Source organism: Coptis chinensis, chromosome 8 (assembly GCF_015680905.1).
Source record: "Coptis chinensis isolate HL-2020 chromosome 8, ASM1568090v1, whole genome shotgun sequence".
NCBI classification, from domain to species: Eukaryota; Viridiplantae; Streptophyta; class Magnoliopsida; order Ranunculales; family Ranunculaceae; genus Coptis; species Coptis chinensis.
The window spans coordinates 97,350,403-97,494,581 of record NC_141463.1 but is presented as its reverse complement, the minus strand read 5'-3'; the positions used below and the strand labels follow the sequence as shown (position 1 = coordinate 97,494,581).

Genomic DNA, 144,179 nt, shown 5'->3' with positions numbered 1-144,179 from the left:
GGCCTTAGCACGCCTTACGGGGGCGTCGCGTGTTGGATGTATTCAATGATGGGCTGCATCCATGTTTGGCTCATTTGATTGGCAGAGAGCGGGCACAGGTCGCTGATTTCTAATACATGGTCTACTTGATAAGCAGGTCGGTCAACTATTTCAATGAGTAATTGTCTAGGGGCGCAGTTCGGTGTTTGAGCGGCCAAATAAGCTAAACTGTCTGCGTGACGGTTCTCGTCATGCAAGAAGTGGTGTATCGTGGCTTTTTTGAAAGAAGGAAGTAACTGATTAACGACTTGAAGGTATTTAGAGAGGTTACCTTCGTGGGTAGTGTACTCTTTTGCAATATGGCGAACAACCAGTTGCGAGTCACTAAAGACCTGAAGTTCCTTTACACCGAGTTGCAGCGCCATGCGAAGCCCCATAATTAACGCTTCGTACTCCGCTTCGTTGTTAGAGGTCGCGAAGTCGATGCGAACTGATTTCTCGACCATGGCTCCATCTGGGGATGCTAAGCCGACTCCGACTCCACTTCCTCCAGGGTTACTAGAACCGTCGACAAAGAGAGACCATATTGACTTGGTAGCTTCCTTTGTGGGTGCGACCTCTGCTTCTGGTTCCCAATTTGGGTCATCGACAGGGAAATCTGCTAGGAAATCTGCCACGACCTGCCCTTTCTGTGAAGTGCCAGGGACGAACTCCATGTGGTGTTCTCCGAGCTCTTCGGCCCATACTGCCATGTGAGTTATCTTGTTTTCTTTGTGAAGAATTTTCTTCAAAGGAAGGTCGGTGAGAATCTTGATTGGATGCGCTTGAAAGTAGGGCCTGAATTTTCTTGCCGAGTATAACAATGCGAGTACTGCTCTTTCAATGTACGAATAATTTTTTCCAGCTGGAGTGAGCGTCTTACTTGTAAAATAGATCGGTTTCTCTGAGTTGTTTTCCTCTTTGAAAAGAACCAAGCTAATGGCAAAGTCTGATATCGCTAAATATAGCCCCAGCGTTTCGCCATCCTTAGGCTTGGCGGGACGGGGGTGTAGTCGGTACTCTTTGAGGGTGGAGAACGCTTGGTGGCATTGATCGTTCCACGAAAACTGCTTACCCTTTTTAAGAAGTTGCAAGAAAGGTCGATACTTGTCTGATGCCCTCGATATAAATCGGTTGAGTGCCGCGACCATTCCTGACAACTTCTGAATTTGCTTCTTTGTCTGGGGATCGGGCATGTCCAAGAATTTCGATTTGGTGCGGATTAGCCGATTCCTCTTTGTGATACTTGGTACCCAAGGAACTTCCCGGAAGACGCTCAAAGAGGCACTTCTCAGGATTAAGCTTCATTCGAGTTCGGCGCAACCTGGAGAACGCTTTTCGAGATGAGTGAGGTGGTCTTCCACTTTCTTGCTTTTGACAACCATGTCGTCAATGTAGACTTCCATGGTGTCACCTAACATATCCTGGAACATGTCAGTGACGAGATGCTGATATGTTGCACCAGCGTTCTTAAGTCGGAAGGGGAGAAAGTTGTAACAATAGATTCCTTGTTCTGTGATGAATGATGTTTTCTCTTGATCTTATTCAGCGAGTGGGATTTGGTTGTATCCACTGTACGCATCCATGAAAGAGAGGAGCTCATGGCCACATGTCTGATCTACGAGTCGGTCTATGCGAGGTAGAGGGAAGCTATCCTTTGGCGTTTCCTGATTAACGTTAGTGAAGTCGACGCAAAGACGAACTATGTCGTTCTTTTTGGGAACTGCAACGATGTTAGCGATCCAGTCTGGATAGTCTACTTTTTTAATGAAATCGACTTGCTTAAGTTTGTCGACTTCACCATTGATGGCTTTCTGGAATCATAGGGATAGTTGGCGAGGTCGTTAACGAATTGGTCTGGCATTAAGGTTCACATTTAGCCTATGACACGCAACATTAGGATCTATTCCGAGCACATCGACATACGACCAAGCGAAAACATCTTTATTCATGGCCAAAAAGTTTACAAGCTGGGCGTTGAGTGTGGGGGTCAAGGTTAGCCCCTACATATACGAACTTGGGATCATCTTCAGTTCCTAGGTTCACTCGCTCTTTGTCTGCATGTTGAGATGTTGTCTTTGACGCTGATGCTTCCTCAGTTGGTGATACTTTGTCGATCTGAGGGAGAGTGTAACTGGCAGCACAAGCTGGAGCGATATATGTGGCGACGACAACAGGGGCTGGAGTGGCCTCTGTGGTCATGACAACAGAGTCTGGAGTGACCTTTGGAATTGGTATTGGTTGTGCAAAACATGATGGGGCGACTTCTGGGGCACTGACTGGTGGAGCAACAATAACGGAAGCGACCTCTGTGGTCTTGACTACTGGATTGACAACAACTGATGCGACCTCTGGGATCCTGCATGGTGGAGCAACAATGGTTTGATTGACTTCTGGGGTTGAAACAGACGACTGGACCTTCTTGCTGGAGCCCCCAGCGTGCTATTTTGATGCTTTGGCTCGACCCACCGGCAACCGGGTCTTTGGCCATCAGGTAATGGCTGGTGGGCTCGTTCCTTGTGTGGGTATGCAGGTCAGCGCTCTTGTTTGCTGAGAGGATTTGATTACAATGATAAGCCTCAAGCTGATTGCTTCGAAGCTCCATCATGCCTCTTGGACCTGGGAAGTGGTGAACTTGATGCAACGTGGATGGTATAGCTTGCATTTGATGAATCCAATGCCGCCCTAGAATAGCATTATAGGACGACTTGATGTCTAGAATGCTGAAGCGTGTATTGAAGCTGACTTTGTCTTCTCTAGATCCCACTAAAACTGGGAGTATGATATCGCCGATTGGGTCGGCTCTGGAGCCATTAAACCCGTAAAGAGGAGCAATCGGATCTATAAAGACTGACTTAGGTAAGTTCATTTCTTGAATTGTATGATAGAATAGAATGTCGCACAAACTGCCAGGGACTATCAGGACGCGTTTGACTATTCAGTCACTGATCTTGACATTGACGACAAGTGCATCATTGTGAGGGAGGCAAACCTTGTTGAGGTCGGCCTCTGTGAAAGTAATATCCCCTGCGTTGCGACTGAACCGGCGGGCGTGTGCGCTTGTGAAGAAAAATGATAAACTTCTTGAAGGGCGCCGACACGCCTTCGTTTCTCTCTGGAAGATGTCACGGAATCATCTGGGAAAGTGATCATATGAATAGTTCTGGCATTGTCGCGATCCGATGAGTGTTGTCGGCGTTCATGGCGAGAACGGTCACGGTCTTGGGGACGTCCTCTGTTGCGGGAGCGATCTTGAATCTTGTGGTGGTCATGGCGAGGTGGGGATCTACTGCGCATTTGGCGAGCCATGAGCTTATGGCGTAAGTCGCCGTCGGCAATGTTAGTATACGATTTGATATGCCCTGCTTCGATGAGATCTTGGAGGTAGTGCTTTAACCCCCAGCATGCATCGGTCTCGTGACACTTGGCTCGGTGAAATGCGCAGTATGGTTTGTCAGGTCGGTCCACTAGTTGCCGCACATCAGGTCGGAAATATGAAGCTCGCTTAATCTTTTCTAAGATGTAACTGGGAGAGCGTGTCAAGACGACGAACTCTCGGTCATTGTTCATTCTGTTTCCTGGCTTCTGCTCTTGCTGTCGGAGGCGCTTTTTGGAGGCTGGGGGGTCATCTGATATTGTTGCGACCTCTTCTTCTTCTGGTAGGCCTTGACGCTTCAGGCTTTCTTGCAACTTTATATACTTGTCGATTCGAGCGTACAGCTTGGATAAAGTCTCGGGGTGTTCTTTCATCAGCGATCTGGCGAGTGCCGTGTGCGCGTTGTAGAATGCCAAGGTGGCGAAAAACTCTTTCAGCCCTACTTCCATGCACAGTAGTTTGGCTTTGAACCGACCTAGAAATTCACGAATTGTTTCGTCTTCGCCAAGTGAGAGTTGGAACAGCGAATCCAGATCAGCTTTCTTACATGATAACCGTAAAAAGATAGTTTTACTAATGAATAAAGCGATTAAACTCTAAACGAAAGTAAAACTATAACTTAAACTTATACTAGACTTATCAAAGATATTTGTTTTCTACTCTCGAATCTATTGAAGTAGAGTTGGAATAGAAGATTCGTTCCACTCCTAGTTCTTTAGCATTCAAGTTTCCTACGACTACCAATCCTACCAAAGTCAATGAGAGAATTATGAATTATACTACGATGCAAATTCAACTAACAAGATATGAATAACTCAACTACGAAATGCTACGGAATACTAAGGTTTGAATCTAGAATAAGAATTAGGGGGGAATTGAATCCACCTCGAATCCAACTTAAGAGACAAGCATAGATGGTTGTAATCCAATTCTTATGTTCTCACGGTAAGAATTGGTCATTCTAATCCCTAATTACACATGGCATTTCTACAAATTCATAACTAGCATGTGAGGAAGTCCACCCATTCTCATGGCGAATCAACTTCCTTCTAGAGTGGAATAGACTCTTACAACGTTTCTACGCTACACAATCAAGTTTTCACCAAGGCTTCATCAAACCCCTCTAATGGAGGTTTAGCCTCGATTCATCAAACTATCATTTCCAACTGAAATTGAATAAGACATAATATAAAAATTCTACCTTTATTGAATTTAACTAAACAATAATTGAAATCTAAATTAACAACTAAGAATTGAATAACAACTAATAACTGAATTTAGATCTAAGTAATTCACTAAATAACAAAATCGAATTTAACAAGAACTAACTATTTTATTTCTCTAATCAATGATAAAGAATGATTCAAATACTTAATCTAAAATAAGGAATGAAAACTAATTAATAAACTAATTAAAAAAATCGAAACTAGATCTAGAACTAAGGTTTAATAGCTACTCTAATGGCTACCTTCTAACCTAAGCTAATTCATACTTAAGAGCTAAGTCTTGTGTGTAGAAATGGGGGAGACCAGATCCACATTTTCGTGCATGGGCTGAGAGTCCATGTTTTGGGCCGGAAAATCGAGCCTAAAGCCCAATTTCTTCAGTCCACAGGGCCTTTTTCAGCTGGCTTCGACTTCAATAGGCTTTTCGTTCACTGTTGCTCCTCTGATTGGGTCAAAGTTTAGACCATTGGAAATCTCTTTCCGAGCCGGTCGTTTTGACATAAGGTACGCCTAATTCTGAGGCCTGAGTCCAAAGATACGATCTTGAAGTTCTCACGACTTTTTGTGTCTTTGTTTACGCCCGTCTTGGCCTTTAATCCCAGAACTTCTTAGCAACCAACCCTTTGCTCCTTTATATCACCAAAGTGGCACATTTCTGCACATAATTGAGTTCCATGCCTGAAATACATAAAAGCACATAATTAGCATTAAGTCTTATTTATTACTCGCATAATTGGTCTAAAAGCATTATTATTAAGGGGTTAAAACTACAGTTTTGGGCTCTTATCAAACCACCCCCAAACAGCATTTTGCTTGTCCTCAAGCAAATATGAGAAATTAGCATAAGTGACCAAAATGGAGTTCTAACTAATCTCGTTTCGCCGAGTGTGATTGCATTGACCATATGCAACAAGGCCTTAAACCACTAGGAATTCCCTAGTGGACGAGTTATAGCCTCGTGAGAGTTTTCCAGTGAAGGTACTCACAAACTTCATCTATACTACAACGACTCAGAAATAAAACTATTGTTTCTTTATCTATGTCTCAATTATCTATACATCTCACTAGCAATGAATACAGAATAATCAAGTCTAAAACCTAAGCTAATATATGCATAATAATCTATCATCTACGAATAAACATATATACAATGAGTAATACTATGAGATGAACTAGCAGGTCCGTTTCTGAAAACTCGGAATAGTGTCCTTAAGTAGGTCCTCACATAAATATCAAGATAAAAACCACTATGATTTTTTCGCTCAAGTTTTGCTACTCCAGTGTGCAGTGGGCACACTTTACCTTACAATCTCAATGAAACACAAGGAAGCCGGAGTCGATCAAACACATCTGCTACTTACTATCACACTAACTTATTCCTAATTGAGTTAGAGGTCTTTATTAGGTGTTGCGGGAATTAGGAGATGGTTTAAAAATGAAGGAAATGGATTTTCAAAAAGGACAAGTCTGAGATAATAGAGGCTTCATATTATGTAACTAGAGAAACCCTTGTTCTTTACTTTTGCTTCTACACTTTGTTTCCATCCTTAGCCATATTTTTTTTTTTTTTTCTTTTTTTCTTTGGCTTTTGACTCCTTTGATTCTATTTTTTTTTTTTGGAGTTCTAACTCTTTATTTTCTTTTATTTATTTATTTGGATGGAAACTTCCTTTTCTTATCTGAAACGACTAACGAATTCTTGATTTCAAAGGTTCTTCTCTTTTTTATTCTTCATCTCTATTCTCAGACTTATTCAAAGAATTGGGTAGGTTGATTTTATTTATTTTTTATTTTGTTTTGTTTTGTAACAGGGTAAAGGATTTGTGGTTTATGAAAGGCTAAAGAAAGGCTCAGAGGGGCGACTAGCGGAAAATAATTCATAGGTTTGAATTTCTGGCTATATCGATCCAAAGAGGGCCTAAATTCTCACTTAGGATATGGTATAGTAATCAAGCAAGTGGTCGTGTGATTTCTCTATCTGGATTTTACTTCTCCCTTGTGTCATTTCTCAAATGTTCACTCATATAAGGCTTTAGGCTATATTCTCACAGGATTTGTAGAATAAGTACTCTAGCCTAGATTTCATAAACTTACTACCAACAATCACAGATACGCATGTAACATATTTATAGATAGATGCAAGGATTATTACCTACATATTAACCTAAGTTTCTAAAAATTATTCTAATGCAAAAGCTACGTGAGACTTCTAGATTATTGAGAGCATAGAGAAATAAAACAATACCAATATTCCTAAGTGTATAGCATACTTTTTATTTATATTTTTAAAATTTTTGAATTTTTTAACTAGAAAATAAGTGCATATTATACATATCTATATCCTAACAGATGCCTTAATTACACGTGTTTCTATGCCCCCCAAACAAGAAGCATGATTTGTCCTCAAAGTATTTAAATAAATAAGGTAGAGAAATACCATTGAAACGCATGAAATTCTGGAACATCTACAAAATAAGGTTAAACATATTAATATAGAAAAAAAAAACTGACACAACTCTATAAGAGTTCCACCCGTAATGGGGTTAATGAGAAACAGATTGCTTGGGACATAAGCAGACACTAACTGAAATAAAAACTAACCTTAACTCCCGTTTAAGCATTTTCCTCCTCACCTTCTCCAAAGAGAGTAGGTTCATTCGCATCCTGCCATGCCATGATAACTTGCCAAGCTTGCCACCGTGTGTCGTCAACTTGTGCTAACCTGTCTAGTGTTACTATGTCTGATGGGGTGTAAGGAGCAACCAACTGAGGTTGCACTTGCCATCCCGGCCAAGCCATTACTCGAAATGAGTGAACCACCGAATTGGTGGGTCTCATGACTTTAACCCTTTTCCAATCCGTGAACTGGGTACAGAATTTAGGTAGACAACTGAGCATGATGCGGCAAACTAAAATAGGCATAAGAAGATACTTATGTCGCATGCTTTGGGCTCTCTTAAGACTAGCCACTAATACTCGGGGAATGTCATATCGGTGACGTCTCTCAGCTAAAGCAAGGAAAACGTCACCAGCGGTACTATTTGCAGAGCTAAACTGCCAATCCCCTAAAATATTCATCAGGATGAATAACATAGTGGTGCCCACATTTAGAGACAGGCTACCAAGGGCTATGTTGTAACGCCCTTGGTCCATTATACGAAATACCCCACCCCTATAATACTCATGGAAATATGTATAGTTATAGAGGTATGCATTGTCGGTCATATATCCCCACGTGTGAATAGGATAAGGTATTGGTATTCCCGAAACTAATGCTACTACATACTTATTGAATTCAAGTGGTGTGTCATCAACCGTGACAGAGAATTCTTGTTCTCCATCTTGGTTGCAATATAACTTAACATTATTGTAAAAAAATTCAGTAAGCTTAGGTGAATACGAGTTGTCTTCACTTACCAGAAGATGCCTCCATCCGAACTGCATGATCACAAACCTACTGTTTAAAAACGGCGAAACGATCATGGAACAACCCACAGAAAATTGGAATTTTTCTTGCCCACAGAGTTCTGGGCGCGAGGTGCGCTCCACCTATGCCTGGATAGGGCGCGGGGTGCGCCTTGGTGATTTCCGAATTCCAGGCACTTTACTCGCTTTATTTATGTATCTTTTTTTTTTCTTTGTAAAAATAAAATGACTAGCGGAAATAGTTTTGAAAATAATACTTCCTAAACACTACCCATAAACCACGATCCGAGAATCACTTAGACTCACCTAAGTCTAAGCTAACCAAATGCTCTGATACCAAACTGTCACACCCTGAATTTTGATAAAATCGGAAAAACAATAATTGTTCCCGACTCTTCGATTTTCGAGGTATGATGCACTCTCCACTTCCAAAAACCAATCATCTATTTAATTATTCCTATAATTTGAAGCCAATAAAATTTTTAAGTTTACAAAAGTTCTCTTAATTACAAAAATTCACAAATATGATTAAATTACAAATTTCCTTTCAACAACTCTTTAATTATAATTACAACTGAAAAATACAAAACAACATTGTCTCAATTGAAAATCTATTGCACCTTAAGGGAAAATAGAACATATCCTGTAATAAGACGCTCACGCGAACCACAAGCAGCAATCAACCTTCTTCAACACTAATCCTGTCAAGACTTATCAACTATATTCATTTTATGAACACACCCGATAAGCAAACATGCAAATCGGATCAGCATTATAAACAATACTGGTATGAGTAGCCCTAAAATACAAAATATACTTATACATATATATACACAATCCATAAGGCAGTTAGTTCCTCCACCGAGGCGCCTTAACTTCCAATGACTAATACAACATTCCTAAATTACAATAATTAAGGCAGGTAGTTCCTCCACTGAGGCGCCTTAGCTTCCAATGCAATAATAACAAGGCATTTAGTTCCTCCACCGAGGCGCCTTAGCTTCAAACCGTACTAGATCAACTTTATCTAATAATAAAATAACAATACCAAAACTTACTCTATACCTACACTGGTGTAGGCTTGATCACAGAGTGGGTCACACTTGCATAAATAATCAAACCAACCCACCCTTCGGCAACACCCTTGTGAATGCAACATAAATTACAATAAAACACACATATCATATACATAATTCCAATCATCTCATTGAACCAATAAGAACAATCTCAATGACCAATTTCACAACCACAATCAATCATTTATTATATATTTAACGTATACTTTGATATATCATCATAATTATTGTTTAGAGTTTCTTTAAGTGTCTCTAGAATCATGTCGTCTCTATGTCTTACCTAGTTTCCCTGGCTACCACAATCGCTTCCCAACGCCGAACATGTACATCCACATGCCTCCCCTCACATAATGAACCACTCCGTGCGTAGCTACCCTAAGCGGGATATCGCATACCAGGTAACCCTCATACAAAAGCCATTATGTGAGTACTGCTACTATTCGGCATAAAATATCGCGCGTCTCGTTCGAATTTTGAGAATGGAATAATCAAGCCACTATTTGGCTACGCCATAAGTGTCATTCAGATTTACTGAAATGCCAGAAGGGCCATTCAGATTCACTAAAATGCCAGAAGAGCTATTCAGATTTATTGAAATGCCAGAAGAGCCATTCAGATTCACTGAAACGCCAGAAGGGCCAATCAAATCACATACGCCCATCACAAGGGCCAAATCACATGAGTTGTGGTAGCTAGGTTCTAGGATTTTCGTTACGTAATTTATTCAGGTGTCATACATTTATATCTCATAACCATTTCACTTTATCACGTGCATGCCAAATACATTATTGCACTAAGCCACAATATTTAGAAATATCTCAATACATCTCATAAAAACTTTCATTCTTTCACGTGCCAATATACAATACTAAAACTAAATCAAGACTGAATCAAAACACAGCACAGACCATTTTCTAGCAGAGTAAAATTGACAAATAACGAGAATTTTTATATAAAAGAAATTCAATAAAATATCTACTCACTTTAATTAAAAGCTCCACAAATCCCTCATAGTCCGAATCGTTGCGCTCCAACTCTCTAGCAAGCAAGTTTTTATCTCTGCCTCCATTTTATTTTATTTTTATCCAAAAATCCTATTCTCTGGAAAAAAAAATATGAATATATATACCTGAGTTTGAAACCTAAGCCCAACACAGACTCGGGCCCAGAAATCAGGCCCACATATCTCAAATCCAATCCAACAAATTTTAAATAAAACAAATTAATTAATAAATAAATACATATTACAAATACGGGCATTACAACTTCGCTCCTGGAGTGATTTCTCAGTTCACGCGCCCGTTGGATGCAATTGCATTCATGTAAGAGAGTCGATGCGCCTACACAGCGATGTCCTCATCATCATGGGCCGAGTAACGCTTCGAGAGAGGACCGGGGATGCTTTTCAGAACGCACCACTTTCGAGCGACTAACGAGTTACGAGAAGCGATTATTCCTGAGTACAGATAATCACTAATTTATGTAAACTAACTATCTATGCGTAAACACAAATAATCAATCAACTAAACAAGTGTTTAGATCAATATTCCTACTCTCAAATAATAATGAAGTAATATAAAGAGTACGGATTTGTTCCACTCCTAAACTACCAAGACATAAAAGAAATTCAACTAATTTAAATCACAAAGAAACAATGGTGAGAGTAATATTATGTTGAGAGATTTCTATTCTACAATTATATTACGGATTCAAATAAATCTAAATTAACTAAACTAATAGAAATAGGGTTTTGATGGAAGAGAAAGTTATAGAGAAGAGTAATCAATCCACCTAATGATTAGTTTCAAGTAAGAATAGAATTATTCACTGAAAAGAAATCATCTCTAGATTTTCACACAATGATCCAACCTAAAGCCTCAAACTTTATCATCCCTAGCAACAACCTACATCTCTATAGTCATTATTACTAGCATGTAGGATTATTACAACCAAATCTCTCGACTTAATTACAACAATCCCTAGTTTAATTTACTATATGGTTATTTTGGAAGTCATACAATAAACTAAACTCATTGAAATACATACACAATTAAATAATTATATTAAGCAATCTATTCCTCATTAGGCTTCATAATCACTCCCTCTAATAGGGGGATTAGTCTAATATCATTGGATTAATTAAACTAAAATAATAAAATGAAGACATAATGTAAAGAAAAAGTAATTGAATTTAATAAACTAAAGCTTTTATTAAAAGGTTCTAATGGAGGCTACAATTATAAACCCTAATTACTTAAACTATACTAAAACTAAAAAAAAAAAAAAAAAAAAAAAAAAAAAAAAAAAAAAAAATAGGGTTTTTATTCTCTTATATAATGATACAAAATCGTTCATGGGTTTTTTAGGCTAGGTTATGGACCCATAAATCAAGTCCATAACCCAATTGGTTGAATCAAAGACTTCCAATTCTGGTTGTGTTACTATAGTAGTAATTTTCACTAACTTATGGTACTCTGATCGAGTCAAAGACTATACCATTGGAAAGAGCTTTCTGAGCCGGTCATTTTGATATAAAATGGGCTAAAATTCGAGGCCTGAGTCCAAAGATATGGCCTTTTGAAGTTCTGTTGACTTTTCTTCAGCTCTCTAATCTGGTTTGAATTTCACTTAACAGTTTTGACTTGGGCTTTTTAAAGGCTTTTTCTCCATTAAACTTGGGCTTTCTTCATGAAACTTCTATAGCAATCACTTTAGCTCCTTTTAGCGCCTAATTAGTAATGAATTGACATTTATTCAACTCTAAAGCCTGAAATACTCAAAAGCACATAATTAGTGATAAACCTATATTATTAATAACATAATTGGCTAAATAGAAATACTATTAAAGGGTTTAAACTACAGTTTTGGGCTCTTATCAAGTACAGATCTCAGAGAGTCCGCATAAAGCCAGGAGAGAGTAGCTCGAGACAGCCTCGACGTTAGATATCATGCACAGATTCTGACTAGGCAGTTCCCTAGTGTCCGTATAGTTGGATGTTTTATTTTTATTTTGTTTTATTTTGTTTTCCTTTTCAGCACTTACGTGTATAACATATAGTATAGTTTTAATTATATATGCTTGTTTTAATTATTTCTTATGTAGAATTTGGTATATGAGTAGAAGGTAATACAAATACGATCATGCCAAAATTTCCATTTGCATTATATATATGTTTTCAAAAATACAAAAACCCAAAAAATTCATAACAAAATAATTACTTAACTCCCTAGTTAAATAACTCATGTATTTCTCGTTCTATATCAAACAAACCACGCTCCAAACTTATTTGGGGGTGCTATATTTGCATCACGAATAACAGAATACAGGAGCACTGCCTTTTTTGCTCTTATTTCTATGGTAATCTCTTTCTTTATCTCTCCATACTTTGAGGACAAAATATATTTCTATTTGGGGGTGGTATAGTAACATTTTGTAAAAACTAAGCATTTCTTATATTAGTAATAATAATATATTTCTTCTTTTCTTAAACAAAATTTTCGAAAAATACCAAAAATATTTTTCTGTTTAGTATTGAATATCTTGTTTCCTTTTTTCATGATAAATAAATAGTCTAGAAGTCTCATTATAGCAACAGAGTAAGGATTCGCTCTTCGAACTTAGACTAATATATGTACAATAGTTTCTGCATATTTTCATGAATGGCATGCATAAGCATTTGATTGTATATAACAGTGAGTTTCCGAGACTAAGGTTAGAACAATTAAGTTCCATATCCTGATGTGAGAATCTAACCAAAAGACACATCTGAATGATTATTGATTGATAACACAAAGGATGTCTGGATAGAAAGACCACACGTCCACTTGCTTGATCACCACGTCATATCCTAGGAGAGAATTTAGGCCCTTTTTGGATCAATATAGCCAAATAAACGTTAAAAACCTAAAAAGATAGTTTTTCCTCTAGTTACCCCTTTTGAGCCTTCAAAATTTTCTAAAAGCCTTTTTATTCTTCGCCATCAATCCCTGACCCGTTACAACACACAATAAAAAGTTTACTCAGTGGATGACTTCAGAATTGGATGAGTATCAGAAAAAGAAAAGAGATGACCTTGTACAAAAACTGAATAGTTAGTTGCTTCGAAAAGAAAGAAAGAAAAGAAAAGAAAGACCCATCAAAAACCAAAACTCGAATCTCTCAAAAGTTCAAAATCAAAATAAGTCGATATTAAAAGGAACAAAAACAAAAAGAAATAAAAGAAAAGTTAGAACTCCAAAAATTCAAAATCATATGGAGTCAGAAAGTCAAAGGGCTAAAGAATGAATCACAATTCGGAAGCAAAGAACAAAACAAGGTTCATCTCTAGTTACAAGTATCATGAAGACCCAATTTCTCAACTTATCAGATTTTGTTTTCCTTTTTTTTTTTTCTTTCTAGACCATCACCCTAGCTCTGTAACTCCTAATAAAAGACCTCTAGCTCGATTAGGAATCGGATGGTGTGATAGTAAGTGGCAAGTGTGATCATTCGACCCTAGTTTCCTTTGGACGTCATTAATGTATGTGAGGAATATAAATGCCCGCTACATTTGAGAGAACAAAACTTTAGTGAATCTATCAGAGAGTTTGTGTTTTAACACATCCCTGTGATAACCCACCTTAAGGACGCTCTCCAAAAGTTTTGGAAACGACTTTGCTTTTGGATTTCATTGCTCATGTTTACACACTTATCTTTAGATGATTTAATTACTGTGCATTTTATTCTAAGTTCAAAGGAGCTTGTCCTTATTCCCCGCTAATGAGATGTATAGACTTCTGAGAATAAATAAAGAGACAAGACCATTTGTACTAGACAGAGGAAGTTTGTGAGTACCTTCTCTGGAAAACTCTTATGAGGCTTAAGCTCGTCTATTAGAGAATTCTTAGTGGTTTAAGGCCTTGTTACATATGGTCAATGCAATCACTCCGCAAAATGAGATTTGGATAATAAATCACACAATTGTGATCATAGTTTTCTATCTCATATTTGCTTGAGGACAAGCAAAATGCTATTTGGGGGTGGTTGATCAACTCCCAAATGTTCATTTTATTACCTTTACAGTACTGCATTACAGCCCTTCTTATGCATAATAAACAGAAAACTCGTAGCTTTTACTACATTTGGCAGGTTACAGTCCATTTTAGACCACTTATCATAAAATATACATTTTAGCGCCAAAAGGAATTTTATTAACGCTTCTTATAAAGACTCAAGCTGCTATGAAAAAGTACTGAAAAAGTCAAATATCAAAGTCAAAGGTCAAAGGTCAAAAGACTCAAACCCAGAGGACTGAAAGTTATGTCCTTTACTCAGAAGACTGGAGATGGATGGCCTTGTCACAAAAGAAGACTTGCTCAAGACCTACCTTGCTAAAGAAGATAGAGAAAAAGCAAAAGAAAAAGCATAAAGGAAAAGTCATAAAAAACAACATAGTGAGGTGTCTTGATTGTAGAGGGAGAGGGCAAATCAGTCATTGTAAAAGTAGGAGTATAAAAGCAAAAAGTATGGAGAGAAAACATTATCCAATTTTTGGTATGACAACCCAAAAATTGAGATCAATTTATCATGCTTACTTAGGTAGATTTATTTTATTGCATTTTATTTTCTTGTATTGTTATTTACTTATTTCAATCTATCTTGTTTTCTTGTTTTCTTGTTTTCAATCTTTCATTTCATTACATTCAATCTTGTTTTCAATACTTGTACGTGTTTTCAATCTTTTCATTCCAAGCACTTGTCTCTACATTCTTGTCATTCAATACCAAGAACACAAGTTGCACTCATTGAAGTCATCAACGAGTGTAACTTTGTGATAAAGTCATTACCTATTTCTTCTTCATTCTTCATGTTTTAATCCTACAACTTCATGTTTTCAATGCTTTTAATCTTTCAACATTAGTCTTTCAACACTCATTAGATTTAGAATGAAAAAGATGATTAGGAAGAACTAAAAAGTGATTGTTTTCTTTCATCAATCATTCCTCCCAACTTAAGATTTAGGATAGAAACTTCACTCACCACAACCAATACACTTCACAAGAAGTACTTTATGACTAATAGGATTAGATAGTTATATGATTTTTTTTTTCTTTTGACAATTTCTTAAGACTGCTAACCTGGATGTTGTTTCTTCGATAAAGTAATACCTCAAATCTCTTGCATTTTGCAGATCTTCTTCTTCACAATGGTTAGAGAACGTGAAATGGGTTCCAATGCATAGTTTATCTAAGGTATGTTGCTTATTCAATCCACGCAATTTTATTTGATGGAGTATCTTTCTAGGTCCTTAGCCATTAGTATGTATGTTAAACTGTGACTTTGAAGAGTGTGACAGTTGCACTACATTTTTCTACTTATAATTTGAGTTACTTTAATGATGTTGGTTTTGAAATTGGGGTATTCTAAATTAAATATGTTGTTTTGGTCAAAGTTCTCTGACCTCATTTCGGAGCAAAACGTGATATTATTGTAAATTTATTTAACGATTATATTAGATAGAGTAAGTTCCTTGACAATGTAAGTATTAATACTCTAAACTCAATAGGTACATTGACTTGGTTGAATTTTTTTAACGATATATATATATATCGGAGGGGATAGAGTGACATCCCTTACGTGACATCCTACCATGACATACTACTGTTTGTGTCCTTAAAGCCCAGCCCACGCACGAACTCAACAAAACACAAAACAGAAATTGGTGAACAAATACCTTCATGAAACAGTGTCCGAAACCAACTAAGTTGAAAAACACTCCAAACTCCGAAAACTCCAAATTGAAAAACCCACTCTGGCATTCAAGGTCATCGCAAGCTTTAACCCCTGGTTTGTTACTTCCCTTGTTGCCCATTGCATTATTTGTTACTTGTTATTTTTCTGTTATTTTAACATTAAACATTTTAACCCGTGAGGTATGGTGATTACTTGTTACCCTCCTCACAAATTACTTAAAATCAAATGCCCATTCCACTATGCCCATTGCAATAATCAAATAACCATTGTATTACCCATGATTTCATGTAACTAGAAAAATAACAAGTAATGCAAACACCATTGCCCACACCATTGCCCATTGCTACACCAAAAAATCACAGATTACTGTAAAAGTTCTACATGAAATCTCTGACACGGATTTCACCAAGTTATTCATACTTTAATTATTGTATAAACAAAGAAATTGCTGATTATATAAACTGGTTGTTAGTTAGAGTTTGAAGTCGTTTTTCATCATGTCAAAGGTGATTAACCTTTGTGAATGAATTTGTCTTGCAGGTTCATATAGTCTTGATATAATGGCTGGTGTTCATTGCGATGCCGATATGAATCCGATAGAAATCAAAGAAGATGTAGTTGGTTCTTCGTCTACTAAATCTCTAGTTCAAAGCACGCCGATATTAATTGCTCCGTATGTAGGTATGACTTTTAGAAGTGTTGACGAGGCAAAGACTTACTACAGAGAGTATGGTCAACAAGAGGGATTTGAGACTCGTGTTCGGACAATGGAGAAGAGGGGAACTGATGTGAATGTGGTTACTAATTGTTTATTTGTTTGCGCACGTGAAGAGGCCCCTAACAAGAGAGATTCAGTGAGAGTAAGAAATACATCGACTATCCAGTGCAGTTGCGAAGCTAAAATGCATGTTAAGAAAAGACCACATGAAGAGATATACAATGTCAGCATTGCTCATAATGAACATAGCCACGGTTGCGTGACTCCAGCGAAGAGAATTTGCATGAAAATTAACAAAAATATGCCTGAAGTAGCAAAGAGCTTGACTGAGATTTTCAGTGATAACAGTTTACCTGTTGGGAAAGTGGCATCTGTTTTTCATGGGGAGGAAGTTGGGTTTACAAAGAAGGATTGTTGGAACCATCATTATGGTTGGTCTAGAAAGATTCCTAAAGAAGGTGATGCAACAGTCGTGCTAAACTATTTTATACAGAGGAGTGCGGAGGATCCCCAGTTCTACTATGCCATTGATCTAGATCAAAATGGGACTGCACTAAACTTTTTCTGGGTTGATGGGAGGTCTCGAGTCTAGTATGAATACTTTGGGGATGTTGTTTCTTTTGATACCACATATCGTACCAATGCATACTCTATGCCTTTTGCCCCCTTTACTAGAGTCAACCATCATTTGCAGTCGGTTCAGTTTGGTTACTCGCTGTTGCTTGATGAGACAGAAGATACATTCATATGGCTGTTTAAGGCTTGGCTTGCAGCCATGGGTGGTCGTGCGCCAACTGCAATTATCACTGACCAGGATAGAGCGATGACTGCAGCCATTGCTAAAGTGTTTCCTGATACTCGTCATCGTTACTGTCTTTGGCATGTTATGCAGAAATTCCAAGAGAAGCTGTCCTTTACTAAAATTGAGACATTGGTAACTGACCTGAAGAACACTATTTCTTTTTCGTATAGGATTACTGATTTTGAAAGAAGATGGTGTACAATCATAGAGAAGAACAAGTTGTCTGAAAATCATTGGCTGACAGAAATATATAATATGCGGGAGAAATGGGTTCCTTGTTGCCTCAGTGACACCTTTTTTGCTGGTATGCATACGACTGAGAGAAGTGAATCAATGAATTCTCATTATGACCAATTTGTCAATTTGAGAACTACGCTGATGCAGTTTGTACATGGTAATGAGAAGTCTCTGGCTTCAATTACTAGGAATGAAAGAGATTCTGATTACCGCACCGAACATAGTTCACGAATTGTGGCTGAAGATGCTTTCCTCCTTATGCATGTTGTGAAGGTCTATACGATTAGGGTATTCAATAAATTTAAGGAGAAATTCTAGAAGGCAAAGATGGAGTACAAAATTGATGGGGAACAGATTAACAGGTATGGAACCGAAAGCTACATGGTGAAATGGAGAGACCCGTTGAAGAAGTCTGTTTGGAGAGTGAGTTTCGATAAAGGAACCTTAGAGGGAGACTGCGACTGCAAGTACTTTTAGTTTATGGGGTTGCTTTCTGGTCATATGTTAAAGGTTTTTATGCGTTATGAGATTGAAGAGATTCCAAGGCATTTTCTTTTGAAGCGGTGGATGCAAAAGGCAAACACGTATAGAGCGGAGTTTGATACTGGATTAGTGGCCGGCCATGAAAACCATGAACCTTTGAGAGTGGCTCATTGTATCAAGGTTGCTTCTCAACTGGCTTACATTGCATCGCATACTGTTGAGGGTTATTCATATTTTATAGAAAAGATTGGAGAAATGGCTATTGGAGTTTCAAAGTTTAATGAAACTTCTTGCGAAGGAGATGCATATAATGAAGAGCCTCCAGTTGTAGAGCCTTCAATTCCTTCGGTTAATACCTCACAGGTTATTTGATTTTAATGTTTAATTTGATATAAATAGTTTTTTTTATTTCGATTTTCAAATCTTTATTTCAGATATTGATTTTGAATCCCAACATTTCTCAAACAAAAGGGAGGGGGAAGAAGAACGAGGAGAGATTTCAATCTCCTAGGGAGATAGCCCTAAACAATCCAGGAAGAATGTGTAGATCCTGTGGAAAGATTGCTAAGCATGACTCGAGAAATTGTCCCAAGAAAAATAACAAGTAATCTGTGAAATGTAAGTATTTTTGGTGTTGTCAATACTTTCCACTATTGTATGACTTTCTTGATGTAATCTTAGAAGTATGGAAGTATTAGAGGCATGTTTTTTTTCCTTAGTTTCCATCGTCCACTTTTTGTGATATAAAGCACCTGTACTGTCTAATTGATGTTGTTAGGGTTATCTTGTGCAAGTATTAACCTTCCAGTACCAGTTATCTGTGGTTGGAATAGATGCTTCTTCTCATCATAGTACAGTTACTAGTGCATGAGCAGCATGAATTATGAAGCACTATGCAGCTAAAATGCATAAATCTCAGTATGTCATAAAATATAGTGAGATGTTATTTGTACTAAGGAAATCCAAGGTATATGCAGAAATCAATATAACCTTATATCTTAGTTTATGAACAAACAAGGACATCCCTGTTTTATCTGTATGTGGTCTGCCCTATGAGCAAACCGTGCAGAGGTGCGCATATACCTTGGACTTCCTTTCATGAGCTTTAGAAACTTCCTTTTATGCATTCTTCATATAGTGATTTCTGATCCTTTGGCTTATCAGAACAGGAACCAAGGAATTGAATTTACCCCAGACAGTTTCTTTCCAAGTTCTCTCAAGTGACGCATTGAAAGCGTTAAGTAATAGTATAACACATGAAGATATTGGTGAACAAAGAGATGAGATTAAAAAGGATTTGAGTGAAGGACTGCAAGATGTGAGGACATTTGTATTGGTGTTTGTTGGTTATTCCGTTATTTGACATATGTATACTAGTGCACTTTAAAGTCTAAAATGTTGGTTTCTGTTATTAGCTCAGGACATTTTTGGACTATGAAGAGATTAAAGTAGTGATAAGCATTAGTTGTTGTTACAACTTAATGCACTAGGAAGGAAGGTTTTGAAGCTGAAAACACGACATGTCACAAAACACCCTAGCGTGCAAGGAACATGGACAACAGCAGGGCCGGCTCTGGGGCAAGGCCATCTAGGCAGCCGCCTAGGGCCCCCACAGTTAGGTCAAGAAAAAAGGCCCCTAGATAAACAATAAACACTTGTATGTTACATACCTCCAAGCCAGCCCAAGCCAATACTTACATGGTCCAAGCCCAATAATTGAATCATCTATTCATGTATTAGATTATAAGCCCAACAATCTACATGGTCCAAGCCCAAAAACTAAATCATCGCTCATTCAATTCTTAAAAATGAAGAGGAATGCATACGTTGGAATGAAAAAAATGCAAAGTTCTAACCCACTGAAGCCAAGGTGCTTGCTGAATGCTGATGATATTACAAGTTTACACCGAAAACCAAATTAAAGGTTTTGTAATTGAACAGGCCCTATATTTTGTGCTCGCCTTGGGCCCCAAGAAACTCAGAGCCGGCCCTGGACAACAGATGTGAAGTTCTCATGTCTGCTGCTGGTGCGACTCACGCTGTTTGTTCTTGGCAGTGTGCATTCTTATAAAACTTTAAAAACAAAAAAAACCAAGTGACTGTTGATGCCTTATAATCTGTTCTTGAACTTGCTTTCAGTATATTCATTTTCATGTTTCCTTTCACATGATACTTTTTTTTTTGTATATTAAGTTTGCATTATTTGGGTTTGAAGATGTTGTTTGCAATGGCAACACATTACGATCGTGTTGATTCGAAAGTCCGATTTGTCCTATATTGTAATCTAGTTCATGATTATGTACATCGTTTGAATTAACATAGGACACATCGTTATTTTGTATTGTATTTTGCATTGTGTCATTTGAATTAACAGTTGGAAAATCATGTCAGAGCGTGTCGTAGTACTCTTTCTATTTTAGCTTTCCAGCTACAATAGGGGTTAACTAAACAACTAGAGTTTCACTCACACTAGTGTCAAGTATTTCTATTTCTATTTTAGCTTTCCAGCTACAAGTGTCAAGTATCATGTTCGGTCTACATTCACAAGGTTTGCAAAGAGACCGAATCAGTACTCTTCTTTCCTGTACCAAGCAAATTGAACCAAGCAAATTTCATAACACACATTCAACACACACTCAACAGATTCATAACAGATAACTGAAAAAATTCAATAGATTCATAATAGATTCTTAACAGATAACCGAAAAAATTCAACAGATAGCAGATTCAACAGATTCTTAACAGATAACCGAGTAGTTATACCATCCTCTTCAAAACCATCAAAAGCACCATATCACCTTAATTAGGTATTTGATAATACAGATAACCACTAAAAGCATACACACCAACAACAACCTCAAAATGAGCATGCCGATCCAGTGAATAAATGAATCAGTCTTTATCTTCCTTGCGCAAATGGAAACTTCACTTTCAGTTCGAGCTGGCACAAAAGAATTTGTGGATGGAGTTAGAGCTGGGGCAGACGAACAACTTCCATAATTTATCTCATTCTTCTCCCATATAAAATATGTACATCTATGTTCTACTGGTAAATGATCTGTATTTCTTGCGCAAATGAAGAAACACCGCCATGGATTCAACGCGGCTCTTGAAATTCTATCTAATACAAAGCTTCCACATAATGGACACTTGCTCTTATTCATGGATGTAGAAATACTACAAAAAGTTTAAAAAACAGTTACTGTAAAATTCTAAACCAGACATTGGCAGTTAAACACTAATACGGGGTGTATATAAAAAGTCTAGTATAGAGCTACAAGAACAGAGCTATGACCTCAATATACATAACATTGAATAACAGCACAACCATGAGCTATGTACTCATATACACTTTCATGGTCTATACAGGACCCTCTAGAATCCCCATACCCGAACAAGCAAAGACTGATTTCCTTTTCATGCAATCGTCTTCCTCACATTAAGTCACTGGAACTTGTGACTCTATCAGAAATTGGTAATCAACTTAGTTGGTCAAAGGATTAATCATTCTAATTACAATTTGGGAAAATTGGGAAAAATGATCAAGTACTTTTCAATTCCACATGAAAGTTACATATAATAACTAGATAATAACTAGTTACAGATAATAACTAGTTATAGACAGTATGCAAGTAGTTGATCAATGTTGAATGAAATATGGAGAATAGTTAGCTGAATAGTGAACTGAAATCTTGGGTAATGCAATGGTTATTTGATTATTGCAATGGGCATAGTGGAATGGGCATTTGATTTTAAGTAATATGTGAGGAGGATAACAAGTAATCACCATACCTCACTGGTTAAAATGTTTAATGTAAATGTTTAATGTTAAAATAACATAAAAATAACAAGTAACAAATAATGCAATGGGCAACAAGGGAAGTAACTAACCTGGGGTTAAAGCTTGCGATGACCTTGAATACCGGAGTGGGTTTTTCAATTTGGAGTTTTCGGAGTTTGGAGTGTTTTTCAACTTAGTTGGTTTCGGACACTGTTTCACGAAGGTATTTGTTCACCAATTTCTGTTTTGTGTTTTGTTGAGTTCGTGGGCTGGGCTTTAAGGACACAAATAATAGTATGTCACGGTAGGAAGTCACGTAAGGGATGTCACTCTTGCCAGGCTATATATATATATATAGCCTGGCTCCTAAAATGACCTTAAATAAGGACCAAATCTAAAATAGCCCACAACTTCACCTACAAAATGATTTAAAACCTAATGTTTTGTGGATATGGTCTACTAACACTAAAAAACATCTCTACAAAAGTTCAACTCGTTTGATATCCTCTATCTAACTTAGATAAAAATTGTTGTCCACTTTTGAAAAAAATATCTAACTGTCCATAAATGTCTAGTTTTTGCAATCATTTTTTATCAATGTTAAAAATTGTCAAACAAATTGAATTTTTGTAGAGATATTATTTGTGGTTAGTAGATCATATCCATAAAATATTAGGTTTTAATTCATTTTGTAGGCGAAGTTGTGGGTTGTTTTAGAGTTGGTCTTTATTTATGGTCCTTTTAGGAGCCGTGCTGTGGAAGTTTCGAATTTTAATAAATGCCTATTTTTAAGGAGTCTCTCAAAGAGCACAGTTAAGAAAAAAGTGGGATATATATAAAAGTTTGTGATTTTAGCGATTCATTTGTTACAGATGTGGTAAGCCATAAAATTTCAGTTTATTAATCAAAGAAATGCTTGTTTTATCTGAGTTAATGATATTATTTCATGTGATTTTGTCTGGCTAATTTAGGTGTTCCCATCTCATAATGAAATGGTGAATTGGGTCCAACAAGTGGGGAGAGGTTTGGGCATGATTATTGTCACTGGGAGGTCAGATCTAAATACCAGTGGAAGGACTCCAAGATTCTTTTTGGAATGTCAGCACTCTAGTGAGTATCGAGTGCATGTGAAAAAAAAAATGGTAAAGGAAATCACTTCAAGCAAGAGGAAGAGAAACGCGGGAGCGAGAAAGTGTGGTAGTCGATTCAAAATAAGAGGAGTTTTTGTTCCTTATTCAAAAGATTGTTGGAAAATTGAGGTGGTTTTTGGTCGTCACAATCATTCTGTTGTTGTACAGCTAGAGGGCAACTCATATGCCAATAGATTAAGAGTTGAAGAGAAAGCTTTAGTTGCTGATTTGATGAAAGCAGGGATGAGACCCAAGAATACTGTTAAGAACCTTAAGGAAAGATTTCCAGATAATACATCGACCGTACAAACTCTATACAACTTTCGCAAGAAAAATAAAGTAGAAGTCATGGTAAGTATAACAGAAATGCAACAACTTTTACATTTGATTTCTCAGGAAAGGTATATTCACCATGTTAGATGTGGAGACAGTACAGATGAGGTTAGGGATTTGGGTTGGGCGCATCCAGATAGCATATCTTTGTTCAAGTGTTTCACATATGTCTTCATCATGGATGCCACCTACAAGACGAATATGCATGACTATCCATTATTCGAGATTGTAGGTGTCACCCCTACTTACAAGACTTTTTCAAAATTTTATTGTCTAATGCAGAGAGAAACTACAAATGGCTTTAGTTGGGCACTAGAGAAATTTAAGTTAATGTTGGATGGCTTGACACCTTTGGTAATGCTGACTGAAGTTGATGCTGCTTTGATGAAAGCTTTGGAAGTTGTCTTCCCTCAAGTTACTAAATTGTTGCGCCGATTTCACATAAATATGAATGTTGCACATAGGGTGAGAAAAGAGCTTCCTAATGTGGAATCGTGCCAAAAAATTTCTAGTTTGTGGGATCGTTTGGTAAGTTCTACAACTGATGTGGAGGTGGAGTGGCAATGAAATTATATTGTTGAGAAGTTCAAGGAGTTTCCAGATTTGATTGATTATCTTCAAAACACATAGATGTCTTGCAGAGAAAAATTTGTTGATGCTTGGTCAGATCGTTGCGTGAACTTTGGTGAGAAGACCACGAACCAAGCTGAAGATGCACATGCTTCACTAAACAGAAGCTTAAATGGAAGAAAAAATTATACATTCCTTGACATGTGGGAATTGATACATCCTAATGTCCCTGCTCAAGTTATCTAAATTAGAGCTTCGTTTGAGTAAAGCTTGAACAACATTAGGCATGCACATAGGATTGCTTTGTTTGGTGAAATTCAAGGCTTTGTGTCAAGGAAAGCGATGGATCTATTGCTTGAAGAGAGAGAAAGATGTGAAAATGTAGGAAGTTCTGCAAAAAAGTGTGGTTGTGTTCTCCGTCTCACACATGGGTTACCATGTGCCCATTCATTGAATGGTCTTATTAAGAAAGGGGGAAAGCTTACTATGAACCTGATTCACCCATTTTGGAAGAAGCTAAGTACATTACCTAACCCAATTGATCGAGGTGAGCTAGACTACCAAGATGAATTTGCTTTGTTTGTTGACCATTACCAAAATTCTTCTGCGGATCAGAAAAAAAAAAAAAAATTGTTGCAAAGATCAAGGGAAATAAGTTGTCCGCAAAATACTTGGTTGATCCCTCCTCAAACAAAAGTGAAACCAAGGGAAGAGCGGTTGGTAGTCTTGGAAAAAAAACTAAAGGGTCAATGAAAAATGAAAGTAAAGATGAAGACTCGAAAAAAAAAATCCTTCGGCTTGGGAGAGATCGCTACCTCTTATAGTACCAACCAATGAATCAGTTGCTTCTGTGCAACATGCTCCGAAGAAACAAAAAATATCTTAAATGCAGAAAGCTCCTAAGGAATCTCCGAAGAAGGCTTCACAAAATGTTGTTGCTCCGAAAAATGTTATTGCTCTGAAAAAAGCTCCAAAAAATCATGTTGCTCCGATAAATACGAAAGAAAAATATCTTCCGCTTGTGCATGAATCTTTTCGCCAATATGTAAAAGATTTTGAAAATGTGAGCGGTGATGGAAACTGTGGTTTTCGGGCAGTTGCAGTTGGTATGGGATTTGATAAGGAGATGGGGTGGATACAAGTGAGGCAAGACTTGGTTGAAGAGATTGACACATGGAGGCACGATTTATATGATAAAATGTGGCACGATGATGGAGCCTCAAAACTTTGCACAATCATCGATTGGTATAAAATCTCATGTTATTCCTCAAAATATATGTTGATGCCCGAAATCGGTTATTTAATTGCTAGTAAGTATAATGTGGTTTTTTTTTATCCCCCCCTAGTGGCATACATTCTTTTCTTCCATTGCACTCAAGTCCTCCAAGTAATCCTAAAATAATTGGTGTTTTGTGCAACAAAGACAATAACCATTATGTCAATGTAAAACTCTACCAGAATTGTCTATTCCCTAGACCTATGACTTCATGGAAAGATTTTGTTTTTCAAGGAGGTGGTGAATGGAGAGATTGGGCATTACCTAGAGTCGATGCATACACGGAGGCTTTTAGGAACCTTCAACTTCTGACAGATGCTGGAGTTGAACCCTATCCAATTATCCTATCTAACGTTGATGATGATGATGATGATTTGATGTAGTTTTTCAGTGAATGTAAGGCTAAACTTTTGTAAAATGATGTTTACTTGTAACTTTTTTTGAATGGTGGTTACTTGTAATTTTTTGTAAATGGTGGTTACTTATAATTTTGTGTAAATGGTGGTTACTTGTAATTTTTTGGAATGACGAGAATGTAATGAAAAAGTGAATATCAATTGTTAATCATCTTTACTTTATTTATTAAATGTTGAATTCTAAGGAAAACACTTACATATCTTTACGTTGTTAAGTTTAAGAGTATCAAAAAATATAGTGTGCATGTGTTTGCAAATGTCATAGATTTAATGCCTTTCACCTCGTTAAGATTGAATTGTACCAAGCAAACCACATAGGAATTATCGAAATGGAACAATATAAATGACCAAATGACCAAGTGATACTCGATTTTAAGACTGCACGCATGTTTATGGATTCAAATGTTAAATGCAAAAGAGACTGTGTTTATGAATATATTCAAATGTTAATGATCTTTACTTTGTTTATTAACTATGAAATTTGAAGGAAAACATTTGTATATATCTACCTTGTTAAGTTTAAGAGTATAAAAAAGTAACACTTTAAAATGTATCAAAATAGGCACTCACGACAGGCACCCACCGTGAGATAGATTAATTGACAACAGGTATCCACCGTGGAAGATTGAATCTCACGGCAACTCAGAAACGTGGAAGACTGACTTTCCCGGCACAAGGGTACCGTGGGTGTCTATTTTCCTACTGGAATGCCTCGGCAGCCAGGTGCCGCCAGCAGAACAAACCCACAGCATAAGGGTGCCGCCAAAAGATGGCAAGCAACTGTCGTAGCTAACTTTTTACTTGAAAATGATTGAACCCTTGCTGGAATGCCACGGCATAAAGGTGCCGCCAGCAGAACAACTCCACAGCACAAGGGTGCCGCCAAAAGACCACATGGACGACAATCAACTATCGTAGCTCACTTTTTACTTGAAAATGATCGAACCCTCTCTGGAATGCCACAAGGTTTGAGTTTAAGCTGAGGCAGCTCTGTTCACTCTACTAGCAAGTATGCTCCATTGATGGCAGAGGGAACTAGCCTTCTATGTAAAATCTTGCATCAATGCATACGCTGTTACGCTGTGCATATTTTTCAATTAGGCTGAACTAGTTATGTAGATTTGTTGTTGGCATTTCTAAAGAAACTGTTTCCAAATGTCCCTGCATGTCATTTGTTACATGCTCTTGACATTCACTAGGTAATTGATGTTGTGCATGCTAACATGCCTTATGTGTATGAAGGCAATGTAGTTGGGCGTTGGGTTCGTGTAGCGCAACCACTTCATTTGCAGCAAGGATACAATGAATTGGCTTCATTTGCCGTAGCTCATTTTTTACTTGGTTTATTCAGTTGAGAGTTTAGATTAGAATTTTTCATGGCGGATTAGAATTTTTCAAGTTTGGTACGTATTTACGCTTCAAACACTTTAAAAGGAACTGGACAATATTTCAACACTTTTCATATCAATAACAAATTTTAGCAGAGTTTCGTCTATATTTTTAACATTAAATCATAAAACATGTCATACGTGAAAACAAGTTTCACAAATATTTGAAGAGCCCAAGTTTTGTACACCATTATATATTCCAACACTCATCAGAACTATTTCTTTCTACTACCTCGACTTCGACCTTGCACTCGACCTTGAGTTGGACCTAGACCTATAGTCTTTCTTTTCTTCACATTCACAGGACCGCCATCATTCGAAACAACCACAACGCAACCTTCATTCTCAGGACCACCAACCGAATTTGTCGATGCAGAAGTCGCAAAAGAATCATGAACTGAATCTTTGGATGCAAAAGATGCAGAAGGGATCTTTGGATGTAGAAGACGCAGAAGAATCATCAATCGAAAGTATTTGGTATGCTTCGGTTATTTGCGCAATAGCACTTCCCCCATCCATCACAGTCTTAAAAATGTTCTTTGCTTTTGATATACGAGAAATCTGCAATTTCATCAATTCATATACTTTAGAAAAAAAAAAAAAAAAAAAAAAAAAAAAAAAAAAAAAAAAAAAAAAAAAACACGACAAAAATAGGAACTAAAAGTCACGACAAAAATCTGAAGACATGATCGATAATAAAAAAAAACAAACTAAAAGTCTAGGGCAAACATATATTTCTCAAAACACAAAAAGGTAAAAGTTGTTTGTAAGCCAACTTCAAAAAAAAAGACATGAAACTTTCTTTAAATTCAAATTTAAAAGACCACACTGATGATCAAAGGGTTTAGCATATAGATATTGAAAGTCCACTAGCTGCAAACACAATCGAGTGTTATAATGTAACGTGCAAAAATAAAAATAAAAATGACATGACATGATCAAATTCCAGTAACATCAGAAAAACAGTTTATGGTATGCGCAGTCTTGGGAAACAATTCATATAAAATTGAATATAACTCCAAATCAGTCAAATCCAAATCCTATGAATTCAGACACATATCTAGATTTAGTCTCAAGAAACTTTTATCTAATCAAGTACCTAACTTAGACACATATCTTGAACACGAGGGTGGCACTATAATACCACTTGATATATTTGGGATCGCAGTCTGAAGAATCAACAACAGTCGTTCCACGCATTGTCTCGTTTAACACATGGTTAAACCACTGTGACCACTGATGCCCCTGAATGTTTGGGTAAATGATTTTGTAATTATGAGGAGTACTCATGTCAATTTCCAGTATAAGCGGCTCGAGTGGAATACCTTGAACCCTACCAAATTGGTGTAATACCCGATCTGGATGATAAGCAGCCAAATCATCAAGACAACAAAGGCATCCACTGAAGAACGAAACCTCATCAAAAGAAAAAGATGCCCGCACGTCTCTATAAGGATCCCAAGTTACCTACAAAAGAAAATCACAATTCATATTTAAAAAGGCACAACTATACAATCTAACATGATTTTTAATATATATGGAATTTAAATCTTACATCTCTTGCTTCCACCTCATCAAGCTCCTCTCGAACTGAAACCAACCTTGTCATGATATCACCTGTACTGGTCCCAACGAGCCACCTTTTCATGCGTGGCATGTCTATAGTATATTCAGAATTATAAGGGTAGCCGGAAGCAAGGAAAATGCTCATATACCCATGCCTGAAAATATTTAAGTCATACCACAACCAATGCTACAAAATACCAAAAAAATAAAAATAGAAAACATTTTAACACATACCTCAACCAAAGCTACAAAACCACAAAATTGTCTTACGTCGTGCTGAGAAGCAAGGCTTAGTTGCTTGTACAAATACGCTCCGCCAGACATACCCCAAGCAAAATCTTTCACTTTTTCCAAATTCAACAAAAACTTTATGTATGCCACATATATTTTATCACCGGACTTATTTGGGAAGAGTACACATCCAAGCAAATATAATAAATAACCCCTCACACAATTATCAATTATTTCGCTATCTTTACTGTTTTCCTTTCCTGCCAACTTAGAACGAAACCAACCCAAAGACACAACCTTACCAGCACTACCACAATCGTCTAACTCTTCATCTATCTCGGCTTATGTTATAGCTGGAGATAACCCTTGCACTAGTAATTGTTTAACATCTACCTTTTTAATATTGACTTCCCAACCAACGCTTCATCCCTAATCGGAAGCCCAGTAAGTTGTTTAATATCATCCAATGCCACCCCTCGATGAAAGCACAAAGAACGACTTTGTTAACATACCTAAGGGTGTGCAACAAAGGGGGAAAGGCCTGAATCTTTAACCTTTTGCCAAAATGTTGTGCATTTTCCCTCCACAACCCATGCCAACATCTTCATTGCATGTTGGTGAGTTTTCAATACTCCGCGCTCCTACAAAACACATATTTTCTCATTACAATGAACACAAATGAGTTATATATAATAAAATAAATACGTTATTGCATAAGTAACACACCTTTCCCAACCAAACAAAGAAAGATACATGCTCATAATACCACCTCAAAACAGAATCTCTACCATTTGTCGTTGGGCCTCCAGGTAATGGACCCTCTTTGGGATATTCTTCTCTTACATCGGGACTCTTGGCTTTTTCCTTCTTCTTTTTCAATGAAAGTATAAAAGCTTTGTCAGAGTATTCTTAAGCCCCTTCTTGACAGTTTATGGAATTGCTTTCTTCCAAATTTTCTTCCACAGAAACAAAAACACTTGGAATTTCTTCTTCAATAACATTCTTACCCAACTTTCTTTGATTGTGGTTTTTACGGAAAGAAGCAGTTTGAGGTTGCTTGTCAGCTCTTGACAACTTTGCAGCACTAGGTTGCACTTAGGAAGCCTTTGCACCTCTAGTTTTAGGAGGCATCACTACAAAAATCATACAATTAATCATAGTTTATTCTTTAAGAAATTTGAAATGATAAGCAGTATAAACAACATCATCGCAATTATTTAAAATGGAATAAAAAAAATCAAACATTTGATATATATTTAGCAAAAAATGCAACATCCATTTAGTTTCAATAAAACCAAACTAAAAAAAATTACAAAAAAAAACTTCATTTTAGGCATTTCATCAAATATCTAGCGCACTTTATCCAACTTATATTTCATACAACCAAAACCAACTTCATTTCAATCCAAAATAATCAACAAATTCATCTACGCAATCGCTTGAAGTTCTTTTACGCATTTAATCAAAAACAACAATGCACTTTACAATCAGTTAAATCAACATTAAACCAAGAATAGCTAAAAACTAAAACTCTAAAAATTCCCATTGCAGAGTAACAATTAATAGAAATTTTTATGAAACTGGCGATACTGTAAATTTGTAACTGAACTGTAAACTAAAAATAAACTATTAAAGTTTTTTCAAATATACAAGTTAGTTTTTTCAAATTTATCCGATTTAATTTATAAGAAATCATAAGAACAATTACCCAACTTAATTTACATAACAAATTGCGAAGAATAAAAGTCAAAATTGAATAAGAAATTGAATGAATGACAAGAGGAGTAGATGAATACCGAAATGTCCGAATTGAAATTGAAAAAGAAGATGAAAGGTGCAAATTCAGAGGAGCGGGAGAAAACGCCAATGTTTTCTATTTTGAAGAAGAAGTAGCCGCCAATTCTTTCTTTTTTGTTTTGTGTTGGGGTCAATTCCAAAAAGTGGGGTGGGGTGGACGGAAAATGTCTTATTAAATGGAGGGGTGCCAGTACTATAGATTTAGGGAAAGGGGTGCTAGTCCTATTTTATGGGGTGTCAATACCACGGTGAACCCATACATATTACGTGATGTGCAAGAAAGGAATTGTGGGATGGTAGTATGGTATAAGGGTGTAATACCGGGCGGGGCGGGTCAACCGCGGGTCAAATAGTGATGGGTCAAGTCGGGGCGGGTCTAGATGATACAAATCCAGTGGTCCCGACGGGGCGGGGTGAGTTGAAGTGTCATGTTTTAGTACCATCACCCGGCCTGTTGGGTCAGCTTACGGGGCGGGTTTTGGGCGGGTCATCCAGGTCGGGTGGAAATTATCATTTTAACACAATTTCACCCAAAAAAAAACTTTCTAATTCTGCAAGTAATATATTTCCAATTCACAATATAGAGAAAAAAATAGAATCAATCAATAAAAAATAAACAAAAATAAAAAAAAACTTGAACTTGAACCCAAAATCATATCTGTAAATTTAAAACATTTTTCTCGTGATTTACCATTTGTAAATTGATTATTTTCCATAACATGATAAAATGAAGATGGAAACGAGGATCTATGGTACAAAACAATAAAATATAAACTAAAAGAATTCAAAATTAATACAAGGATGAATGATTCATTTTCTCCAAAATTCGAAAGTCGAATTTGAACTTTTGATATTTGCCCAATGTTCAAACTTGAATATGTAAAATTGATGTTGAACTCATAAGTTTGTATTCATATATCTCAAATTCCTACAAAAGTTAAAAAAAATATATAAACAAAATACAAAAATATTAGAGTTAGAGTCTTGAAATTGTGCGGGTCAACGGGGTTGGGTCAACGGCTTTTGACATGGTATGGGTCGGGTGGCTTGACGGGTCGGGTTTGAGCATTGAACCTACACCCATAGCCCGACCGCATAAAAATGGTGGCGGGGCAGGACGGGTCTGTTTTCGGGTCGGTGTGGGTTTGGGTAGCGGGTGAAGACCGGGTACCCTACTCGATGATGGGTCAACGGTTTTTTTTTAACTCCTAGTATAGTATGGTACACAATTGAGTTGGAAACAAATTTGAATGGCAATTGCGTCTATTCCTCTATTTTATTCCCAGTTTTAGTAAATTACATCTGCAAAACATATCGAAACATAGTACAAAATATCATAATATAGGTATTTATCGATATTCAATTTCTGGATATGTATCGTGGATATTCCTCCTCTTTGGGAATATTTGACATTGTTTCACATGCAAATATCGTGGATATATTCAAAATATCGACAAATATCGTGGATATTGTGGATATTTATTGATATATCATGATACATTATTTATATTTATTTGAAATATAATGGTAAATATTAAATAAAATTGTTATATACACAAAGTATCGCCAAATATCTCCAAATATCTCCAAATATCACAAAATATCGTAAATATTGTCAAAATATCACTGATATTTATAGTCGTATATATCTCTAAACATATCATGATATTTATATATCTTTATCTGAATCTGGATAGATATCCCCATATATTTGGGGATATTTTGTACTATGTATCGAAGAGTCGGGCTGAAACCGATTATAGTGATTGAGATTGGGTTATAAAAGGATGTTGCTCGTTAAACCCTCAAACTAGTTATATTATATTATTATTCCCTTTTCTTTACCCTATTTTCAGATTTGGTCATTAAATTCCACTGCTTCCGAACCCTACCTACAAGAAGTAAAAAATAGCTTTTAGTATTGTTTGATATATTGTTGTAATCATGTATACGATGACAGCAAGTGAGAAAAAGGATATTCCGTTTTCTAGCGACGATGAAACAAATTCGATCGAAGAGGAGGATGAAGTGACTGATGATGAAGTGACTAATGATGAAGTAGTGATTCGGAATGTGGATCGGGAATTCGATTCGGATTGGGAAACGGATGAGGATGATGGGATAAAATACGAGAAGCCACAAGGGGATAGTTGGACGAAGGAGATGGATAAGATCAGAGGATATTTTGAGGATCCTAGTAAGATTGTTACATTTGATATGATTAACAATATTTTTATAGCTACTAGGGTTCGGAAAGGAATAGCAAGGCTTGAGGAGATAGAACAACTCACGTTGTTGGTAGAGTTTGCAAAAATACCAGCCCAAAAGGTTGACATCCTTGTCTATATTGTATGGACTCAGCTTAAGGTGGTTCCTCGTGGACATGTTCCAGTCACTGTGTGGAAAAAATGCATGCAAAACATGCTTGACATAGTCGATATCCTTGAAGAGAATTTAAAGATTGTATTAGATGATTCCGTAGGAAAGGATATTAGTAAGGGAATAAACTGTGATGGAGAGGTACGGATCTGGCGGGCAAACTTGCCTGATTTGTATGCATGGGTCGCTTTTGAATTTTGTATTGGTCTGAAATCAGCGAGACTTGAAAGTTGGGCATATAAATTGTTGCACGAAGAATGATGGAACAATTTTACAACTAAAAACTTGTTGAAGCTGCAATTGTTGCACGAAGAATGATGGAACATTTGTACTATAAACCCCGAGAGGCTTATGATGCCAGACAGAAGGTGGAGCTGTTCAAGTGTATTGGTGGCCAACACCTTCTCTTATTTCCAAACATGCACAACAACGACCCACTTTTCCGGAGAATGGCAGCGCATTGATGGCTGAGCTGCGTGCTTTTATTGACAAGCACGGGAATGATGCGGCTAAGGTTGATGCTATGTTATTTGCTATATATCACCACGCCATCAATGACGAGTTCTCCGTATCAAGAGATTTACTCTTGATGAGCCACTTGCAGGATAAGGTTCAACATCTGGACGCATCAACCAAAATACTATTCAACAGGACAATGGCTCAGCTTGGTTTATGTGCATTTAGAGCCGGACTCATAGCAGAAGCCCACAGCTACCTTTCTGAGTTATATGCTGATGAAAGCATTAAGAAGCTGCTTTGTCAAGGTGTCTCAGATTGCAGCTGCCATTACAAAACTCAAAAGCAGGAAATTATGGAAGCAAGGAATCAGATGCCTTACCACACGCACATAAATCTCGAGCTTTTGGAGGCTGTCCATCTGATATGTGCTATGCTTCTGGAAGTTCCTAATATGGCAGTGAAGACTCATGATGCCAAAGGGAAAGTCATAAGCAAGACATTCCGTAAGCTGTTTGAGGAGAGTCAGAGACAGACTTTTACACCCTCCCCTGGAAATGTTTGTGATTATGTAATGGCTGCCTCTAGGGCCCTTTGCCAGGGAGATTTCCACAAATCCTTCAATTTAATCAAGTCCTTCGATTTCTGGAGGTTCCTCGGGAACCGGGATAATGTCCTTGAAATGCTTATGACCAAGATCAAAGAAGTGGCCTTAGAGAATCCGCCTGTTCGGTTATAGCTCACTGAGCGCGGACCTGCTAACCACCTGGTTCAACTTACCCGAAGATCAAAGAGCACATCATAGTGAGCAAGATGATGATTCGATCGTGGAGCTTCATGCAAGTGGGAGCTTGCATGCACGTCACATTGTAACAAAGCTACTGGCACTTGTATCCTAGTTGACTAAAAAGTCTTCAATCGTTGCTGAAAGCAATTCAAAATTCGTTGAAGCTAGGACATGAAAAATTGAATGGAATGCCCCCATGTCGCTGGCGAAGATTGAGGGCTCTTCTGGAGATCTCAGGACCAAATTGTGATTATTGTTATATTCTGCCCACTTTGAACACTGTCGGTGCTAGTTTTGATATGAAATATTTAGATCCTTCAGATGTAGAATGTTCAAGAAATGTGAACGTGTATTTGTGCCGGCTTAGTCCAGTGATCAGTATTGATATGAAATATTTTGATCCTTCAAGTTAATAGGACAGAACCAATGTAATTCCTACTTTTATGGTGTGCAGCTAGATAGCGTACAATGTCTTACCTTGTTTGTTCTGCAGACTGTGGTTTAGTTTCTATGAAGTATGTAATACTGAAATTTGATTATAGAAGCTCACTGTCATCCCTGAAGTCACAATTGAATTTTGAAAGTTTATTAATTGTTAAGTTCCATGTTAGTGTGCTAAAAAGAAATACTACTTGGTTGACGAACGGTTTGATGTAAATGCAATATAAAATCTCACTTTATACTCCCCCTGTGAGTTTCATTAAGTACTAGTTTCTACTGAATTACAATCTCAAATTTGGTAATATGCATTTCCTGGTTGGTTTGTCGCTCTCACTGCTGCACATGCTTTAATTAGTATGCGCTCCAAATACTAGGAGCGAGGTTTCGTATTAGGTTCTTTGGGAGCACTTGTCACTTTCACTTGCTGCTGTTGTCAGTATCTTGTTACAGGATTTCTTTCTTGTTTTGCAGGGATGGTTCTCGTTCTAGTATGCAAATTTGTTCTCTGAAGCGTTATCAATCTCCAGTGCTTTGAGGTTCTAATATATCATTGCCTGAGTACATTTTTAAAATTTGAGACTGCATTTTCTCATAAATAACAAGGTGCGCATATTGGTATGCAGGTTGGCAACGTGGAGGGGATAGCTGAGATTGAGAGCTTTTCATTGAAGGTTAATGTTTAGTTTATTATGTGATTTGAGAGTAATCCATTGTATGTTCATTTTCAATTATAATTCGGGGTTATGAATACAAAGTATTTGTTCACTGTTTATCCAGGGTTATAACTATAACGTTTGCAGGATCTTGCATCCAGTTGACTGAAAAATTATTATTGCTTGCAGAAAGCTTGGGTTGTCATATGGTCAAGGACCTTTAGAGCGAATGATAGCATGGCTCTCCGTGGATCTTTCGGTGATGAAGCACATGAAGTTTGTTTTGCTGTTGTAGTCGTAATCAAGGGGCTTTTCCCGTATCAACTTAACATAGATGCCGACTGCAGCCCTAGAGGATAGGTCAGTTCAGATTCTTTTGTTCTGAATCCAGTTGACTTGCTTTCCAGCAGCATTACTGTTTGCAAATTTATTTTTGTTGTTTTCTTTCTCAACATGTCTTAGATTTTTCGGTATATTTGAAAACCATCAATACACATGACATTGAGATAAATAATTATGAGTTTCGGAATAATTTTTGCTCCCTCTCTGAATTATAACTTGATATTGTCCCTATTTGTCTCTGTGACGTATTTCGGATTGAGTGATTTGATTCAAAGCATTTAATTTAACGCGAACAATCGAGATTCGAGGTCATAAATTTCTGGGGAAGAAATGGGGTTTTTTTTTTTTTTGTAACTGCATTTCCTTTGTTTATCTAACATTGCGGAAAATACATACAGCAGTTATATCATTGAAAACTAGACTAGCAATATTAGGGGGTGGTCTATTACACCATACAAAAGTATGTCCCAGAGACATACATTGTAACGGTTCCGGCAAATTTGTACGAGCTACCATTGGTTTTAACCATCATTCCTTAATACACCCAAAGCATTCCTTAATACACCACCAGCACCTGCCGGACCAGGATTACTGAGAGAGGAGCCATCAACATTAAATTGAGATGGGGGAGAGGAGGGAAAGTCCAACAAATTGCAACGGAAGTGGAATTACTGCTGTGTGTAGAGAATTTCAGACTAGAATGCAGATTCAGTAACTCACTAGAAAGCCGCTGAACAGTTCGAATGACATTGAGAGGACTGGGTTGTGTTTGAAAGCGATATTTATTCCTCTCCAACCAAATCAGCCACATAGTAATAGCCAATAGGGAACAATATAGCCTGGTATTGAGAATCATTTGACGTGCGAATCATAGAGAATATATCCAATAGCCAGTACTTCTCCTTGCAGAATCTATAGCTTGAGAAAAATTAAGTCCAAACCAGACTGGACGAGCAAAAGGACACTGATCAAGTAGGTGCAACTGAGTTTCCTCCTGTTAGTGCATATAAATAGCAAGTAGGATTGGAGAAAAATCAAAGAGGCCAGATAGGGATGACACTTCTAGGAGTTTGGTTTGGGCCTATGACAGTTCACCTGAGGACATGTCACAAAAGAAGCAACTGATTTTCACCTTGAGTAACTCTTTCAATCTCACAGAAACATTGGAGGATGCTTGAGCGTAAATATCATTCACTGTTACTTTTTGAGGGAATTCATCTGTCCCCGTTTATCATAATGTCGAGTAGTTGTGCTAAGTGACATTTGTTGTTTTGATCTTTCTTCTAGTTTTTCCTGATTAAAGTTTGAAAATGTAGATCAACTGTTTCTACTACTTTGCTGCTGATGCAACTTGAATTTGGAAGTCAACTAGATAACGCTGGCGAGCTACCCCAGTTTGGAGTTAGCACGGTTTTACCTCTCCAAAAATCCAAAAAAAAAAAGTACCATAGTGTTCCTCTTTGCAACCTACATTTTGTGAAAAGTGAAAAAATGGCGTTTTTGTTACTTTCTTCTCCCCTCCATTTTCAAACGATTTCAGGAAATAAACCAAAATCTGTCTTCCCTTTCCCTCACACTCAGTTTAAACCAATGCCACCACTTCACTTAATTTGTACCCGATTTTCCAGTGAATCTGTGAAGTTTAATTTGCTCTTTCCAGTGAATCTGTGAAGTTTGCTCTTTCCAGTGCTCTTGCTATTGGATGATCAGTCACTGGTAAGTATAAAACTACTGTTTTAGAAACCATCCATACAGAATATTTTGTTTTTTAGATTGTGATTTAGTTTCTTTGAAGTATTTAATCTTGAAATTTGATTGAAGAAGCTCACTGTCATCCCTGTAGTCATAATTGATCTTTGAAAGCTTATTAAAATTTTAAATTCCATGATAGGGTGCTAAAACGAAATACCAGTTTGGTGTAAATGCAATATAAAATCCTTGAGTTTTGCTCTTTCCAGTGTTTTTGCTCTTGGACTTTCACTCACTGTTAAGTATACTACCATAATAGTAGTACCTTTGTAGAAACCATCCATAACATTGAAATTCATACTTATAGATCGCGGTTCAGTTTCTATGAGGTATGTAATCCTGAAATTGATTGAAGAAGCTCACTGTTTAACCTATAGTCATAATTGATGTGGAAGGAAACTTATTATCCAATGAGCGGAGCGAACGTTCTAGGCCAGGGTAGTGTGTGTGGCCCAAAATGTTGTTTGGTAGGTTTCTGTCTGACTGTCCACGTTCTCTCCCATCTCTCTTCTCTCTGCCAAACTGAGAACTCTTTTCTTCTAAAAAACTCCTCTCTCTCTCTCTCTCTCAATCACTCGATTGTTTCTCCTCTTCCATCTCTCTCAATTACTCGGGTTTGCTTTGTATAACGAAGAAACGCCCCAACATCACAGTCCTTTGCATTGAATTGTTTAACATTTTGTAGAGATACTTGAAAAGTTTGTTGAGGGTTAAATTGGTTGCTTCTTTGTTTGGTGCACCAAGTTATCAATTCATGGATTCTTAGAGAAGTTGCATGCACTTTTATTGAAGAAAATCTCACATGAGTGTTTTTTTTTTCGATTGATTCTGTTATGTCGAGTAACTTAAGTTTTCGTCCTTTCATGATATAGTTACTTGTACATGGAATGAAATTGGTTTTTAAGAGATGGGTATGCTTAGTTGGGTTTTTTATTATTTTTTTTATTTTTTATTTTTTTGCAAAAATGCAAGCGGTTTTGTATTAATATAAAAATAGTTATTTACACTCTTCTCTTAGACTCTCAGTCTCCTCTAAATCATTCACCTACAACTCTCAGCCTATGACATAAGCCATGTAAGGCACACTTGACATATTGTCATCATCTACTACGGTTCACATAGTTCTTGTATATCTTACCCTCTCTTATCCTCCAAAATAATCTTTGCCATTCCCTTATGTAGGGGTGATGTGGAGTATATTGTTCCTTGTGCTCAATTTCTTTGTTAGACTCTTTATGAACTAGTACCATGGCTACTTCTGCAAACTCACCTATATTATCCCATATTGCATATATTTCATTCTCAACCATCCAAGGAATCATCATTTTCCTATTCAAAATCTCTATAACTCCTTTTTGACTAGAAGCTATCTTGATTCTTCTGTATCTTGCTTGTCTGCATAGCTTGATCCCTTCATGTATGGCAGTGAGCTCTTGGTGTAGTGTTGTTCTCCCCCCCCTCTTGCAGCATGACATGCTACAAGATTGCCTTTGTGATCTCTAAGGGTGTTGCCCCTCCCTGTTTTATCCTTCTCAAGACTGCTTGCCGTATTTATCTTAATGAGTCCTTGATCTGGTGGTTCCCATTTGATTAGGAAGATTTTGTGCCTCTTGAATTGTGCTTGTATACCCAATCCTCGTGCTATGTCCCTGTTCCTAGGGGTGTCCTCTATATTTTTGGCTATGTGATGTAGGACAATAAGGATGGGTTCTATAGAATTAGGAAGGCTATCTAATTAGTAGTTTCTTATTTGAGTTTAATTAGAATTAGTATTTTTCTTTCTTAGTTATCAAGTATGGTTTATCTATATAAAGAGGCCAATGTAGTTTGGTTAGGGATCAATCAAAAACCAATTATCAAATATCAAATCTCCAAAATCCTATTATACTTTTCTCCATAACTTCTACAATTTTTCAAACTTCAATTATTCTTCTTGATTCTTAATGTAGATCTGACTGGCGAAAGCTTCAGTTAAATAGAATCTACATTTTAATTGAAAAACAATTAAAAGACGACCTAAAAATCACTCTTTTATTGAATCTCTCAATCACAAATCATACACATAAAACACAACTACCCAAACTCTAACTACAAGCCCGTTATTTAAACTAAACCTAAAAAACATAAACCAATAGTAACACGACATGTGTCACAACTAACTAATGGACTCGAACCATGGGCTTCGACTCAACTAAGGGGCTCACGCTCATAAAATGTAGAGGGAACATAGGTGCACACCTATGTCTTCAAAGCAACGAACTCATGTTCTACATCATTCTCTCCAAGTTGAAGAAGCTTGTCCACAAGCTTGTTGACATGAAAACCCACCAGTATGCAAAAGTTCTTCATTATATACATCACCCTCCTGGGGTTCGGAGGAATTCGACCTCGAGTTTTGGCTTTGTATCTACTCACAAAGGGAATAATGCACCACGATGTCACAAATGTGCACTGTATTTCTCTGCTTTGCCGTAGAGAAAACGTCTCAATGTTGGGCAGAAAAGGATCCACATAACCACTATCGAAGAGTACTGACCCATACGATATGGGAGGCCCAAATCCAGAATGTCGCATTGGCATTCCAACAACAAATTGATGTTCACTAAAAGTCGTCCCAAAAGAATTTGTGTGTGGGCTTCCTTGGACCTATTTGTCACAAGCCCATAGTGGTGAGCACTGCTGCTGATGGCATTTGTAATCATGCTCAAGATACAACACAACGGCTTCAGAAGTTCCTTCCTTCTTTTTGTTGTCATCGATAACAACTGGTGTTTTACGTTGGGCTGTAGAAGCTCCACCAACGATGGGGGGTTTGGGCTGCAAAAGCTCCACCATAGCCTCCCTCAGTCGACTAGTTGCTTCTTCTAATCGATCAAACCTGTTTTGCATTAGCGTTTCTTTCAACTCTTCTAATCGAGCAACCCGAACTCTAGGAGTTAATATGAATCCATGAGTTCTCCATGAATTCTTCATCTCTGACGTTGTAGACATATCTTGATCTACAAGAATAAAATTGGATTCGCGATGAACGGTAACCGAGTGAACAGTAACGCATAAATAGTACATGATGAAGCGGTGTTTTCGATTGAACGATATCGCCAAATAGTAACCCCGGAATTAATTTGCTCGATGCAAATAATGTAGATCTGACAGGCGGAAGCTTCAATTAAATAGAATCTACACTTTAATTGAAACACAATTAAAAGACGACCTAAAAATCACTCTTTTATTGAATCTCTCAATCACAAATCACACACATAAACACAACTACCCAAACCCTAACTATAAGCCGGTTATTTAAACTAAACCTAAAAAGCATAAACCAATAGTAACACGACATGTGTCACAAGTAACTAATCGACTCGAACCATGGGCTTGGACTCAACTAAGGGGCTCACGCCCATAAAATGTAGAGGGAACATAGGCGCACACCTATGTCTTCAAAGCAACGAACTCATGGTCTACATCAATTCTATTCTTTATTTTGAGGATCTCCGCATCCTTTAATTTCTTTCTAAACCCTTGTTCCTTATCAATTGGTATCAGAGCCTCAATTTCTAGATTCTTATTTGGAAATCGATCCACCATCCACCAAAAAAATAAATAAAAACGCTTCCGCACAAACCAAACACAAACAAAAAAAACACGTCATCTTCAAAAATTCACCCAGAACAGGATACTTGGAGCTAGTCATCGTGCCATACACCATTGAAAAGCTACCGAAGTCTAGTTTCTAACAAAAAAACGTTGAAACGTTTCAAGGTCTGTAGAGGAAGTTATTCCTGTTTTCATCCAGCATGTTCGTTTTGACAGATTTCTAAAAAAAAATCAAAGTTCTTCATCAATGGCTCCAAACAATCAAGATTTCATCACAAGGGAAGAGTTTAATGCTCTAAAACAAGTAGTAGAAAATCAAACTCAGAAAATTGATTCTTTTGATGCAAAATTAGATTCAAAGTTTGAAGCTTTTGAGACGAGATTCATGAATATATTAAAAGAAACCATTGCGGGAAAAACACCATCTTCAACTATTTAATCCCCAAACAAATATCTCTCTTCCATCCAAAAAAAAACCTCCACTTTTGATGTTTCCACAACCCCTAAAAACTCCACCTTCCCTGGAGATGTAGCTCAAATTTTACCTAAAACACTTATTTCCATCACCGAACTCCTTAATCAATCTTACAAATCAAATTCTTCCATCACAAAGTTCTCTTCCTCATCTCACACCAACGATACCACGAGCATCGATTAGGATATTAATGAAGGAGAGTGGAGACGCAAGTTTGATGAAGATAAGAGACTCAGTCGAGATTCAACAAAGATCAACTATGGAGCCATCCCTGAATACAAACTTAAGGCAGATATAAAGTTTTCAGGTAATTTCAAAATTAAAGATTTTCTTGATTGGATTTATAAAGTTGATAGGTTTTTCAAGTTTATGGATGTTCTTGAAGAGAAGCAAGTCAAGAGGTTGTTTACAAATTGAAAGGGGTAGCCGCAGCATGGTGGCTTTCGTTTATTGAACAACGACAACTTGTAGGTAAACCTAAAATTCTTACATGGAATCGTATGAAGAGATTGTTACATGCTAAGTTATTACCTAAGGATTATCGCCAACAATTGTTTTCTAAGTTGCAAAATTGTCGACAAGGAGCTGGAACTATTGAAGAGTATATGACTGAATTTTATTCACTTATTGCTCGTAATGATGTGTGTGAAACTGAAGAACAATTGATTTATCATTTTATTGGTGGCCTTAATCGTGTTATAAGTAATAGCATGCTTTCGTCTACATACACTATGGCTGATACGATTCAGGTGGCTATCAAGATTGAGAGTTCTTTGAATCAGTTACCATCTCCCCAATTTTCCCGTCACTACAACAATTATTCCCGCTCTAACCATTCATATGACCCAAATCCATATTCAACTCATTCTCATCCTAATACCTCTACCCATTTTCCACCTCCTACTTCCAGCTCCCACAAATCCCCACAATACCATAATCCATCACCTCAAATGTCTGAACCACTACTACCCTTACCAAATATCCCTCCTTTTTCCACCCCATCACCCCAACCTAAATCTTAATTTCAAGCTAATACTCGTCCACCTTATAACCAATCCAAACCAAACACTCGCCCAAACCAAACCTATACTCAAACCAGCAATCCATCTCAAAATCCTTATGCCAAACACAGAGGAGAACATTGTAACAAGTGTGGTAAGCCAGGCCATTCTTCTATTAAATGTCGTAAGCAACAATTTCTTGGCTATACTGAGAACACTAACGAAGATGATGTTGATGCGACTCACAATGACCAAGTGGAACAAGATATTGCTTATCAGATTTATGAGGTTGAAGGTGACCCTATTGATGTTTAGTTAGTTCTTCATTTTATCAACTCGAGGTTGAGTTGTTTTAAAAGAAGGGGTGAATGATGTAGGACAATAAGGATGGGTTCTATAGAATTAGGAAGGCTATCTAATTAGTAGTTTCTTATTTGAGTTTAATTATAATTAGTATTTTTCTTTCTTGGTTATCAAGTATGATTTATCTATATAAAGAGGCCAATGTAGTTTGGTTAGGGATCAATAAAAACCAATTATCAAATATCAAATCTCCAAAACCCTATTACACTTTTCTCCCTAACTTCTACAATTCTTCAAACTTCAATTCTTCTTCTTGATTTTATTCTCTCTTTTGAGGATCTCCACATCCTTTCATCTCTTTCTAAACCCTTGTTCCTCAAAACTCTCTTGATTTCCTCTTGTACACCTTTGCTGATCACTCGTGCATTGGTTCTCTTCTTCTTTTATCTTCGATTATTTCTCTCTCCACAGCATTGCATAGAATGCATTTTGAATGATCAATGATATTCAACTGCATTAGTTTGTTTTGTGTCAATAAAGCTCCAGAGTAAACTTGCCAACTCAAGAACTTGTGCCTTGGTGCACCAAACCAATTTACTCCAAGCCACCTCTCGATCTTTCCTCATGATGGCATCATACCCAGACTTCAATGTATATTTCCCTGAGCTTGTTTCTGTCCAGTACCATCTGTCTCCCATGCCTCCTCTGTGAACCTTTGTTTTCTTTATTTCATCTTTGATGGCAGGTAATAAATTTACATTGTCACAGTTCCAAATGTGTCCTTGCAAAATGCAACTCACCTTGGCTTTGTCGGGTATTCCTGATGCTTGTCTAGCATGTTGATCTACCAGCTGTGCTAGCGGTTTGTCAAGCACCCATCTCTCATGCCAAAATGCATGACGTGTCTTTCCCATTAGTAATCAGCTTCTTCATCATCCCCTGTGCAGCTACTCTATTCTGTAGTATCTTCCTCTACGAGCATGAGCAGTCTTGGGGTTCTTTCATTGTCCAAAACTCCTTTGATTTGATGTTATTCTTGCTCATCCATTTGACCCGTAAGTTCTCTTCCTCAGTCATGAGCTTGAATGTCAGACCACAAATTGCAGCCTTATTCCATGCTGCCAGTTTATTGATTCCCAACCCTCCATTGCTTTTTTCTCGGCATAGAACTTCCTCACTGACATGGTGTATCTTCTTGTTCATCTTTGATCCTGCCCATATAAAGGTGGTGCATTCTTTGAAGTTCATTTGTGATTGTTTTAGGTAGTATCAGAGTCGTCCTTACCCAGTAGAATTGTACATTAGTAAATCCGATTTCACGATTCGCGTCGCCGATATGAGAGTACTCTTGCCCTCCATGATGTTATCCTTTTTGACATAGCTTCAATAAGAGGATTACAATCATCGGTCTTAATCTTGATGCTACCCGATTGGCATACCTAAGTGCTTGGTGGTGGTGTGATCAATTTAACTCCAATGGCTTTTGCTAGGTCTTGAGCCCCTTCAGTTGATAGTCCTGCAACAATAATGTTACTCTTCCTGTTGTTCATGTGGAGCCCAGAATATCCTTCAAATTCTTCAAGAATTTGTACAATGGCCCGAGTGGATGAGATTCTACAGAAGACTATCAGGTCATCGGCAAAGCATAGGTGGGTTATAAGGGCGTTAAAGCATTTTGGGTGAGCATTGAAGCTTCTCTTCTGCCTTCCTTGTTCTAGCCTCACTGCGAAAGCTTCCATAATCAATACAAAAAGGTATGAGGATAGTGGATCCCCTTGCCTTATGCCTTATTCTCCTTTAAAGCACCCCACTGCTTGCCCATTCACCATAATAGAGTATGAAGGTGTTGTGATACAAGCCCCGATCCACCGTACAAACTTATGGTGAAATCCAAGCTTAACAAGGATGTCAATGATGACTTGCCATTGTACATTGTCATAAGTCTTTTGTAAATCTATCTTCAGTGTGCATCTTGGTGAAACTCTTTTCCTCAGATAGTTCCTCATAAACTCATGTGATAGGAGTAGATTATCCTGGATTTGCCTTCCCGAAATACATGTTGATTGGTTCTCCTATATGAGTTTGGCTATGTATTTCTTCATTCTGTTTGCAAGCACCTTTGATATAGTCTTATAGACATTACATCATGCAATGGGTCTATTGTCTTCCACCTAGTTAGGGCTATCAACTTTGGGCACCAGTGTGATGTTAGTTGCATTGACAAGGCTGAGGTGGAGGATGAAGATATGGAGACGCTGTTGGGGACCATGGACATGGCTGCTTGTTTGGTGAGCTCTTCATGCGTTATGTTTTTGTTTCTGTTACTTGGGCAACTTTAACTTTAGTATTGTACTTGTAGTTTTTTGCAAGGTATGACAAATTGAAGAACGCTGTGCAGCATGCTGATACTGACGCTAACCCGCACGTCGAGTTGGGATGTATGCGAGTTGCATGGGGAGTTGACAAGAAGAAACTGGAGGTGATGACCAAGAAGTATCGGGATGCTACTGACGAGAACGTTGTGCTGGTTACCGCTATGACTAAGCTGTAAAGGGAGCTAACTAAAGTGACTGAGTATGCCAAACAATGTCAGGGAGTGGCGCACAAGGCGCAAGATGCGTATACCATGGCCTGTGTCCAATATGCCGAGCTGGATGAGAAATATCACCAGCTGAAAAAGGCAAGTGATGGCGAGGAGCAAGGCCCAGGTATGCGTGTGGTGTTGAGATCTGCCAGGCACACCCCTTCGACTAGCGTTGCCCCAAAAGATAAGCATGTTGTGGCTGATTCTTGATTGTGAATTCTCCTCTTGTCGTTGTCAGTTGTTGAAAGTTTATGAATATTTTGTAAGTTCTCCTCTCTTATATGAGAGTTAACAATATAGTTGTGTCTTCAGGCTTACCTGAGCAATTCGCCATTTTGATACAGAGAACTGGTTTCTACGAAAGTGGTAGTTCTATGTTTTGTTAAATTGTAAAACGTACCGATCTAGATTTTTTGGGTAGACCAAGCAGATCGGTGGAAGTAGTTTCTTGGCATTGGCCGAGTATTTCTATTGACCGTGTATGGAATGCATGTTTTTGGTTAAATGCTTATAGCTAGTTACCTGTTTATAATGCTTATGGTATGAAATGGTGAAGGAGCCTGAGGTTTAGCTTAAAGAAGCGTTGCTCTCGTAGCTATCACTTTCTTTCGTGGTTATTACGCTATGATGTAAGGCTCGCTGAGAGCATTCTAGTCAATCTGAGCTTATCATTAAGAATTTGCCACTAGGTGGGTTGGGAAGGCGCTGGAGCCTGTAAGCTCAAGAGAGCATTCTGCTCACAGAGAGCGTGTTAGCTTATGAAAGCGCATTGCTCACTGAGAGCGTTCTCGCTGAGTCGATCCTAGAAGTATAGGTCCTCGACTAGCGAGACTCGGAGAGGCTATGGAGCCTGTAAGCTCCAGAGAGCGTTCTGCTCATGGAGAGTGTGTTGGCTTATGACAGCGCATTGCTCACTGAGAGCATTCTCGCTGAGTCGATCCTAGAAGTATAGTTCCTCTACTAGTGAGACTCGGAGAGGTTGTAGAGCCTATAAGCTCAAGAGAGCGTTCTGCTCACGGAGAGCGTGTTGACTTATGAAAGCGCATTGCTCACTGAGAGCGTTCTCGCTGAGTCGATCCTAGAAGTATAGGTCCTCGACTAGCGAGACTTGGAGAGGCTGTAGAGCCTGTAAGCTCAAGACAGCGTTCTGCTCACGGAGAGTGTGTTGGCTTATGACGGTTGCATTGCTTCGCGAGGCGTTCTCGAGTCGATCGATCCTAGAAGTATAGGTCCTCGACTAACGAGACTTCGGAGAGGTCGTGGAGCCTGGAAGCTCCGAGGCGTTACTTCTCCGCGGAGGAGGCGTGTTGGCTTATGAAAGCGCATTGCTCGAGGCGTTCTCATTTGAGTCGATCCTAGAAGTATAGGTCCTCGACTAACGAGACTCGGAGAGGCTGTGGAGCCTGTAAGCTCCAGAGAGCGTTCTGCTCATGGAGAGCATGTTGGCTTATGAAAGCGCATTGCTCACTGAGAGCCTTGAAACTTTGGAAAGCGTCGATAGTGCAAGTGTACTGGTCGTGCTTGCGATGCGAATTGGGTGACTTTCCATTGCAAGTAAATGGAATAGATTGTAATAACAATCATAAGTAAATTAACTTTGAATTTACAGCAAAAGAAAACATGGGATATACAACAATGTAATTTTATTGATAAAACTTCTTCAACAAGTAAGTGTTCCAAGATCGTGGTAATATTTTCCCTTCTTGGGTTTTGATCCAGTACGCTCCATTGCCTACAACGCGTTCCACTATGTATGGGCCTTCCCATGTTGGTGCTAGTTTGGAGTCATCTTGAGTCTTTTTCAGAACTCGATCGAGGATGCACTCGCTTGTTGTAGGACTTCTTCAAAATTTGCTGATAGGATGCTATTCTGATGGCTGCTAGGTCGCGCCGTTCTTCCAGCAGATCAACCTCTTGTGCTAAGACGGAGTCGTTGCCTCCAGACTCGACAAGTTCTAACCGAGTAGTAGTGACAGTCAGTTTGGTGGGGATAACGGCTTCTATGCCATAACACAAGGAGAATGGCGATTCACCTGTACTTGAGCGAGCTGTGGTGTGATAAGCCAACAAAATGTTCTCTAACTGATTTGGCCATTGGCTTTTGTTCTTTTCAATCTTTTTCTTCAAATTTTCTAAGATTGCTTTGTTGCTGGCTTCAGCTTGACCATTACTCTGGGCATACTGGGGAGTGGAAAAGGCATGAACGATCTTCCACTTGGCCAGAAATTCTTTGACCGTTTTGCCTTTGAACTGGGAGCCATTGTCCATCACCAGTGTGTGCGGCAAACCAAATCTGGTGATGATATGAGTCCATATGAAGTTTCTGACATGGGACTCTTTGACATTTGCTAGTGGAATAGCTTCGACCCATTTAGTGAAATAATCGGTTGTAGCTAAGACGAAGCGTAAGCCGGTGCTTTTCTGTGGGATGAATGGTCCCATGATGTCCATGCCCCACATGTGAAATGGCCAAGGGCTCACAATGTTAATCAACTCACAAACTGGTTGTATGATGTTGTGGCCAAAGGTCTGGCATTTGACGCACTTGAGTGTATATGTTTTGGCGTCGATCTGCATGCGAGGCCAAAAGTATCCCTGGGAGATCGCTTTGTGAGCCAAAGAGCGACCTCCCACATGGTTTCCACCCTCTCCTTCATGAATCTCAGCGAAAATCAGTTGGCCTTGTTCTGGGCTTATGCACCTCAAGTGATGGCCGCCAGCGGACTTTCTGAACAACTTGTTATTGAGCATGCAGTAACGGTGCGCCTGATATGGGATTTGCCTAGCCTTGGTACACTCTTCTGGGAGCGTGCCGTGTTGGATGTATTCAATGATGGGCTGCATCCATGTTTGGCTCATCAGATTGGCAGAGAGCGGGCACAGGTCGTTGATTTCTAATACATGGTCTACTTGATAAGCAGGTCGGTCAACTACTTCAATGAGTAATTGTCTAGGGGCGCAGTTCGGTGTTTGAGTGGCCAAATAAGCTAAATTGTCTGTGTGACGGTTCTTGTCATGCAAGAAGTGGTGTATCGTGGCTTTTTTGAAAGAAGGAAGTAACTGATTAACGACTTGAAGGTATTTAGAGAGGTTACCTTTGTGGGTAGTGTACTCTTTTGCAATATGGCGAACAACCAGTTGCGAGTCACTAAAGACCTGAAGTTCCTTTACACCGAGTTGCAGCGCCATCACGAAACCCCCATAATTAACGCCATTACTCGGGCCGTTGTTAGAGGCGAAAGTCGATGCGAACTGATTTCTCGACCATGGCTCCATCTGGGGATGCTAAGACGACTCCGACTCCACTTCCTCCAGGGTTACTAGAACCGTCAACAAAGAGAGACCATATTGACTTGGTAGCTTCCTTTGTGGGTGCGACCTCTGCTTCTGGTTCCCAATTTGGGTCATCGATAGGGAAATCTGCTAGGAAATCTGCCACGACCTGCCCTTTCTGTGAAGTGCGAGGGACGAACTCCATGTGGTGTTCTCCAAGCTCTTCAACCCATACTGCCATGCGAGTTGTCTTGTTTTCTTTGTGAAGAATTTTCTTCAAAGGAAGGTCGGTGAGAATCTTGATTGGATGCGCTTGAAAGTAGGGCCTAAATTTTCTTGCCGAGTATAACAATGCGAGTACTGCTCTTTCAATGTACGAATAATTTTTTTTCAGCTAGAGTGAGCGTCTTACTTGTAAAATAGATCGGTTTCTCTGAGTTGTTTTCCTCTTTAAAAAGAACCGAGCTAATGGCAAAGTCTGATATCGCTAAATATAGCCCCAGCGTTTCGCCATCCTTAGGCTTGGCCAGGACGGGGGGTGTAGTCATGTACTCTTTGAGGGTGAAGAACGCTTGGTGGCATTGATCGTTCCACGAAAACTGCTCACCCTTTTTAAGAAGTTGCAAGAAAGGTCGGTACTTGTCTGATGCCCTCGATATAAATCGGTTGAGTGTCGCGACCATTCCTGACAACTTCTGAATTTGCTTCTTTGTCTGGGGATCAGGCATGTCCAAGAACACTCGGATTTGGTCTGGATTAGCTTTGATTCCTCTTTGTGATACTTGGTACCCAAGGAACTTCCCGGAGGACGCTCCAAAGAGGCACTTCTCAGGATTAAGCTTCATTCGAGTTCGGCGCAACCTAGAGAACGCTTTTCGAGATGAGTGAGGTGGTCTTCCACTTTCTTGCTTTTGACAACCATGTCGTCAATGTAGACTTCCATGGTGTCACCTAACATATCCTGGAACATGTCAGTGACGAGATGCTGATATGTTGCGCCAGCGTTCTTAAGTCCGAAGGGGAGAACGTTGTAACAATAGATTCCTTGTTCTGTGATGAATGATATTTTCTCTTGATCTTCTTCAGCAAGTGGGATTTGGTTGTATCCACTGTACGCATCCATGAAAGAGAGGAGCTCATGGCCACATGTCTGATCTACGAGTCGGTCTATGCGAGGTAGAGGGAAGCTATCCTTTGGCGTTTCCTGATTAACATTAGTGAAATCGACGCAAAGATGAACTGTGTCGTTCTTTTTTGGAACTGCGACGATGTTAGCGATCCAGTCTGGATAGTCTACTTTTCTAATGAAATCGACTTGCTTAAGTTTGTCGACTTCATCATTGATGGCTTTCTAGAATCGCAGGGATAGTCGGCGAGGTCGTTGACGAATTGGTCTGGCATTAGGGTTCACATTTAGTCTATGACACGCAACATTAGGATCTATTCCGAGCACATCGACATACGACCAAGCGAAAACATCTTTATTCATGGCCAAAAAGTTTACAAGCTGGGCCTTGAGTGTGGGTCAAGGTTAGCCCCTACATATACGAACTTGGGATCATTTTTAGTTCCTAGGTTCACTCGCTCTCTGTCTGCATGTTGAGATGTTGTCTTTGACGTTGATGCTTCCTCAGTTGGTGATACTTTGTCGATTTGAGAGGGAGTGGAACTGGCAGCACGAGCTGGAGCGTTATCTGTGGCGACGACAACAGGGGCTATAGTGGTCTCTGTGGTCATGACAACAGAGTCTGGAGTGATCTTTGTAATTGGTATTGGGTGAACAAAACATGATGGTGCGACTTCTGGGGCGCTGACTGGTGGAGCAACAACAACGGAACCGACCTCTGGGGTCTTGACTGCTGGATTGACAACAACTGATGCGACCTCTAGGGTCCTGCCTGGTGGAGCAACAATGGTTTGATTGACTTCTGGGGTTGAAACAGACGACTGGACCTTCTTCTTTGGAGCCCCCCGTGTTGTTTTGATGCTTTGGCTCTGACCTCGGCAACCAGGTCTTTGGCCATTGTGTAACTGGTGGGCTCGTTCCTTGTGGGTATGCAGGTCAGCGGTCTTGTTTGCTGAGAGGATTTGATTATAATGATAAGCCTCAAGCTAATTGCTTCGAAACTCCATCATGCCTCTTGGGCCTGGGAAGTGGAGAACTTGATGCAACATGGATGGTATAGCTTGCATTTGATGAATCCAACGCCACCTAGAATAGCATTATAGGACGACTTGATGTCTAGAATGATGAAGCGTGTATTGAAGCTGACTTTGTCTTCTTTAGATCCCACTGAAACTGGGAGTATGATATCGCCGATTGGGTCGGCCCTGGAGCCATTAAACCCGTAAAGATGAGCAATCGGATCTATAAAGACTGACTTAGGTAAGTTCATTTCTTGAATTGTATGATAGAACAGAATGTCGCACAAACTGCCAGGGACTATCAGGACGCATTTGACTGTCCAGTCACTGATCTTGACATGGACAACAAGTGCATCGTTGTGAGGGAGGCAAACCTTGTTGAGGTCGGCCTCTGTGAAAGTAATATCCCCTGCGTTGCGACCTGAACTTCGCGGAGCGTGTGCCGCTTGTGAAGAAAAATGATAAACTTCTTGAAGGGCGCCGACACGCCTTCGTTTCTCCCTGGAAGATGTCACGGAATCATCTGGGAAAGTGATCATATGAATAGTTCTGGCGTTGTCGCGATCTGATAAGTGTTGTCGCGTTCATGGCGAAAACGGTCACTATCTCGGGGACGTCCTCTGCTGCGGGAGCGAGCTTGAATCTTGTGGTGGTCATGGCAAGGTGAGGATCTACTGCGCACTCGGCGAGCCATGAGCTTATGGCGTAAGTCGCCGTCGGCAATGTTAGTATACTGTTTGATATGCCCTGCTTCGATGAGATCTTGGAGGTAGTGCTTTAGCCCCCAACATGCATCAGTCTCGTGACACTTGGCTCGGTGAAATGCGCAGTACGGTTTGTCAGGTCGGTCCACTGGTTGTCGCACATCAGGTCGGAAATATGAAGCTCGCTTGATCTTTTCTAAGATGTAACTGGGAGAGCGTGTCAGGACGGCGAACTCTCGGTCATTGTTCATTCTTTTTCGGGCTTCCGCTCTTGCTGTCGGGGGCACTTTTTGGAGGCTGGGGGGTCATCTGATATTGTTGCGACCTCTTCTTTTTCTGGTAGGCCTTGACGCTTCAGGCCTTCCTGCAACTTTATATACTTGTCGACTCGAGCGTACAGCTCGGATAAAGTCTCGGGGTGTTTCTTTCATCCCGATCCGGCAAGTCGCGATTATTTGCATTACCACGGCAAGCGTTGTAGAATGTCAAGGTGGCGAAAGACTCTTTCAGCCCTGCTTCCATGCACAGTAGTTTGGCTTTGAACCAACCTAGAAATTCACGAATTGTTTCGTCTTTGCCAAGTGAAAGTTGGAACAACGAATCCAGATCAGCTTTCTTACGTCTATTATGCACATACTGGCTAGCAAATGAATCGGTAAGTTGCTCGAAGGTCTTTATCGAGTCTAGCTAGAGTGAGAAGAACCAATCGAGTGCGCCATCTTTGAGACTGGCAGGGAACAAACGACAGTGGAGGTGATTGAACTCTGGTGCACTATATAGTGCCAAGCTTTGGATATAACGAGTCACGTGTTGACTAGGGCATGTGCTGCCATCGTACATCGGAAAACGTGGCTGCACGAAATCCTGAGGAGAGGATTTATTTAGTACCTCCGTGGTGAATGGCGATGCCCGGTACGTCTTAAGCATTTTCTGGACGATCTGAGTTGTGTCTTTTCTCACTGCACTTTGGCCGATTCTTTGCGATAGTTCGTTAATCTGCTGATTAACTTCATTGATGTCGTTCTCAGCGACGTTTCCAGCTGGTTGTTGTTGTGCGTCTACTTGTGCGCGAAGAGCAGCATTTTCCTACCAGAGCAAGGAAATGCTCTCATTTGTTAAACCTAGCTGGTTTGCGAGGCTTTGAACTTGAGCTTCGAGGCTTGCCATGCTTCGTGGGCTTGAGATTTTTGGTTTTTGGTTTTTGATTTGTGTGAAAGTGGTTTCTCAAGTAATCGAGACCACAGACGGCGCCAATGTAAAGGTGTGTTTTTTCCTTTATATATATAGGAGGAAGAAGAAGGGGTTTGGATTTGGGAAGACCGAGTTCACTAAGGAGCGAGCTGCCTACTTATCTTCTCTTGATTCTGGGGGGAGAGAAGAATCAGGTCTCACTTAGTTCATGTAGGTGGTATTTATAGGCATAAGAGAGTATTGATCTTCGAGACACGTGTGCTCTCCTGTACATATGTAGGGTGGAGATTACGAATGAGTGTTAGGTTGGTTCTGGTAGGAAGGCGGTGATCATTGGGAGTGGGTGCAATAGTTCATAATTCCCGGTAATTGGAAGTACAGGTAAGGCTTTGGTAATGATTACCCTTGGATTAGGGAAAGTGTCTTTATTCAAAGCGTTCTCCGCTAGGTCGTTCAGTCTTCTTGGAACGTTCTTGAGCGAGCTGAAGTGTACCACCTACATGAAGCGAGCTGCTCACGAGTCGATCTTGGAGGACGATGTCCTGAGTACGCTGCAATCTCTACTTATGCTTAACGCGTGCTTTTCTTACAATTATAATCACGCTCTCAGGTGAAAGTGTGGAACACTCTAAATGTCATTATGAACTATGGAGGAAGTTCGAACTACTTAATCCTCCATTTGTAAAGTGAAATAGGCATGACTTCTAACAATGTATGCATATCAAAGATTTCTGTCTCCAAACTAGAACGATTAAGTAAGGGTTTTCATAAAGGCACCACTTATTTTACCAAGGGCTGCCACACCCAAAACAAAATCAAACGGATCCTAAGACCAAATGGGCACCACTTAAGATTTTTATGTTTTGATAAAAAAAAAATTGTTTAATTTTGATTAGTTTGGTTTTATCTTACGTTCAAGTGAATCACTGTGCCTTTTTAATGTTGACAAATTCACAATTTTATTCATCTTCCAAAAAATTAAACGAATGGATATATTCAAATCCGCGATTGAATAATTTCATTCAAAGTTTTGCTTTGATTTCAACTATAATAATGTGGAGAAAAGATTTTGGATTTGATTTATAAATTAATATGAGACTTATTTGTTTTCATGTTGGGGTTCCTCCAAACTTTGATAAATTTTATAATTCAATCAATTTTTAAAAAATAAAATCAATCAATCAATGAGTATCTGCAGTTATCTAGCTTAGTTGGTAAAACCTTTGGGTGATGATACCAGAGGTCTGGGTTCGAACCCCGCTACACACTATTGAGTTACTGATCTCTTTAAAAACAGGCTTGCCCACACATTTTTTGCAGGTGCCGACTAGCAAAGTCGGTAAAACCTTTGGGTGATGATACCAGAGGTCTGGGGCTCGAATCCCGCCAACATCAAAGAGTTACTGATCTCATTTAAAACAGGCTTACCAAACAAAAATAAATAAATAAATTTTATAAATATTTTTTGTTTGATTTTGAATATTAAAAAAAATCGTAAAAGAAAATTTGTGTTTTTATTATTAATAAATTATTTTAAAATATTATTCTTTTTAGTCCTAATTCTAGGACCCGCTTGTTTTGTTGTTAGTGTTTGGTGCCCTTGGTAAAATCAGTGGTGTCTATATGAAAACCCTTAAGTAATTCGTTAAAAATCAAGCTATGCACAAAAATTCTACTATTTTTATGATTGAAATATCAATCAAAATTTCAAAATCCCATGTGAAATGTAAAAATTTCCCATAATACAAGCATTTCCAATTTCAAGTGTCGAGATTTGCCAAATATTTCGGTTATTTCACGTGTTCTAAATATTTTATTTTTTTGCTTCCCTCCTTATACCCTTAAGTAAAAGTATTGCTAGCGACTTTTAAATGATATAATTTAGGCATTTTACGAATTATAAAAATTAGAAGCAAATCTATGCACAATTTTTATTGTTCGTTGTTTAATCTCTCTCTCAATTCTTACTTCCTTTCTCTCTCTCAATTTTTAATTTCTTTTTCTCTCTCAAACTCTTAATTCGCTCTATTAAAAAAAAATAGCTTTTTCAATCACCATAATCTAATCCGCATGACATTTCTAAAAAACTCTCTACAAACTAACCCAATGAACTCTCTCTTTCTTACAAAGTTTTCATCTTTTTTAAATACCTTCCCATAATTGAAGATTTGAAGATGTCAGTAGGAATTTTTGAAGATTAACACATGCATATAGACTCATTTTTCCATCATTTGCTAGACTAATATTATGTGTTGCGGTGATGGGTGTTCTAAAACAAAAGATATGGGGATATATTGTAATGGTTTTTTATTTTGGGATTCTTCTTCTATAGTTCAATATTTAGTGTTTGCAGATCTTTAGTTATTGGTGTGTTCATGAAGATCGATGATTGGCTAAATTGTGATCTTGCATCACATCAACTTTTTGAAGAATGTTTTAACATATTATGTTATATTTAGCTAGGTGTTATTTCATCCCAAAGAGTTATTCTATACATTAGACACATGTAATTTCATAACACTCATGGATATACACTCACTGATTAAAAAAAAACAACAAAAAATCTATATTGTTTCATTCTACTTCTGTTTATATAAAACACAACAAAAAAAATAATTATATATATATATATATATATATGTGTGTGTGTGTGTGTGTGTGTGTGTGTGTGTGTGTGTATTAACTCTAACATGATTGTGCAATATGAATTTTAGCGATGAATTATTAATTTGCTTCATTTCTTGCATCAATTTAATGGTTAATATTAATAATATCTTTCTTATGTTTTCTTTTGTACTCTGAAATTGACGGGATTTTGAGATTGATTTTATTTTTCTCTTCATTTGTTTTAATTTAGTTGTTATTACTGAATTTTAAAAGGTTGGTTGGTTCTTTCATTTGTTGGATCTGGTATAGGTAAAATGAATATCTAAATTATTCAAAGTTTCGCTATAAGATATACAATTGGATCTAAAAATCTAATCACCAAATCACAAAGGCCCCAATCACAAAAGCACAAAATTACAAAGGGCCCCAATTCAAATTGACCTCATTTACAACTAAACTTGTATCGTGTAGTTTCTTAATTTAATGTGTGAAAGAGGCATAGCTAGTGTTTTAAGGAGCTGACATATCTATTGAGCATTTTACAAAAAACCGCAAGATAAATTTTTAAATAGATGTTTAGTTGTTTACAATTAGCATTTATTTTACATATTTACCTTCCCATTCCCACTAGCCTACTTTTTTGTTTGAAAAACAAAGTATTGTTTCTACTCCATTGGCCTACTCGAAATATCGATTTCCATGTGGTTTTGTTCTAAATCCTTATCTATGAACAGTGTTCATAAAAATCAAGGTTGGATCGTCTGGTCTTTTAACACTATCAACGACTAGATTATTTTACCAAAAAAAAAAAAAATTATTTTAGATTTTTAATGGCCTAAATTAGGATTTAGGACCGAGAGGGTCTGGTCGATTATAATGGACCGTTTCCGCCCACGTATATTGTCGTTATAATAAAGGCCCAAAGATTGGTTTGTCTCATTAAAATGGCCCATGAACATGTCTCTAATTCTCTATATATGGCAGTTACATAAGTGGTTTTCTAAACATAGTTGTAAGCACAAAACAAAATGAAGAAGAACATGAGTGAGTATGAGTATGTAGTAAATCAATCTGACAATCAAAGAACAGTAATTTTGATGTTCTAACCTTTTTGTCATCGCATGCCTTATCATAAACGCAGCCTCTTTTAAAACTTCCATTGCTTAACTGAGATTGAATTACTGAAAGAAAAAGAGTAATGAAACTTCATGCATAAATGCGTTTAAGATGAGTTGTGTAGATTCTATTTCTTACATGTCTTCAAAGATGTTCGAATAGAAGTGATCGTTCGTTCTCGATCACTTGTTCTTGTCTCTGTCTTGTGTGATACTTTATTGTCTACTTCGAAGGTAGCAAATGGCACAATGTCTCGAGAGAGTTTTTATAGTTGACAAATGTGTGGATAAATTCCGATATATATTTTTAATACCGAAAGCTGCGATCAGGCATTTTCAACGTGCCGTATGGATTGTTTACTGCCTTTACTGGTACGTCGATTATAACATGAGAAATCAACATAAAATGTTCTACTCTCTGTCTTCTCTAAGGTGGGGCCCATATAGGGCCCAAAAGTATCCAATTACTGGTGTATCATATATTTTCGGCCTCTGCGTAATTGACGTTGGACAAGGCAATCTAAGATTGAGTGGTGAAAGATGGACAAAATCTACAAATAGAGGTACCTTATAATATTTTTGGTGATTTTGATCTTAAACTATTACAACCACTCCCAATCATCACATAATTCCTACCAAAGCCAATCTAACACTCATTATTAATCTTCACCCCACACTTGTGCCTGGCAGTACACGTGTCTCGTGGATCTGTACCCTCCATATCTATAAATACCACCTACATGGAATCCATGAGACATGATTTCTTCTACCGAATCAAGAGAAGATCGTGAAAGCTAGCTTCGATTTCTTCATCAATGAACTCGGTCTTTACCTTATTCAATCCCAATCTCCCTCCTACCCTGTATGTAAAGGTGAACTAAAACGCTCTTTTACAGTATACAATCATATTGGGGAAATAATATTTATGTGATTTTGATCTTGAGAACCTATTCCCTGTATATGGCGTACTAGTCGACCGATGGATTTCAATACATGCTATTGTTTGTTGCTGCCCCAATGACCCACTACATGCATTCCGCTCAAGTTACGCCACACTTGAAGAAGCGTCTCCACTCATTTCCAATTGCCAAGTTTCAGGCGTGTGGTATTGAAATTATGAGAAGATCTTCATAGCTTAATTATTCATGGATATGGACAGTAATTGTGAATAAAGAGTCACTTGGAAATTGAGCACAAAATCACAAAGGGCCCCAATCACAAATGCACCATGGTTACTTAAGTTAGTTATGTGCCAACCACACATCAAATCATGGGCGATGGTTCTACAATATATATTTTATCCAGCCATTGTTGTCCATAAAAATAGTCAACCAGTCAAGAGCTCAAAGTCTCTCCACGTTCACAAACATCGACCTCTTCAAGCTTCTGCTGCAAAGACAGCAGTAGTAGCAATGGAAGCTGTCACAGCTTCTACATTCTCTTCTTTACTCCTCTCTATAATCCCAACCATTCCATCTCCAAAACCCGTTTTCTCCAAACCCTTTAAACTCCATGTACCCAAGTCATCCCTCTCATCAAATACCAGAAACAGAACTAGTTTCAAACTTAACTCCGCTACTTTCTCCACTGTTTCAACTGAGCCCAAAGACCCAATTGCACCAAAGGTTGAGAATGAAGTACAAAAAGAAAAGTTTGATTGGTACTCACATTGGTATCCAGTTATGCCACTTTGTGACTTAGACAAAAAAGTTCCACATGCTAAGAAAGTGCTGGGCATTGATATTGTAGTATGGTGGGATAGGAATGAAGAGAAATGGCAAGTTTTTGATGATAAGTGCCCGCATCGCTTGGCCCCGCTTTCCGAAGGAAGGATTGACCAGTGGGGACGTTTGCAATGTGTATATCATGGTTGGTGTTTTAATGGAAGTGGTGATTGTAAGTTCATTCCTCAAGCACCACCTGATGGTCCCGCGGTAAGAATTCTTCAACGAAAAATGCTTTAAAATCAGTTTTCGATAATGTTAGTCCCTACTGATTGTCCATGCCTATTAGCATTTTCTAGGGAAGTATCCAAAATAATGCATTATCACTATCAAGTTTATATCGACTATAAAGGCCATAAACGGACTAAAACAACAAGCACGCGCGCCATCAAAATTTGTGCACTATGCGGTCTTTAAAGAATTTAAGTTGGCTTTTATCACACTAGTTGTCCGTTAATTGTCTATGCCTGATGAAAGTCTTATGAATATACCGTTAATTATCACTTTATATGCCTGATGTCCTTTAATTATCACTTTATATGTATTTGACAGTAAACTCGACTACATGGTAAAATGAGCGTTTCACTGTACTAAATGCATGTGGCGTTGGTACTCTACTCAATACTAGTGCCTACGTACTAACACACGTCAAAGTGATCGCCTCTAAGCAATTATCTAGTAACACACTCCATTTGGCATGCATTCGACACTTCACTTACATTCTCGCCATGTGACTTCATTAATCCTGGTCAAATTTATCCTTAAGCAGATTCTGACAGTGACTCTACTTACTTGCATCTACACCGCAGACTTCACTCCAGGGTTAGTCACTAGGAGTGCTTTGCCTACAGCACTAATCTTGTTAATACCTCTGTGCACATAAATTTTAATGGACAGTTCAGGTTATAAGATTTCCAGGGATTACCTGATACAACAGTTTGATTAACCTTAGCAGCAAAATATGCAGGTCAACACTTCCAAGAAGGCGTGTGCAGCTGTTTATCCAAGTCTTGTACAAAACAAGATTCTTTGGTTTTGGCCAAGCACTGACTCTCAGTACAAAGATATTGCAACAAAAGAAAAACCACCTTACATCCCAGAATTAGATGATCCATCTTATGCATCTCCGATGGGAAATAGAGATATGCCATATGGGTATGTAATTCCTGATATCTAATTTGTTTTTTCTTTTACTTCCGGAGAAGCTAGATCTTATAATTAGCTGAACGCGTCTGCCAATAGCCCAATACACCACCACTTACGTTCTCTTCTATATTTATGACCATTTCTCATGGACCCTGCTTCTTATCTCTTTTTAGTACATACACAGTAACTGACTAGAACATTGGAATTTCTAGGTACGAAGTTCTGATTGAAAATCTCATGGATCCTTCTCATGTGCCATATGCACATTATGGAATAATGAATGTGCCAACTGACAAATCCAGATAAGAACATTAGATAAGCCCTTCTCTTACTTATGTTTTGGCGCTGAAAGGTTATAGTAGATAGTCATCGCTTTTTAAGATTATATTCGTATATGTTAATCCCGTCTTACTAATAAATGATGTCCTTGCACACCTAAGGCTGACAGAGAAGGAGGGAGGCCCATGGAGATAAAGGTAAAGAAATTAGATATAAATGGTTTCTTTGCGCAGCAAGAGAGGGGATACAATAAGTTTATACCACCCTGCGTATTCTATGCAATGCCAAAATCTGCGGCAAATACTGAATATGCGTCTTCAGGGGGTAGCAATGAGGTAAAGCATTTAGTTTGCAACGAGCTAATGAGGTTTATCTATTGAAGTTCCATCATTTTTACCTTGTATATCCAGATTCATATTTTACTTTTGGTTTGTTTAGGAGACATCAGAAAATGTAAAAGCACCACGGTTTCTTTTGATCTTTATCTGTGTGCCTGTTAGCCCTGGTAACAGCAGATTGATATGGTCCTTTCCGAGAAATGTTGGAGTGTGGATTGATCAAGTAGTTCCCCGATGGATGTTTCATGTTAGACAAAACTTGGTGTTAGATTCTGATATGTATCTTCTCCACTTGGAGGTAATTTTTTACACAGTATCAATTATAATGGTTCATAGCTTTCAAATGAAATGGGAGGATCATGCTTAATGGTATAGCTTCCAAATGAAATTGGAGGATCATGCTATCTTTTATAAGGGGTTGATATTTGTTTGTTAAATACTCAGTAGTATTGATATTGATATGAATGATAGCTAGTGTTAACATTTTCTCCTATTGCGTTTCTTATAGGAGCGTAAGATTACTGATATTGGCCCTTCCAATTGGCAAAAGGCTTGTTTTGTTCCGACCAAAGCGGATGCTGTTGTGGTTGCCTTCAGAAAGTGGCTAAGAAAATACTCAGGTGGTCAAGTTGATTGGGGTACCAAATACAGTGGTTTCCTTCCCCCATCTCCTCCTAAAGAACAGTTAATGGACAGGTAATTGTCTCCAACACGAAGGATATAATGTGTACACATTCATGCTAAATTGCCACTGCAGAGATGTCATAAAACTTGGAATTTCTCATTTCACTGTTTGCACTTTATTCTAGGTATCGGTCTCATGTTCTGAACTGCAGTAGCTGCCGTGTGGCAGTCAAAGGTCTCAAGGCACTCGAAGTTGCTTTGCAGGTTATCTCTGTAGCTTCAATTGGGATCATTGCAGCCATCAAGCAGGGTATGATGTCGATGGCTGCAAAATCTGTTGTCGTCTCCATGGCGGTGTTGTGTTTTGCAGCTTCCAAATGGCTGTCTCATTTCATCTACAAGACCTTTTACTTCCATGATTATAATCATGCTCTTAGGTGAAACACCTTTACTTTTATGTGTAAATGCCGTTATTGACTGTATAGTGAAATTACATAAATTTCTATAATGTATATAAATTGAAAGGTTTACTTGTTTTACAATTCGAAAGGGATATATAACCAATATCGCCACCCCAACATTTTTACCGATTTGATATTTGCTCGAGGACCTACTGGTATGGCCCTAGCACATTATATCAGTTGGATTCTCGTACTGGTTTTGAACAGGTATCAATCTCTGTGTAGCTGGATTGAAGTCAAGAAAAATGATGCTCTCCAAGTTGCATATAAGCAACCATATTCTTCAAAAATGGCAGAACTATAAGCAGCGAGTTTGTTGCACATTGGATACTAGTGATGAAGAAAATACCTGATTCACGCAATAGTTGATCCGCTATTAGTTTATTGATAGAAGAAGGTTACTGTGATGGTTGCTTCGTTTGCCTACCAAGGGTTGAAGAGAAGATGGTCAGAGCGGAAGATCAAGGACTCCTGAAAGAGATTGTTTGTCTTAAGTGGTTATGACTTATGAGCTTGAAGAGGTAGTTGGGTGGAAAGAGAAAACTTGATAGACAAGAAGCTGGGACGTCCTTATGCAGACATCAAACATCAAACATCATGGGCCATGGGGCACCAGTCTCAACTCAAATTTGTTAGTTTCCGCAGATAGCGCTAACTAGTCAGTACTCGGTAGTCACAAAACTTCCACCAAATTCAAGATTCAGCTGCAAAGCCAGCAGTAGCCACGGAAGCTGTCAAAGCTTCGTCATTCTCTCTTTACACCTCTCGATCATCCCAACTAAACCCCCAACCATCCCATCTCAAAAACTCATTTTCTCAAGACCCTTTAAGATATATTTTCCCACTTCACATGTCTCATCAAGTTGCCGAAGCAAGACAAGTTTCAATCTCAACTCAACTGACTCCAAACACTCAATTGCTCAAAACATTGAAAATGAAGAAACAGAGAAATTTGATTGGTATGCACATTGGTATCCAGTTATGCCACTCTGTGATCTAGACAAAGAGTTCCACATGCTAAAAAGGTGTTGGGTATTGATGTTGTGGTGTGGTGGGATACTGGGATAAGAATGAAGAGAAATGGCATGTTTTCATGACAAGTGCCCGCATCGTTTAGCGCCGCTCTCCGAAGGAAGGATTGATCAGTGGGGACGTTTGCAGTGTGTATATCATGGCTGGTGTTTTAATGGAAATAGTGATTGCAAATTCATTCCTCAAGCACCGCCAGATGGTCCACGGTCAAATTTTGTTCACTAGGTGGCCATAAGCATTCGACTTGCCTTTAACGTGATCGATCACGCGCTCATCCTAGTCGTCTGCTAATTGTCTATACCTGTGGAGACTCTAATGATTTGCCCAAGTCATAATAACTTTATTCGCCATTGACACTGAACTCCCAACACAATGAGCACTTCACTCTGTAACAATTCATTCCTAGTGCCTATTCACACACATCAAAGTGATCCCCTCTAAGCAAATTTCTACGCACCCCTTTCATCCGTGCAAATTTAACACCTCACTTTGTGCCACTTGACTCTCCCAGTGAAAAATTCTCACGCAAACAAATTCTCACGGTTACTCCACTTGCGTCTACTGCTTTTACTGCTGCATGTGCTTTTCACTTCGTGTGCTTTCCCCACGACACTAATCTCGGCAAAGTCTACAGGTTAACAATTCCAAGAAGGCATGTGCTGCTGTTTATCCGAGTGTTGTCCAAAACCAGGTTCTTTGGTTTTGGCCAAGCACTGACTCTCAGTACAAAGATATAGCGTTGAAAGAAAAACCACCTTACATCCCAGAATTAGATGACCCGTCTTATACATCTTCAATGGGAAATAGAGATATTCCATATGGGTATGCAATCAGTATCTAGCCTTTTATTGCATACATTGTTATTGTTTTTTAATGATATTATTATTTGTTCGTTTGTATTAGACTATTCTTGTGCATTCTGCTGGATTAATCAAAAGCATATATGTGCTGAGATCTTGGACAAAAATCATATAAGAATGTAACCAAGCCAATTTATCTTATTTATACAATAGGGGTAAGGGACCTCTCAAAAACCCTGCTTGCCATCCAAAAAAAAAAAAAAAAATCTTAGACAAATTTTAGAAGGAGAAGTTTAGGCAGATCTTTTCAACAACCAGTATGAATGATTTTCCGCTTATAAACCATTTTATTAAGACTTGGGTTCAAAAAATTTTGTAAACACCATAATAAGAGATTACGTGTCGAAAGAACTAATAAGAAAACGTTCACAAAATTTTATCATATCGATTTTGTAGACAATATCACCTGCTAAACAAGCAGACACATGGAGAGTACTGTAATGTGGTACTTGGTCAATGTGCAGTACGTCAACGCTTGTTAGTGGGCTGGAAACCTGTGGTCAAGTGACAATTAATGGTGGTCCGAAGTAAATCTTATTAGGAGGGAATGAAGTGTGATCAATCTTCAATGTCTGACTAGCCACAATTTCCATGATCAGAGTGGACTTACGTAGAATCTCTCATACATAAGCAAGAATATTACATTTACAGTAGCTTAATATATAGATCTGCTATAAGCCACTGCTTATCTACTACAAGTAATTGTGTTTCACTCACACTTCTTCGTGTCTACCGTCTAGAAATTATGACCCTTCCTGATGGACCCTGCTTCTTGCCATTTTTGAGTACACCCAGTTCAACTAACTACCAAACTGAACTTTCCAGGATCCTGCTCATGTTCCTTATGTATACTATGTAATAATGACAGTGCCACGTGACAAATCAAGATAAGAACACCTAGATAATCCCTTTATCTTAATTACATTTTTTTGGCGTTGATTGGTTTAACTTAGTCAAGGCTTTCTGAGATTATATCTGTATATGTTAAGTTCATTTTACTGAAAAAAAAAAACGAGTTCCTTGCACACCTAAAGCTGATGGAGAAGGAGGGAGACCTTTGGAGATTACTGTACAGACATTTGATGTAAATGGTTTTTTTGCAAAGCAAGAGAGAGCTGAGGATATAGCAAGTTTATACCACCGTCCCAAAAGCCGCTTCAAATAATAATACTGAATATGAGTCTTCAGGGGGTATCAATGAGTGAATGAGGTAATGCATTTAGTTTACGTAATGATTCTAACAAGATTTATCTATTGAAATACCATTCTTCTAATAACTTATTTACTATGTAGATTCATAGTTTAGCTTTGCTTCATTCAGGATCCATCAGAAAATGTGAAAGTACGACGATTATTTCTGATCTTTATCTGTGTTCCTGTTTGCCCTGGTAATAGCAGATTGATATGGGCCTTTCCAAGAAATTTTGGAGTGTGGATTGATGCCGTAGTTCCACGATGGATGTTTCATGTGGGACAAAACTTGCTTATAGATTCGGATCTGTATCTTGTTCACTTGGAGGTAATTTCTGTTGTCTCCTTAGTCTTTATACAGCATAAATGGTTCATTGATTCCCAATGACAGGAGGATCGCGCTATCTGTTTTGTTTGGAATGATGATAAGTGTGTCCTGGAGTAACCTTCTTGAAATCATCTGATCATATAGGCTGGTACAGAACAGTGTGGACTTTGGTGGTAAGGCAAGGGAGGTTCCCCAATGGAATCATGTTATTTGGAGTTTTATGGAATAAAAATTTTGATTGGTTGTAGGGGATAGAAGTTTAGGTGGTGCCATTCTCTTTGTTGCATGTACCTGTAACTCCATCAACTTATACGAAAAAAAGACAGAAGAAAAAACAGTCCAGTGAATTTGGATCTATTTGTAAAGTATTAAGTAGTATATGGTACTAATAAATGAGACAATCATATGAATGATACTTCAACTTATCATTTGCTCATATTGTGTTTCTTACTTTCTTATAGGAGCGTAAAATTACTGATATTGGACCTTCCAATTGGCAAAAGGCTTGCTTTGTGCCGACAAAGACATATGCACTTGGGTTGCGTTCAGAAAGTGGCTAAGAAAATACTCAGGTGTTCAAATTGATTGGGGCACCAAATACAGTGGCCTGCTTCCCATCTCCTCGTAAAGAACAGCTAATGGACAGGTGTCTACAACACGAAGTATATAATGCCTACAATCTCAAGCTAAGCCACACTGCATATGCAACATAAACATGAAGTTTCTAGCTAGCTCATTTGTCACAACCCGAATTTCTAAACAATTACAAAGTAAATATTTGAAATATAAATATCTCAAATATCACTATGTTCAATTGTCTAAAAACCCAGGCTATGACGGGGTGGATACAACACAGGCCAAAACCGAAAATACCACATCATAAAGAATCAACTTAACAACAAAATATCTCCATAATTTCTCAATTTCATCACTTTATTAAAAGACTAGCTTCCGTCCAAAAACCATCAAAATAAACTCTAAGAATAAAAGGTCTTCAACATCGTATTCTCATTCCATGATGAATATGAAACTATGTTATTACATACTTCCAAAAAAAATAGACCTAATAAAATAAACTTCCGGACTGCTCCAGAAACAAATCCAAATCAAACGCCACGGTTCCACTGCCTTCCACCTATGTTCCCAAGAATACACCCACGTTGCCAAAACAAAGCAAACATGGGTCAGCAAAATGGAATTTGCTAGTATGAGTAAACTAACCACATATAAACATTTCCAATCTTTACTTATCCAACTAACACTTTAAATATATCATAATATAATCATTTTCAGCTTGAAAGACAAGTAGTTCCGTCATTTCAACTAGCATAGTTTTTTCCCAAGCAAGACTCTCATCTTATTAACTCGTTATAATAACTTGTTTTAATAACTAAGTAATTGAATTAAAACTTCCCGATATCCACTGCTATATAAGGGTAGGACCGCGTCCCTACACAAAATATTATTAAGTCCTACCCTCCTACAAAAGAAAGTTAGAAATTTTATATAACATATGTAGATATCCTATAGGTATTCAAATGCAAGTCCAAACATATCCGTAAAATCAAAGAATACAACTAACCCGCAAGGTGAATACCTTAGTTTCTCTCTAGGGCAGTCCAAACAATCTAGTTATTCATTGCACATTCAATGAATACCCAATTATAACGCTAATGGGCCATTTATGACACATTCAATAAATGCCCACCTAACATATGACATCATCAGTCATAAAACTCATTTCCAAAACTTGAGGCGTAGAGAGTTCTAAAAGGGTGCAATAAATTTGTTTACGCATTATTGAATTTTATTGCATATATTATTTCAAATAACGAAGGAGTATCTTGTTTCTTGTATTATTGTTTACACGTTATTAATATATCGATGTCTAAGTGTCATAACGTTGTATATCATAACTGAAATATCACATAGTAGTTAATACACGTACACACGTATATAGAAGGGTCTTATCTTAAAGACAAGCATGTTAATAGCCCTAGACCTATCCTAATAGACCTAATCTTAGTCAAATCAAAGGTCAAATTGGGTCAACTAGTCAAAATCAAAGTTGGGTCAACGGTGTCTAAACTCTTAATCAAAATCAAGGGTCTTATCCTAAAGCCAAGACCTAATCTTAGTCAAATCAAAGGTCAAATTGGTCAAAGTCAAAATCAAAGTCAACTACTAGCTAAGTCGCCAAAGTCCCAAACTCTTAAGTGCATTATCCAAAGCATGTTAAAGCCCTAGACCTATCCAAGTCAAATCAAAGGTCAAATTGGGTCAACTAGTCAAAATCAAACTAGTCCCAAACTCTTCTAACCCAAAAGCCCAAAGTCTAAAACTAAAATCCAAATAAAAAGAAATAGAAACTGGCCCCAAACAAAAGAAATAGAAATTGGCCCAAAACTACTAGGTTTCGGCCCAACACAACTTATTGATTTCGGCCCAACCAAACAAATCAAATCTAAAGCCCAAGCCCCAAGCCCAACCGAAATAGAATTAGAGCAGGTGAGAGTGGGAGCACCGGATCCAAATCTTGGTCATCCCCTCCACCACCAGCTCACATTTTCCGGCCACTTCTCCTCCCTTCCTCATCATATCGGTTTGACTCCCCATCAAAAACCAACCATCTTTCATACACACACCACTCCCTTTTATCCACTGTCGAGATCACTCCCAATTCTAGATCTCAACCGCCATTAATGCCCTTCCAAAGCTCCCAACCATCAAACTTTTACTCCCCCGACATCAATCATCATTCTAGCATGCATCAAAAACCAAATCAACAAATGCATGTTCACATAACCTACTGAGAAATTTCTTTGTGCAGCCATTAACAACCAGCTTCTAAGCTTCAACAGCCCCTCTGCCAACCTCCATTACACAACCAAACCAATATTTAACCATCACAGTTCACCCAACCACCGATTCTACACCCGACCTCACCCATAAACCAAACAATCACAGTCCATTCAAAAACGCATATATATTTACCTATCTCGACCATGACATTTACAGTAACCATTAATCAATTTATTTACTCGTTTTGTTTCAACGTATTGGGGCAGGCTTTTGGAGACAAACTTAACGGTTCTTCAAACGATAATCAAGATGTATACGTAATTAACACTAAATAGTATCCAGTATAAAACTAAGTCTTAAAACAGCAACTGAATAGTAAAAATCATATGTTTTCCATCCTCATGCAATCTACAGTAAATGAGAACTTTATAAAAACATAAAATATCTACTTACCCGTAGCATGCTCCGACTATCCTCTAGCTATCATCAGTAGATTTCCATAAAACTTCTTTTTCCTCTCTTAGTAAAATTTTTCCTTTTTCTGTGTAAAACTCTCTCTTTTTTCCAACTCTCCGTGCAAACTCCTTTTTGTTTTAAAACCCCGCGAAAAACAAAGAAGGAAGGTTTATCTCTTAACCTACGGGGTTTCCTATCCTTAACAAAAGTTTATCCTATTTTTTTGTTTTACTTATTATTATTATTATTATTATTATTATTATTATGGTAATAGGAAAAGCAAAAAATAAAATACGGGGTGTTATATCATTCATCAGTTTGCACTTGATTCTAGGTACCGGACTCGTGGTCTGAACTACATAGCTGCCGTGTGGCAGTGAAAGGTCTCAAGGCACTCGAAGTTGCTTTGTAGGGGTTATCTCTGTTGCTTCAATTGGGATCATTGTAGCCATCAAGGAAGGTATCATGACAATGGCTTCAAAAACTGTTGTGGTCTCCATGGCGGTGTTGTGTTTTGTAGCTTCCAAGTGGCTGTCTCATTTCATTTACAAGACCTTTTACTTTCATGATTATAATCACGCTCTCAGGTGAAAGTGTGGAACACTCTAAATGTCATTATGGACTATGGAGGAAGTTCAAATTACTTAATCCTCCATTTGTAAAGTGAAATAGGAATGACTTCTAACAATGTATACAAATCAAAGGTTTCTATCTCCAAACTAGAACAATTAAGTAAGGTTTTCATGAAGGCACCACTTATTTTACTAAGGGCTGCCCACACCCAAAACAAAACCAAACGGATCCTAAGACCAAATGGGCACCACTTGAAAATTTAGTAGGTACCACTTAAGATTTTTATGTTTTGATAAAAAAAAAATTTGTTTAATTTTGATTAGTTTGGTTTTATCTTATGTTCGAGTGAATCAATGTGCCTTTTTAATATTGACAAATTCAAAATTTTATTCATCTTCCAAAAAATTGAACGAATGGGTATATTCAAATGTGCGATTGAATAATTTCATTCAAAGTTTTGGTTTGATTTCAACTATAATAATGTGGAGAAAAGATTATGGATTTGATTTGTAAATTAATATGAGACTTATTTGTTTTCATGTTGGGGTTCCTCCAAACTTTGATAAATTTTATAATTCAATCAATTTTAAAAAAATGAAATAAAATAAATCAATCAATGAGTATCCGCAGTTAGTAATAATTAAATTTTATAAATATTTTTTGTTTGATTTTGAATATTAAAAAAAATAGTAAAAGAAAATTTGTGTTTTTATTATTAATAAATTATTTTAAAAGATTATTCTTTTTAGTCCTAATTTTAGGACCTGTTTGTTTTGTGGTTAGTGTGTGGTGCCCTTGGTAAAATCAATAGTGTCTATATGAAAGCCCTTAAGTAATTCTTTAAAAATCAAGCTATGCACAAAAATTCTACTATTTTATGATCGAAATATCAATCAAAATTTCAAAATCCCATATGAAATGTATAAATTTCCCATAATACAAGTATTTCCAATTTCAAGTGTTGAAATTTGCCAAATATTTTGGTTATTTCACATGTTCTAAAATTTTATTTTTTTGCTTCCCTCCTTATACCCTTAAGTAAAAGTATTGCTAGCCACTTTTAAATGATATAATTTAGGCATTTTACGAATTATAAAAATTAGAAGCAAATCTATGCACAGTTTTTTATTGTTCGCCATATAATCTCTCTCTCAATTCTTACTTCCTTTCTCTCCCTCCATTTTTACTTTCTTTTTCTCTCTCAAACTCTTAATTCACTCTATTAAAAAAAAAAATAGCTTTTTCAATCACAATAATCTAATATGACATTTCTAAAAAGCTCTCTACAAACTAACCCAATCAACTCTCTCTTTCTTACAAAGTTTTCTTCTTTTTTAAATACCTTCCCATAATTGAAGATTTGAAGATGTCAGTAGGAATTTTTGAAGATTAACACATGCATATAGACTCATTTTCCCATCATTTGTTAGACTAATATTATGTGTTGCAGTGATGGGTGTTCTAAAACAAAAGATATGGGATATATTGTAATGGTTTTTTATTTTGGGATTCTTCTTCTATAGTTCAATATTTAGTGTTTGCAGATCTTTAGTTATTGGTGTGTTCATGAAGATCGATGATTGGCTAAATTGCGATCTTGCATCACATCAATTTTTTGAAGAATGTTTTTAACATATTATGTTATATTTAGCTAGGTGCTATTTCATCCCAAAGAGTTATTCCATACATTAGACACGTACATGTAATTTCATAACACTCATGGATATACCACTCACTGATTAAAAAATACAACAACAAAAATCTATATTGTTTAATTCTACTTCCGTTTATATAAAACACAAATATATATATCCCGGATAAAAAAAACTTCCGGACCAAACAAATTCACATGATTTTTTTTTCTCTCTTTTCTCTCCACTTTTTTCTTCAACCCCATCTTTTCTCTCTGTTCTCTTTCCACAAATTCATGCTCTCTCTCCATTCTTACCCCACACACTCTTTCTCCATTTTATTTCAGGTGAACTCAAACCATTTCTTATTCTCTCTCCTCTCTCTCCTCTCTCTCCTCTCTCCACTTTATTTCTCCACTTTATTAATTTTGTTTGACCCCACTTTATTAATTTTGTTTGACCTCATATATATATATGTGTGTGTGTGTATTAACTCTAACATGATTGTGCAATATGAATTCCAGCGATGAATTGTTAACTTGCTTCATATCTTGCATCAATTTAATGGTTAATATTAATAATATCTTTCTTATGTTTTCTTTTGTACTCTGAAATTGACGGGATTTTGAGATTGATTTTATTTTTCTCTTCATTTGTTTTAATTTAGTTGTTATTACTAAATTTTAAAAGGTTCGTAGGTTCTTTCGTTTGTTGGATCTCGGGTATAGGTAAAATGAATATCTAAATTATTCAAAGTTTCCCTATAAGATGTAATACAATTGGATCTAAATATCTAATCACCAAATATATATGATTTATTTTATTCTTTCTCCAAAATATACATGCTCATAAAGACACTCGTAAAGCGTGCACACATGATAGTTACTATAACGAAGTACATATTACCAATGGTGTAGTCATTGAAAAAGATGAGAAGGGGTTCGCTTGTTGCACTAAAAATAAGTACAACCATAGTGATAACATTATGACACTAATCTCAATTACCACAAAATGTTTAAGAGCGCGAGTTCTAAAAGTATTTCCACTATCTCCATTGTTTCCTACTTTCACATTTCTTTTAAGATTGAACTTAATTTTTGAACCCGGACCATATGTTTTGATTCTAGTATCTTTCCAATTGAAGATTGAATCTTAATTAATCAAGAAAAGTTGGTTTTGTTGCTAAGTATTAATCAATATATGAGAATGATCGATGTGGTTTGATAGATTGAAAGAGGGAGTGAAAATTATATCAAGAAGAAGAAGAAATGGTTATGAGGAGAGAAAATTTTATGAAGAATAAAATGAAAACGAGTGAGGATAGAGAATTTTTCTTCTTTTGTGGCAAAGTAGAAAATTGACTAAAGAGAGAAGCATGTGAGAACTGTGAATAGCTAAAGATGTATAACTTATAGGTGTATACAAATCCTCAATTTGTACAATGAAATAGCATGTACAATGTATAGAAACCAAAGGTTTTTGTCTTCAAACTAGCTAGAATGATATAGTGTGATATATATATAAAATAATTTTTTGGCAAAAAATTGCTACTGTTTTTACAATCGAAATGTCGAAATCCCATGCGAAATGTAAAAGAAATTTATCATGATACCGGTAGTTTCAAATTCCAATGCGTCGAAATTTGCCAGATATTTGGGTTTTCAGGATATAGTGACCCACTTTAAACGACAACCTCTTCCAAGGCCTTCTGTTGGCAAAGAAGCTTCCAGCCATGAAAGCTTCTTCATTGTACCATTCTATAATACCAACAAAACCTCCAACGACTCTTTTTCCAAATCCCATTTTCTCCAAACCCTTTAAACACCACTTTCCCACTGAATTCAAGCTTAACTCTACAACTTCTTCTTCCACAGTTTCAACTGTACCCAAAGACCCAAGTGCTCCAACCATTGAAAGTGACAAGTTTGATTGGTACTCACATTGGTATCCAGTTATAACACTTTGTGACTTAGACAAAAGAGTTCCACATGCTAAGAAAGTGCTGGGCATTGATATTGTAGTATGGTGGGATAAGAATGAAGAGAAATGGCAAGTTTTTGACGATAAGTGCCCGCATCGGTTAGCCCCGCTTTCGGAAGGAAGGATTGATCAGTGGGGACGTTTACAGTGTGTGTATCATGGTTGGTGTTTTAATGGAAGTGGTGATTGCAAGTTCATTCCTCAAGCACCACCTGATGGTCCCTCGGTAAAGAAAAATTACTTTTAAGTTTGATATCAGTTTCTCATTTATTTGGTAATTTTTAGTTTAGTATTAGCACTTCTTATAATGAAATTGCGCAATCATAGCTTCTGCACTACGCGTTGGTAGGTTGATGACTAGGCTTTTGGGCAAAAGCGTAATCGGTCTTAGTCTTTGTTAGTTTTCTACTATAATTGATGACACTCTAGTGAAATTGCCCAAGTGTATAGTCTAAACTACCATGATCACTTAAATGTGCCTTCCCCTTAAGACTCGACATTTACACAATGAGCACTTCACTGTTCTTTAATCCATGTCTTTTAGGTACCACACATCCTCTGAGTTCCAATTGTCACGCTTTGAAGTGATCCCGTCTAAGTAAATTCGTTTCTTAGTTCTTCCGCTCCTCTGCTCCGCACACATTGAACATTAGCTTCACGTGACGTGGCTTAAGAACTCTATTTGAAGAATAGTTTCATTTATACCAATTCTGGCTACTTATATCCCTGAGTGTGCTTTGGACATCTGACATCTCTTGAGAATCTCCGTGCAAACAACTCCTGAAAGTCATTGTGGGTGAAATGGTATTCAAGAATTACCTGGTACAACATCCTGATTTACCTATTTGCAACAAAATCTACAGGTCAACACTTCCAAGAAGGCGTGTGCAGCTGTTTATCCAAGCATTGAACAAAACCAGATTCTGTGGTTTTGGCCAAGCAGCGACTCTCAGTACAAAGATATCGCAATGAAAGAAAAACCACCTTACATCCCAGAGTTAGATGATCCATCTTATACAACTCCAATGGGGAATAGAGATATTGCATATGGGTATGTTACATCCTTCGCTTGACGTAGTTATCTGTTGTTGCTGAGAAATTTTATGTTGCTGAAGTAGTTTTTGATATTATGTGTAGTTTCTTTAGTTTTGGTATAAGAAACTTCTTGTGCATGTTGTCATGAAATTGGAATTTTCAGGTATGAAGTTCTGATTGAAAATCTCATGGACCCTTCTCATATTCCATATGCCCATTATGGAATAATGAATGTGCCAAGTGACAAATCCAGATAAGAACATCTACATAGCCCTTCTCTTAATTTTGGGTACTGAAAGATTTGACTCGATAATTTAGTCTTGAGAGGTTATATTTCTGTCTGTATCTATTAAGCTCAGTCTACTAATAAATGAGTTCCTTGCACACCTAAGGCTGATAGAGAAGGAGGGAGGCCTTTGGAGATAAATGTGCAGGCATTAGATATAAATGGTTTCTCTGCTAAACAAGAAAGAGCTTCTAGCAAGTTTATACCGCCCTGTGTGTTCTATGCAAAATTTGGTTCAAGCAATGGATCTCCTTCTTCAGGGAGTATCAAAGAAGTAATGCATTCTATTATCTCAATGATCTCAGTTTCTCTTTTAAAAAGAAGATCTCACCATTTTATTATTCACATTGGTATTTCTGTTTTGCATTATTCAGGAGCCATTGAAAACCGTTAAAGGACGTCAACTTCTTCTGATTTTTATCTGTGTTCCGGTTAGCCCTGGTAAAAGCAGATTGATATGGGCCTATCCTAGAAATTTCGGAGGGTGGATTGGTCGTTTAATTCCACGATGGATAGATCATATCGGACGAAACTTAATTCTAGATTCAGATCTATATCTTCTTCACTTGGAGGTAATATCTGTCTCATTATGGTGCGAGGATCATATGATGAATAATACTTCCAGTTAACATTTCGCCTTATTTTGTTTCTTATAGGAGCATAAGATTGTAGATGCCGGCCCTTCCAATTGGCAAAAGGTTTGTTTTGTGCCAACAAAGGCGGATACTCTTGTGGTTGCCTTCAGAAAGTGGTTAAGAAAATACTCAGGTGGCCAAGTTGATTGGGGTACCAAATATAGTGGATTGCTTTCCCAATCTCCTCCCAAAGAACAGCTAATGGACAGGTAATAGTTTACAGTAGATAAAGGCTATAATGCTTAAGAAATACAAGCTTAAAACTTTCAGTTGCATTGTGGGTGTGATATCAAGCTTAAAGTTTCTCATTCGCGTGTGTACTCTATTCCAGGTACCGGTCTCATGTTCTGAACTGCAGTAGCTGTCGAGTGGCAGTTAAAGGTCTAAAGGCACTCGAAATTGCTTTGCAGGTGTTCTCTTCTCTTCCATTGGAATTGTTGCAGCTACCAGGCAGAGTGTGATGTCAATGGCTGCGAAGACTGTTGTGGTCTCCACGGCAGTGTTGTGTTTTCTAGCTTCTAAGTGGCTGTCTCATTTCATCTACAAGACTTTTTATTTCCATGATTACAATCACGCTCTCCGGTGAGAAGTCCCAACTTCTATGTGTGGAGGCCATTGATAAGGAGGTTTACCACTTAATTCTCTATATGTATAGTAAAATCACATGAGTTCCTGCATAGGCATGTAATATTGGTACAACTATTAGCTATCACCGTCATGATTATTGGAAAAATATGAGGGAATGTATGTGGCATAAAAGATAAATTGTTAAAGTGCATGTATACTGAATATTATACTGAAGAGTTCTAGTGTAAATCTCTTTCATCTATCTGCATGACTGAAAACGCATTTGCCTCTCAACGTCTTTGAAATTGTCTATATATATATATATAAGTTGAAAGAAACAGAGGGGATTATGAAATATGAGGCAACGAATTCTTGTAGAGCTCAGGGTGTCGTGTGACAAACTGAATGGAAGTTGTTGATATGTTGGGTCGTAGGTACATATAATAACAAGTGGACATTAAACAAGTTTAGGAAGCGTAGCATACTAGCATAGCAAATGATATCTGCAAAAGACATAGAGTGGAAATTGCAGCTTTCTTTTGACAGAAGTTATCGTTCAAGCAGTTGCCGCTTTTTCCCTTTAATGAAGATTGCCACTTAAATGGGAACTCTGATATGAATATTTGATAATTTGATATACAAGTATACAACTATATCTTAATTATAGATGCTTTCTCAAGATATCAATTCCAAAACAAATACTATGTCAAATCTATTTCAAGTTTACTTGGCACGCAACACCCGAACCACCTAATACCAATCGAACTTGAAAGTTGAAACCGAAAACATATATATAGTTTGTTTATTATTTATTTTTTATATCAATTCGCCTGGGTCATTAGTGTTTTGATTAAGTTACTCGATAAACTTTTGGACTGATAAACCTCATCTCGTTAGGAAGAATTTTTTTTAAGAATCAATTTAATTATCTGCTTCTCATAAATATTCTCTTTGGTCATTTAAACAAAACTCCCAATCTAAGGAGATCAGCCTCACGGCAGTTGTCTTTTCTTCAGATCACCTTCAATTATTTGTTTGTTCAAATAACACTATCTAGGTAGATTCTGTTTTTCTGTTTATTGTTTCTCTTTACACAAGTAACCAACTCATGCTTCCTGCATGAAACTTGCGTCCCTTTCAAGCTTCTTGTTGAGAAAAATGTGTTTTCTTTTCCATATAGCATAGATCATTATGTAACTGATCCTGGTGATCACATTGACTGAACTACTGACTTTTTAATATCGGCTTTATGTGTTTGATATGGTGATGAGCTGGTGACTACATGCATGCTTATTGAACTGTAGCATGATGTTTCATTGCTATATTCATATATTTGTACAAGGTTGAAACTTCCAACCAAGATTTAGATTCCTTGCAAGCCTCGCCCAGCTTCTCCTTATATTCTACACTACTCAAAGTTGTCCTTATTATTCACTCTTGTTTACATATTCTTTCAACTAACCTATAACTGAATATGCTTTATACCAATCTTTATCCACCTTGGTGTCGCATTCGATCTGTTCTTTTTGATTGTTATATTCCGTGTCTTCCAAAGTTTTTATTTAACCTCTCTCTGTCTCTCTCTAACACATACACACACACACACAGACATCCATGGGGAATTGTCTTCCTCTCCATTCTGGTGCAATACATGTCTCCAAGAAAAAAGAGGTCTTGCCTGTTGAAACAGTATTCAAGCTTCCTTCACAATTACCATCTTGGCCGCAAGGTACGCATTCAGGGAAAAGTTGAAATCAAGTAAAATACAAAAAAAATAAAAAATCAATGCATGTGTTTTCATCAATTAGATTAGTTCATTTGAATGGAATATATTCATTTTCCCTTAACGGTTTATTTTGTATTGAACTGAATTATAGGTGAAGGATTTGGAAGTGGAAGCATAAACTTGGGAGGGCTAGAGGTGTGTCAAGTCTCAACTTTTAGCAAGATTTGGGCTACTTCTGAAGGAGGACCAGATAACCATGGTGCAACCTTTTTCGAACCTTCGCCACTGCCTGCAGGATATTTCATGCTTGGGTGCTACACCCAACCAAACAACAGACCTCTTTTTGGTTGGGTTCTTTCTGCGAAAGATGATGGCAAGAGTTTCCCAAGCACACTTGAGATGCCAGTAGACTATACCCTTGTTTGGACCAGCGAGGGCACAAATATTAAGCAAGATGGTAATGGCTATATTTGGTTGCCAATCCCTCCAAATGGCTACAAAGCAGTAGGACTTGTTGTTACCAATTCTTCAGTGAAGCCTCCCCTGGACAAAATTAGATGCGTTCGTTTAGACCTTACAGAAGAATCTCAGCAGGACGAATGGATATGGAGCAACACAAATGGAATCAATATTTATGGTCTGAAACCAACTATAATAGGGACACAAGCCTTGGGTGTTTGCGTTGGTACATTTATAGCTCAAGTTGGTGGCATGGCCTCACCTTTATCCCTATCTTGTTTAAAGAACAAAGCCAATAACTTGTCTTCCATGCCTAACTTAAACCAAATTCATGCGTTATTACAAACTTATTCTCCATGGGTTTACTTCCATCCTGATGAACAGTATCTCCCATCATCAGTGAACTGGTTTTTCTCTAATGGAGCTCTGTTGTATAAACAAGGTGATGAACACAACCCCATTCCAATTGACCCGGCTGGTGCAAATCTACCCCAAGGTGGATCTATCGACGGCACATATTGGTTGGATCTTCCAATTGATGGTAATGCCAAAGAGAGGGTTAAGAAAGGCGACTTATCAAGTTCCGGGGCATATCTTCATTTGAAGACTATGTTAGGCGCAACCTTCACCGATATAGCGATATGGGTCTTCTATCCATTTAACGGAGCAGCTCGGGCTAAAGTAGAGTTCATAAATGTTTCCTTAGGGAAGATAGGAGAACATGTTGGCGATTGGGAACACGTAACATTAAGGATTAGTAATTTGACAGGGGAGCTTTGGAGGGTGTACTTCTCAGAACATAGTGGGGGGACATGGATAGATGCCTCAGAGCTTGAATTCCAGGGTGGGAACAAGGTTGTTACCTATTCTTCCTTGCATGGTCATGCTTCCTATTCTAAACCAGGAATGGTCTTACAAGGAAACACCAAACTAGGAATTGGAATACGTAACGACACAGCAAAGAGCAAAAATGTATTGGATACAGGGGTAAGATATGAAGTCGTCTCCGCGGACTACCTAGGTAGCGGTGTCATTACCGAGCCACCATGGCTTAACTTTGCTAGGGAATGGGGTCCAAAAATTGATTATGACTTGGATACAGAGCTTAGAAAGATTGAAAAATTTCTTCCTGGAAAGCTTAAAAAAGCATTTAAGCAAATTGTGCAAAGCCTGCCTAGCGAGGTATTAGGAGAAGAAGGGCCTACTGGCCCAAAGATGAAGAAAAATTGGAGTGGAGATGAAGCTTGAACCTTTGATTATTTATATTTTTATGTTTCAATGTGCATAGAACAGCTATAGATGAATTCATTTGTAAGATTCGTCCTTTCATCAGTGCAGCACCTTTTGTTTGGTGCATATTTGCACCTCTTCAGAAACATTTCATTTATAAACTACCATTTGATTAACTGGTAATCAAATAATAGTTGTGTAGAATATTTCATACAGGTTCAGCTGCCTTTTATTCAGATATTATTCTGCAAACTTTTCCCTCAGACCAAGCAAGGTCACGGATTCTTGGTTTTGCTATTTAACATTTCATTATGAACTTGATTATGAAGTCCATGAGGTGACTTCATTATCTAGTGACTTTCTACACATTGCATTGGGAATTCAAAAAATATTTTTTAAACTTTTCAGTAGGAGCATTTTCCTCATCCTACCAAACATGGCCTACGGAAATTGCGACGAGCTCATTATTGACACTGTATTTGGTAACAGTAGTCATTCGAAGCTAGCTTGACTTTGTTATTAATCAACGTCCATCTATTTCATAACAACTAGTACTTTATAAAATAATTAAAAATAAATTGAAAAATAAATAGTTCGTATGAGTTACACGAAGACTTACACTCAAAGTAATTCTTCTTCTTATTCTCTTCACCTGATAGAAGTGGGCAGTGCAGCTGTGCAGGGATACTAAAGATTTCGCAATTCCATTAATATACTACTATCAACAACTCATGATTCACCAAAACTGTACATAACTACGAGGATTTCCATTCCCAAATGTTTTTCATAATTTTAACTACTGCATGCCAAAACTTAGATTTCCGGTTTCGTCCATAACTAGGGACGATCCAAAGGGCGCCGAGTCAGCAGAAGTAACCGGTATGCTAGTGTAAAGGGGCTTGCTAAACTGATCCTCCAAATTGAAAACTCCTATATCGTCGCCCACACGTCGACCATCGTAGCAATCAGTAAAATATATGTAATTCTTTCGAATTTGAGATGAACAGTCAGAAGCCAATAAAGTAGCAGAGGTATTGATTCCCAAGAACAATGCATGCATGCTCCCCTAACTTCTTCAACTCACTCCATTTCTTGTAGCCAAGATTTAGCTTGTAGGCTTTAAGTCTCCCGGTGTGATCTGTGATACAAATTCGCCAAAATTTCGTAACAAGTAATAACTCTCCCAAACATTCCACTAAATAAAACATTTTTACCCGTAAATATCTATAATCAATAAAGTGCATGACTATTGAAACTGTTATTTCTTAGGTAATTCTCAATGTGGCAAACTAGTATTTTTCCACAGTATGTAACAGCATAAAATTGTTTCTTATACAAAATAACATCTTCAAATCGAAGTTGGTCTGGAGATTCAACTATTGTCCAAGATGCACTCCTTGGTCTAGTGATCGTGTAAATAGCCATAACAACACAATTTCTACTTGTTGGTCTTGATGACATAGTAACTTTAGCCCAGCAGGCCCAACCCAATAGCTGGGGTGCTTTATTATTTTATTATATAAACTCTCATTCAAAATCTGGAACTAAAAATAATAAATGGGAAACACAAGTGGAAAACCAAGTTCGATAAACCCAAAAGAATTACGAGTAGTAGTAATTGGTGATTCCGGAACTGGTAAATCAAGTTTAATAGTATCCGCAATATCTCAAACTTTCTCACCAAACTCTCCTCCTTTATTACCTCCCACTGTTTTCCATTCCCATTTTTTCCCTCACAATCCCGTTCCTCTTATTGTCATCGACACGTCATCAAGGTTCCTATTTATTTATTATTTTTATTATTTAACTTTAACACTTTATTATTTATTAACACTTTTTGTTGCTTAGAGTGGAGAATGAGAGAAACCGTGATAAGAAACTGAAAGCAGCTGATGGTGTAGTTGTGACGTATGCATGTGATCGAATCGAAACACTTGAACGTTTAACTACATTGTGGATACCTGCACTTCGTCATATGAAGGTTTGCATTTGTTTATTTGTTTTATTTTTTTCTTGGGGCATTATTTTGAGTGTTGTCATATTGAGTGGACAGTTGAATGTGCCGGTGGTGGTGGTTGGTTGTAAAACGGATGCGGGGAGTGAGACCAAGGAGAAAAGGAAGGAGGTTTTGGTGGAGATTACGAAAAAGTTTCCAGAGATTGAGAGTTGTATCGAATGCTCAGCAGCTAATCCATTCGAGGTATGTTGTATAATGTGTTCTTAATTTGCCGTGTTTTCTATTACGAGAATACTTTTAAGTAAGAATGTATGATACAAGCGTAGATAGAAGATCCATAGGTAGGTTAAAAAGTAAATTTGAATATGTTTTATTTAAGATAAGAAAAAGTTGTATTCACATTTGGGCATTTTTTTTATACACAGTATTTTGCACTAGTGTCAGTGTCTGAATAGGTGTGTCCGCATCCAACACGGATAGTCAGATAGCAAGTGTTTGACACGGCGAAGTATATCACATATAATGTGTTCGATATGTGTCCGTGCCACATATGGCCTGTCCATGTAACATAGTCCATAACCCATATTTGTGTTTGATACTCTAAGGTCATCACTCTCACACATGGTCAGTGTTTTGATCTGTATTCAGAATTTAATAATGTACTTCACCTTGGTACTGTGGCTTATGAAATATACATGTCTATGTTCCAGCTTCAATCCTGCACATTTTTAATAACTGTGTCGGTTCTAGTACTTGAGAGTTGTGAGTAGCGCATTATTGGAAATTTTATATTAGTTGTTTTGTATGTCATGGTTTTTCTTATTCCCATAATGAGATTTCTGCTTCGGGTGTTAAAATCTCAATCGTCTTCTTTTATAGGTCCTTGAAGTTATCTCGTGCATTCAAAGGGCAGTTCTTTTTCCGCAAGGACTACTATATCACCCAGAAACTCAAAAACTAAAACCTGAATGTGAGAAGGCATTGAAATGGGTATTTAAGCTATGTGATCGTGACCTGGATGGTGCTCTTAGTGATGAAGAGCTAAATGATTTCCTGGTTCGTTACTTTTTATTCCTTGAGATTCATTTATGTGCAAATGTCTTTGTTTAAATGGATTCTGCTTGTAGACGTTAGGGATTGGTGAGCTATATATGACATTTATATGCTTATTATGTCTAACCATCTAACCTCTTATTATGTCTTATTATGGTGAACAGGGGAAATGTCTTCCATCTCAAATAGAGGTTATCAAAGCAGATATTAAGGAGAGATTGCCCAATGGGTTTAATGACTGTGGTCTTACCTTAATGGGTTTTCTTTCTCTCCATGAACATTTGGGAAGTCACGGCACATGGACAATCCTGAGGAAGTTTGGATATGGAAAAGGTTTTAAACTTAGGGACGATATTCTCCCAGTTTCTTTTGATCGATCCCCTGATCAGGTACCACCTTTATAACTGAATTGCTATTGGATCTCTCCTTATTTTAGCTATGTAACATGGACACACCATATTTCAAAAATAATTCTTGTCGGATGCGTATCCACATGTCTGTGTTGGACACATATTATATGTGATATACCTCAATTTTTGATATTTCGCCGTGTCTGATAGTTCGTATCCGTGTCGGATACGGACGACCTATCTGTGTCGGCGTAACTTAGTATTTTAATAGTGACTATTGAGCATGTACTAAAGGTTGGTATGTCATAGCCCACGTGTGCTTGACAGTGCAGTGACGGTGTTTCTTCTAATTTATTTTCATCTTTCGTATGATCCTTTCTTCTGTCACTTTTGTATTGTATCTCGTTCGAAACAAATAGTAGCCTACTTGATATAATTGGACTTGTTCTCCAAAATGTTTTCTGTATTTGTTGGAACAATCACTCTTATGTTTTCTTGCCAGAGTGTGGAGCTAACACAAAACGCTATAGAGTTTCTGAAGAAGATCTTTTCCCAGTTTGACCATGATCAGGTAGGCTCTACTTGCAGGCCAATTCTTTCGTACTATATTGGTTCTGATGTCAAGCATGCATATAGTTTTACATTCAACAAAATTGAAATTCTTACTTAATAGTTTAACAATAAGAATTTCAATTTTGTCGAATGCAAAACAAGTCCAATTATGTAGTAGGCTACTATATATATGTGACAGGACTTCCTCGTGTTTGCATGCTCATGTTGTTTATTTCTTAGATTTGTTTTTCTTCCATTTTAATCTTCGATTTAGATGAACTATTATTAATTTGTTAAGAAATTATTGGATTTTGTGAATTGTGATGACTATGTTGTTAGTGAATTTCTAGTTGGACAATTCATATTTTTTCCCTTATATTTTGTCCTAATAATTTTTTTTTGATCTAGGTTATTAGTAACCCCCTTTCTAAGTTGTAGTTTCCTGGATTCTGATTGTATGTTACTTATGCATACCAGGATGGGGCTCTTGGACCTGCTGAGCTTGATGATCTTTTTTCAAGTACTCCAGAAAGGTGAAGCTATTTTCTGTATAATTCAGTCTTTATCCTGTTGATGCCTTCTTCTTCGAAATTGGGGAAAGTATGCTATCTCCGGTTAATTTTAGTTGTTCTACTTTAAATCTTGGAATGTACTATTGAAGATTCAGGAAAAAGTTCTTACAATTAGTGGTCTGACATTTGGAAACTTCCTATTCACTTTTTGGTTGCACAACTGTTCTCCTCTGTAGCATCTGCATATGTGTTGCCTAATAGGCTAATACTCTGTTTCTGCAGTAGTACTTTACTAGATAGTTTATTCCCAGCGTAATGAAAATGCTCTACCCAATTGTATTCTTTACGGATGCCCCTGTAGATGATAGGGTAGAACAGACTCATTTTGGGCCTCAAAGATTTGTGTCAGTGTTTTTGCAATTTCCACATGATGCCACAATTCAAAAAAGGGGGTCAAAGAAGATCTGTGGACCCTCTTGAACTCCTCAATCTCTGGATCCCATGAACATATGTGCTCATCTTTACAGTTTACAGTAGAATCCTACTTTTGATTATAACAAAATCTTGCTTTTGGCTTTAATTGAAGTTTGCCACATTAGACTTACTTATTATTTTTACTTATTTTTACAATACAGTCCTTGGAGTGAAGCTCGTTATATGGGTGCTGCAGAAACCTCTGTACTAGGAGGGTTGCTTCTTCATGGATTTTTGTCTAAGGTTCTAAATTCCAAAAGCCCTTTTCATGATTTTCTCATTTTCCTTCATATTTTTGCTTTTCGGAGTGTCTGTCTATAATGAGGTACATAGTGAATAACAATAGCATTCTGAAATGAGAACGCCCTTCAGGGATGAACCTGTACATGAATTGATTAAAATCCAAACAACAATATTTATCATACATCTTGTCTCCAACTCTGGACAACATTATCCTGATAGGAAGAGAACAAGAATGTAGTTTGTATTCTATCATAAAAACAAGCCTAGAATCTCTAATGCTCAAATCAACGGTGAACTTTAGTTTTTGGTTGGGCAGACGGAAAACAATGAACATAAGGCTGATATTTGTTTTTGTGTAAGAGTGTGTGGGTTCGTGATTTTGTTGAAGTACATTTTTTGTTGGGTAAGATATTTTCTAGAATCTGGCAATCCTACATCAATTATGCTGGTTTTGAATAAAACAGAGTGTGTTGCTAAGAAGTTTAGTAGATGCAGACCACTAAAATGCTAACAAAGAGGATGTAATTTGAGTGAGAATTTTGTGGCCATTTCAAAACTGAAAATCTTTTACTTGTATTTGCACATTTTGGGAAGGAATATGGAGGTATCAACACCTATCAACACTTTGAAACATCCACTTCTTCAAAACCATTCATATTGTATCCCTACATGGAAGGTTTTACATGCAAACAAACATAACCTATTAACATTGGGAATTTCTAGTACATATAACTGTTTTTTGTTTTATGATACTGTGCTATTTCTTCGGGCAATTACATATCCTATTATCCTCCTATTTATTCAAAGTTATTATTCCGTTATTTGTGAGTAGACTTTCTGAAAAGTACATGTGCTGCAGTGGGCCCTCATGACACTACTAGAACCAGTTAAGAGTTTGGCCAGTTTGTTCTACATTGGTTATGAAGGTGATCCTGCTTCCGCATTCCATATAACTAGGCGTAGACAGTTGGAACGCAAGAAGCAACAATCAGAAAGGAATGTGTTCCAGTGCTTTGTCTTTGGACCTAATCTAGCTGGAAAGTCTGCATTATTAAATTCATTCCTTGGGAGGTATGAGACCTTCTGAACTGTTTTTTTTTTCCACGTACCTTATTACTATCACAATTACTTCTTGAATCATATGAAGCCTGAAGATATCTTTTGCCTTTCTGATTTCAAATGAGTATGATTACGTCCATTGTTTCTGAATTTCAATATAGGCCCTTCTCTGAAAGTTATACCTCCAACGAAGATGACCAATTTGCAGTAAACATTGTCAATCATATTGAGGTAATAACTATTAACTGAATCTTCATGAACTCTTCGAGAATAAAATCTCTTCGCCTCCTATTGACGAATTATAAGTCTTGATGCAACGGATTTGTTGAATAGCTGAGAAGAACATAAATACAGGATAGCTATTACTTTTTATTTAGGATCGTTTATGATTTCAGCTTTTGTGATGCTTTCTCTATGTTTTTCTAATTTCATTTCGTATCTTATGTAATTCTTGTGGATAAAATATGAGCTGCTATTTTCATTGAAGGGAACTAAGAAAACCCTTGTGTTGCGAGAGATACCAGTAGATGGAGTTGGAGATCTGCTTTCAAGTAAAGAATCCTTGGCAGCATGTGATGTCGCTATATTTGTTCATGATAGGTACTTAAACTTATACATAGCCAGATAGCCTCACAATTTAGTATCTGAGTATGCACCATGCTTAGTTTTGGTTGTAATAAATTTGTATGATTAATACTGAGATTCTTATGATTAGTCACACACTCCTATATAATATTGAGATTCTTATATGAATAGTCGCAATAACTTCAGGCTATTGCCTTAATCGGAAACATGAATCTCAGACAATCATAGAAGGCCTCCCATCTTTGACATGATAGAGACCCACACAAGCCTGCTAGCAACACCTCCAGGGTTATCAAATATGGGTTTCCTAGAAATGCTTTCTCCTGGCTTAGGATCTTTTCCATCTCAACCCTTCATTCACATACGATTACCTTCAGTTGGGGCCCCAACTATAATTATTTACCTACGACTTTACAGGCATGTGATCTTGGTCCTTATCCCTGCTTGCATTATCAATTTATCATTATTAACAAAGCATGCATGTTCAAAGCTGTAAACCTTAGATGAGTTGATGATTGATATACCTTTATCCTTCATATAACACATTAGCACTTCATCTCTTATTGAACACTGACAGTTGTTTACTTGCATGTGGATGATTTTTCCTTTTTGTTCTGTATGTGTATCTAACTAGAGTGCTGAATATGATTCAGTTTAGATCCAACTCATTTTGATGATTCTCATCGTTCTTGAGACTGTCTTAGAGTCCCTACCTATTTAAGTCCTTTGGCGGTTGAGCTTGTATGAACCTTGTATAACATATTATAGAACAATCGCAAATGCCATTACCACCTCTCAAGGATTCAATAATATACATAATGAGCCCAAATGTCCTTATACTGTTTCTTAAATGTGGATCTAGTGCTTTATTACAATATTTTTTATGTTACAGTTCAAGTGTACTATCATGTACAAGAGCAACAGAGTTACTTGTGGCAGTTGCTAGTCGTTGTAAAGAAAGTGGTTACGAAGTTCCTTGCCTCATTGTTGCAGCTAAAAGTGACCGTGATCCCAATCCATTAGTCATTAAACACTCAACAAGGGTACTGACTCCTTTTCTACTTCCTAACTAAAATGCTATTTAGATGGTGCCACCAAACTTATGTGCAAAGTTTTGAAATTGGTAACGAAACACTTGGATTCCGTCCTTGTACTACTCTAGAAAGTGCTCATATGCGAGAGTTTTTTTGTTTCGCCTCAATTATTCTTATAAGTGGAATGCTATTGCATCGATGCTTACTATTTCTTTTCTCTTCTTTTTTGTGAAGAAAAATATTAAAATTAATGTTCACTTTTAAAAATATTATTTTTTGTTGCCAATGCTAAATCTTTGTATCTTTGTACCTTTTTAGGTAAGTCAGGATATGGGGTTGGAGGCACCTATAGCCATCAGCGTAAAGTCAGGGGAGCTCAATGATGTGTTTTGTAGGATTGTCAGTGCAGCCGAGCACCCTCACTTGGGTATTCCTGAAAGTGAAGAAAACAGAAATACCAAGCAGTACCGCAATCTTGTCAGTCACTCTCTCATTTTCGTATCAGGTAACATCATATACATGTTTCCATAGCTATCCTAAAACAGCCTCTTACTCTACTCAAAAAAAGCTTTTAGCTACTTCATCTGCAGACATAAAATGCATATTTTACATATTGAAGAAGAAAGGTTTGACGTTCTTTCTTAGATGAGCTTGCGACCTGTTTGTCTCTTACATCTGACTCCGATACAAAGTTCAAGTACCGCACTGTAACTGTTTGGAGAGTGAGATTTCACTCAGATTATGAGTTTAATCACAGTCAACCTCTAGTAGGAGCCAAAGGTTCTACAGCTTTGCATCTGTCATTGCATTGGCTAGTGTATTGTCAATTGAGCAAGACTTTTCTGATGGGTTGAGTCTGAGTTTCATGAGACTAACTTGTCAATTGCATATGTAGTTTTGGTTAGTCCAAAAGTGGAGGGAATGTAGTGGCCTCCTATCCTTCGAAACTACTAGTAATGTGGCTTTCCATTTTGTGCATGTTATAGGACTCACTGTTCTTAAATCTTGCTCCGATGAATTTTTCTTTCCAAGATTAAAATAAATAAACAATGGTTAGATATGATTGTTCTTCAGTGACATTGGACTCTCGACACACTTAAATCCGTGCTTCGTTTTTGTCAATTATGATTTCTTCTCATTTTATTGATGAACTAACTTCTCTTTCATCGATATACTCAAGCATGTCTGCTATCTCTATATGATGCTTATATGTATATATGATTTTCCTTGTTTTCAAATTTTGAATGTTTGTCACTGGATTAATATATGCAAAAACAGTTGGGACAGCGATCTCTGTTGCAGCATTGGTAGCTTACCGTGTGTACATTACAAAGAGGAACACTTCCAATTAGAAACTCTTGTCATGTAAAGATAGATTGCACCAGATTAAGTACAAGGTTGGTCATCTCTAGCTTTGACTTTTTCTTTTTCGTCTATTTTGGTGTTCTTGAATTGGTTTATCTATGTTGCTGTTGGATACAACTTTGAGTTGTGGCCTTGCTTGGTAAAGTAAGATATATCCATTCATTCAGTTAAATAACAACCACAAAGTGTAATGTCAAACATTTCGGGTTGGGTTAGTGATGCCTGTTATTCCATTTAATTGTGTATGATATTCAAAGATTCTACATAGTCTGGGCCTACCTCATGCTCTTTCGAAGGCTTGAACCTGTATTTAACATTTCCGATTTGCAGACCATCTCAATCAACTCTCTTTGTTTATGATAGGTTTATCACCTATTAAAACTACTCTGCACTTTCTTTGCTCGACTTCCTTTATAAGCTCAATATCGTTGTATTTCAGGAATTTTCTGTTGATTTGGAGGAGCAACTAACAGCAGGGCTGATGAAAACTGACTTTTTTTTTTTGAAGTTCTTACTTCGTGGCAAGTTTTACGGAGAAGGTTGAGCCATATTGAGGATTGTGGAAGTCCCGTCCTTAGAGAATTCAGTTGCGTGACTTAGGTAGAATGTTAATGTAAAGAAGCAAATTGTTCTTAAGAAAGCATCCGGTAAAGAAATAAAAAGATGATCTGTCAATTAGGTTTGCAATTGTAAATAATTTGGAATATCTATACGCAGGTATAAGGCGTTCTTCTTGTGTGTTTTGTGGGTATGTTTTTGCTTATTTGAGATATGAACAATTTATACTTCATGCAAGTTTGAAATCGAAAAATTACCATTGAACATGAATTCAATTTGTCATTGTGGTATCCTTGGTTTACCCTAGTTTGTCTTGGAGTGGTATTAGATCTTGACCCAACTAGGCAATATCGTGCATTTTTACACCCAAAATACCAACTAAGAATCTTACAGTAGAAGTAATTTCATCATTAAAAGTGGCAAAATACGGCAAAGAATTGTGCTGACAAGCCTGAGAGCAATTACCTCCAGGTGATAAATTGAAGACAAAAACTTATTTTGTTTAACAATAGTCCCTGCAAAATTTCTTACAAGACGAAAACATCACCTCATCTCTCAGACAGTAGCAGTTAGCTGGAGATAGATCTCTGAAAAAAGAGGGTGAACTATAAAAGAATGAGTTTTGAAACACCTGTATGAGCAACATTTTGGTCGCACCAAATCTTACACTTTTATATATAATGCTAAATATCTGACCTTTTTTTTTTCTTAAATATAAAGTGCTAGCAAACTCTTTACATAAAGAAACAGAGATTAGGGGATTTGGCAAGGATACTGATCATCCAGCAATCACCATCAAAGGGATGGACAAACGAACCACCTAAATATGGATCACACGGTTGTCATTGAAGCATTGTCTTTAGCTGAAGCATGGCGAGCAACAAATTTCTCAACAAGAGGGTTGACAAGATGTGGCGCCTCGTCCTTCATGGTCAGCAAAGATAGCCGCAATGAGTTAGTAAGCATAACAATAATAGAATAAAAACAACAGCAAGTGACATTTTTAAAGATGAGAAAGAACCTGTGGGCAATGTCCAACATCCTGAAGGACTATGAATTCTTCGACTACACTGAAATTTCCATAAGCTCTCCCAAGCTCAATGGGCTCCCATGGATCCTTATCGCCCCAGCCTATCACGACAGGGCACTGCAGAGACAAATACAGCAATTAGCAGACAAAACTAATTGTCTTGAGACTATACAATTTAATTGACTATGTTTATTTGATCTTCTTTCTGGGTTGGCAGGTGACTAGGTGAGGGTCTAACCTTCACTTGGGACAGTAGTTCCTCAGGTAAGGGGCCACCCGAGTAGCAAATAAACTCAAGAAAGACATCCACAGCACCAGGCTCGAGCCCAGGAAGAAGGATCTTCTCAACCAGTTCATCTGTCACTTGGGATGTATCGTGGTAACACTGCAAGAAGATCCATAAAACTCAACCACTGATAGATTTTGGTTTATATAAAAATTTGCATGTTTTCCAGTACAGTCAAGGAACAGGAGTACTATAAACCTGCATCACGATTGGACTTCTGGGCAATAATGGAATGGAGATATCTCATTATAGCTTTTATAGAAATACACAAATAAAGAGGACTCCCCCTATATAATTTTTCATCCAAAGCTTTCAATTGTTCTATATGTCAAACATCTAATATGTGGGGGGAATATTATGACACACTAAATGACACTCTTATTGGGCGAACATGGAGAAGAGTTAGGAGCTGATTTTTTGGAGGATGTTCTCATGATGATGAAGACCATCCTCACAAAATTTCAGCCCATGTACAAATGTTAGATAAATCATAATCTTGTATACAACTTTGGGCAAGGTTAGACATATCCAAATGGGCTTGTGTTTTTTTTACGATGATCTCCATGATCTGCAGAATATATCCAATAAAATAAAATCAGCCCACATTTCTTCCCCATGTACGCCACACCCAAAAAGCGCATGTCATTTTGATGGGTCGTTTCAGTGTGTCATAATAACCCTACCCTCTGTACGTATGGCTCTTAAAGGGATGACAATGAACCAGAAACATAAGATACAAATGATAGGGAGAACAATTTGAGAAACAAGGTCAAACAGTTGAAGGTCGATCCTTTCTTTAAAGCTATTAAGAAAAGGAGATACAATGAGGAAACTAAACGGAAACAAATATTAAGAAATAGCAAACAGAAAACCTGTTGCTTCCTTTCAAACATCAGAAATAAACACTAACGAATCTTGTCCACTTGCATTCTCACAACCGAGGAATATTTAACAGCTATAACCTAGTGTTACAAACATGACACCAATATTCTCATCAGAGGAGTACCTGGCAAAGAATATTTCTCACTGATTGTGGTGTGGCCACACTTTTGAAGAAGAATTTTCCAACCGCAGTATTCCTGTCATGACAGCATATCTCCTTCACTACACATATTCAAATCTAACTATTGACGATGAGAACCAGTGAAACCATTTACCTTAATAAACTCTGAAATGATCTTATGAATGGTCTACCATACCAAGGCTGCTTTGTAATATGAAGCATACGTAAGGATATATTTAGAAGAAAAATGCCTTTACAGATCCGAGGCTCCATAACAGCTGCCTGAAGACCAATAAGTCCTGCAAATGACCAGAAAAAACAAAAGATTGCTAATTTTTATTCATATATTCTCAACTTTGCAGATAAAATTACAAACAGTCACCACATTCTGACGTAGGAATGTACAAAGAGGTTTATGTAGGAAATTGTGGACCTCAACGAGACCTAAGAGCAGTAAACATAAAATACAACTGGATGTCACTATGTCAGTATGTCACAATCAATGATATATGCATGTGCAAAATTTGAAATTCTTTCTAGACAATTCGGTATGGGTATTTCCTTATTTGGTAACGCTAGTGGGGATATAAATTATTGAACTCTCATTTCGGTTCCTAGCTAACGAAAAAAATGAAAAAAAACATTATAACCCAAAAAACAAAGGAACAGATCTCACTTGAATTGAAACTTAGCAAAGGAGGTCACCTCCGATTGAGTTGCATATGAAGAAGGCTTCACCTTTCACGACATCATTACAAAAATCATTGAGCTGAGCACCCCATGTCTCAAATGTATAAAAGGAGTTGACCCCAAACTCACTTGGATTTGGTTTGTCAGAATAACCATAACCAATAAGATCAATTGAGTATACTCTATGTGATTTTGCAAGAAATGGAACGTTTTTCCTCCAATGGTCACTGTTAAGAAATATAACTGTATCAAAAGTACTGGTAGAAACAGAAAATAAAGTTAAGATCTTGGTATTTATGATATTAATACTGGCACTTATACTAATCTTCTGATAGTTCTAAATATTGCTTATAGAAACCAAAATTCATTAATTTATATGAACCACAGAAATCAGTACAAGACCTTTCAACTTCATTTCTGCTTCATATGATTTCTCAAGCAATTCACTTAATAACTATGAAACGTTGTCGTATGGAAATTTGGCAAAAAAAATAAAATGTGAATGATGTATACCTGTTTGCCCCGAAACCATGTACCAAAACTAATGCAGGGCCACTGTCCCCTGAATATTGATAGCGAATGGAATAATCTCTCCACTTCCATTTCCTGCAACCACACAGAACTATCGTAATTATTGTGCTATTTCATGATTAAATATTCAATTTTCATGCTCAAAGTTATCTCCATAAAGATATAAGCAGCAGAAGATGATATGGATTAGTTGAAAGTGCTTTCTTTTCTTTCTTCAAAGTATACAACAGGAGTATTGTCTTCACTAGGATTGAAGGCAATGTGAAGATCATAAAATTCAGAGCCACTAGAAAAGCAAATACTCTATAAAACTCCATGAACTGCTCTAAAAATTTGTTACAGGATGTCGAAAAGTGTTTAACTAAGAATACCAATATTAGTACTAGTACCACCTACATCAAATAGTACAACAACAATATTGTGTTTGGACTTAATATAGACTGTGTTTTGACTTGATTAGAGTGTACTGGGGCAGCATCAAATCATAAGTTCTATGCTAACTCTCTAGAGATGAGGAATTCTTGAGAAGCAAAAAAAACCCTGGGAAAACTTCTCCATAATAATCCAAAACATCTCGCATTTAGTCTACTCAACACGAGAAAAAAAAACCGTAAAATCAATGTTAAACATACTGAGTAAACATGTTAAACACATGCCAAGGCTTGTTCAAAGACATTTCTCGAGCACCTGAAATGGTCTGACAAGCTTACGGTCCGTGCATCGGCATAAACCGCATAATAACAAATGATGCAATAAACATGCTTTAACTAATTCTAAGATGAAACCTTTGCTAGCAACTTAAATTAATCTACTAAATTCAGTCCTCATCCCAACATAAAATTTAACCTCAGTTGCAAGCATTAAAACATATATTATAGTGAGAATGCTGAAGCAGCTAACAACAGTACAAGTAAAGTAAGAGAGTTAAAGTGATTACCCAATACGAACTTCAACTTCTGATGAGCTACTTCCAATTGTTTCTGCAACTGGGTCAGTATCCAAACATGAAAAAACACGACGCCCGCTTGAACTAAAGCTTGAAAACAAAGAGTTTTGAGTTGAAATGCTAATGATGGAAGGAGTCAAGGAAGGATATTTAGTTCTTGTTTGAGAATTTGGTATTGGAGTTTTGAAACTTGACAAAGTGAATGAACAAGAACTAGTGCTTGCCATTTTGTTAGTCTGTGTGACTGAGAGAGAAAGAGAGAGAGAGTTTACAGAAGCTCACATTGTCAGTTGACAGTTGTGGTTGTGAGGTGTGTAACTTGTGAGAACAGAGAACGGAAAAATATGCCGCGAAATAACTAACTATTTCACTATATTCCAGTTTCCAGGGCTTTGATTGCCGACAAATGGGATAAATATCGGAGCCATATGCCGAACTATTCAGAGTCGAAATTTCAGAAAAATATGCTTTTCGTTTAAACGAATATGATAATAACAGATTAACAGATCCATCATCCATATATTCAGGGCAAAAAATGTAGATTGGTGGTGGGGCAATGAAGGAATGAAGGTTAATATGTTTTGGATATGGAACACATAAAATCTATTTATATATAATCCATTAAGATTCAGATTAATCCTTTACCAAAGAACTTATTACAATAATTACAACCTAACAAACAAATTGTTCTGGACAAAATACCAATAATCAAATAATTTTTTCTACAAACAACTTAGTAGTAGTGACATAGTTATATACTTTTAATATTTATTTTTGAATCTAAGGATTTTATTTCTTCATCTATGTCAATTTTAATAGAAATTCATTGTGAACCAAAAAATTAACCAAAAGCCTACCTACCTACGAAGTTAGACTAGGTGTAGCGGAGTTCATGATGATCACATTTACTACATAATGATCTCATGGTTTCTCTTATCCGTTTTCATTCAATTCTATGTAGCACCTGTTGTTAAGATGATTGGAAACTACAAAGTTTGGTCACTCCATATTAGCCTTACAATGGGACAACTTTGGATGCACAAAACAGTATGAATTATTAATTTGAATTTTAGTAAACAATTTTTTCGGATACCATCCATTCTCATTCAACTAATCCTAATTTTTTAAATTGCAATTGTGTATCACTAGTGATAATCCTTCTTTTAAACTTCTTGTCCTCAACTAGGTTTGAATTTGGGAACACTGCTTAAACAAAAAGTGAAGTAGGATAGTCATATAGATAGGTTCATATAGATATAGGGGTAAAAACTAAAGAACTAAATGACTAACTAATTATATGTATAAAATAGAAAATTTGTGGCATAATATTTTGACAAATAAGTTGCTAGTACACATTGGTTGAAAGTTTGTTGCAGAAGAGCAGTAGAGAATAATCCCCTTTACCTTGGTGCTATGTGGTGACAAAATTTTATGAATTCACTCTTGGTAAGTATCAATTTCGCATTGTTGTTGTTATATTTATATTTTTATTATTAGTTTTATTGGAACTATGCATGTTTGTTTGCACTTTGCACTTGATTAAGGTGGGCAACCGTGTATATTATATGTGAAATATAAGATAAACAAATTACATTGTTAATTAATCCCTAGTATACGGATCACAAATACCTTTCTACAGAGCTAGCCGTGAGGACAGCCCACACAGGTGTCCGGCTGGGGCTCCGAAAATTGGCTAAATATTAGGCCTTCTATGGTTGAAAGCAGTTGTGGTCAAAAAAAAAATTTTTTTTTTTCTGGCCCTAAAAGACTTTAGCAAACAAACATCCTACTGTTCTTTTTTCGGCCCAACATTGGCTTCAAATTTGGCCCAAATATAAATCATTAAACATCGATACTAAACTGTGCAGAGGCTTGTTCTCCACGACTCCACTTCTCCTTTCAATCTCTCGGTCTCTGTAATTCTCTAAGATCTCTCCAGTTCTCCAACTTGTACCCCACGGTCTCCATTTCTCTCTTTTGTTGACTATACCAGTTACTATCGCATTTGCAAAAAGAAGTTTTTCAAAGCTGAAGTTGATCAAATCTTACCTTCGATCGAGCATGTCTCAAGAAAGATTAAATGGATTAGTTATGTTATCTATTGAAAAGTCTTTAGTAGAAAAAATTGATTATGAAGATTTAAAAACTAGAAATATGATAATGAAGATTTAATTAATTTGTTGATGTTAAACACAATTTGGACTTAATATTTGATCAAAACATTGGCTTCAAATTTGGCCCAAATAGAAATATTAAAAGATACTAAAAGACTAGCTTTTTCCACTAGTGTTTAATCTTTTTGTAATTGAATTTTAGTGTGAATTTGTTGATATTAAGATTACACATTTGCAAATTGTTTTACAAAGCTGAAGTTGATCAAATTTGGACTTAATTTTTTATCAAATAAGAAAAAAAAAATTATGAAGATTTAATGTATTTTTTCATCATTTATCTTAGGTAGAATTTATTTGCCACAGCTTTTCACTAGTGCTTAGTTTTTTAGGATGAATTTGTTGATGTTAAACACAATTTGGAAAAAAAAAAACTCCCCAAAAAAAAAAGGCCGCCCTGCCTTTCTAAAATATAGTTGTTTGTTTTAAAAGGGTTAAAAGTGGATGAAAAAAAATACCGACAAAAGTAAGGATGCTCATGTATAAGTTTATTACAAATTTACAACAGAACAAGTAATAGAGAATATGGGCTGGGGCCTGGGGGTGTTCATTAATAAAAAAAAACATGCCGCACATCACCTACTTGAAAAGGTGCTTCAGAAGTTCCATAGTGTAAATAAGTCTATAAATACGAAAAAATAATAAAATAAAAAAAAAAAAAATCAGCAAGGGAATTTGTCACTGACATATGGCAACTCGTCAAGATGACACCCTAAATCTTCAGTTCTTGGTCAAATTCTAAACTGCATTGTCTAGTACAAAGCAAATAACATGCTGCCATAAGGCCACAATTTGCAACTCGAGAAACTAAACACTAATAAACGTCTTTTGGAGCTGGCGGTTCACCTTCTGGAAACATAGGACAACTACTCATGGAACTGGCTTTTGCTTAGTTGACAGTGACTCCGGATAGGATAACTATTTAGGACGGGGAATTTGGGGAATTTGGCTTCAAATGAGCGTAAGGGAATGTCCAATTGAGGAGATTTTATAACTCTAATTGCATACTATTGTATAACTTATAAATATCCATATTTTATACTCCCTAATGGAAAAGGGTAAAAAAAAAAATTAGATTTTAAACTCGAACGTCACTTAAAGTGACGTTTTTTTTTAAATTGGGACGTCACTTTCCGAGTTAAAAAATTACAAATTATAACTTTAGAATTAAAAAGGGACGTGACTTAAAGTGACATCCGAATTTTTTTTGTTCAGACGTTAGTTAAAGTGTCGCCTAAACTATTTATCAACTGATAGTGTTATGGGGAATTCTCCACCTCCTCTATTAACTAATAGACTATTACCTACGGTATACCACCCCCACTGGAAAGAATTTTTTGACACTTGGAGTGTAAATTTTATACTATACGGTTTACACTCTCCATTGCCCTAATTAAATTTATGAAAGAATACTTATAATTAAATTCACCATACACGTCATTTTGTCATTAACCTTGAAGTTGATATGTAGATCAACTACTTAGAAATGTATGGATTGTTAGGCATTGCACTATTTGCATGTTTAAAGTGGAATGCTAAACATCCAACTCACAAATGTTCTAATTAAATTTATGAAAGAATACTTATAATTAAATCACCCATGTCATTTTGTCATTAACCTTGAAGTTGATATGTAGATCAACTACTTAGAAATGTATGGATTCGTAGGCATTGCACTATTTGCATGTTTAAAGTGGAATGCTAAATTTCCAAAAAAATAAAAAATATACTTCACACAAAACAAAACCACAAAACCCGTACGGAAAAAAAAAAATAAAAATAAAAAAAATAAAAAAAAAAAAAAAAAAAAAAAAAAAAAAAAAACACCTCATGTTCTCTCTAGTCTCTACTATAAAAAAAAAACAAACTGTTTTGACGGTGAAAGTTTGCACCTAGCCCCAAGATCTGTCAGAAATTATGTGTAGCTTTGTGTGCAGCAAAAATGTTGATCTATATTTTTAGACAATTCTTCAAGACATATAGAAAATTGCACAACAGTTAAGTTGTGCAAAGAATCCATGAATTTTGACTTATTCAGATACTTCGTCAGTGCCAAATTTGTGCCTCAGCAAGCAAATTCGATTGTAGTTTTTCTGTATATAGTAAAATACTGATAAGTTGTTCCTCTCTTTTCAGTGCATACTTCTTTTCGGTGTTTTAATTTCGTTCTAAGTTGGATTAGTTTATTTTTCATTCATAAAAAACACGTAAACTCACAGTAGCTCCTTTCTCTGATAAGTTTTGATTTTTCTTGCGAATATGACCAACCATCTAAAAGTACATTAGTTCACAAATATCTTTTGTACGTATTGAGTCCATCCCAAAGTAGTAGCAATAGTCTCACCTTGGTGTAAAGCAAAAAAAATTTAAAACAAAAGATGTGGGAATGTAATGTTTTATATATACACAAGTTTTATTAGAGAATACAATCTGACTTCTTTTTCTTATCAAATCATAGAGGTGTATGTCCATCAAAACTGTTACAACATATCTTTTGTAAGAATTGAAATTGATATCTCTTTGGTGACATATAAATGGAGCAAAAACATAACCAGATTAAACTAAAACAATAGCGTCTTAACATACACCAAAATAATTGTATGCAATGCAATCTCTTAGTTTTGTAATTGACAAAGCCTCAAATGTTTCCTTTTTTATTGATCGTCTTGGTGGCTCACCCTCGCTCAAATTTCTGGCTTTGCCACTGATTCCACACAAATACACCCCTTGTTGGGATGTCTAGAAAGTATAAGTGAAAGTTGGATGGGTTGCCAGACAGACTTATGTGAGTAGTATGGTACAAATGCTACTGAGAGACGATTTGCTTATGAGCATTTCTTTGATATATATAAATATATTCGATAAACTCTAAGTACTTGACAATTGACCATTTTCCTTGAAATGATTTGCACATTATACATCGAGACGACTCCGGCTCGTGCAGCTTGAACCTTGAAGTGGTCCTTTTCTAACCCAGATGCGCAACTTGTGTAAAGGAGTGTTTTGATCTTCTCCTAATTACAATAAGGAAGAACGGGAAGGGTTTGGATTTTGGATGTGACCGAGGTCGGTTTGTGAAAGCGAACCTGCCCACATTATCTTCTCGTTTTTCTTTTTCTTGGGGAGAGAAGAATCGTCCGGCGTAGTTCCAAAGAGGGTGGTATTTATAGATTTGGGGAGAGGAGATCCTTCCGACCGTGTTTCTTTTGTGCAAATGTAGGGTGGAGATCGCGGATGAGTGTTGAATTGGATTTTGGATATGCCCCATTATGATTGGGGGTAGATGCGGTAGTCCCTATTTCCCGGTGATGAGATTACCACTAAGATCTTGGCAATCATTACACCGGTGGGGTGTGTTTCTATCAAAGGCCGCTCGTATCCGGCAAAGTGTTCGTGACCGAGATATCTTCGTTCGCACCACCTACTCGAGAGCTCGCAGTCGGTCTTGAGGTCGCCTTGGATTCATCTATGTCGCGGCGACTCATTATTACTGCTAGGGGTATTGTTCTCAGTCCGTCTTTGGAGGTCGATATCTTGGCCGCTTATGCTCCTCGCGCGAAAAGCGATGCCCTATGAGGATATCGGCTCCCCTAATGCCCCCTCCGGTGAGGGCGTTGATGTAAGTGGAAACGCTACCGCGGTGAGAAAGAGTCGGACGGCGTGGTGGAGCATGGTTTAACAAGTAGTGGATGAACCGACCGGTAGGCGCCACTTTTGAATCTTTGTGGGCTGGTGAATTGGCGGGGAAAAAGGTAGTTTTACCTTACTTGCATGTGACGTAATCGAGCGTTGGAGAAAAACGGTCGCCGCCGCGTTATCGAGCTGCGCGAAAGGGCGATTGCCTTGGAACACGTAATGCGGGCTATAAGCGTAAGTCGTAATGATTACTCCTTGGTAACTGAGCGAACGGGCGATTTATACAAAATCAGATTTGAGATACCAAAAAGTTATTTCGTGTTTTCTTCCTCCAAAAACGCCACTAAAGGGTTTCTCGTGAGTGCTCATTCTTTGTTATCTTTCCAATTTCCATTTGCTTTCCCCTGTCCATCCGCTCGTTATTTTAAGTAGGTAGGTTATTGTAAGGCTATAGGGTTTTAGGACTGAATATTTGATAGAAAAGAGTTGTTATAATGTTCGGATTTCGATGATACTCGACGGAGGAGGTCCGAGAGATATCTTTGAGTTATGGAAGTACTGAGGATGAAGAAACAAGAAGTGTCGGCGTGGGGTTGAGTTGGAAGAAGAGGATAGGATAGGCGGGGGTAATGCCCGATCTAGGTCAGGAGATGACGTGGCCAGTACGTCAGGTCGGGGAGATGTCGTCATCAAGCGATGTGCCCCCTAGAAGTGTGAACCGTCGTGCCGCTAACTCTTTCCCCGAACTGAGGGCGCATATGGGATTAAGGTCCCCGACCTGGAGATATACGAGCCACGATTGAGTGAAAATGTTCGTAGTGAGGAGTATAACCCGCCGAACGGTGGAGTTATAATCTGTGAGGGGTACCGAGCGCGTATATGCACATACCGTTCAAACGCGGTATGCGACTTCTTGGCGCTTTGTTGGAAGTCTCCCGTCGGTTAAATTGGGTAACACCCGGCGATTATTTAAGGTGTTCAACCCGGTTGAACGCGAGTGGGGAATATGACATAGGGTAGTCGACATAGTGGAGCACTATGTGGTACGTCGATCGGGGAACATGAACTTTAGCTTGCAAAACCATGACGGCAGCGTTACGCGTGATCGATGGAGTAAGCAATGAGGCCTGGACTAAGAGACCGTTGTTGCTAGTTGGCAATTACTGTGTGAGCGGGTGTATACTGCGAACTAGGATTTGTAACATATCCGGTGGGTAGGAACACTTTTCTGTTGTTATTTTTCAGAACGTTTGATAGTTGTTCTAACAGGTCTTTGTTTTCTTTGGGTCGCGAGTTTCGCGTGAAGCGCCGAATAATCGGGGGAGATAGAAAGATTTGCTCGGCTGAGTAGATGCGGAAAAACAAAGCGAAGTTGCCCGAGGTTGCACATTTCTTTGTAGAAAAGGTGGACCGGCAATCCGTGAAAAAGGAAAGCAAAAAAATGGTCTTCTCGGAAATTCGCTAAAGCGAGAGGATGGAGGCGCGAACGAGTGACTGGTAAACGAGGAGAGGCAGCGGGTGCATGGGGCGCAAGGCGCCCTGTTGTGGGGAACCTCGAGCCGGAGGATCGGGCGGTCGGCTGAATGGGGTTCGATCGAGGCTCTGTGGAGTTGGAAGCCGATGGTTTTGACCTCGTGCTAAAGCGGTCGAGAGAGGGAACGCTGACGCGTCCGGAAAGCAAGGCGCCGGACGAAGTTCTGAAAGTAGCCTCCATTAATCGTGGGGATGGCGCTAAGCTGGGGTTGATCCGATGAAGATGTACGGCCGGGGCCCTGATATATCGCCATAGTGGGGCCCAACCTGAAAGCAGGTCATGGACTTGGCCACTTTTGGAGTGGGGTCCAAGACGCCTCGGAGGGGACGCGATCCCATCCGATGAAGAAAGGCCAAGGCTCCGTAAAGGTGACCGGAAGCGGTTAGGTTCTGCGGATGATCCGGAGGGACATTTTGTCTATCCGGGACGAGCATGGGCGCATGGCCTGGTGAAAAAGCAAGCCGCTATTTTCAGATCCGAAGATAGCGGGTTGTTTGCTAGAAACGGATAGCTCTCGGATGGCAACCGAGTTGAGAGCTAGATGAGAAGCGGGTCGGGCCGACAACTCGGGACGAATGGAAATGCGCAATGCTTGGTATGTCCGTAGTTTCATCCGAGGTTACTTGTTTGCTTATGCAAATTGTTGTTATCTTAACCATGTAAGTTCGTGCGGCTGGTGAGTGGATTCGAAGTTGAAAGAGATCGCGATTCGCGCGAGAATCGGATAGGAAATGGTGGTGAAAGCTCACGAGGAGCTGAAAAAACGTCGGGGCGCCTTTGAGATGGAGCGAGGAACCGAAGATTTGAAGAAAGCTCATGAAGTCACCGAGTCCGCCAAGATGTTGAAAGATACGGAAGCCGGAAGAGTTTGAGGCAAAGCTAGAAGGAGTGAAGATAATGTCCGAAATTTTTACCGTGGAAATTGGTAGGTTTGAACGATTATGCTTTTAATCGCAAAGAAGGTTGCTCGGGACGCTAACGGGCCTATGACCGCGGACAGACTTCGTTGAAATTTTCGGAGGCTGACTACAATGGTTTGAAGGAGGAACACCGGCCATGCGCCCCGGCCCCTCAGTGGGAGGAGGTCCAAAGGGATGTCGGTGGGGCGATTGCCTTCTTCGTGAGCGTGCCGAAGCGGGGTGGCTCGAAAGTTCGCCATACCGATCGCGGTGAAATGAGCTTAGAGTTGGATGGCATAGCGATTATAATGACGGGGAGAGATCTTTGAGATCGATGAAGCTTTTGAGCGTGGAGGGTAGCCATCGCGTCGGAGATGACGAAGTTGCGGAAAGTTGTTGTCTTGTCTTTTATCGCCTTTATATCTTTGTGATACAATAGAACCGGTTTCTCGGGTAACCCGGCATCACTTTTGTGTTTGTGGTATTGTAATCTTGAACGAGTGGGTATCTCTTTGCCGATTCGGGTAGCCGATTGTTGTTAACTCGTGTAGGGCTAGATGAACGAGCTGGTGTATTTTTTGCTTCATCGTGCACGGGTTTCTTTATCTGCGCGTGTTATTCGTTTGAGAAATACCTAGAGTAAGCTTTAGCTCATGCCGCTTGATAACTTTTTTTGCAGTTAGGATGGCTAGATGTCGATGCGTTTGTGAGAGAGAAACGCCACCACTATCAATGGAGGAAATGGAGTTTGATCCTCATGTTCATGGCGATCGTGGGAAGAGAAAGGTTGTCGATGGAGAAACGGGCGGTCATAAATAATCGAGGAGATAGATCGCCCTGGCATTGTATTGTTCAGGTCGCCACCGATGAGTGGCTTAAACGGCTGGTCGTTCGGCCGAAGCGAACGAAGCCAAAGCAAGGTCGCCGATCACGGGTGAGAAGTTCGTCCCGTAATGTAAGGATGTGGGGAGCCAAGTCTACTACAGGGAAGACGGGAAGAAGCGGATGGTGAAACGTCGGATCAGAGCTTCCACTCGGCCCCATAGCATTAGCGTTCAAGGGATTGTGCTAGATGGTGATAAAGCGTAGGTGGAGGACGAGGACATGGGGACACCTACCGGGGACGCGATGGATATGGCGCTTGTTTGGTGAGCTCCGATGCCTTGTTGCCAGGCCGAAACTCGTGGAGTCCGGTGTTCTAACTTCGCTCACGCAGTTTCTTGCGTGGTATGATAAGTTGAAAGATGATGTAAAGTCCAGATCGAGACTAGTGGTAGCCCTCTCGTGGAGTTGGGTTGATGCGAGCTGCGTGGGGGTGGACAAGAAGAAACTAGAAGTGATGTCCACCAAGTACCGAAACGAAGTTTCCGGAGAAATTTATCTTGGTGACGGATATGATTTTGGAAAGGGAATTCAAAGCAAGGGATCGCTTATCTTGAAGAAATGTCGGAAGGTGGCGAAAAAGCGAAGAAGCGCGATAATGAAGTCAGATCGCTTATGCCGCTACTGGACCGAAAAAGTATGACACGCCGAGGAAAACGATTGCGGCAGGAAGGAAAGCCCGAGATCGCGTGTGATGTCGGAGTCATTTCAAGATACCGCTCGAATTAGCGCATGACCGGAAGACAAGCATGTCATTACCGAGAATTGATAAGGTGATCTTCATTTGACTCTCGTTAGTCTTGAGTTGTAAAGTGTAGTCTACATTTTCTCTATTATCACGAGCAAACAATAGAGTGTGTTTTCGTGCTTGCCCGAAAGCGCCAAAGCATTTTCATTCGTGAGAACCGGGTTTCCACGAAAGTGGCGTTCAATACTTGGTGAATTTTGTAATGATCCTCGACCGATTTCCGGTAATCCCAGCCAGACGGGTGAACATATATCATTCGCGGACGTTTGGTATCGTATTGTTATTGCTTATGCTCGCGATGCATGTTATTTCCTATATGTAATGGAATTAACGCCGGTATGAGGCATGTGGTTTGGCGATAATAACGGAGTATCCGCTTTTGCAGAGAGTGTTCTCTTCGAGTCCAATCTTTGTAAGTATAAGTCATCGACGAATAAGAATTGGAGAGGCTATGTAGCCCAGAAGTGTAAGAGTCTGACCGCCACGGAGAGCGTTCTTCGCTTTAGTCGATCCTAGAAATATAGTCCTCGACGCGACAAGAAGTGGTAGAGGCTATAGCCCGTGAAGCTCCAGAGAGTCAGTCCGCCACCTGAGAGCGTTCTCGCTTTAGTCGATCCTAGGAAATATAGGTCCTCGACGCGACAAGACTTGTAGAGGCTATGTAATTGTGAAGCTCGGGAGAGTCTGTATGCTCCGAGCGAGCGGTGGCGCTGCTAAGTGGTGGAACGGGGAGTATAATCGTCAATGCGATCGGATGACCGCTGCATGACGCCGGACTTCTGTGGGTGGAATAGTCACTACAAGTAAGTAATTATACAAATGTGACCTTAGATTTATAATACCAAAATAACAGACCGCGAGGTAGAAAAGCTTTATCGATAAAATCGCTTTAGCAGATAAGTATTCCAATGGGCGCAGGTAACAATTTTCCCTCTTGGGTTTTATCCAATACGCCATTGCCTACAACGCTTTTACGATGTATGGGCCTTCCCAATTGGGGCTAGCTTCGAGTCGTCTTGGCGTCTTTTTAGCACTAGGGTCGCCAGTTGAAAGAGACCGAGGATGTACTTTGCTTGTAGGAGTTCTTCTTGAGTTTGCCGATAAGACGCGACTCGATGGCTGACTCGATCGCGCTCTTCGAAAGGTGTCGATTCGCGCTAAAACGGAAGTCGTCGTGGTCCGGATTCTACAAGTTCGAGCGAAGTAAGAGGATCATTTCGGTAGGAATTACGGCTTCGCGGCCATAACACAAGGAGAATGGTGATTCACGGTGCTAGATCGGATCAGGGGGTGCGGTGAGCCCACGTAATATTTTCCTTGTCCCGATTTGGCTAACGGCTTTTGTTCTTTCGATCTTTTCTTTAGATTTTCCAGATTGCTTTGTTATCGGCTTCCCTCGCCATTACTCCGAGCCGCATCGCGGAGTAGAGAACGCATGAATGATCTTCCACTCGCTAGAAACTCGACCGTTCGGCCTTTGAATCGAGGCCCATTGTCCATTACTAGTGTGTGGTAAACCAAATCTGGTGATAATGTGAGTCCAGATGAAGTTTCGACATGGGACTCTTTGACGCGGTGTGCTAGAGGAATGGCCTCAATCCCATTGGGTGAAGTAGTGGTTCGGGTTTAGGACAAAAGCGGAAGCCGCGACTTTCCGTGGGATGAATGGTCCCATAATGTCCATGCCCCACATGTGAATGGCCACCGCCTCGCTATGCGCCGATCGGTTAAGCGAAAGGTTGGATGATATCAGGTCGAACGCTTCGCATTTGAGACATTCAGGACGTACGCTTTAGCATCGATCTGCATCAGGGCCAAAAATATCCTCGAGAGATGGCCTTGTGAGCTAACGAGGTCGACCAACGCGTGATTTCCACATTCTCCTCCTTCGTGGATTTCGCAAAAATCAATCGACTCGCTCGGGTAATGCAATCGTAAGTGCGGCCATACCTCCGATTTCCCCGAACAATTTGTTTTGACTAAACAATAACGTCCGCAGCTTGATATGGGACTCGGCTTCGCCTTTGGTACGCCCCTCCGGGGCGTGCGTCCGGATATAATCGATGATGGGTCGCGATCCATGTTTGGCTCAACCGACCGGGCGGAGAGGAAATAGGTCGCTTATCATCAAGGTGTGGTCGACTTGGTATGCGTGTCGATCGACGAATTTCTATGAGAACTTGTCGGGAACGCGTGGGTCCGGGTAGCCAAGTAAGCTAATTTATGCTCAAGGCATGTTCTCCTCCCCGCGAAATGATGTATGTGTACCGCTAAAAGAAGGCAATAACCGATGAACAACCCGAAGATACTTGGAAAGGTTACCTTCGTGGGTAGTAGTACTCTTTTTGCAACCGGGCGAATCTAATTACCAGGGAAGTCACTAAAGACTTGATCTCTTCGACAATCGAAGCCGCAGCCGCCATCCTTAGTCCCCTAATTAGCTTCGTGACTCCATCATTATTGGAAGTTGCAAAGTCAATCGCGGATCGACTTTTCAATCATATTTCCGGGGAAACTAAGACGACTCGATGCCACTTCCACCGAGATTACTCGAACCATCCACAAAGAGAGACCGTGATTTGACTTTCGTTTTTGTGTCCGAGCTCGGATTTCTTGTTCCTGGTTGGGGTCCTCGACCGGAAATCTGCTAGGAAATCGGGCTAATTTTTTGACCTTTGAGGTTGCGGGGACGAACTCTACGCGGTGTTCTCCGCAGTTCTTCTACCAAACCGCCATTCGAGTAGTCTTGTTTTCTTTGTGAAGGACTTTCTTCAATGGAAGGCCTGGTAAGAACTTTGATTTGATGTGCACCGAAAAGTACGCCCTCGAACTTCCCGGCGGAAACAACAACAAAGCAAGGCTCGCTCCAGAATGCTTAATTTTTCGGGTCATGGAGTGTCTTACAAATTAGAAGTAGATCGGCTTCTCTGAATTGTTCTCCTTTAAAGAGAATGAATACGGCTAAATCGATAACGATAAAGCCCCGCTGTCTCTCCATATATTGGTTTGCATAAGACGGGAGGGCGAGATAGATCTTTTGAGAGTAGCTTTAATGCATGATGACATTGATCGCTTCCATGAAACGCCTTTTCGGGTGAGCCAGAAGGAACGGATCTACACTTATCCGGGCCCCTCGATAGAACGTCCAACAGAACGCTTTAAATTATTCCCGGCTAATTTCCTCAGATCCGCTTTGAATGCGTGGATCGGGTATATCTAAGAACACCTTGATCGGGTCGATTTGCCTCGATCCCTATCGCGACACGGGATGCCTAAAACTTACGGAGGGGCCCAAAGAGGCATTTTCTCCGTCAACTTCATGCCCGCACGGTAGGTTGAGAACGCTTGTTCGAGGCGGGTGAGGTGATCACCAGCTTTTTTTTTTTGACAACCATGTCGTCAATGTAGACCTCCATAGTGTCGCCTAACATGTCTTGGAACATGTTAGTGACCAGCGTTGGTATGTCGCTCCGCCTTCTTCGACCGAACGGGAGGACGCCAGAAGAATAGGATCCCTTGTTCAGAATGAACTAAGTCTTCTTTGATCTTCCCATGAGCTGGGATTTGGTTGTACCAATCAGACGCGATCCATAAAGGAGAGGAGCCTAAGGACCACAGTTGGTCGACAAGTTGGTCAACGCGAGGCAAGGGGAAACTGCTTTTCGCGGGCTTGATCGACATTTTGAAATCGACGATGCTTAACTGTGCTATCTTTTGGGGATCGGCGACCTTAAGAGTATTAATAACTTTTCGGGGGGTTGGGCGGTTCATTGATCCGCCATACACGGAAAAGCGTGTGGTGGACATCAGCGGCCTTGTTCAACGTAAAGCCCGGTCTGCGAAATCGGTGAGAGATTTCTTGTGTAGATTCAAGTGAGGAGACTTTGAAAGTGGAGAATCTAGGCGAAAGGATGGCGGTGATAGCTTCGAGAGGGTTCGCGGGAACAAAAGTACATGAGTCGGTAGCAAAGAATGAGATAGCAACATTCTGGGGACTGTATGCGAGGGTGGAGAAATACATCGGGTATGAGGACACCATCGCGAGGAAAGAGAGAAGGCCAGGGAAAGGCGGTGTTATCATTGGACAAAGGCGAAGGCGTCGGCGATATGAGCCCTCGACAAAGGGGCGGCCGGATATCGAAGGTATTCGTCGCTGACCGAAAGCCGAAGAGGCTAGGAGGAGAGTCGAGACAAAAAGCCCTATCGCGAGGAAGAGCAAGTGCTTGCCAATGAATAAATCGTTGAGTGAAATACTACGGTTGATTCAGAATTTGCGAGGGTATGAGGGTCCACGAACCAAGCGATGGAGGTACAAGGCAAACCCGCCTATCATCAAATACACAATCATGAGATGAGCGGCTGCTATGCATTAAGATGGTTAATTGAGAGGATGATAGGAAAGGATTGTTGAAGGAGTTTATAGCGGAAGAGGAAAAAAGGGAGCGGCTACCCGGGGGAGGATACTAGGAACGATCAACGTGATCTTGATGGAGAGATATTGAGCCCTGATGCACACGCTGACGAGAATAAAGGCGGCGGCAAGTGTCTGGCAGTACATGAGACAGCAGAGGCGTCGCGGCGGATTACTAGGCCGGAAAAGGAAGGAAGAGTATAACGTTCACCGTCACGGACCTCCGAACCATCGACTCCGCGTGAGGGGCGGCGTTGGTGATCCACGGTGACTATAGGAAATTACATAGTAAAAGAGGGTGTTGGTGGATCTACTTGGCGGTCTTTGTGGATTTTTTTTAGAGGGCAATGGAAGAAATGAAGATAGAAAGGAAGCGGTGAGACCACACCAACAAATTTGTATGGGTTCAATGGAAGCATGACCAGAAACCGCGGGGAGCTCTTGCTCCGGTGACATGGGACCCGTTACGTTGTTTTCAAGATTTAAGGTGGTGGATGCCGACTTCGATCTGCGCCATCACGGGGAGGAGGTAGATTCACGAGATGAAAGCGGTTCCCTCCACCTACTACCAAGTGATTCGGTTCCCTACCCCTGCCGGATATCACGAGGTCCGTGAGGGATCAGGTGTCGGCAAAAACAGCCACCAAAAATACGGTGAAGAGATTGATCCGCGGGTCGAGGAAGAGACCTTGTGTTCCAAGAAGAAGGCGGCATATAGCAATTCTGATTACCCGTTAGGGAGGTCCGGCGGAGTTAACGAAGGACCGAGACCTTGGATGAGATAGAGGTAGTGAATTTGGGGAGGGCGGTGAAGAAGTTCACATCGATGGGGTCCGGCTGTGCGAGGAATGGAAGAGCAAATTAATCTGGTTCTTGTCTGCCAACCAAGATGTGTTTGCATGGATGATCGAGGAAGTCACCGGATTAGACCCGAATTCCCATGTCATAAGGTTACACATATGAGGGAGGACGAAGCCGATAAGACGAAGATCACGAGGAATTAGACCGAGGTGCGCCCGAGAAATTCGCGAAGAGGTCCTTGAGGTTGAAAGGGGCAGGTATAATACGAGAGGTGTCGTTTACCGATTGGTTGTCAAATGTGGTAGCGATACCTAAGAAGAATGGCAAGGTGCGGATGTGCGTCAACTTCACTGACGTGAATTCAGAATGTCCCAAAGACAGCTACCCCATGCCGAGAGTAGACGAGCTAGTGGATAGAACTGCAGGGTTTAAAGTGTTTTCTTTCATGGACGCATCAATGGGATATAACCAGGTGGCCATGTATGGGCCAGATCAGGAAAAGACAGCCTTTGTAGTGGAAGGTGGGACGTATTGTTACACAAGAATGCCGTTTGGATTGAAGAATGCCGGGGCCACTTTTCAGCGGCTCGGGGAGAAAATGTTCGAAAGCAAGATCCGAAAGGGGATTGAGATTTACATAGACGACATGGTGGAAGACCATGTCGGGAAAGAAAGAAATCTAGAGGGTTTGAAAGAGGCGTTTAAAATACTGCGGTTGTACAATTTAAAAGCAATCGAGGAGAAATGCGTTCGGCGTCCACTACGGGGAAGTTCACCGGATACATAGTTACTCACGGGGAATAGAAGCCAACCCCGAAGCAGATAAGAGCCCTAGTGGAGATCTCATGCCGCCTCCGGGATGTCAAGGAGGTCGCGAGAGACTTGCGGGAAGGGTCGCGGCTTTGAATAGGTTTATCTCAAAGTCATGGATAAGTGTAGGCCGTTGTATCGGTTCTTTGAAACACTTCGGGATTTGAATGGACCCGCGGAGTGTGGGAGGCGTTCAAGAGTTGAAGAGTTATTTAGGTAAAGGCTCCTATGTTGTCGCCGGACGGAACGGGGAGAAGTTGTACTTATATTTGGGGGTCCGCGGAATATGCCATTAGCTTCGGTACTAGTTAGAATTGAGGGTAAATTAGAAAAGCGGTGTACTTCCAAAGTAAAACAAACATTTGGAAGGAAGCCGAGACCCGATATAGTAGAATAGAAATATGCCTTGGCATTGGTGTTCTCGACCCGAAGTTGAAACCTTTACTTTGAGGCGCTGTAGTGGTGGTGACAAATCTGCCTCTAAAGCAAGCATTGAAAGCTGAGAAGTCGGGGAGGATGCTGAAATGGGCAGTAATGTTGAGTTCTTCACGAGATCTGATGCTCAGATTAGAACAAATGGAAAAGCAGCGGTGGCAGAATTCTTAGCAGAGTTTCCAGCGGAGGACCCCACCTAGGGGGAAGAGATGGTCATGGAGCCGGAAAGGGTCATGGAACAGGACTGGTTGGACCCCTGGGATCGGAGGAATGGATGGAGAGTCTTTGTTGATGGGTCACCACGGAACAATAATGTAGTGGGATAGGGCGATGTTGAGTCACGCCGAGAAAACAAATTTAATAGAATTAACTATGAAGTTAGGGTTCGCGGCATCAAATAACGAAGCAGAGTATGAGGCAGTAATAGCGGGCATGAGAATGGCAGAGGATGTGGGGGTGAAAGAATTGACAGTGTATTCCAACTCAAATTTGGTAGTGTGTCAAGCAAATGGGGGTTTCTGGCGCGGTGCCCACGCATGGTAAAATATTTGAAAGTCTTTTGCAAAGGGGGCCGTCGGGTTTGCGAAGGTTAAGTTCATACACTTGGGCGCGGTGAAACGGACATGCCGCGCCTAGCATAATGCGTGGTTGCCGCAATCCCCGAATCCAAAGAGAGTGATAAAGGTAAAAGCGATTGGAGAAACCTAGTACGAGGAGGAGGGGGAGGAAAGAATGGCGGGAGATATGTCGGGCGGAGGAGGAAGAAGGGGGGTTGGATTAAACCCATCAAAGAGTTTTTGTCGAGGAACGTGGTGAAAGATAAAGGAGGAGAAAAGGAGACTGGAGCAGACGTCTCGGAGATACGTGCTCATAGAGGGGGAGCTATATCGAAGGAATTTCAGTGGGCCTTTGTTAAAGTGTCTCGGGCCGAAGTTAGCCCTAGAAGTGCTGGCGGAGTTGCATGGGGGAGATTGCGGAAGTCACTCAGCGGGCAGAACAACAGCGCACAGATTGATATCACAGGGCTACTTTTGGCCACACATGAAAAAGGATGCCGTGGACTACGCTAAACGATGTGAGAAGTGCCAGAAGTTCGCTCAGATGATCTTTGCACCAGCGGAACCATTACATAGTGTGTCAAGTCCGTGGCCTTTCGCGATGTGGGCAATGGATATAGTGGGTCCGCTGCCCATGGCTACCGGCAAGAGGAGATTCATGTTGGCGGCCACAGATTATTTCACCAAATGGATCGAGGTAGTGGCCCTGCAACAGGTCAAGGAAACTCATGTGATCAAGTTCTTGTGGGAGAATATCATCTGTAGATTTGGGTTGCCATATATTATCATAGCGGACAATGGAACCCAGTTCACGGGTCCCTGTGAAGGCGTTCTTGCAAGCATACAAAGGTGAAGCGGGGTTCTCGGCCCATATAATCTTGAAGGCAATGCGCGTAGTCTTCCAACAAAGGCCATTATGAACAATCTCAAAAAGGAAGCTAGAGGATAAGAAAGGAGTGTGGGCGATGAACCGGAGTCATGTTCTTTGGGCATCTGAGGGACCACGCCTCGAACGTCAACCAGGGGAAACTCCTTCTCTTTAGCTTACGGGTCGAGGCCGTGATTCCCGGAAAATGGTAGCAGCCACGATGAGGACAAAGAGCGGTGGAGACGAAATTTAACGAGGGGCATATTGACAAATGGATATGACTTTAGCGAAGAGAGAAGAGATCTTGGTAATCAAACTAATCAAACTAGAGGAATATCACCGCAGCCTTCAGAGACGTTATAACAAGAGAGTCAAGCCGCGACAGTTTAGAGTAGGGGATGCCGTATTGCGATGAGTGACGCAGAGGACCAAGAGAGAGAATGACGGAAAGCTCGGGCCGAACTGGGAGGGGCCCTATACGGTGGTCGACATAGGGGGAGCTGGTACTTACAAGCTAAGAACAGCGGAAGGAAAAGTGCTAGAAAAGCCATGGAATGTGAGAATGTTAAAAAAGTTTTATGTTTGAATGTAACGAAAGTCCAGAATGATACACTGGAGCTGTTTGTAAATATATAATACAATGGCACTTTTGAGGAGTAAATTTCGCCATCCTGCATAAACTGTAACAGTCAGGCTAAACACGGTTGAGGGCAAGAGACGCCCGAGGACAAGAGGTCCACCTCAAGTTAGAGCCGCGGATCTGAGAGAGCCTTCCGCGGAAGAAAGGCATACGCTGCACCGGGGGCAAAGAGAGAAGCCCAGCGGTAGGCGAAGCCACTCCAAAAAGAGGTCGCGGTGGGGAGGAGCCTTCCGCGGTCGAAGTGTTTAAATCGGGTCCACGGCAGGTTGAGCTGCCCTGATGGAAGTCGAAGTCGACGAGTGACTCCGAAGGGAAAAGAGACATTCCCGAGCGAGAGGCGTGGATCACACGTGGGGGCAAGAAGAGAGAAGGCCCCAGTGTAGAGAATGACGAAATGAGAAAGAATAGAGGCAGGAAAGGACGAACATCAGCATGTCAGACAAAACAGCAATTAAAACTAAGAGATCATACATATAATCGAGAAGAGTGAAACAGTTCTTAATCAAACCAACACACAAGTAAAAAGGGAAAGAAAAAATAAGATCAATGGCACACTTAGTTGGAAAAGTCAATTACAAAATAGCTAGTACAATAACGGCGACCAACGTGGGGCTAGTCTAAAGTCCGCAAATGGATCTTGACAAAGAGGAACATGGTCGAGCACTCGAAGTCGGGGCCGGGGGAGGCGGCCTCACAAACGAGAATCTTCGTGCGGCAGATCGAGGGGGCAACGCGTCAACCGACCTGAAACAGTTCTTTCTGTGGCAATGGGGACCGTGGATCACCGGATCTTCCGACATGGGAGGGAGGCTTTTCGGGAGGAGTCGGCCTTCTTTTAAACGCCAAGATGTTCCTCGCCAAACTTCTGGCCACACGCTTGTCGACCTTTGAGCTTTGAAGCTTATCCGCGGTGCTCCATGTCCCGAGTGTGTTGCATAAGGAGAGCGGCCGTATTCTCCTTATGTTGGAGGACAAGGGCTTCCCGTTGTTTGCTTAAACGGTCGTTCACTCCGTCCATAAAGGCCTGGTGGGAAGCTTCAGCGGTCCTCAATTCATTTTCAGCTCGAAGTTTGGCCATGTCCGCGGCTGACAGATCATCTTGGAGGCGTGCACAGGTGGCCCTTAGTCCATTGGGGCCGCCGACCTCCTTCTCTAAGGATTCCACAGAATTCAGGGAAGAGAAGAGGCCGCGGATCATATAGGCCATGTCCAAGCTCACCTAGCAAGGGAAGAGCAGTCAGAATAAGGAGCAAAGCAGAAAGTGAAAGGTGGGCAAGAGAGACATACCTTCTCCCAGGTAGCATACGGAGAGGTCGCGATCTTTGTTCAAAGGTCCCGAAATCGGCATAAGCCAAGTCGCGGGGAAGATGGGGCCGTAGAACATGGCGAGGCCACAATGAGGGTTTTTCTAGAGCGTAATCTCTACATTGACCGAAAGACGCGACCTTGAAGTGGGGGAAAGTTTTGGAGCTGCGGACCCGGGGAGAGAGCGAAATTTTTCTTTGCCGGACCGATAGATGTGGAGAGGGCGGAGGAGCGCATAAAAGGCTTCATGGTAGAGACGACGACCGCTTTATGGGGGGCTCTTCAGACGAGAGATCCGCGGACGTGTGGGGGACAGCTGAGGCCGGGACAGCGCGGGAGTTGGGGACTTCGGTCACTTCATCGTCAGAGTCGCTGTCGAACAGCTTAATCTTGGAGACGTCCATGGGGGGAGGCGATGAGTCGGCTGGAGGGGAAGTTGGAGGAATATATTGATCGTCCCAATCAGCAAGGGAGCGGAAGGAAGGAGATGTATATTGGCGGGGCGGAGAAGGAAGGTGGGCAGTGGACCTTCTGACTATCTCCTCTAGAGCCCGAGCGAACCCGAGACTTGGTGGTTATCATTTGTGAAGCCGCCAGCGGGGTTTACTTTGGGAAGGATGGGAGGCGGATAGTGAGGGCGGTGAAGGACGAGGCTTTTGTTCTTTGGGGGGCGGTGGACGATAAAATGGAGCTGAATATTTGCCCAAGGTGTGCAGAGAGGGGTTAGTCAATAAGGGGGTACCGTGGGAGGGATCTATGCCGAGGACTTCAGATTGAGAAGAGCCCAGATTGCGGATTTGTTCAAAGATTGCGGACTTCAAGCCGACGTAAAATCGGGATTTGGAGTCAGACTTCCAACCTGCACAAGAGAGAAATAAAGATAAGGAGTGAGTTTGCAGCATAGTCAATATAAGAAAGAGAGGCGATGAGTTTAACTCACCGCGAAAGCGGAAAAGGTGAGATGGTTGAGAGTCACTTCATGGAACATCCGCGGACAAGAAATTACTAGAGACATCTGAGGGGGTAGTGATGCCAAGTTTTGTCCGAGGTGGTGAGTTTGAGAATGAAGGATCAAGCTTTACGAGACGACGGACGCAGAAAAGAGTGGTATCCAACGCCACATCTTTGGTACTCTTGCGTATGTAATAGTGAGAAATTATGTCGCGGGAGGACTATTTGGGGCTCATGGTGGAGGTTGTAATAGTTCGCGGCATACATGATACGCCAAAAATTGCCTATACCCTGGCAGGGTGGAATGTTGAAGTGGTTACATACTTCGACATCTAGTCGAGACAGCGGTAATCGCAAGCCAAAGACAATTTGGCCAACTGTAACCACGAGGCACCCAGGTTTGGGGGGGACCAAATGAGGGAAGTGAGTCACGTCGGGCACGTGCTCGAGGAGGATGTCGTCTGGGATGCCATAGCCAACCCTAATCGCTTCCAGATTAGGTCGACGGGAGCGTGGGGGGGCGGTGGAAGTTTGAAAGGCCGCCCAGTGGTGGAGGGGGCCGTGGTGGGATCAAGCGGAGGAGAGAAGACTCCTCCGCATATGACCGCGAGGAAGTCGGACCGTCGGATTGGGAATCCGACATGGGAGAGAGCTAAGGAATATGAACGGTTCACGAAAAGAAATGCAAAAGTTAAAGAGAAAAAGATTACCAACCCGGGTCAAAGAATCCAAAGAGAGGAGGCAAACGCTTGAGCAGCGGGCGATATATAGAGTGGAGGAGTGGGGAAAAACTAGAAAGGGGAAGGGGTCGAATGTAAAATGGGGCGGAAGAGTAGTGTGGGAAGAAAGGAGAGAGTTCAAAAATGGCGTCTGGTAAGGAAGAAGAAGAAAGGTGAGAAAGAAATGAGAAGGAAAGAAGAAGTGAGTGGAAGTTGAAGCGTGAAGGGGGTAAAAGGGGAAAGGAATAGGATCGAAAACCAAGGAGCCGTCACAACCGAGGAAAGGTGACACGTGGAGGAGCAGGAAACGAGGCGACCCGAACCAAGTACGCGGGGGACACGTGCGCCATTGATAGAAAGGCGTGCAACAGAAGCCAAGGAAAAAGGTAGGTAATTTGAGTTCTCGAGCCCACAAACATTCAGGAGGTTCGCGGACTCGAGAGGGGGCATTGTAGCGACCCAATTTATGAGGGCCGAGGGTCCGGCGGGTAATGGATCTAGGAAGAGGACTGGGTGTGGGATGACGGGCATGTTATTTAAGACCGGGGACACGGGAGTCAAGTATGGAGGCCGAGAACCAAGGACCGATAGCGGAGAGCCGCGACGCGGAAGGCTAGCTGACATGGAATTGAACCATCTGGACACGTGCCCAGCAGGAGCAAGGGCGAAACCCTAACGTCGTACGGGAACTTACCACGTGGCAATCCATAGACCGAGAGATGAATGGACAGATGGAGGGCCCAAGGGAGAGTAGGGGGATTATAAATAGAATAGGAGAGGAGGAGAAGAGATAGGTCACAACAGAATTGCTTGAACATTTACTTTATGCATTTGTTAACCACATATGTGACTGGGAAAAAGGGGAAAAAAACAAACTAATCATAAAATAAGTAATAGTGTACGCCAAAAACAAATAAAATTGTATTGTATACACTATATATATGGGCATAACAAATAAAGTTGAATCAATTTGAAGTGTAAAATTTAGTCATAGTTAAGGATTTCAAAAACCACAGGCCATAATAATTAATTACGACATATTCTAATTAAATTTATGAATTTTATAATTTTCAATTTTAGCAGAATAACGAGATTCAGTTCAAACAGACGTTGGCTTAAATAAATTATATAACTATTGATTTAGTTAAAATAGACGTTGGGCTTAAATAAATTATATACCAAACCAAAACAAAACAAATTACATGTGGAAAATTAAATTATACAAAAAATAACATCACAAAATATATAATAGCAATTGGAAAAAAAAAACCAATAATAACAAATATTTTCAAATATATATAATACTGTATGAAACTAACATCAAAGAACAATTAACGAGAAACATAAAACTAGATGCAAATGCATCAAACTAACCTCAAATAATATTTAACAGAAAATCGAAAATTGGATGCACATGCAAACATTAAACTAATAAACTAATCTTAAAAATTAATTAATGGACAATCAGAATATTGATACAACTGCATTAAACTAACTTCAAAGAATAATTAACGGGAAATCAAAACTTGGATGCAAATACATCAAACTAACACCAACAAATAATTGTCGAGAAATCGGAAACTGGATGCAAATGCATTAAACTAACCCTCAGAGATTAAATTACCGGAAAACGGAAACTGGATGCAACTGTATTGAACTAACCTAAAAAAAAATTAAATTGCAAAAAACAATATTTTCAACCAAAAATGATTTTCCTAAAACCCTTACGCCACAAAGAATAGTTTCCACACTAATCTCAGGTCAAGTTTAACATAACAAAGTTTCTTTCTAGAAAATGATAATGAAACTATGAAAGAACAAAGGAAAAAATGAATTGAGTTGCTTGAACATTTACTTTATGCATTTGTTAACCACACATGTGACTGGGAAAAAAAGAAAAAAAAGTAAATTAATCATAAAATAAGTAATAGTGTACACCAAAAACAAATAAAATTGTATTGTATGCACTATATATATGGGCCTAACAAATAAAGTTGAATCAATTTGAGGTGTAAAATTTAGTCATAGTTAAAGATTTCAAAAACCACAGGCCACAATAATTACGACATATTCTAATTAAATTTATGAATTTTATAATTTTCAATTTTAACAGAATAACAAGATTTAGTTAAAACGGACGTTGGCTTAAATAAATTATATAACTATTGATTTAGTTAAAGTAGACGTTGGGATTAAATAAATTATATACCAAACCAAACTAAAACAAATTACATGTGGAAAATTAAATTATACAAAAACTAACATCACAAAATATATAGTACCAACTGGAACCCCCCCCAATAATAACAAATATTTTCAAATATATATAATACTGTATGAAACTAACATCAAAGAACAATTAACGAGAAATAGAAAACTAGATGCAAATGCATCGAACTAACCTCAAATAATATTTAACGAAAAATCGGAAGTTGGATGCACATGCAAGCATTAAACTAATCTTAAAAATTAATTAATGGACAATCAGAATATTGATACAACTGCATTAAACTAACCTCAAAGAATAATTAACGGGAAATCAAAACTTGAATGCAAATATATCAAACTAACACCAACAAATAATTGTCGGGAAATCAGAAACTGGATACAAATGTATTGAACTAACCCTCAGAGATTAAATTATCGAAAAATCAGAAACTGAATGTAACTGTATTGAACTAACCTAAAAAAAATAACTATAAATTGGAAACAGGATGCAAATGCATGAAACTAATCTTTACAAATAATTAACGGGAAATCAGAAACCGGATGCAACTACACTAAACTAATTTAAAAAAATAAATTTAATGCAAATGCATTGAACTAACCTCAAGAAATAATTAATGGAAAATCAGAAATTGGATGCAAATTCATTGAACTAACCTCAAACAATAATTAACATGAAATCAGAAACTAGATGCAAATACAACCTCATCGAATAATAAACGAGAAATTGGAAATTGGCCGGATGCAAATGTATTAAACTAATCTCAAAAAATGATTAATGGGAAATCGGAAACTGGATGCAAATGCATTGAACTGAGCTCGAAGAATAATTAGCAGGAAATTGGAAATTGGATGCAAATGCATTAAACTACAGCAAAGAATAATTAACAAGAAATTAGAAATTGGATGCAAATGCATTGAACTAACCTCAAAATATAAATAACAGAAAATCAGAAACTGGATACAAATGCATTGAACTAACCTCAAAATATAATTGTGTTATATGTTGTAGAAATGTCTCGATAAGTATAGTTTTGCATTTAAAACAGTGTTTATCTTATCTTTTTTCGTATAATTGGGAACACCTTGCTATTCAAGTAGCTTCAATATGAACTTCATCTTATTAGACAATTGCACAAAACTCCAATCAAACTTCTATTATTAAACAACAAATGAAGTTAAAAAGTTTTATCAATGGTGAGTTATTTTTTTTAATAGAGAGTGCGCGAGGTTTTCATGTTATAAGAAATTTGGAGAATGAGCAATATAATATCTGTATATAATAATTATGCATATATAGTTGCATATATTTTTTAGAATAATTAATATGACAGGACCCGTTCGTAGATAATCTTTGAAGATCCCACATAGTGAGCCAGGTATATAATTTAAAGAATAATTAACGGAAAATAGGGAACTGGATAATCTTTGATGATCCAATATAGTAAATTAAGCATAATTTATTTTTATGTCATGCTTGCAAGGACAGTACAGATGGATAAGTAGAAAATTGGTATTACACACCACATTGGATAATTAAAAGGAAATCAAAAACTGGATTCAAATACATTGAACTGAGCTCAAAGAGTAATTAACGGGAAATCGGAAACTTTATACAAATGCAATAAACTAAACTCAAAAAGTAATTAACTATAAATCGAAAACTGGATGCAACTGTATTAAACTAACGTCAGAGAATAACTAATGGAAAATTAGAAATTGGATGCAAATCCTTGAAAAATATTTAACGGTCGTGACATCAACAACAATTGGAAGCAGTAGCAACACCTTGTTGTAGCACCAACAACACAGACGCCTACCTACTTCATGATACCAACACCCACCACCACAGCACAACTACCACTTAACACAAAGAACAACCACCTCGATAGATGCAAGCTTCACCACCAACTTTCACAAATCAACCACCACCAAACAAAGTCCCACTGTCTTCACCACTAACGCAGCCAACACTCCACACACAACACCTGTCGTTGGTTGCCTCATCTCCACCTTCTTAGCATAACTTCACTAGTTTACATACACCCAGCCACCACTCTAGCTTCATCATAAATTGGCAGTAGCACCACCAATTCAACTCACCCCAAACAGAGACCATGCCGGCCACCATCTCTACAACAACCATCAGCGGCACCAAATCACCACCACTACATCCTAACCGAACCACCACCATCGTTTGAGCTTCACCAATTAACCACCATTGGCTTCAGTCCACGCAGCACCCATCATACCAAACAATTTCCACCAGCGAGCATCTAATTCACCTGCACGAATTCAATCAATCAGTAAGTATGTCGTTCGGAGAGGAGAAGAAACAAGGAGAAGCAAAAATAGAGAAGAAAGGAGAAGCAGGAGGAAGAAAAAAAAATGGGACGAACATGATAATTGATTTTTATTGATTGATGTTGGTGAAGAGGAGAAGAGGGGTCGCAGAGAAGGAGAAGAGGGCAAATGAAAAATGAAAATGGGGGAGAGAAGAGAAGAAAGAAAAAGAAAAAGATGTGTGTGTGTGTGTGTTTTTTAAGTCTGGAAAATGAAAAATATGTGGAGGGAGAAGAAATGAATTTGATCAATGTATGCGATCAAATTAATTATTTTGCTAATTTTACTAAAAACGCAGTGGCGCCATTGATCTGTCTGTAAAACAGCGGTTGAGTTTGTCATTTCGTTCGTTTTTCAATAAAATTGCAAAATGTTATTTATAAACAAAACTAATATGATCACGTGAATTTGTGAAAGTGAATTTAGGTAAGAAAATGATGAAAATAAAAGAAAATAGACTTTGATTTCGAAGAAAGAAAATCCGTTTGAGCGAATCATATCTCCGTTAAAAGAGTTAGTCTCGATTTTTTATCCCTAATAACGACTCTTCATCTCTGAACGAGCATTATTAGTGCGTGGAATTGATTCAGAACCCCATCTCTGGGTGAACTTACTCGGTTCCTAATCGTTATAATTATCGAAACACCCTCCCTAACAGAGATAATCCTCACTCGGGCAGAGTTTCTACTCTGAGATCATAGAACTAAATTGTTATTCTAATTAACAGAAAATAAAACTGAATTAAAAATATTTTAATTAAAAACTGGAAATTAAATTCTTCATTACACTAGGAAAGCAATAAACTACTCTACTCCTACTGATGGAATGCTAACCATTCCATGAAAAAAACTAAAATTATACTCTTTCTATTTATAGTTTAATGGACGGTCGTAATCGAATCTCAGAAATCTAATCCAACGACTGAGATTTGATCACTATTCAACTTTTTGACTTTAAGGAATGACTATTTGACACTATTAAGAACTATTCATCTTTTGACTTTACAAAAAGTTAAATAATAAAAAATATAAAATATCTACATCGTCTTCGATGAATAGAAACGTGCTTGGCTTTATCTCTGATTTCAAACCATATGTCCATTTTGTAGAAGCAATATACCGTTGTGTAGAGTTTTCTACACTGATTATTTTGACAGGTCATATGCTTCAATCAGAGTTAGGAGACTGAAGATATCGCCGTTTGAAGTTTTCTCCTGTCTTTCGGCCTGATTTAGGTCAGTTTGACCAAGTTTTTTACCCGAAAATCTCTCCTTTAGCTGGCTGGCACTTTGGAGCTTTAAATGAGCTTATATTGAAGATTTCAGGTCCAAGCTTTATTCGATTATATTTTTTGTTAAAACGCAAGTTTTGTGTGTATTTTATCGTTGTCTGTTGAAATCTCTGAAAACATGAAAATACAATTAATTTACATATATTAAACACATAATTGACCCAAATGTAATATCTCTACGGGGTTTAAAACACAGTTTTTGGTACTTCTCAGTAACTATTATGTATTGTTGTGTACTTTGTAGACAAAGTCTACCAAGGAATTTGGGAATGGTTGTGCATGTGGTTCACCACTCCATGTTATTATTTTATTTTGGCAACTTAGTTGTCCATGGGTTGAATCACCATGCCTTAATAATGCTATAAGTCTACCACTGTGTTTTTGTGATCTGTTATGCTGCTAGCACACTTATTGATGTGCTAACTGTTTATTCCACTCATTTGCTAATCCACTAATTATCTTTCTTCCTCTCTTTACTTTTGTGTGTTAGTGAGCAATACTAGCTTCAAGCATGGATTAAAATATGAGCATACTGCTAGAGTTTGTCGTTTTAATCCTCTTCGGATCTTCACAAGTCAAGAACACTGGACAGCGGTCTCCATAGACAAACTCATACCTAAGCCCATCAATGAAGGTTCAATTCCTTTCTCTTTTTATGTACACGTGATAATTGGTTTCTTTTATTTTATCCTTCAAATATTATTTCCAGTGACTTCCAGGGTACAAGTACTTTGATTTGATTCATCTTATGTGACTTCAAAATAAGTACTCGCTTGTTTGGAATCGAGACACAACCAAGATAGAATATTAGTTACTGTATATACCAAAAAAATGAACCTTTTCTTGCTTATTCTTCTTCATTCTAATACTTCCACCTTAAGAAGATGATCCTTCCTCTCTATGTTGGGTTCAATTTGGAAAATCTATATTAGTTTAGACCATATTAGTACAGTACATCATGAGCATCTTGGTAAACTAAATTTCGATGTTAGTGGATACTTTCAATGGGTCGTCACATCTTGATAACAAATAATTTATTTTAAAAATATATAGTTTTAGGTTTATGAGAGTGTTGGATACTTGGGTGTGTTGGATCAGAATTTGGAACGTAGGATGAACTGTGAAAGATAATGGTTCCTTCGTAGTGCAATTTCAGGCTAACCATTTGGGTAGTTCTAGCAAATTTTAGAGTGAGTATTCAACCGTTGACCCAAGTAGATTATAACTACACCAACATTGTTTAGTTCATTGTCATCCAATTCATTTCAGTTAGTTGGTTAGGTTTTTTCTTTTCATTGTGCAACTTTGAACTCTTAAGTATTATTATATGAATTTGTGCATGATGGCATTTAGAGAAAAAAACTCAATACTTTTAATGGGATGTTTCGGTTAGTTGGTAACTTAGAATGCTTATTAGCTATGTAATTATTGTTTCAAAATATGGCATCATACCTTTTATAATGAGTTTTGTGTGGCTCCAGAGGAACACCCTGTCTTCTTAACGAAGCACCTCTTAATCCCAAAGCCAACAAGGAGAAAATGACACAAACCATGTATGAAACGTTCAACGTCCCTGCCATGTATGCTACAATTCAGACTATTCTTTCTCTCTATGCCAATGATTGTACAACAGGTTGGTGTTTTTAGGATTGAAAACAACCTTATCTGACCTCACTCCTGTCATTTGGGAACTGTGATAAATATTTTTATTTTTTATTTTTCAGGTATCGTGCTAAATTCTGGTAATGGAGTCTGTCACACAGTCCCCATTTGATGAAGGTTACGCTCTCCCCATATCATCATTTGTCTTGACTTTGCGAAACGAAATTTGGCAGACAAGTGAGTAGAAAGAGAAGCTTGCCTATATATGTAGCTCTTGACTACAAGTAGGAACTTGAAACAGCAAAGAGCAGCTCCTCAATTGAAAAGAGTTACGAGCTCCCTGATGGTCAAGTAATCACCATTGGAGCTGAGCGTTTCAAGTCCGCTTAGGTTCTCTTCCAACCCTCGCTAATTGGGATCGAAGCTACTGGAATTCAAGAGACCACCTACAACTCAATCATTAAGTGTGATGTTGATATTAGAAAATTAAAGATTTAATTTATATGGAAACATTGTTCTTAGTGGTGCATCTACTATGTTCCCTAGCATTGCAGACTGTACGAGTAACATGATCACTGCTCTTGCACCAAGCAGCATGAAGATTAAAGTGGTTGCACCTCCTGAGAGAAAGTATAGTGTTTGGATTGGAGGATCCATTTTTGGCCTCCCTCAGCAATTTCCAACAGGTAATTAGTTTTTTCTTTCTATTAAATGTTTTTTGTTTCCTTTTGACATCACATGCTATAATAGTGTTATTTGGTGTTTTATGTTTCTACATACTTATATGTTGGTATCTACTTACTGGACCATGTGTTTAGTCATGAGCAGTTACATGTCACGAGGAGTCTCAAAACAACAAAAAGAAAAAATAAAAACCAAGATGTGGTCAATAATGGAGCTTTACATGACTTAAATGGATGCTATACTCGAAACGTTGTTTACAAAGCCATACTCAGATTCAGCAACCTTGGATTGCAATTTTGATTACGTAACGAGGTCAGACTAAATTACACCATCTCCATTTAACTTCAGTTTACTTCACTATTTGTTTTATGTTGTTAGGTCTCAATTGTCTATAGACGATAGTGTTAGATTTATTGTTTACTTTGTCAGTACAAATTTTTTGCTCTCAAAGTGTGTGGCATTTGTGATGTTATATGGCAGTAAATTTGTTCCTAGGTATCTTGGCCTTGGTGAAATGGTGCTACATAATTTTTCATAAATTATTACTTAGTCAGCTATCATCAAAGCACTGCGCCATGGTGCATTAGGCGCTTCAATTTCAAAATTATAGCTGCATAATAATAGTTTCTAACCAACCTTCGTATACTATACAATTACATCATCCTGACATTCACATGCATTGCACGCATGTCATCTTCCGACTTAAAAACTTATACAATTTGCATTGCAGTTTGGGTTTCTGCAACTTGGATAAACAAAGAGGGGAAGTATATAGTAGAAAGATATGTGTATTGTTTTGAAATTTAATTATTGGTTTAATAAATTTTATTAGTACATTCTGAGCTGGAATTTTTCTACTTCAGGTCAGAGGTGCTCATACCTGATGGCAGCAACAACTCGATTAATCATGGAGCTCAGGTCACTAAAACTGACACGTCGTTGATGTTTGACAAAGATCAACATGTGTAATACCTGTTCTACTCTATAGTCTATACCAAATTCTTGAACAATGGTATTTCTCATTGTTACAGTCAAATGAGATGCACCAACACTATAGATTTGTGTACCATTTCTTCATTTTGAATCCATGGATATCCGTACGATTATTGTGAACGTGGTGTATGAGTTGGTAATTTGATGAAGAACCTACACTCCATCAAGAACACTAGAGCACAATAGTCTCACGTTCTACTGAATTGTTTACATAAGCTTTGAATTGGATGTCATACTCCATGTAATGTTGTGTTTATACAATCCTCTATTCTTTTTGGATTATGTAGCAACTATTTCAATGCCAAACTCATATATGAAATGAATATGCAACAATTATATGGCTTTGTAAGATTCATTATTAACAACATTTTCAAACAAAAGAGGTTTGAAAAGTTATGCCAAACTATCAATTTTAATCAGAATAAATATTTGTCATACATATTAATTTTCCCCTTTTTTCGGATTAGTGTATATCTATTACACCTGTACATGTGTTCATATTCACGTACTCTCCAACAAGATTTATTTGTCATTCATGTCCAGAGCACGTCCATTTTGCTAGTAACATATAAGAGTTCATTTTAAGAGAGTACCAAGGGTGGAAATTATACATGAGCATATGAAGTGTGGTAGGCATCCACATATATATATACACGAATTGAACCTTAAGGTAATCTTATTGGCTTCCCTGCGGATGACCACAAAACTTTGAGGCTTAACTTATTACGGAACTTCGCTGTGGATTGAAAATGTAATGGCCGGATTGGAATATATCGATCCAACTGAATATTCTAAATTTTTAGCATATATAGTTGTCTAGAAAAACTTTGGACAAAATAATAAATAAATAAAATAAAAGAGTGCGCTGACATTGTGCACCAAGATGCCATGATCCAAATAATGCTTACGTTGCCTTAGTATTTAAATCTGCAAAGGTTTTACTTTATATATATATATATATTGAAGTTACATTCCTCCGTGAGCTAGTGAGTGTAGGTAGCAAAAGTTCTAAAATTGAACCAATGTGTTTTGAAATCACCTTGACCACGAGCCCGCCATGAATTTTTCTTCAAATTAAATCATTGGGTAGACATGTTATAAGGAGTTCTCAACCGAAAAATATTGCCCCAAATGTTTGACCATAATTTGGAGGCACTAACCTTTTCGGATTCCACATTATCCTCATCCAGTTCCCAAACTTAGACATTCCCCTAAACCATACAAACCAAAATAAGATGATGAGATGAAGTAAAAGGTAATTCACAAATGCCTTATGACCCGGTCATATATTTGTCATCCTGAGGTCCTAACTACACTTACATATTCAATCAAAAGTGTGGTGGTTGTCCCACAATCAAAACCCCCTAAAAAAAGCATAGTTAAAATTGGCATGAAGAACATATATACCTTTCATATATATATACCAAAACTTATTAATCCACATTTGCTTCCAACATATGCAAATACTTCAAACGTGAAGAACAATGGCTTGCTCCAACATAAGTAAGGTGTTCTTACTATGCATTGTTGCATGTCTTGTTTCTTCACTCCTGTTGGAAGCAAGGAGTATAACTACTGACAATAAATTTATCAGTTATGGTGGTATGGGCAAATATAAAATCCCATGTAAGAAAGAGAAATGTCCAGAGATACCAGCTAACCGATTCAGAGGAGGTTGCGCACCAGAGGAGCAATGTAGGCAAGGCAATGAGCCACCTCGCAAAGAACAAGTTGACGTAGAGGACAAAGAGCAAGAGCTGAGGGCTGAAAATATACACCCACCAGCGCCAAAGGCCAATGTTGCACCACCGGAGGAAGATGAATTTATTGAGCAAGACATGGTTGTTATGGGACACTAGTTTGCTACTATGGAACATATTAGTTAATTAGTTTTGTTTATTCACCAATTTCTACTAAAATTATTGATTTACATCATTTTATTTATTTGCTTGCATTGGTAAGTTGGAAATCTATTAAAATACAGAAAGAAAAAGTACAAAAAGATTATTGGAGCGAGGGAGCAACAACCTGCTCCATCCCTTCTATGGTTCAAGCTAAAAGCACACTAGCTACTCCTATTTACATCATTTTTTTTTAATTCATGGTGTTGACCGTTGCACATGTATTTGGATAACAAATAACAAAAAAACAATAACTTTGTTTTTCGGGGCAGTATATATATATACTAGAAAGTAGACCCATACATATGTACTGGCTCTTTTAAAAACTTGCTCAATAATCATAACTATACATATAAAAAATTTCTAACAAATCATGATTCTTGTTTTCATCGCTAACCCCTTTTAATTTCCTAACAAATTGTTTTAATCAAGTTTTATATATAGGCCGGTTAAAAGATTTGTATTAATTAACACAATTTTTCCTGGCGTATTAGTTTTATATATACTAGTATTAAATAATGACTAACAATGGTTATTAATTTTTATGGTAATTATTGTGTTCTCATTCAAAGTTTTGAATTTACTCAATATCATCTCATGGCCAGTTCCAACTTTTCAACCAAAAAAGAACATTTTGCCTTTAGAAATTTGTTCCATTGCCCCACACACCAAATTTTTAGTAAATTTGTTGCACACTACTTAAACTAAAAAAAATGCTACATTTTAATCCATTCAAACAACTATGTGAACATTTGCTACAAACTACAAAATTGGTGTAAAACAATGCTATATACTTCAAAACGACATAAATTTCATTTGTGTATTAAAAACTCGTACTTTAACTATTGTATACACGCTCTCAAGGTGCTTTGGATAGTGGGGAATTTTGAGTTGGGGCACTATAGCGCTCACGCTTCCACCTACACTTGCGCTTTACGTTTTGGTTGCCAAGGGCAAAACTTACCATAGAAACTTAGTTAAATTCTATGGGTTTTGCTTTGATAAAAACAAGAAAGCAATTGTCTACGAATCCATGGAGAATGGATCTTTGGATAAGGTTTTATTTTATAACCGTCTTGAAATAAAGTTGAGACAATTGTATATTTTATTGCAATTGAGACAACAAAGGGGATATCGTCGTATTTGCACGAGCATTGCGATGAGCAAATAATTCACCGTGACAAAAAAAATGCCCCTCTCATAATAAACTAGGAATGTGGGTTTCAGCAACTCCCGTAAAAATATAAACACATGTAGACTTTCTTTGTGGTTTGCTTGAGCCACGAGTTTAGCTCTCGAACTATCAATCTCACATGTTTAATGTTTTTGATTTGGGCGAAAAAATCATCTCACTTCTTATTCCTTTGCGAACTGACTTCTATTATTATACAAAAGATTTGGGAAATACTCTTTTTCTACCTTTTAACTTAGCCTTTAGCTTATCACTTCATACTATTGTTTTTCAAAACTCCACCACTTCTAATTAGAAATCTAGCAAAACTCGGATTATGAATCATAGCACCATGATGATACATCCTCGATCTCGTAATTGCTCTCTCTCCTTCTATTTTACTCTCATTTAAATACAAACGCAACAATTATCATCCTTTTGTTTTGGAGAAAAATGGAAGCATATAATCATATCAGAAACGTAAAATTGCATTGATCATCAAGTACGTTTTAGTTTTCCTATTCTTGTTGGCTAAATATATAATATTTTTATGGTTTTCTTATAACTCCATAAATTTGGATATTCGGATATTTATGTGAAGAAACTATTGCATAGATTTATAAATTTGAACTAATCCATAAATTTCAGAACATAGGATTTTTGAACCCTATGTCTCTTAACACTGTAGGTAAGCGACGTGTAAGCGACGTGTAGTGTTGATCGTTTATGAAATTACTAGACCTTTTTTGTTCTTTTTTCTTTTTAGGTGTTAATATGACAAAAAAAAAATGAAGATGATTGATTAGGAGTTGGTAACAAGGTCAATGGAGAGCAACATGCATGCCCCTTTTATCATCGAACAAGAAATTACTAAGTGGAAGGAAACTTGATATAGTATAAAGATATAAACACATACACTAAGTACCTGTTGCATCAACTACTAAGTGTGTTGTATATGGAGCTACTACTTCACGTTTATATGATGTATGTCCACACTCAACTTAACTAGCAGTTAGAATAATTTTGTGGTGTGGAATTCAGTTTTATAGCTTTAAATTCTATTGCTTTATTTGTGAAAAATCATTGTGTTCTCCTTTATCAACACTTGGGATTTAGATATGCCTGCTATCTTTAATTTAAACATTTAATATAAAATAAAAAATTGTTAAATCTCCTCTTACCACGACAAGAATTTTATTATGCAGCTTGATGAGCGAGTTATCAACATTGTTATGACGAAGCTTTTGAAAAACTACATGTAATGGTGCAAGTTCTTATTACATGAATTAGCAAATAAACACAAGTCTTAATAAACATATATAATCAACTATGACGTGCAATGTTATAAATTATAAATGTTTGGTTAGTAGAATGAGGTTGATTAAATACTCTATTAGCATATGATAATTATCATATGATATCATTGTTACCTATACATATTTCCTAGCTTATGCATAATAGAACTTGTTTTAAATTTTTAAAAAACATATATGTTAAGGACTATGTCTTCTAACCTAAATATCTAATCTTAGGCCCAAGTGATAGCATATGATCATTAACAGCTTATATATTATACATAATTTGTCATAAACAAAATGTATATATTAAGTATAAGTTTTCAAAAGCCAAATTTATGTCTCACTTATTACATGATCAAATTAATAGTAAATATATATGAGACCAGCTATATATGATAGATGTGCAGTGTTGTAAGTTACATAATGAGTTACGTTTGGTTATTAGTAGGGTTGGCAATGGGTCGGGTAAGAACCGATACCCGATCCGATCCGAACCAATAAAAGCGGATCTGGGACAGGTAGTTAGCATATTGGATCGGTTCTGGGTCTTGAAAATCAGAACCAGACTCTTATTGGATTGGTTCTAGATTAAGTATGTACCGAACCGTTATAGGCCTGATCCGATTAAAATTTTTAGTCTTATTCTTCCTAATTTTCCTCCACCATATATTTCTATTACCGCAACATTACAATATTTGAAGTTCCAAAATAAGATATGCAAAATACATATGTAATATTACGATATGTTTTTTACATAACAAAAAGATGGTTTCTATCTAAAGGAAAATCCTCCCTTACAAATTTGGATTTAAAATCATTCATTATGCCTTTTGGATTTGTGTATCCTATTTCTGTGTTTAGCAAAAAAAAATTATTTAATATTTATATAACGAAAATTAGGATCCAATTATAAAGAACTCGGTTCACCGGATTGAAATTGAGCTTATTGGTTCGGAACGGATCGGATCCGGAATCAAAAAAAAGTTTTCGGTTCGGTTATGGTTCTCTAACTCAAATATCCATTCGGGTCGGATCCGATTCTGGTATGTATTGTTAAAAAGCGGATCGGTTTTGGATTTGCATATATCCGGACCGATCCAACCCATTGCCAGCCCTAGTTATTAGTAGAGGTTAATTAAATACTCCATTAGCATATGAAAATGACCATATAATGTCATTATGACCTATACATATTTTCTAGCTTATGCATCGTGTAACTTGTTTTAAATTTATAAAAAAAAGTTATATGTTAAGGATTAAGCCTTCTGACCTGAAAACCTGAACTTAGGCCCTAGTGATAGCATATAATCCTTAACATCATATGTATTGCACATAATTTATCTAAAAAAATACAAATATATTATAAGTTTATCAAAACTTATATTTTATATTCTTTGTGTACAATATATATTGACAAAAATACCTCTCCATGTAACTAAAACAGGCTAGGGGTTTACATGATTTCCATATGGCATATTTTCGATTGAGCTATTTCATATGAATTTTTGTTGTTATCTGTTACTTTCTTTTTTAATATGTACTTTTATTTATCTTTTATAGAGTTGAAAATATTCTTGCAGAGTTGGTCATAAAATATCCTAAAATTTGAAGAAGTTACACTGAGTTCAAAAGTTGCTGAAAGATTTTAAGAATTATATTGCTACAATCATATGCAATTGTTATTAAGGTTTTTATTTGTAACTCTTCCACGAGAAATCATTAATTAATTACTTTTTTCGAAAACACTACTTTACACGATTGAACAAATAAAACGATGATGAATCAGAATTGGAGCACCAGTGGCATATATAAGTGAAGGAAGTAATGTCTTAGACTTTTTGGTATTACATTTTTATTATTAGAATTGCGGGTAGTTTTAGTTTAGTTAATTTTGAGTGGATTACTTGAAATTTTAATGTTTTTTGTATGATTAATTTTAGTTTAATCAATCTTGAGTGGGTATTTAGAAAAACAAAACAAAGAATATTTTTAAACTCAAAAGTTGCAACCAGGAGGGAAAAAAAAAGTTATGCCTCTAGCTGTAGATTTTATCTTTTTGTTATTTTTTATTTTTATTTTTTGCGATTGTTCAAAATTGATGAATAATATAGGTTATCAAATCATTTTCAAAATACGGGATTTGTGAAATTAACAAAAAAATGATAAAGTTTTTTGGATGTCAAAAGAAAAATATACTATTTTTTTTTTCTTTTTATTTAAATGATAGAGAAAAAAAAATACATTAGACAGATGGTTCTTGTTAAGTTGTTAAATGTATGTATTTTAAATTTTGAAATAAGAAAAATAATAAAATGGTGTTCAAATATTGCTGAAAGAGTTTTCATTAATTTGTTACCAAAAATGAAAAAAAAAAAAATCAATAATGGTTGTGGAATTTGTGTTATTATACATAAAAGTTAGCTTGCACGCTAGGTCATTCATCAAATGATGAATTATCTAAAGCCCCATGTTAATTTATTGTTCATTATCTCTAGTTAAGATTTAACACTACATAATGATAATGGCGTGGAAAATTAAAAGAAAGAAAGAAAACCAAACTGAAAAGTCAGTCATGGAAGGCTCTTCATCTTCATGGTTGTTCAATTCTTTATAAGTTCTATTCCTCCTACTCCTAAGTTCTAATTCAAATCCAAAAATAGTTAAAGTCAAGAAAATCCAGATTTCTGACCTATTTTTAACTCATTTTAGGCTGAGTCCAATGACTCCCTATCCCCTTAAAAGTAGAACTAAAGTCAACAGATTTTACTCTCTATCATTAATTTCCTCTGTATATATATACAAAGGATTTTACTCTTTATCCTTATTTTACTCTATATATATAAATTATCTAATGCCCCATGTTAATTTATTGGTCCTTATCTCTAGTTAAGATTTAACACTACATCTCTACTATTAGTATATCTATAATGATTGTGGCCTCTTAAATTCATCCGGGACTTTTTCTGACGCATAATACCCTTGATGAATAATCAAATCAGATGCCTAACTATTTATTAATGAGGACTATTTTGTCTTTTTATGTGTTTATAAATTTTCAGTACCGATATTGTCCTTAAATAAAATAATTGCTTAACACCTTTAAATAGGGCCAATCAGTCTTTTCATGTGGCAATATATTAGAAAACCAAATCCACGCAATTCTCAATTGTACGCACTATAAATGCCATTTAATTAACAATAATTAATTGGGTTATTTAATAAGAGGTTAAGAAAAAGAAAAGTCTAATTAAAGAATAGGAACCGATTCTTTTCCCTTCTCTCCCATCTCTTCTGTTTCGCATAAATTTTTTTTCAACTGCTACTCTCATTCTATTGCAAACTATATTTTTGTCTTCCAAAGCGTGTGTTCCATTCATTCAGAAAATGGCAAACGTCGAAGCAATAACCAGAGCAGTAAGAAGATTTTTTTTTTTTATAAACTCTTTATTTCGGAAAATAAATTTAGTCGAAACAAACTAACCCATTCGGGTTCAGGCATTTGTGGAGATTCATACCATTATCCCAGTACCAAGGAATGTTTCGGAAGTTTGCAAAAAATGGATTTGTTTACAACTTATATATCAATGCTTTGCTATTTGACTACTGAAGACAGTAGTTAAGCGTTGTTAATTGGTTTGATATCCGACTCCACTTCTCTGTGTTTGTATTAGTTGAAGGCATGTATGATGTATCGAATCATGGTGTAAATCTGTTTGATCTTTGCCCTTTATTATAAACTTTTTTGTATCGTTATTTATTATATGAAACTAATGATCGAATAAATCCATTTGGCAAACTAAAATCCGAGCTGTTAGATACCTTTCGATCTGGATGTCCATGTAATTGATATGGTCTTTTTATGCAAATTTTGGTTGTGCATTTGATTGAGCAGACTGAGAATGGACTCGGAAGGAAGATAGTCGTTCTTGTGTTGAAAATGCCAATATGCGTTCGAAGGTTAGATGACACAAAATTAGGTGAATGCTTCAAAACCAAGTCTGAGTTTATGAAGGTACTAATTGGATTTTCCATGATAAAAGTATTTCTTATTAGTTATGTCTGCACTGCCTTACCATTTTGAGTTTATGCCCAGGCATGGGAAAGATGGTGAGGACAGATAGCTAGGCTAGACTGCAGTGCTTTTGGGTTCGGTCAGGAGGACGATAACTAGGCTAGACTGCAGTGCTTTTTGGGTTCAGTGCGAGGACATATAGCTAAGCTAGACTGCAGTGCTTTCTGGGTTCGGTGCGATCATCGCCAAACCAGGGAGGGCTTGAAGAACTTGTTACAGGTCATGCTGGGAAACACTAACATTCTTAGTAGTGTGACATGTCACCGGATGGAGTCAGTATATATCAAACTTTCTTTATGTCGGACCATTTACAATGGTGAGTGTTGTCGTGTTTATATTACTTACGGTATGAATTTATTCTTTTTGGTGTTTTGTGTCTTTATCAGCGGCTTATAAGCTTTAATCCCGGATTAGGGCTTAGAAGGAATGTCTGACTTAGCTCGAAATGCATGCAATTAAAACCACTATCCAACCCGCATAGTTTGATGGGGCATATCCTTGGAATTCTAGGAGAAAACATTGAGGTAATGATGAATTATTTTGTTTTTGCATGTACTTAATTTTCTCTTTTGCTTCTGGAATTGCTTATTTTACCTGTATGATTCAGGTCGTTTTAGCTTGAATGTTCAAGAGCTTTTGGCCCCTGGTGAGCTGCTCTACTTCTCATGCATGTAATTATTTTACTTGATTTGTAAATCGTGGAAAAGCTACATTCTTGATGTTGATTATTAAGTTATTATGTGGTTGCTGTTTTTTCCCCGTCTATGATGCCTTAAGGGTAACCAGATGTTGTACTTTTTTTTGCAGGATGGTTGCTCATGCCATTGAGTTGTTTACAGCAAGGAGCACTCAAGCTGAAACTCTCCTACATGAAGAGCGTTGTAACCTGGGAGGAATCAGCATGGAGGAGCTCCATCATCTTGTATATGCTCAAATTCTTTGTTCACATGCATTAACTTGGCAGGTGTGTTACAGTCACTGGGGAAAGAATCTAATTTAGTACTTACGTTTCTTTGATGGGCACAAGAAATATATTTTGAAGGAAATAGTACTACAAGAATATATTAAGTTTTTGTTGGACACTTGGCTTCGACTGGGCTGCTAGGGTGAATAATAAGGTGGTTTACTACTCAGTCAAAATTAGAAAAGCAGCAGATGACAAAAATGATACGGTGGGAAGTAGACAACAAATAAGAGCATGACATGATTTTCCTTCTGTAGTTTATTTATATTAAAGTTAAATGTTTAGGATTAAATTTCTATAATATTTCAATTGAGTGGTTGGTTTTCTTGCAGATTGGAGGTGGTAGCGAAACTGAAGTCGGGGAGAAAAAGGATAGAGTTACTGATGCACTAAATGCAACCAGAGCGGCTATTGAAGAGGGAATTGTACCAGGTAAATTCAATATTTGATAAATTGTCACTCTTTCTTTAGGTTGGTTAGGGGATTGAAAATGTGATTTATAAGAGCCTTTCTTCTGCAGGTGGTGGTGTTGCCCTATTTATGCATCAAAGGAGTTGGACAAATTGCAAACTGCAAATTTTGACCAGAAAGTTGGAGTCCAGATTATTTAGAATGCTCTGAAGGTTAATATTTCATTGCCAACTGGTTTATTAGAACACGTATTTATTGCAAACATTCGACAAACATGATATTCTCTATAGAAGTCTCATTGAAATTGTTCTGCATGATTTTTCCTTTTGACACTATTTAAGTATACAAGTGGGTACTTATAAGTGGAGTTCAATTCAACATTTGCATCCTATTTTTTTAGACCTTTTGATACCTAATTTACTAATCTAATATTTTGTTTTGGCCTTTGGGTCCTCTTTCAACTTCAGATACCAGTTCACATAATTGCTGCTAATCCTAGAGTTGATGGTGCTGTGATTGTTGGCAAGCTATTGGAGCAGGATGACTATGACCTTGGATATGATGCAGCTAAAGGTATGAAGCTACAACAATGTTATTCGCTAAATTAATATAGATTTCTCTAATCTTTGCTTAATTTGTATAACCAGGTGAATATGTAGACATGGTGATAACTGGAATTATTGACCCACTAAAAGTGATTAGAACTGCGTTGGTTGATGTTTCAGTTGACAAAGTTGAGGGTCTTGACATCCAAGCTGGTAAGTGGTAATCCCCTTTTTCTCTGCAAATCTAACTAAATTGTGTGCTCCTTTATAGGCTTTGAAGTGGAATCTAGGGTTATGTTTATAGAATTTGGTTTTGTTGCGAAGTTTGTAACCTTTGGCGTTATTCTATTAAGATAAATGTGTCGTTGGTGAGGACGTTTTCTATATGAGACTTAGAGGTTCATTGCATGTCATGAGAGTGTAATCATCAATATTTCTGTTGGTCAATATGATTTTCAACTTTGAAGTAGATTTTTGTCCTCACTTTGTAGAGGTTCGCTGTCGAGCTTAACTTTCAGCTGCAATTACGGGGTTTCTTCTCTGTATGTGTTCCAATCGCGGTGGATAGGGTTGTGTTCATCAATCATAAATGGTTTTAATATATAGGTATCTTTGTCTTTGAAAAGATAGGCATTGCCTTTTATTGTTCACACTTGACATTTTATTATTCATAATTATAATGATTATAATAATAATAAAATTAATAAATTGCATCCTGTTTACATATACTTAAGTAATCTTCTATATTTAAATTGCTTGGATGAGTGTATACCTAATACATCCAGCTTTTGGTTATTTTATTAGATGGGGATAATGTATAGGGGGACTTCCGTGTTATATCAGGGAACGTGGTTCACCGACAGCCCATAATTGTTCTATGATAGTAATGACTTGATCTTGTGTCTCATAAATTTTGTTTGTCTGTGTCTCATATAATGACGATGAAAGTCATTACTATTGACGTTGAGGGTTCCTCTTACAGATGTGCCTGTCTGAGGAATCATATCATGTTTTTCTAGATTGTGCCTGAAGCAAGGTTCAAAATATCGATATCGATAAATATATCGGTGTACCCAAAAACCGATATATATCGGATATATCGGAAATATCGGATATATCTATTTTTTTGGTGATCAGTCCAAACTATTTAAAATATCGAAAATATCGGATATATCGGAAATATAATATCGGAAATATATTGGAAATATCGGATTTATATTAAAAAATGGTCAAAAAGTCAAACGATATATATCGTAAATATCGGATATATCAATTATATCGGCGATATAAACTTTTATATCGGAAATCCCGATATATATCGGAAAAATAAGGGTACTATATTCGGTGGATATATATCGGAAATATCGATATCGGTGTACCAAAATACCGATATATATTGGCGATATATCGGATATATCGTCGATATTTTGAACCTTGGCCTGAAGTATTCGAAGGAGAAATCTTAATTTGAAATTATTCATGCAAATTGTCTTTTTTTTAAGAACGCGTTTTGTTGCACATCTATGGGGACAATGATAGTCATGACTATTGGGATCGATCACCAATAATCGGACTACCTGGGGGTTCATCTGACGTCCTTGTAAATTTTGCGTGAAAGCTTATTGTAAAAGTATTTTCTTTTGATTTCTATAGATTCCTTTTAGTTTGTTTTAAGTTTTAACTAGATTTATTGTCCCAATTTTTTTGTTTTGTTTTTGCTATTTTCATACTTAGACTGTGCTGCACCTTTTAAGATTGTCCTCAAGACCATGTTATAAAAAGTATACTTTCATTCTATGGATTTTATGAATTCGTTTATGTGAGTTTTTACTTGCTTTCATGTCCCGTTTTGTTTGTTTATTTGAGGGTGTTTTCTTGCACATCATAATGAGTCGATGAAATTCAATCGTTATCCGGTTGGAAGTCATTGCTAATGAGTCCCAAGTGATCATCTAAGCCGTGTCTTGGCTTGAGGGATTATAATATCATGGATTTGTAGACTGCTTGAATACATCCTCTTTGTGTAGATCTCCTGATTTCGTTTCTGTAAGCTATTTTTTTTATTTTATATCTCAATTCTTTTAGTGTGTTTTCATGCACATCATACTTAGACATGCAAGCCATCATTGTGCTTGGGGTATCACCTACAAGTATGCTGCCCGAGGGTTGATCTCATGTCTTTGTAGATTATTTTTGAAAGCGTGTACCAAAAGTAGTTTGCGCTGGATTTATGAACTTATGTATGTAAGTTTTTTTTACTTTATTTATGTCGGGTTCTTTCCAAATTCTTTTTTATTTTGTTTCCACTTTGTTCTTTTGGGCATTATACATTGACTTGGAAAACATTTTTATTGAGTCTGAGGATCATCTATCCTTGTGCTTCTTGAGGGATCACCAATACGTATTTAAAGATTATTGCTTGAAAAATTTCTTCTTTTCTTTTTTATTTAAAAAAAAAATCCGCTTTTATGATTTCTTTTGTCTAACATTTTTATTGCTATTTTCTTTTGGTCTCATTTTCCTCAATTTTTATTGCACATCCTACATAAATAAAGTTATCATCAAATCTGAGGGGTCATCTACCACTATGCTGCCTGAGGGATCAAAGTACGTCTCTGTAGATTGTGCATGAAAACATGTTGAGTATAATATATTCTGTTAGGTCTCTTTATTGTGTGTATCTGGATATGTATTTTCTTTCTTCTGGTTTGACTGTGGTCTTTGGACATCACAATAACAAAATAAAATAGTGGCCTGGGACATTATACATAGTTCTGAGTCTGTAGGATTAGCTGTGTCAGTGGCTAACTAAGGATCATCTAATGGCATATAGGGGATTTAGCATCGTTTTCCACCCAATAGAGATGGAAACAAACTTCTCCTTGTAGAATCCTCAAGTAAGTAAATCAAATTATTTAAGTTAAAACTGTTATTTCCAACCACTTGGTTACTGCATGACTGTCATATCTACTAGCACTTGATGACACACATCTCATGGGGGCGGTGAGAGCCCCAAACTTTGGGGGTGTATATTGGGGCACTGACTGGAGTTTAGTAACTTGGCTTGAGTGATGATATTTTTGGAGTGTACAACATCACATGCATGTAGCGATGACATGAATACATACTTTACACATGAATGATGTGTATATGTCAGCTACAACATTGAACTGTAGCATAACTATGTTTTTTATTTTCTATAAGAAAGAAATGTGCACCGAAAGGAAACTACACAATGGTGTCTTTTGAGTGATTTGATCAACTAACATTTTCAGTCATTTGCTAATGTCTGCTTTTTCATATGTGATAAATGTGTGATGCATTTACTTCGACTATGAAACTTTTGCAGCTGAGTGGATTCCCTACTTTGTCGGGTCGAGCAATTAAAGAGCCAAATGGATTAAATATCGCAGATGATGAGTTTCACTCTTTTTTAATCTGTTTAACTAACTATCATTCCTTAGCGTAACTCTTCCATTATATGGTCGAGTATTAGGACTATATTAAGTATTTCAGTGCCACTAAATAAAATTATATTCTATAGAATGCATAACTCTTTTGGGACTGAAGTCAATGTTATAAATTTATAACTTAATTTTAGATGGTCATGGCAATAGTGGCCCTTTATCTTTCCCCATTTAGCAGTAAACGTGTCGACTACACAAAACGATAATCTTTCACAATCGTTAGTGATCCGGTTTTAATTGTATTTAACTATTTATCATTTCATACATGTTCACTAAATAATACTTACATCACCCAAATTCACATACTTTACTAACCTTCATATATATATATATATATATATATATATATATATATATATATATATATATATATCCCGTAATAAATGTGTTTGTCAACTACGTGCATAGCACGTGCATCTTGCTAGTAATGATAATGGCGTGGAAAATTAAAGGAAAGAAAGAAAACCAAACTGAAAAGTCAGTCATGGAAGGCTCTTCATCTTCATGGATGTTCAATTCTTTACAAGTTCTATTCCTCCTACTCCTAAGTTCTAATTCAAATCCAAAAATAGTTAAAGTCAAGAAAATCCAGACTTCTAACTTATTTTAAACTCATCTTAGGCTGAGTTCAATGGCTCCCTATCCCCTTAAAAGTAGAGCTAAAGTTAACAAATTTTACTCTCTATCATTAATTTTCTCTGTATATATATAAATGATTTTACTCTTTATCCTTATTTTACTCTCTATATATAAATTATCTAAAGCCCCATGTTAATTTATTGTTCCTTATCTCTAGTTAAGATTAAACACTACATAATGATAATGGCGTGGAAAATTAAAGGAAAGAAAGAAAACCAAACTGAAAAGTCAGTCATGGAAGGCTCTTCATCTTCATGGTTGTTCAATTCTTTACAAGTTTTATTCCTCCTACTCCTAAGTTCTAAGTCAAATCTAAAAATAGTTAAAGTCAAGAAAATCCAGACTTCTAACTTATTTTTAACTCATCTTAGGCTGAGTCCAATGGCTCCCTATCCCCTTAAAAGTAGAGTTAAAGTCAACAGATTTTACTCTCTCTCATTAATTTCCTATGTATATATACAATAGGATTTTACTCTTTATCCTTATTTTACTCTCTATATATAAATTATCTAAAGCCCCATGTTAATTTATTATTCCTTATCTCTAGTTAAGATTTAATACTACATAATGATAATGGCGTGGAAAATTAAAGGAAAGAAAGAAAACCAAATTGAAAAGTCAGTCATGGAAGGCTCTTCATCTTCATGGTTGTTCAATTCTTTACAAGTTCTATTCCTCCTACTCCTAAGTTCTAACTCAATCCAAAAATAGTTAAAGTCAAGAAAATCCAGACTTCTAACCTATTTTTAACTCATCTTAGGCCGAGTCCAATGACTCCCTATCCCCTTAAAAGTAGAGTTAAAGTCAACATATTTTACTCTCTATCATTAATTTTCTTTGTATATATACAAAGGATTTTACTCTTTATCCTTATTTTACTCTCTATATATACAGAGTAAAATCCTTTGTATATATACAAAGACAATTAATGATAGAGAGTAAAATCTGTTAGATTTTAGCTCTACTTTTAAGGGGATAGGGAGCCATTGGACTCAGCCTTAATAGTATCAAATTTCCAAACTCATATTGTTTCTCTTTGTTCATGGTTTCGTTAGGACTTAATTTAAAATTTGCCAGATAATATGGAATCAACTATTACTTTATGGAATAGAATTTTCATTTTAATTTATTGGTGGAACGTAGCTCAATGGTGGAGTGATGTCATATTGAAACTTTACCAATTAAACTCAAGGCAAATGTTTCTTTAGGATATACTTCTCTCTAACGTTTGAATGAAACACACATCAATTCTTCCTCAATTAGACTTTAGAAAGAGTTCGTGTTCAAAATAAGAGATTGCTAAAATAAATACTTCAAAACTTGTTATTTATACAATTTGAAATTGAATAATTTCCCAGCTTCAATTAATGTTTGTGGGTTAGGAGTTCTCGGCAGAGAAGTCTTACACAGTTGACCACTTCGCCTAGGAATACATATTTTGTTGTACACGTGGCAATTGAACATTTGCTAGTAGTACACTTTTATTGTGCAAAACGACACTAGATCAAACCCTAAAGATACCATCACCAGTCTTCCACCTCTTAAGTATAGAATCCCCTTAAAACCCTTCCTAAAAGCACGCATCAAAAACAGTAATTTAAAATTTCCCCAAGGTTTAAACCGTCAACAACAGTATAAAAAAAAAGGAAGAAAATCTCTCTCTCTCCAAAGTCCAAACACAAGAGGGACACTTCTTCTTCTTCAACGTCCTCAAATCATCACTACTCTGATCACCTACACCCAGTCGTAAAATAAATGGCTGAAACGAGGAAAAAGAATAAAATTAGCATCAGTGAAGAAGACATCTCATTACTCTTACCAAAATATTCAGCGGCGACGATAATTACTTTGTATAACACCCCGTGTTTTATTTCTTTTATTTTCCTAATAATATTAATAGTAATAATAATAATAATAATGTAAACAGATAAAACAGAAATAGGTTATCCAGTAGTTCGGATAAAAGCCCGTAAGTAAGTAGATAGGTTTAAAACTCTTGTTTTACGGGGAGGTTTTAAAAACTAGAAAATAAGGGTTTCTCACGTAGAGTTTTTAGGGAAAAACAAAAAAGGGAGAGTTTTACAGAAAGGAAGAAAAAAGGGTTTGAACGAGAAAGATTATCTTTTCGCGCGACAGTCGACTTTATTCTTTGGGGGTTTTTCTGTTTTCGGAAAGCTGTTCGGTTTATAACAGTGAGTAGATACTTTATGTTTTTTTTTTTATAAATTTCTCGTTATTTGTTAGATAAAAAAAAATGGGCTGTGTTCATACTGTGTTTTGATACGGTTTCGTTTTTCTGCCGTTATTCTATCTTTCTCTCCTCTGGTTTAGCAATGGAATTTGGTTATATGTTAGCATAGGGAATTGGTTAATAACTGAACTCTAAATTGAATCGGCCGGAACTCGGAACATAGCATCAATGGCGTCGCCATCAGCTGAACCAAACCGTTCTTTGTTTTTTTTTTCTGAAGTGTGGTTTTTATTGATTTGTGGTAATGATAAATTGTTAACTGTGAATGTTTATTGATGATGTTTGGTTGTGGTAGTGAAGGGTTGGGTATTGAATTGGTGTTTGGATTGATTGGGTGAGGGGAAGCTTTGAAACAGCCATTACTGGCGTTCGACCAAGACCCCGAATCGCCATGCGTTTTTGATTGTTTGATTAGTGTTTTTGTTTAGAAATTCGGGCTGTGACATTTTGGTATCGGAGCTTAGGTTAGCCTAGATAGTGAAGGTCTAGGTGATCCTCGAATTGTGGTGAATGGGTAGTAGGAGTGTTTATTTGTGGTATTTGGTTTGGCTTGTTGTTTTGTGTGTACTTTTATAGTGGAATGTTGGGATATGATTAGGAAAATAAAATGCTTGTTTTAACGGTTAATTTCTTATAAAATTTATAATCGAAATTTTTGCATGTTATAGTGTTGTTTTCCTAACGGAGTTTTCTATTTTTAAGTAAGTATTGACTAAAGAAGAAATTGTTATTTTAAAATTTCATAGTTGAGTAAATTGGAATTATCCAAGGAATAAAGAAACCCTTTTGATAAAGGTTGGATTTGAAATATTTGATATTGTCCAAGTTATGTATATCGTTGGTGTGTGATCCAATATACATAACATCTCTCTGTATGCATCGTTGGAGTTTGATCCAGTGTGTACATGTACATCGTTGGAGTGTGATCCAGTGTGCATACCACACATCGTTGGTGTTTGATCCTATGTGATGGTAGAGAGTTAGTATGCATCGTTGGTGTGTGAACCAGTGTATACTTGCATATCGTTGGTGTGTGAGCCAGTATGCATGCCTCACATTGTAGGTGTTTGATCCTATGTGATGGTGGACATAGTGTAGGCCGTTGATAATATGAATCAATCTATACGTTTTATATTTTTATTTTCGAACATGTGGTGTTTGTGAGACACTGAGAGAAATGTTGATATATGTGTAAACACTAAGGTGGTGGATAAAACATATGAGTTTTTAAACAAATAGTTTTGACAGGAAAGATCGTTAAAAAGGAAATTATAATATGTATATTTTTTTACACGCTTTGGATTAGTTGGGAAATACTAAGAGAGGAACTAACTGCCTCGGTGTGAGAGGAACTACATTGCCTTTTTAGTATGATTTAACTTGAAGAATATGGGTTTTGCTAAATTGTGAAATAATGGGTTTATAAGTGTTAGCAATTGAAGAAATTAATTATGTTTATTCGTTTGAGTTGTGTATGCTAGCATATATACGTATTTCTTGGGTTCAATACGTATATTGACACACTTTCAAAGTATGTGTTTTGCATATTAGTATGTCTATCTATATGATATTGTATATGTGTATTCCTTTTAAGGTGTGTATACTTACGTATACACGTATGTCTCATTTTTATTGATTGACGTACTGTTTGTTTGGTTAATCTACACTCTACCTTGAATCTCAGGACGAGATCCTTTTAAGGTGTGTATATTATAACACCCCGTGTTTTATTTCTTTTATTTTCCTAATAATATTAATAGTAATAATAATAATAATAATGTAAACAGATAAAACAGAAATAGGATATCCAGTAGTTCGGATAAAAGCCCGTAAGTAAGTAGATAGGTTTAAAACCCTTGTTTTACGGGGAGGTTTTAAAAACTAGAAAATAAGGGTTTCTCACGTAGAGTTTTTAGGGAAAAACAAAAAGGGAGAGTTTTACAGAAAGGAAGAAAAAAGGGTTTGAACGAGAAAGATTATCTTTTCGCGCGACAGTCGACTTTATTCTTTGGGGGTTTTTCTGTTTTCGGAAAGCTGTTCGGTTTATAACAGTGAGTAGATACTTTATGTTTTTTTTATAAATTTCTCGTTATTTGTTAGATAAAAAAAAAATGGGCTGTGTTCATACTGTGTTTTGATACGGTTTCGTTTTTCTGCCGTTATTCTATCTTTCTCTCCTCTGGTTTAGCAATGGAATTTGGTTATATGTTAGCATAGGGAATTGGTTAATAACTGAACTCTAAATTGAATCGGCCGGAACTCGGAACATAGCATCAATGGCGTCGCCATCAGCTGAACCAAACCGTTCTTTGTTTTTTTTTCGAAGTGTGGTTTTTATTGATTTGTGGTAATGATAAATTGTTAACTGTGAATGTTTATTGATGATGTTTGGTTGTGGTAGTGAAGGGTTGGGTATTGAATTGGTGTTTGGATTGATTGGGTGAGGGGAAGCTTTGAAACAGCCATTACTGGCGTTCGACCAAGACCCCGAATCGCCCTGCGTTTTTTATTGTTTGATTAGTGTTTTTGTTTAGAAATTCGGGCTATGACACTTTGCTTCAAGAAATATCAAAATTTTTAACTGATAAGAAAATTGACTGGAATGAAATAGTTAAGAAAACGTTGACTGGGATTACTAATGCTAGAGAATATCAAATGGTATGGAGACACTTGGCATATCGTGATACGTTGTTGGAAAATGTCGATAATGCTGCTGAACTTTTAGTGAGTTTAGTTTATTGTGGATTAGACATTTTAGTTAAGTAGTGATTAACAAGTGTGTCTTTAGGTTAGTTGCAACTATAGTCATTGTTTGAGATCAACCCCTGGCCTTGTTTTTTTATGGTAAACAAGACATTTGAATAGCACTAGTATGCTTGAACGGCCTGGTTAAAAAAATTCATGTCCTATATGCAGTAGCTTAGATTCCAGATTTATGCTGATGACAACAAGGTTTGTGATTTTTTTTCCAAATTCATGAATATATATATCAATATACCATATATATGGTATGTACGATTTCATAGCAAATATTGATCGACTTTATTGCTGCAATAGATCTTGTCAGGTTCTGCCTGAGTACAATAAGGATATATATTATACGGTTTACCAGGATTAGGGGCACTAATTCGGAAATTTAAGGTTTCCGGCTTGTAGAGTCAATAATTACTGGCAAAGATTTGTACACCTTGTACTGGTTGCATTTTGGGTAGTTCATTGTAATGAATATATGTTATGGTAGACAGGTATTGGACACATTCACATGCCAAATCACCTGAATTTTTTGTGATCAATTGTTCATGTATTCGTGTGCCCTTCTTATTTGATTTTACAACCGTTTTTGGTTGTTAAGTTATTATCTCATGATTGTGTTGGATTGTTCTTGCAGAGGTTCAAACAAGTGGTACACCATGCATCTAAACTGAACCAGGCAATTTTATCAGTAAGAGGAGTACCTTTCAATAGAGCTCATATAACCTCCGGGGGTTATTATGTGTATGATGGCCTTTAATGCCAAGGGAAACTGTTTCAGAGTTATTCTACAAGATCTATGTTAGTACTTTTTTTTTTTGTACATATTATATGTTCATAAGATGCATACTTAAGAATGTAATCAACTGGAGATTAGTACTCTTCCTCATTGAGCTTATAATATACACTAGCTTTCGAACCCGTCCTACGAACGGGTGTCGTTATATTAAATTATTCTAAAAAATATTAGCAACTGTTTATAAATTATATTAATCACTTGTTCAAATTTCTTGCACCACTCTCTATCAAAAGAAAACACTAAACCTTGGTAAAACCCATCGATTTTTTGTTGTTGTTATGTTTAATAATAAAAGTTTGATTGAAATTTTGTGAGAATGTCCAATGTGACGAAAATAATATTGAAGCTACTTAAATAACAAGTCATTCACAATTATAATAAAATAATTATAATAAACACTACTTAAAATGCAAAACTATACTTGTCGAGATATTATATTCTCCCTATATATAATACAACTATGTTTCGAGGTTAGTTCAATGCATTTGCATCAAGTTTTCGATTTTACGTTAATTATTCTTTGAGGCTAATTCAATGTAGTTGGATCTAGTTTCCGATTTCTCATTAATTATTCTTTGAGGTTAATTCAATGTAGTTGTATCAAGTTTCTGATTTCCCGTTAATTATTTTTTGAGGTTAGTTTAGTGCAGTTGCACCAAGTTTACGATTTCCCATTAGTTATTTATTAAGGTTAATTCAGTGCAGTTCCATATAGTTTTCAATGTTTCATTAATTATTCTTTGAGATTAGTTAATTGCATTTGCATCAATGTTCTAATTTCCTGTTAATTGCTCTTTGAGGTTAGTTTAATACATCTACATCCAGTTTCTGATTTTCCGTTAATTATTTTTCGAAGTTAGTTTGCATCTAGCTTCCAATTTCCGGTTATTTATGCTTTGAAGGTAGTTCGATGTAGTTACATCCGGTTTCCGATTTCCAATTAAACTATTCTTTGAGGTTATTTCAATGCATTTGCATCCAGTTTCTGATTTTCCGTTATATATTCATCAAGGATATTGCATCCAATTTTTTATTTCCCAGCCTGTTAGTTAATATATGATTTTAGTTTAATGCAATTGCATCTAGTTTTCGATTTTCAGTTAATTATTCTTTGAGGTTAGTTCAATCTGATTTAGATTCATTGTTTTGATTTTACGTTAATTGTTTTTTTTGGTTAGTTTAATGCATTTGCAGCAAGTTTTCGATTTCCGTTAATTATTTTTTGAGGTTTGTTCAATGCGGTTTGCATCAAATTTATGATTTCCGTTAATTATTCATTGAGGTTAGTTCGATTGTGCATTTGCATCCATTTTTATGTTTCTATATTCGTTAATTAGTCTTTAGATTAGTTTATTGCATTTGCATCCAGTTTCTAATTTCTCATTAATAACTCTTTGAGGTTAGTTCAATACATCTGCATCTAGTTTAT

The 144,179-nt window shown here is 37.8% G+C and overlaps 9 protein-coding genes, 1 long non-coding RNA gene and 2 pseudogenes across 12 annotated transcripts; 10 read left to right on the top strand and 2 right to left on the bottom strand.

Annotated features, from left to right (window-relative positions):
• Positions 1 to 23,015: 23,015 nt before the first annotated feature.
• Positions 23,016 to 23,906, top strand: LOC147484877 (protein FAR-RED ELONGATED HYPOCOTYL 3-like). Its single transcript, XM_086579838.1, has one exon. It carries the CDS (start codon positions 23,016 to 23,018, stop codon positions 23,904 to 23,906), a length of 891 nt encoding a protein of 296 aa, XP_086435964.1.
• Positions 23,907 to 24,795: 889 nt separating this feature from the next.
• LOC147484876 (uncharacterized) lies at positions 24,796 to 25,568 on the top strand. The gene is made up of 2 exons (XM_086579837.1): positions 24,796 to 25,154; positions 25,256 to 25,568. Exons 1-2 carry the CDS (start codon positions 24,796 to 24,798, stop codon positions 25,566 to 25,568), a joined length of 672 nt encoding a protein of 223 aa, XP_086435963.1.
• Positions 25,569 to 27,169: 1,601 nt separating this feature from the next.
• Positions 27,170 to 56,613, bottom strand: LOC147484874 (uncharacterized). Of its 2 annotated transcripts, XM_086578146.1 has the most exons (7): positions 56,525 to 56,613; positions 56,378 to 56,451; positions 29,513 to 29,919; positions 28,790 to 29,427; positions 28,545 to 28,710; positions 28,315 to 28,456; positions 27,170 to 27,550 (listed from the first exon to the last, which is right to left on the bottom strand). In XM_086578146.1, the coding sequence occupies exons 5-7, from the start codon at positions 28,698 to 28,700 to the stop codon at positions 27,516 to 27,518; spliced, it is 333 nt and encodes a 110-aa protein (XP_086434272.1). In that variant the 5' UTR covers positions 28,701 to 28,710; positions 28,790 to 29,427; positions 29,513 to 29,919; positions 56,378 to 56,451; positions 56,525 to 56,613; the 3' UTR covers positions 27,170 to 27,515. The 2 variants fall into 2 exon arrangements, 1 of the variants encoding a protein (XP_086434272.1); XR_015205126.1 differs by lacking the exons at positions 27,170 to 27,550; positions 28,315 to 28,456; positions 28,545 to 28,710; positions 28,790 to 29,427; positions 29,513 to 29,919 and adding an exon at positions 35,489 to 37,354.
• On the top strand, positions 33,280 to 34,768 carry LOC147484875 (eukaryotic translation initiation factor 3 subunit C pseudogene; annotated as a pseudogene).
• Positions 56,614 to 57,647: 1,034 nt separating the features above from the next.
• LOC147484873 (protochlorophyllide-dependent translocon component 52, chloroplastic-like) lies at positions 57,648 to 61,038 on the top strand. The gene is made up of 7 exons (XM_086579880.1): positions 57,648 to 58,319; positions 59,077 to 59,264; positions 59,468 to 59,558; positions 59,690 to 59,869; positions 59,973 to 60,170; positions 60,381 to 60,568; positions 60,682 to 61,038. Exons 1-7 carry the CDS (start codon positions 57,663 to 57,665, stop codon positions 60,935 to 60,937), a joined length of 1,758 nt encoding a protein of 585 aa, XP_086436006.1. The 5' UTR covers positions 57,648 to 57,662; the 3' UTR covers positions 60,938 to 61,038.
• A 10,478-nt stretch (positions 61,039 to 71,516) lies between these two features.
• LOC147484872 (protochlorophyllide-dependent translocon component 52, chloroplastic-like) lies at positions 71,517 to 74,595 on the top strand. The gene is given in 8 exon segments (XM_086577777.1): positions 71,517 to 72,036; positions 72,674 to 72,861; positions 73,009 to 73,099; positions 73,232 to 73,405; positions 73,506 to 73,703; positions 73,788 to 73,975; positions 74,098 to 74,189; positions 74,192 to 74,595. Coding segments are annotated over 8 exon segments (1,566 nt in total). The 5' UTR covers positions 71,517 to 71,562; the 3' UTR covers positions 74,353 to 74,595.
• A 1,256-nt stretch (positions 74,596 to 75,851) lies between these two features.
• LOC147484871 (hypothetical protein At1g04090-like) lies at positions 75,852 to 77,925 on the top strand. The gene is made up of 2 exons (XM_086577776.1): positions 75,852 to 76,062; positions 76,211 to 77,925. The coding sequence occupies exons 1-2, from the start codon at positions 75,948 to 75,950 to the stop codon at positions 77,764 to 77,766; spliced, it is 1,671 nt and encodes a 556-aa protein (XP_086433902.1). The 5' UTR covers positions 75,852 to 75,947; the 3' UTR covers positions 77,767 to 77,925.
• A 1,346-nt stretch (positions 77,926 to 79,271) lies between these two features.
• On the top strand, positions 79,272 to 87,780 carry LOC147484870 (mitochondrial Rho GTPase 1-like). 2 transcript variants are annotated; one of them, XM_086577295.1, is made up of 15 exons: positions 79,272 to 79,523; positions 79,597 to 79,729; positions 79,802 to 79,948; positions 80,585 to 80,761; positions 80,923 to 81,147; positions 81,611 to 81,679; positions 82,138 to 82,193; positions 82,808 to 82,889; positions 83,749 to 83,960; positions 84,110 to 84,179; positions 84,436 to 84,548; positions 85,426 to 85,576; positions 85,886 to 86,072; positions 86,846 to 86,964; positions 87,441 to 87,780. In XM_086577295.1, the coding sequence occupies exons 1-14, from the start codon at positions 79,306 to 79,308 to the stop codon at positions 86,917 to 86,919; spliced, it is 1,914 nt and encodes a 637-aa protein (XP_086433421.1). In that variant the 5' UTR covers positions 79,272 to 79,305; the 3' UTR covers positions 86,920 to 86,964; positions 87,441 to 87,780. The 2 variants fall into 2 exon arrangements, with proteins under 2 accessions (XP_086433421.1, XP_086433420.1); XM_086577294.1 differs by having other exon boundaries at positions 87,372 to 87,780.
• A 189-nt stretch (positions 87,781 to 87,969) lies between these two features.
• LOC147484869 (alpha/beta-Hydrolases superfamily protein) lies at positions 87,970 to 92,288 on the bottom strand. The gene is made up of 8 exons (XM_086577296.1): positions 91,968 to 92,288; positions 91,013 to 91,105; positions 90,515 to 90,726; positions 89,964 to 90,108; positions 89,813 to 89,885; positions 88,759 to 88,905; positions 88,512 to 88,637; positions 87,970 to 88,414 (listed from the first exon to the last, which is right to left on the bottom strand). The coding sequence occupies exons 1-8, from the start codon at positions 92,201 to 92,203 to the stop codon at positions 88,322 to 88,324; spliced, it is 1,125 nt and encodes a 374-aa protein (XP_086433422.1). The 5' UTR covers positions 92,204 to 92,288; the 3' UTR covers positions 87,970 to 88,321.
• Positions 92,289 to 113,443: 21,155 nt separating this feature from the next.
• LOC147484868 (actin-66-like) lies at positions 113,444 to 121,498 on the top strand (annotated as a pseudogene).
• A 9,875-nt stretch (positions 121,499 to 131,373) lies between these two features.
• On the top strand, positions 131,374 to 133,502 carry LOC147484867 (uncharacterized). The gene is made up of 8 exons (XM_086581001.1): positions 131,374 to 131,447; positions 131,531 to 131,569; positions 131,731 to 131,887; positions 132,220 to 132,319; positions 132,408 to 132,510; positions 132,766 to 132,871; positions 132,946 to 133,056; positions 133,335 to 133,502. The coding sequence occupies exons 3-5, from the start codon at positions 131,732 to 131,734 to the stop codon at positions 132,506 to 132,508; spliced, it is 357 nt and encodes a 118-aa protein (XP_086437127.1). The 5' UTR covers positions 131,374 to 131,447; positions 131,531 to 131,569; position 131,731; the 3' UTR covers positions 132,509 to 132,510; positions 132,766 to 132,871; positions 132,946 to 133,056; positions 133,335 to 133,502.
• Positions 133,503 to 141,926: 8,424 nt separating this feature from the next.
• LOC147484866 (uncharacterized) lies at positions 141,927 to 142,879 on the top strand. The gene is made up of 2 exons (XR_015205235.1): positions 141,927 to 142,152; positions 142,589 to 142,879. It is a non-coding gene; the product is annotated as an uncharacterized LOC147484866 (long non-coding RNA).
• The last annotated feature ends 1,300 nt before the right edge of the window (positions 142,880 to 144,179 follow it).

What these genes read in the sequence shown, in the direction of transcription:
- LOC147484877 (XM_086579838.1), top strand. Translation starts at nt 23,016, where the DNA reads ATGGTAAAGGAAATCACTTCAAGCAAGAGGAAGAGAAACGCGGGAGCG.
- LOC147484876 (XM_086579837.1), top strand. Translation starts at nt 24,796, where the DNA reads ATGCAGAAAGCTCCTAAGGAATCTCCGAAGAAGGCTTCACAAAATGTT. An exon ending in CTTTGCACAATCATCGATTG is followed by an intron (nt 25,155 to 25,255) that starts GTATAAAATCTC and finishes ATCCCCCCCTAG; the next exon opens with TGGCATACATTCTTTTCTTC.
- LOC147484874 (XM_086578146.1), bottom strand. Translation starts at nt 28,700, where the DNA reads ATGAGCATTTTCCTTGCTTCCGGCTACCCTTATAATTCTGAATATACT. An exon ending in ATGAGGTGGAAGCAAGAGAT is followed by an intron (nt 28,457 to 28,544) that starts GTAAGATTTAAA and finishes TTTCTTTTGTAG; the next exon opens with GTAACTTGGGATCCTTATAG. An exon ending in CCAATTTGGTAGGGTTCAAG is followed by an intron (nt 27,551 to 28,314) that starts GTATTCCACTCG and finishes ATGAAATTGCAG; the next exon opens with ATTTCTCGTATATCAAAAGC.
- LOC147484873 (XM_086579880.1), top strand. Translation starts at nt 57,663, where the DNA reads ATGGTTCTACAATATATATTTTATCCAGCCATTGTTGTCCATAAAAAT. An exon ending in CTTCAGGGGGTAGCAATGAG is followed by an intron (nt 59,870 to 59,972) that starts GTAAAGCATTTA and finishes TGGTTTGTTTAG; the next exon opens with GAGACATCAGAAAATGTAAA. An exon ending in AAAGAACAGTTAATGGACAG is followed by an intron (nt 60,569 to 60,681) that starts GTAATTGTCTCC and finishes ACTTTATTCTAG; the next exon opens with GTATCGGTCTCATGTTCTGA.
- LOC147484871 (XM_086577776.1), top strand. Translation starts at nt 75,948, where the DNA reads ATGGGGAATTGTCTTCCTCTCCATTCTGGTGCAATACATGTCTCCAAG. An exon ending in ATTACCATCTTGGCCGCAAG is followed by an intron (nt 76,063 to 76,210) that starts GTACGCATTCAG and finishes ACTGAATTATAG; the next exon opens with GTGAAGGATTTGGAAGTGGA.
- LOC147484870 (XM_086577295.1), top strand. Translation starts at nt 79,306, where the DNA reads ATGGGAAACACAAGTGGAAAACCAAGTTCGATAAACCCAAAAGAATTA. An exon ending in GTCATCGACACGTCATCAAG is followed by an intron (nt 79,524 to 79,596) that starts GTTCCTATTTAT and finishes TTTGTTGCTTAG; the next exon opens with AGTGGAGAATGAGAGAAACC. An exon ending in AAGAGCTAAATGATTTCCTG is followed by an intron (nt 80,762 to 80,922) that starts GTTCGTTACTTT and finishes TATGGTGAACAG; the next exon opens with GGGAAATGTCTTCCATCTCA.
- LOC147484869 (XM_086577296.1), bottom strand. Translation starts at nt 92,203, where the DNA reads ATGGCAAGCACTAGTTCTTGTTCATTCACTTTGTCAAGTTTCAAAACT. An exon ending in GAAGTTGAAGTTCGTATTGG is followed by an intron (nt 91,106 to 91,967) that starts GTAATCACTTTA and finishes GTGTGGTTGCAG; the next exon opens with GAAATGGAAGTGGAGAGATT. An exon ending in CATATGCAACTCAATCGGAG is followed by an intron (nt 90,109 to 90,514) that starts GTGACCTCCTTT and finishes GGTCATTTGCAG; the next exon opens with GACTTATTGGTCTTCAGGCA.
- LOC147484867 (XM_086581001.1), top strand. Translation starts at nt 131,732, where the DNA reads ATGGTTGCTCATGCCATTGAGTTGTTTACAGCAAGGAGCACTCAAGCT. An exon ending in CACATGCATTAACTTGGCAG is followed by an intron (nt 131,888 to 132,219) that starts GTGTGTTACAGT and finishes GTTTTCTTGCAG; the next exon opens with ATTGGAGGTGGTAGCGAAAC. An exon ending in TGAAGAGGGAATTGTACCAG is followed by an intron (nt 132,320 to 132,407) that starts GTAAATTCAATA and finishes TTTCTTCTGCAG; the next exon opens with GTGGTGGTGTTGCCCTATTT.